General features: G+C 52.6%; 1 protein-coding gene across 2 annotated transcripts; it reads right to left on the bottom strand.

Annotated features, from left to right (window-relative positions):
- Nucleotides 1–55973: 55973 nt before the first annotated feature.
- Nucleotides 55974–133371, bottom strand: LOC137367409 (tetratricopeptide repeat protein 31-like). 2 transcript variants are annotated; one of them, XM_068028642.1, is made up of 17 exons: nucleotides 133140–133371; nucleotides 114952–115034; nucleotides 105288–105390; nucleotides 102872–103086; nucleotides 101525–101608; nucleotides 100871–100954; nucleotides 99678–99929; nucleotides 97882–98007; nucleotides 86112–86160; nucleotides 83827–83917; nucleotides 82838–82979; nucleotides 81787–81891; nucleotides 79358–79436; nucleotides 73379–73514; nucleotides 64685–64759; nucleotides 63921–64023; nucleotides 55974–57838 (listed from the first exon to the last, which is right to left on the bottom strand). In XM_068028642.1, the coding sequence occupies exons 1-17, from the start codon at nucleotides 133189–133191 to the stop codon at nucleotides 57728–57730; spliced, it is 1890 nt and encodes a 629-aa protein (XP_067884743.1). In that variant the 5' UTR covers nucleotides 133192–133371; the 3' UTR covers nucleotides 55974–57727. The 2 variants fall into 2 exon arrangements, with proteins under 2 accessions (XP_067884743.1, XP_067884744.1); XM_068028643.1 differs by having other exon boundaries at nucleotides 55975–57838; nucleotides 99876–99929.
- Between the last annotated feature and the right edge of the window lie 10808 nt (nucleotides 133372–144179).

Here is a 144179-nt window from a genome sequence, read left to right as displayed (position 1 = left end):
TCCCCCCCGCCCCCCCACTGCCCGGACTGAGTTTCTCCCCCCCGCCCCCCCACTGCCCGGACAGAGTTTCTCCCCATCTCCTCCCCGCCCCCCCACTGCATGGACTGAGTTTCTCCCCATCTCCCTCCCACTGCCCGGACTGAGTTTCTCCCCACCGGCCCCCCCACTGCCCGGACAGAGTTTCTCCCCATCTCCCCCCTCAATGCCCAGACTGAGTTTCTCCCCATCTCACCCCCAATGCACGGACTGAGTTTCTCCCCACCGCCCCCCCACTGCCCGGACAGAGTTTCTCACCCCCGCCCCCCCACTGCCCGGACAGAGTTTCTCCCCATCTCCCCACCAATGCCCGGACTGAGTTTCGCCCCATCTCCCCCCCACTGCCCGGACAGAGTTTCTCCCCATCTCCCTCGCACTGCCCGGACTGAGTTTCTCCCCATCTCCTCCACTGCCTGGACTGAGTTTCTCAACATCTCACCCCCACTTCCCAGACAACTTCTTCCCATGTCACCCCACTTCCTGGACTTAGTTCCTCCCCATCTCTTCCCCACTGCCCAGACTGAGTTACTCCCCATCTCTCCCCCACTGCCCGGACTGAGTTCCTCCCCATGTCACCCCCACTTCCTGGACTGAGTTTGTCAACATCTCACCCCCACTTCCCAGACAGTTTCACCCCATGTCACCCCCACTTCCTGGACTGAGTTTCTCAACATCTCACCCCCACTTCCCAGACAGCTTCTCCCCATGTCACCCCACTTCCTGGACTGAGTTCCTCCCCATCTCTCCCCCACTGCCCGGACTGAGTTCCTCCACATGTCACCCCCACTTCCTGGACTGAGTTCCTCCCCATCTCTCCCCCACTGCCCGGAATGAGTTTCTCCCCATCTCTCCCCCACTGCCCGGAATGAGATTCTCCCCATCTCTCCCCCACTGCCCGGACAGGGTTTCTCCCCATCTCCCCCCCACTGCCCGGACAGAGATTCTCCCCATCTCCCCCCCAATGCCCGGACTGAGTTCTCCCCATCTCCCCCCCACCACCCGGACAGAGTTTCTCCCCATCTCCCCCGCACTGCCCGGACAGAGTTTCTCCCAATCTCCCCCCAAATGCCCGGACAGAGTTTCACCCCATCAGCCCCCCGGCCCCCACTGCATGGACTGAGTTTCTCCCCATCTCCCTCCCACTGCCCGGACTGAGTTTCTCCCCCCCCGCTGCCCGGACAGAGTTTCTCCCCATCTCCCCCACAATGCACGGACTGAGTTTCGCCCCTTCTGCCCCCCCCGCCCCCCACTGCCCGGACTGAGTTTCTCCCCATCACCCCCACACTGCCCGGACTGAGTTTCTCCCCATCTCCCCCGCAATGCCCGGACTGAGTTTCCCCCCAAATCCCCCACTGCCCGGACTGGGTTTCTCCCCATCACCCCCACACTGCCTGGACAGAGTTTCTCCCCATCTCCCCCCCACGGCCCGGACTGAGTTTCCCCCCAAATCCCCCACTGCCCGGACTGAGATTCTCCCCATCTCCCCCACCGCCCGGACTTAGATTCTCCCTATCTCCCCCACTGCCCGGACTGAGTTTCTCCCCATGTCACCCTAACTGCCTGGACTGAGTTGCCCTACATCTCCCCCACTGCCCGGACTGAGTTTCTCCCCATCTCCCCCACTGCCCGGACAGAGTTTCTCCCCATCTCCCCCACTGCCCGGACAGAGTTTCTCCCCATCTCCCCCACTGCCCGGACAGAGTTTCTCCCCATCTCCCCCACTGCCCGGACAGAGTTTCTCCCCATCTCCCCCACTGCCCGGACAGAGTTTCTCCCCATCTCCCCCACTGCCCGGACAGAGTTTCTCCCCATCTCCCCCACTGCCCGGACAGAGTTTCTCCCCATCTCCCCCACTGCCCGGACTGAGTTTCTCCCCATCTCCTCCCCGCCCCCGCACTGCATGGACTGAGTTTCTCCCCATCTCCCCCACTGCCCGGACAGAGTTTCTCCCCATCTCCCCCACTGCCCGGACAGAGTTTCTCCCCATCTCCCCCACTGCCCGGACAGAGTTTCTCCCCATCTCCCCCACTGCCCGGACAGAGTTTCTCCCCATCTCCCCCACTGCCCGGACTGAGTTTCTCCCCATCTCCTCCCCGCCCCCGCACTGCATGGACTGAGTTTCTCCCCATCTCCCTCCCACTGCCCGGACTGAGTTTCTCCCCCCCCGCCCGGACAGAGTTTCTCCCCATCTCACCCCCACTGCACGGACTGAGTCTCTCCCATCTCCCCCCCAATGCCCGGACTGAGTTTCTCCCCACCGCCCCCCCACTGCCCAGACAGCTTCCCCCCATGTCACCCCACTTCCTGGACTGAGTTCCTCCCCATCTCTACCCCACTGCCCAGACTGAGTTACTCCCCATCTCTCCCCCACTGCCCGGACTGAGTTCCTCCCCATGTCACCCCCACTTCCTGGACTGAGTTTGTCAACATCTCACCCCCACTTCCCAGACAGCTTCACCCCATGTCACCCCCACTTCCTGGACTGAGTTTCTCAACATCTCACCCCCACTGCACGGACTGAGTCTCTCCCATCTCCCCCCCAATGCCCGGACTGAGTTTCTCCCCACCGTACCCCACTGCCCGGACTGAGTTTCTCCCCCCTGCCCCCCCACTGCCCGGACAGAGTTTCTCCCCATCTCCTCCCCGCCCCCCCACTGCATGGACTGAGTTTCTCCCCATCTCCCTCCCACTGCCTGGACTGAGTTTCTCCCCACCCGCCCCCCCACTGCCCGGACAGAGTTTCTCACCCCCGCCCCCCCCACTGCCCGGACAGAGTTTCTCCCCATCTCCCCACCAATGCCCGGACTGAGTTTCGCCCCATCTCCCCCCCACTGCCCGGACAGAGTTTCTCCCCATCCGCCCCCCCACTGCCCGGACAGCGTTTCTCCCCATCTCCCCACCAATGCCCGGACTGAGTTTCGCCCCATCTCCCCCCCACTGCCCGGATAGAGTTTCTCCCCATCTCCCCCACTGCCTGGACAGAGTTTCTCCCCATCACACCCCCACTGCCCAGACAGAGTTTTCCCCCATCTCACACCCCCCCCAACCACTGCCCGGACAGAGTTTCTCCCCATCTCACCCCCACTGCCCGGACTGAGTTTCTCCCCATCTCTCCCCCACTTCCTGGACTGAGTTTCTCAACATCTCATCCCCACTTCCCAAACAGCTTCTCCCCATGTCACCCCACTTCCTGGACTGAGTTCCTCCCCATCTCTACCCCACTGCCCAGACTGAGTTACTCCCCATCTCTCCCCCACTGCCCGGACTGAGTTCCTCCCCATGTCACCCCCACTTCCTGGACTGAGTTTGTCAACATCTCACCCCCACTTCCCAGACAGCTTCACCCCATGTCACCCCCACTTCCTGGACTGAGTTTCTCAACATCTCACCCCCACTTCCCAGACAGCTTCTCCCCATGTCACCCCACTTCCTGGACTGAGTTCCTCCCCATCTCTCCCCCACTGCCCGGACTGAGTTCCTCCACATGTCACCCCCACTTCCTGGACTGAGTTCCTCCCCATCTCTCCCCCACTGCCCGGAATGAGATTCTCCCCATCTCTCCCCCACTGCCCGGAATGAGATTCTCCCCATCTCTCCCCCACTGCCCGGAATGAGATTCTCCCCATCTCTCCCCCACTGCCCGGACATGGTTTCTCCCCATCTCCCCCCCACTGCCCGGACAGAGATTCTCCCCATCTCCCCCCCCAATGCCCGGACTGAGTTCTCCCCATCTCCCCCCGACCACCCGGACAGAGTTTCTCCCCATCTCCCCTGCACTGCCCGGACAGATTTTCACCCCATCTCCCCCCCCCGCCCCCCCAACTGCATGGACTGAGTTTCTCCCCATCTCCCTCCCACTGCCCGGACTGAGTTTCTCCCCCCCGCTGCCCGGACAGAGTTTCTCCCCATCTCCCCCACAATGCCCGGACTGAGTTTCGCCCCATCTACCCCCCCCGCCCCCCACTGCCCGGACTGAGTTTCTCCCCATCACCCCCACACTGCCCGGACTGAGTTTCTCCCCATCTCCCCCGCAATGCCCGGACTGAGTTTCCCCCCAAATCCCCCACTGCCCGGACTGAGATTCTCCCCATCTCCCCCACTGCCCGGACTGAGATTCTCCCCATCTCCCCCACTGCCCGGACTGAGTTTCTCCCCATGTCACCCTAACTGCCTGGACTGAGTTGCCCTACATCTCCCCCACTGCCCGGACTGAGTTTCTCCCCATCTCCCCCACTGCCCGGACAGAGTTTCTCCCCATCTCCCCCACTGCCCGGACAGAGTTTCTCCCCATCTCCCCCACTGCCCGGACAGAGTTTCTCCCCATCTCCCCCACTGCCCGGACAGAGTTTCTCCCCATCTCCCCCACTGCCCGGACAGAGTTTCTCCCCATCTCCCCCACTGCCCGGACAGAGTTTCTCCCCAGCTCCCCCACTGCCCGGACAGAGTTTCTCCCCAGCTCCCCCACTGCCCGGTCAGAGTTTCTCCCCAGCTCCCCCACTGCCCGGTCAGAGTTTCTCCCCATCTCCCCCACTGCCCGGACAGAGTTTCTCCCCATCTCCCCCACTGCCCGGACAGAGTTTCTCCCCATCTCCCCCACTGCCCGGACAGAGTTTCTCCCCATCTCCCCCACTGCCCGGACAGAGTTTCTCCCCATCTCCCCCACTGCCCGGACAGAGTTTCTCCCCATCTCCCCCACTGCCCGGACAGAGTTTCTCCCCATCTCCCCCACTGCCCGGACAGAGTTTCTCCCCATCTCCCCCACTGCCCGGACAGAGTTTCTCCCCATCTCCCCCACTGCCCGGACAGAGTTTCTCCCCATCTCCCCCACTGCCCGGACAGAGTTTCTCCCCATCTCCCCCACTGCCCGGACAGAGTTTCTCCCCATCTCCCCCACTGCCCGGACAGAGTTTCTCCCCATCTCCCCCACTGCCCGGACAGAGTTTCTCCCCATCTCCCCCACTGCCCGGACTGAGTTTCTCCCCATCTCCTCCCCACCCCCCCACTGCATGGACTGAGTTTCTCCCCATCTCCCTCCCACTGCCCGGACTGAGTTTCTCCCCCTCCGCCCCCCCACTGCCCGGACAGAGTTTCTCCCCATCTCACCCCCACTGCACGGACTGAGTCTCTCCCATCTCCCCCCCAATGCCCGGACTGAGTTTCTCCCCACCGCCCCCCCACTGCCCAGACAGCTTCGCCCCATGTCACCCCACTTCCTGGACTGAGTTCCTCCCCATCTCTACCCCACTGCCCAGACTGAGTTACTCCCCATCTCTCCCCCACTGCCCGGACTGAGTTCCTCCCCATGTCACCCCCACTTCCTGGACTGAGTTTGTCAACATCTCACCCCCACTTCCCAGACAGCTTCACCCCATGTCACCCCACTTCCTGGACTGAGTTCCTCCCCATCTCTACCCCACTGCCCAGACTGAGTTACTCCCCATCTCTCCCCCACTGCCCGGACTGAGTTCCTCCCCATGTCACCCCCACTGCCCGGACTGAGTTTCTCCCCATGTCACCCTAACTGCCTGGACTGAGTTGCCCTACATCTCCCCCACTGCCCGGACTGAGTTTCTCCCCATCTCCCCCACTGCCCGGACAGAGTTTCTCCCCATCTCCCCCACTGCCCAGACAGAGTTTCTCCCCATCTCCCCCACTGCCCGGACAGAGTTTCTCCCCATCTCCCCCACTGCCCGGACAGAGTTTCTCCCCATCTCCCCCACTGCCCGGACAGAGTTTCTCCCCATCTCCCCCACTGCCCGGACTGAGTTTCTCCCCATCTCCCCCACTGCCCGGACTGAGTTTCTCCCCATCTCCCCCACTGCCCGGACTGAGTTTCTCCCCATCTCCTCCCCGCCTCCCCACTGCATGGACTGAGTTTCTCCCCATCTCCCTCCCACTGCCCGGACTGAGTTTCTCCCCCCCCCCTGCCCCCCCACTGCCCGGACAGAGTTTCTCCCCATCTCCCCCCTCAATGCCCAGACCGAGTTTCTCCCCATCTCACCCCCAATGCACGGACTGAGTTTCTCCCCACCGCACCCCCACTGCCCGGACAGAGTTTCTCCCCATCTCCCACCAATGCCCGTACTGAGTTTCGCCCCATCTCCCCACCACTGCCCGGACAGAGTTTCTCCCCATCTCCCTCGCACTGCCCGGACTGAGTTTCTCCCCATCTCCCCCACTGCCCGGACTGAGTTTCTCCCCATCTCCCCCACTGCCCGGACTGAGTTTCTCCCCATCTCCCCCACTGCCCGGACTGAGTTTCTCCCCATCTCCCTCCCACTGCCCGGACTGAGTTTCTCACCCCCCGCCCCCCCACTGCCCGGACAGAGTTTCTCCCCATCTCACCCCCACTGCACGGACTGAGTCTCTCCCATCTCCCCCCCAATGCCCGGACTGAGTTTCTCCCCACCGCCCCCCCACTGCCCGGACTGAGTTTCTCCCCCCCGCCCCCCCACTGCCCGGACTGAGTTTCTCCCCCCCGCCCCCCCACTGCCCGGACAGAGTTTCTCCCCATCTCCTCCCCGCCCCCCCACTGCATGGACTGAGTTTCTCCCCATCTCCCTCCCACTGCCCGGACTGAGTTTCTCCCCACCGGCCCCCCCACTGCCCGGACAGAGTTTCTCCCCATCTCCCCCCTCAATGCCCAGACTGAGTTTCTCCCCATCTCCCCCACTGCCCGGACTGAGTTTCTCCCCATCTCCTCCCCACCCCCCCACTGCATGGACTGAGTTTCTCCCCATCTCCCTCCCACTGCCCGGACTGAGTTTCTCCCCCTCCGCCCCCCCACTGCCCGGACAGAGTTTCTCCCCATCTCACCCCCACTGCACGGACTGAGTCTCTCCCATCTCCCCCCCAATGCCCGGACTGAGTTTCTCCCCACCGCCCCCCCACTGCCCAGACAGCTTCGCCCCATGTCACCCCACTTCCTGGACTGAGTTCCTCCCCATCTCTACCCCACTGCCCAGACTGAGTTACTCCCCATCTCTCCCCCACTGCCCGGACTGAGTTCCTCCCCATGTCACCCCCACTTCCTGGACTGAGTTTGTCAACATCACACCCCCACTTCCCAGACAGCTTCACCCCATGTCACCCCACTTCCTGGACTGAGTTCCTCCCCATCTCTACCCCACTGCCCAGACTGAGTTACTCCCCATCTCTCCCCCACTGCCCGGACTGAGTTCCTCCCCATGTCACCCCCACTGCCCGGACTGAGTTTCTCCCCATGTCACCCTAACTGCCTGGACTGAGTTGCCCTACATCTCCCCCACTGCCCGGACTGAGTTTCTCCCCATCTCCCCCACTGCCCGGACAGAGTTTCTCCCCATCTCCCCCACTGCCCAGACAGAGTTTCTCCCCATCTCCCCCACTGCCCGGACAGAGTTTCTCCCCATCTCCCCCACTGCCCGGACAGAGTTTCTCCCCATCTCCCCCACTGCCCGGACAGAGTTTCTCCCCATCTCCCCCACTGCCCGGACAGAGTTTCTCCCCATCTCCCCCACTGCCCGGACTGAGTTTCTCCCCATCTCCCCCACTGCCCGGACTGAGTTTCTCCCCATCTCCCCCACTGCCCGGACTGAGTTTCTCCCCATCTCCTCCCCGCCTCCCCACTGCATGGACTGAGTTTCTCCCCATCTCCCTCCCACTGCCCGGACTGAGTTTCTCCCCCCCCCCTGCCCCCCCACTGCCCGGACAGAGTTTCTCCCCATCTCCCCCCTCAATGCCCAGACCGAGTTTCTCCCCATCTCACCCCCAATGCACGGACTGAGTTTCTCCCCACCGCACCCCCACTGCCCGGACAGAGTTTCTCCCCATCTCCCACCAATGCCCGTACTGAGTTTCGCCCCATCTCCCCACCACTGCCCGGACAGAGTTTCTCCCCATCTCCCTCGCACTGCCCGGACTGAGTTTCTCCCCATCTCCCCCACTGCCCGGACTGAGTTTCTCCCCATCTCCCCCACTGCCCGGACTGAGTTTCTCCCCATCTCCCTCCCACTGCCCGGACTGAGTTTCTCACCCCCCGCCCCCCCACTGCCCGGACAGAGTTTCTCCCCATCTCACCCCCACTGCACAGACTGAGTCTCTCCCATCTCCCCCCCAATGCCCGGACTGAGTTTCTCCCCACCGCCCCCCCACTGCCCGGACTGAGTTTCTCCCCCCCGCCCCCCCACTGCCCGGACTGAGTTTCTCCCCCCCGCCCCCCCACTGCCCGGACAGAGTTTCTCCCCATCTCCTCCCCGCCCCCCCACTGCATGGACTGAGTTTCTCCCCATCTCCCTCCCACTGCCCGGACTGAGTTTCTCCCCACCGGCCCCCCCACTGCCCGGACAGAGTTTCTCCCCATCTCCCCCCTCAATGCCCAGACTGAGTTTCTCCCCATCTCACCCCCAATGCACGGACTGAGTTTCTCCCCACCGCCCCCCCACTGCCCGGACAGAGTTTCTCACCCCCGCCCCCCCACTGCCCGGACAGAGTTTCTCCCCATCTCCCCACCAATGCCCGGACTGAGTTTCGCCCCATCTCCCCCCCACTGCCCGGACAGAGTTTCTCCCCATCTCCCTCGCACTGCCCGGACTGAGTTTCTCCCCATCTCCTCCACTGCCTGGACTGAGCTTCTCAACATCTCACCCCCACTTCCCAGACAACTTCTTCCCATGTCACCCCACTTCCTGGACTTAGTTCCTCCCCATCTCTTCCCCACTGCCCAGACTGAGTTACTCCCCATCTCTCCCCCACTGCCCGGACTGAGTTCCTCCCCATGTCACCCCCACTTCCTGGACTGAGTTTGTCAACATCTCACCCCCACTTCCCAGACAGCTTCACCCCATGTCACCCCCACTTCCTGGACTGAGTTTCTCAACATCTCACCCCCACTTCCCAGACAGCTTCTCCCCATGTCACCCCACTTCCTGGACTGAGTTCCTCCCCATCTCTCCCCCACTGCCCGGACTGAGTTCCTCCACATGTCACCCCCACTTCCTGGACTGAGTTCCTCCCCATCTCTCCCCCACTGCCCGGAATGAGTTTCTCCCCATCTCTCCCCCACTGCCCGGAATGAGATTCTCCCCATCTCTCCCCCACTGCCCGGACAGGGTTTCTCCCCATCTCCCCCCCACTGCCCGGACAGAGATTCTCCCCATCTCCCCCCCAATGCCCGGACTGAGTTCTCCCCATCTCCCCCCCACCACCCGGACAGAGTTTCTCCCCATCTCCCCCGCACTGCCCGGACAGAGTTTCTCCCAATCTCCCCCCAAATGCCCGGACAGAGTTTCACCCCATCAGCCCCCCGGCCCCCACTGCATGGACTGAGTTTCTCCCCATCTCCCTCCCACTGCCCGGACTGAGTTTCTCCCCCCCGCTGCCCGGACAGAGTTTCTCCCCATCTCCCCCACAATGCACGGACTGAGTTTCGCCCCTTCTGCCCCCCCCGCCCCCCACTGCCCGGACTGAGTTTCTCCCCATCACCCCCACACTGCCCGGACTGAGTTTCTCCCCATCTCCCCCGCAATGCCCGGACTGAGTTTCCCCCCAAATCCCCCACTGCCCGGACTGGGTTTCTCCCCATCACCCCCACACTGCCTGGACAGAGTTTCTCCCCATCTCCCCCCCACGGCCCGGACTGAGTTTCCCCCCAAATCCCCCACTGCCCGGACTGAGATTCTCCCCATCTCCCCCACCGCCCGGACTTAGATTCTCCCTATCTCCCCCACTGCCCGGACTGAGTTTCTCCCCATGTCACCCTAACTGCCTGGACTGAGTTGCCCTACATCTCCCCCACTGCCCGGACTGAGTTTCTCCCCATCTCCCCCACTGCCCGGACAGAGTTTCTCCCCATCTCCCCCACTGCCCGGACAGAGTTTCTCCCCATCTCCCCCACTGCCCGGACAGAGTTTCTCCCCATCTCCCCCACTGCCCGGACAGAGTTTCTCCCCATCTCCCCCACTGCCCGGACAGAGTTTCTCCCCATCTCCCCCACTGCCCGGACAGAGTTTCTCCCCATCTCCCCCACTGCCCGGACAGAGTTTCTCCCCATCTCCCCCACTGCCCGGACTGAGTTTCTCCCCATCTCCTCCCCGCCCCCGCACTGCATGGACTGAGTTTCTCCCCATCTCCCCCACTGCCCGGACAGAGTTTCTCCCCATCTCCCCCACTGCCCGGACAGAGTTTCTCCCCATCTCCCCCACTGCCCGGACAGAGTTTCTCCCCATCTCCCCCACTGCCCGGACAGAGTTTCTCCCCATCTCCCCCACTGCCCGGACAGAGTTTCTCCCCATCTCCCCCACTGCCCGGACTGAGTTCCTCCCCATGTCACCCCCACTGCCCGGACTGAGTTTCTCCCCATGTCACCCTAACTGCCTGGACTGAGTTGCCCTACATCTCCCCCACTGCCCGGACTGAGTTTCTCCCCATCTCCCCCACTGCCCGGACAGAGTTTCTCCCCATCTCCCCCACTGCCCAGACAGAGTTTCTCCCCATCTCCCCCACTGCCCGGACAGAGTTTCTCCCCATCTCCCCCACTGCCCGGACAGAGTTTCTCCCCATCTCCCCCACTGCCCGGACAGAGTTTCTCCCCATCTCCCCCACTGCCCGGACAGAGTTTCTCCCCATCTCCCCCACTGCCCGGACTGAGTTTCTCCCCATCTCCCCCACTGCCCGGACTGAGTTTCTCCCCATCTCCCCCACTGCCCGGACTGAGTTTCTCCCCATCTCCTCCCCGCCTCCCCACTGCATGGACTGAGTTTCTCCCCATCTCCCTCCCACTGCCCGGACTGAGTTTCTCCCCCCCCCCTGCCCCCCCACTGCCCGGACAGAGTTTCTCCCCATCTCCCCCCTCAATGCCCAGACCGAGTTTCTCCCCATCTCACCCCCAATGCACGGACTGAGTTTCTCCCCACCGCACCCCCACTGCCCGGACAGAGTTTCTCCCCATCTCCCACCAATGCCCGTACTGAGTTTCGCCCCATCTCCCCACCACTGCCCGGACAGAGTTTCTCCCCATCTCCCTCGCACTGCCCGGACTGAGTTTCTCCCCATCTCCCCCACTGCCCGGACTGAGTTTCTCCCCATCTCCCCCACTGCCCGGACTGAGTTTCTCCCCATCTCCCTCCCACTGCCCGGACTGAGTTTCTCACCCCCCGCCCCCCCACTGCCCGGACAGAGTTTCTCCCCATCTCACCCCCACTGCACGGACTGAGTCTCTCCCATCTCCCCCCCAATGCCCGGACTGAGTTTCTCCCCACCGCCCCCCCACTGCCCGGACTGAGTTTCTCCCCCCCGCCCCCCCACTGCCCGGACTGAGTTTCTCCCCCCCGCCCCCCCACTGCCCGGACAGAGTTTCTCCCCATCTCCTCCCCGCCCCCCCACTGCATGGACTGAGTTTCTCCCCATCTCCCTCCCACTGCCCGGACTGAGTTTCTCCCCACCGGCCCCCCCACTGCCCGGACAGAGTTTCTCCCCATCTCCCCCCTCAATGCCCAGACTGAGTTTCTCCCCATCTCACCCCCAATGCACGGACTGAGTTTCTCCCCACCGCCCCCCCACTGCCCGGACAGAGTTTCTCACCCCCGCCCCCCCACTGCCCGGACAGAGTTTCTCCCCATCTCCCCACCAATGCCCGGACTGAGTTTCGCCCCATCTCCCCCCCACTGCCCGGACAGAGTTTCTCCCCATCTCCCTCGCACTGCCCGGACTGAGTTTCTCCCCATCTCCTCCACTGCCTGGACTGAGTTTCTCAACATCTCACCCCCACTTCCCAGACAACTTCTTCCCATGTCACCCCACTTCCTGGACTTAGTTCCTCCCCATCTCTTCCCCACTGCCCAGACTGAGTTACTCCCCATCTCTCCCCCACTGCCCGGACTGAGTTCCTCCCCATGTCACCCCCACTTCCTGGACTGAGTTCCTCCCCATCTCTCCCCCACTGCCCGGACTGAGTTCCTCCACATGTCACCCCCACTTCCTGGACTGAGTTCCTCCCCATCTCTCCCCCACTGCCCGGAATGAGTTTCTCCCCATCTCTCCCCCACTGCCCGGAATGAGATTCTCCCCATCTCTCCCCCACTGCCCGGACAGGGTTTCTCCCCATCTCCCCCCCACTGCCCGGACAGAGATTCTCCCCATCTCCCCCCCAATGCCCGGACTGAGTTCTCCCCATCTCCCCCCCACCACCCGGACAGAGTTTCTCCCCATCTCCCCCGCACTGCCCGGACAGAGTTTCTCCCAATCTCCCCCCAAATGCCCGGACAGAGTTTCACCCCATCAGCCCCCCGGCCCCCACTGCATGGACTGAGTTTCTCCCCATCTCCCTCCCACTGCCCGGACTGAGTTTCTCCCCCCCGCTGCCCGGACAGAGTTTCTCCCCATCTCCCCCACAATGCACGGACTGAGTTTCGCCCCTTCTGCCCCCCCCGCCCCCCACTGCCCGGACTGAGTTTCTCCCCATCACCCCCACACTGCCCGGACTGAGTTTCTCCCCATCTCCCCCGCAATGCCCGGACTGAGTTTCCCCCCAAATCCCCCACTGCCCGGACTGGGTTTCTCCCCATCACCCCCACACTGCCTGGACAGAGTTTCTCCCCATCTCCCCCCCACGGCCCGGACTGAGTTTCCCCCCAAATCCCCCACTGCCCGGACTGAGATTCTCCCCATCTCCCCCACCGCCCGGACTTAGATTCTCCCTATCTCCCCCACTGCCCGGACTGAGTTTCTCCCCATGTCACCCTAACTGCCTGGACTGAGTTGCCCTACATCTCCCCCACTGCCCGGACTGAGTTTCTCCCCATCTCCCCCACTGCCCGGACAGAGTTTCTCCCCATCTCCCCCACTGCCCGGACAGAGTTTCTCCCCATCTCCCCCACTGCCCGGACAGAGTTTCTCCCCATCTCCCCCACTGCCCGGACAGAGTTTCTCCCCATCTCCCCCACTGCCCGGACAGAGTTTCTCCCCATCTCCCCCACTGCCCGGACAGAGTTTCTCCCCATCTCCCCCACTGCCCGGACTGAGTTTCTCCCCATCTCCTCCCCGCCCCCGCACTGCATGGACTGAGTTTCTCCCCATCTCCCCCACTGCCCGGACAGAGTTTCTCCCCATCTCCCCCACTGCCCGGACAGAGTTTCTCCCCATCTCCCCCACTGCCCGGACAGAGTTTCTCCCCATCTCCCCCACTGCCCGGACAGAGTTTCTCCCCATCTCCCCCACTGCCCGGACAGAGTTTCTCCCCATCTCCCCCACTGCCCGGACTGAGTTTCTCCCCATCTCCCCCACTGCCCGGACTGAGTTTCTCCCCATCTCCTCCCCGCCCCCGCACTGCATGGACTGAGTTTCTCCCCATCTCCCTCCCACTGCCCGGACTGAGTTTCTCCCCCCCCGCCCGGACAGAGTTTCTCCCCATCTCACCCCCACTGCACGGACTGAGTCTCTCCCATCTCCCCCGCAATGCCCGGACTGAGTTTCTCCCCACCGCCCCCCCACTGCCCAGACAGCTTCCCCCCATGTCACCCCACTTCCTGGACTGAGTTCCTCCCCATCTCTACCCCACTGCCCAGACTGAGTTACTCCCCATCTCTCCCCCACTGCCCGGACTGAGTTCCTCCCCATGTCACCCCCACTTCCTGGACTGAGTTTGTCAACATCTCACCCCCACTTCCCAGACAGCTTCACCCCATGTCACCCCCACTTCCTGGACTGAGTTTCTCAACATCTCACCCCCACTGCACGGACTGAGTCTCTCCCATCTCCCCCCCAATGCCCGGACTGAGTTTCTCCCCACCGTACCCCACTGCCCGGACTGAGTTTCTCCCCCCTGCCCCCCCACTGCCCGGACAGAGTTTCTCCCCATCTCCTCCCCGCCCCCCCACTGCATGGACTGAGTTTCTCCCCATCTCCCTCCCACTGCCTGGACTGAGTTTCTCCCCACCCGCCCCCCCACTGCCCGGACAGAGTTTCTCACCCCCGCCCCCCCCACTGCCCGGACAGAGTTTCTCCCCATCTCCCCACCAATGCCCGGACTGAGTTTCGCCCCATCTCCCCCCCACTGCCCGGACAGAGTTTCTCCCCATCCGCCCCCCCACTGCCCGGACAGCGTTTCTCCCCATCTCCCCACCAATGCCCGGACTGAGTTTCGCCCCATCTCCCCCCCACTGCCCGGATAGAGTTTCTCCCCATCTCCCCCACTGCCTGGACAGAGTTTCTCCCCATCACACCCCCACTGCCCAGACAGAGTTTTCCCCCATCTCACACCCCCCCCAACCACTGCCCGGACAGAGTTTCTCCCCATCTCCTCCCCGCCCCCCCACTGCATGGACTGAGTTTCTCCCCATCTCCCTCCCACTGCCCGGACTGAGTTTCTCCCCACCCGCCCCCCCACTGCCCGGACAGAGTTTCTCACCCCCGCCCCCCCCACTGCCCGGACAGAGTTTCTCCCCATCTCCCCACCAATGCCCGGACTGAGTTTCGCCCCATCTCCCCCCCACTGCCCGGACAGAGTTTCTCCCCATCCGCCCCCCCACTGCCCGGACAGCGTTTCTCCCCATCTCCCCACCAATGCCCGGACTGAGTTTCGCCCCATCTCCCCCCCACTGCCCGGACAGAGTTTCTCCCCATCACACCCCCACTGCCCAGACAGAGTTTTCCCCCATCTCACACCCCCCCCAACCACTGCCCGGACAGAGTTTCTCCCCATCTCACCCCCACTGCCCGGACTGAGTTTCTCCCCATCTCCCCCACTGCCCGGACTGAGTTTCTCCCCATCTCTCCCCCACTTCCTGGACTGAGTTTCTCAACATCTCATCCCCACTTCCCAAACAGCTTCTCCCCATGTCACCCCACTTCCTGGACTGAGTTCCTCCCCATCTCTACCCCACTGCCCAGACTGAGTTACTCCCCATCTCTCCCCCACTGCCCGGACTGAGTTCCTCCCCATGTCACCCCCACTTCCTGGACTGAGTTTGTCAACATCTCACCCCCACTTCCCAGACAGCTTCACCCCATGTCACCCCCACTTCCTGGACTGAGTTTCTCAACATCTCACCCCCACTTCCCAGACAGCTTCTCCCCATGTCACCCCACTTCCTGGACTGAGTTCCTCCCCATCTCTCCCCCACTGCCCGGACTGAGTTCCTCCACATGTCACCCCCACTTCCTGGACTGAGTTCCTCCCCATCTCTCCCCCACTGCCCGGAATGAGATTCTCCCCATCTCTCCCCCACTGCCCGGAATGAGATTCTCCCCATCTCTCCCCCACTGCCCGGAATGAGATTCTCCCCATCTCTCCCCCACTGCCCGGACATGGTTTCTCCCCATCTCCCCCCCACTGCCCGGACAGAGATTCTCCCCATCTCCCCCCCCCAATGCCCGGACTGAGTTCTCCCCATCTCCCCCCGACCACCCGGACAGAGTTTCTCCCCATCTCCCCTGCACTGCCCGGACAGATTTTCACCCCATCTCCCCCCCCCGCCCCCCCACTGCATGGACTGAGTTTCTCCCCATCTCCCTCCCACTGCCCGGACTGAGTTTCTCCCCCCCGCTGCCCGGACAGAGTTTCTCCCCATCTCCCCCACAATGCCCGGACTGAGATTCTCCCCATCTCCCCCACTGCCCGGACTGAGATTCTCCCCATCTCCCCCACTGCCCGGACTGAGTTTCTCCCCATGTCACCCTAACTGCCTGGACTGAGTTGCCCTACATCTCCCCCCCCCACAGCCCGGACTGAGTTTCTCCCCATCTCCCCCACTGCCCGGACAGAGTTTCTCCCCATCTCCCCCACTGCCCGGACAGAGTTTCTCCCCATCTCCCCCACTGCCCGGACAGTGTTTCTCCCCATCTCCCCCACTGCCCGGACAGAGTTTCTCCCCATCTCCCCCACTGCCCGGACAGAGTTTCTCCCCATCTCCCCCACTGCCCGGACAGAGTTTCTCCCCAGCTCCCCCACTGCCCGGACAGAGTTTCTCCCCAGCTCCCCCACTGCCCGGTCAGAGTTTCTCCCCAGCTCCCCCACTGCCCGGTCAGAGTTTCTCCCCATCTCCCCCACTGCCCGGACAGAGTTTCTCCCCATCTCCCCCACTGCCCGGACAGAGTTTCTCCCCATCTCCCCCACTGCCCGGACAGAGTTTCTCCCCATCTCCCCCACTGCCCGGACAGAGTTTCTCCCCATCTCCCCCACTGCCCGGACAGAGTTTCTCCCCATCTCCCCCACTGCCCGGACAGAGTTTCTCCCCATCTCCCCCACTGCCCGGACAGAGTTTCTCCCCATCTCCCCCACTGCCCGGACAGAGTTTCTCCCCATCTCCCCCACTGCCCGGACAGAGTTTCTCCCCATCTCCCCCACTGCCCGGACAGAGTTTCTCCCCATCTCCCCCACTGCCCGGACAGAGTTTCTCCCCATCTCCCCCACTGCCCGGACAGAGTTTCTCCCCATCTCCCCCACTGCCCGGACTGAGTTTCTCCCCATCTCCTCCCCACCCCCCCACTGCATGGACTGAGTTTCTCCCCATCTCCCTCCCACTGCCCGGACTGAGTTTCTCCCCCTCCGCCCCCCCACTGCCCGGACAGAGTTTCTCCCCATCTCACCCCCACTGCACGGACTGAGTCTCTCCCATCTCCCCCCCAATGCCCGGACTGAGTTTCTCCCCACCGCCCCCCCACTGCCCAGACAGCTTCGCCCCATGTCACCCCACTTCCTGGACTGAGTTCCTCCCCATCTCTACCCCACTGCCCAGACTGAGTTACTCCCCATCTCTCCCCCACTGCCCGGACTGAGTTCCTCCCCATGTCACCCCCACTTCCTGGACTGAGTTTGTCAACATCTCACCCCCACTTCCCAGACAGCTTCACCCCATGTCACCCCACTTCCTGGACTGAGTTCCTCCCCATCTCTACCCCACTGCCCAGACTGAGTTACTCCCCATCTCTCCCCCACTGCCCGGACTGAGTTCCTCCCCATGTCACCCCCACTGCCCGGACTGAGTTTCTCCCCATGTCACCCTAACTGCCTGGACTGAGTTGCCCTACATCTCCCCCACTGCCCGGACTGAGTTTCACCCCATCTCCCCCACTGCCCGGACAGAGTTTCTCCCCATCTCCCCCACTGCCCAGACAGAGTTTCTCCCCATCTCCCCCACTGCCCGGACAGAGTTTCTCCCCATCTCCCCCACTGCCCGGACAGAGTTTCTCCCCATCTCCCCCACTGCCCGGACAGAGTTTCTCCCCATCTCCCCCACTGCCCGGACAGAGTTTCTCCCCATCTCCCCCACTGCCCGGACTGAGTTTCTCCCCATCTCCCCCACTGCCCGGACTGAGTTTCTCCCCATCTCCCCCACTGCCCGGACTGAGTTTCTCCCCATCTCCTCCCCGCCTCCCCACTGCATGGACTGAGTTTCTCCCCATCTCCCTCCCACTGCCCGGACTGAGTTTCTCCCCCCCCCCTGCCCGGACAGAGTTTCTCCCCATCTCCCCCCTCAATGCCCAGACCGAGTTTCTCCCCATCTCACCCCCAATGCACGGACTGAGTTTCTCCCCACCGCACCCCCACTGCCCGGACAGAGTTTCTCCCCATCTCCCCACCAATGCCCGTACTGAGTTTCGCCCCATCTCCCCACCACTGCCCGGACAGAGTTTCTCCCCATCTCCCTCGCACTGCCCGGACTGAGTTTCTCCCCATCTCCCCCACTGCCTGGACAGAGTTTCTCAACATCTCACCCCCACTGCCCAAACAGAGTTTTCCCCCATCTCCCCCCACCCCCCCACCCACCCACCCACTGCCCGGACAGAGTTTCTCCCCATCTCACCCCCACTGCCCGGACTGAGTTTCTCCCCATCTCTCCCCCACTGCCCGGACTGAGTTCCTGCCCATCGCTCCCCCACTGCCCGGACTGAGTTCCTCCCCATGTCACCCCCACTTCCTGGACTGAGTTTCTCAACATCTCACCCCCACTTCCCAGACAGCTTCTCCCCATGTCACCCCACTTCCTGGACTGAGTTCCTCCCCATCTCTCCCCCACTGCCCGGACTGAGTTCCTCCACATGTCACCCCCACTTCCTGGACTGAGTTCCTCCCCATCTCTCCCCCACTGCCCGGAATGAGATTCTCCCCATCTCTCCCCTACTGCCCGGAATGAGATTCTCCCCATCTCTCCCCCACTGCCCGGAATGAGATTCTCCCCATCTCTCCCCCACTGCCCGGAATGAGATTCTCCCCATCTCTCCCCCACTGCCCGGAATGAGATTCTCCCCATCTCTCCCCCACTGCCCGGAATGAGATTCTCCCCATCTCTCCCCCACTGCCCGGAATGAGATTCTCTCCATCTCTCCCCCACTGCCCGGACAGGGTTTCTCCCCATCTCCCCTCCACTGCCCGGACAGAGATTCTCCCCATCTCCCCCCCAATGCCCGGACTGAGTTCTCCCAATCTCCGCCCGACCACCCGGACAGAGTTTCTCCCCATCTCCCCCGCACTGCCCGGACAGAGTTTCTCCCAATCTCCCCCCAAATGCCCGGACAGAGTTTCACCCCATCTCCCCCCCGCACCCCCACTGCATGGACTGAGTTTCTCCCCATCTCCCTCCCACTGCCCGGACTGAGTTTCTCCCCCCCGCCCCCCCACTGCCCGGACAGAGTTTCTCCCCATCTCCCCCGCAATGCCCGGACTGAGTTTCGCCCCATCTACCCCCCCCCGCCCGGACTGAGTTTCTCCCCATCTCCCCCACTGCCTGGACAGAGTTTCTCCCCATCTACGCCCCCCGCACGGCCCGGACTGAGTTTCCCCCCAAATCCCCCACTGCCCGGACTGAGTTTCTCCCCATGTCACCGTAACTGCCTGGACTGAGTTGCCCTACATCTCCTCCCCCACAGCCCGGACTGAGTTTCTCCCCATCACCCCCACAGCCCGGACACAGCTTCTCCCCATCACACCCACTTCCCGGGCTCAGTTACCCCCCATCTCACCCCCAGTGCCCGGACTGAGTTTCCCCCCATCTCACCCCCACTGCCCGGACTGAGTTTCTCCCCATCTCCCCCACTGCCCGGACTGAGTTTCTCCCCATCTCCCCCACTGCCCGGACAGAGTTTCTCCCCATCTCCCCCACTGCCCGGACAGAGTTTCTCCCCATCTCCCCCACTGCCCGGACAGAGTTTCTCCCCATGTCATCCCCACTGCCCGGACTGAGTTCGCCCCATCTCCCCCACTGCCCAGACAGAGTTTCTCCCCATCTCCCCCACTGCCCGGACAGAGTTTCTCCCCATGTCATCCCCACTGCCCGGACTGAGTTCGCCCCATCTCCCCCACTGCCCGGACTGACTTTCTCCCCATCTTCCCCACTGCCCGGACTGACTTTCTCCCCATCTCCCCCATTGCCCGGACAGAGTTGCTCCCCATCTCCCCCACTGCCCGGACAGAGTTTCTCCCCATCTCCCCGGACAGAGTTTCTCCCCATCTCCCCCACTGCCCGGACAGAGTTTCTCCCCATCACCCCCCCGCCCCCCCCACTGCCCGGACTGAGTTGCCCCACATCTCCCCCACCCCGAACTGCCCGGACTGTATTTCTCTCCATCTCCCCCCCTCTGCCCGGACTGCGTTGCCCCACATCTCCCCCACCCCCAACTGCCCGGACTGTATTTCTCCCCATCTCACCACCACTGCCCGGACTCAGTTTCTCCACATTTCCCCCACTGCCCGGACTGAGTTTCTCCCCCCCACTGCCCGGACAGAGTTTCTCCCCATCTCCCCCGCAATGCCCGGACTGAGTTTCGCCCCATCTCCACCCCCCCCCCACCCCGCCCCCCACTGCCCGGACTGAGTTTCTCCCCATCACCCCCACTGCCCGGACTGAGTTTCTCCCCATCTCTCCCCCACTTCCTGGACTGAGTTTCTCAACATCTCACCCCCACTTCCCAGACAGCTTCTCCCCATGTCACCCCACTTCCTGGACTGAGTTCCTCCCCATCTCTACCCCACTGCCCGGACTGAGTAACTCCCCATCTCTACCCCACTGCCCGGACTGAGTTCCTCCCCATGTCACCCCCACTTCCTGGACTGAGTTTCTCAACATCTCACCCCCACTTCCCAGACAGCTTCACCCCATGTCACCCCCACTTCCTGGACTGAGTTTCTCAACATCTCACCCCCACTTCCCAGACAGCTTCTCCCCATGTCACCCCACTTCCTGGACTGAGTTCCTCCCCATCTCTCCCCCACTGCCCGGACTGAGTTCCTCCACATGTCACCCCCACTTCCTGGACTGAGTTCCTCCCCATCTCTCCCCCACTGCCCGGAATGAGATTCTCCCCATCTCTCCCCCACTGCCCGGAATGAGATTCTCCCCATCTCTCCCCCACTGCCCGGAATGAGATTCTCCCCATCTCTCCCCCACTGCCCGGACAGAGATTCTCCCCATCTCCCCCCCAATGCCCGGACTGAGTTCTCCCCATCTCCCCCCCACCACCCTGACAGAGATTCTCCCCATCTCCCCCGCACTGCCCGGACAGAGTTTCTCCCAATCTCCCCCCAAATGCCCGGACAGAGTTTCACCCCATCTCCCCCCCGCCCCCCCACTGCATGGACTGAGTCTCTCCCCATCTCCCTCCCACTGCCCGGACTGAGTTTCTCCCCCCCCGCTGCCCGGACAGAGTTTCTCCCCATCTCCCCCGCAATGCCCGGACTGAGTTTCGCCCCATCTACCCCCCCCGCCCGGACTGAGTTTCTCCCCATCACCCCCACACTGCCCGGACTGAGTTTCTCCCCATCTCCCCCGCAGTGCCCGGACTGAGTTTCCCCCCAAATCCCCCACTGCTCGGACTGAGTTTCTCCCCATCACCCCCACATTGCCTGGACAGAGTTTCTCCCCATCTCCCCCCCACGGCCCGGACTGAGTTTCCCCCCAAATCCCCCACTGCCCGGACTGAGATTCTCCCCATCTCCCCCACTGCCGGGACTTAGATTCTCCCCATCTCCCCCACTGCCCGGACTGAGTTTCTCCCCATGTCACCCGAACTGCCTGGACTGAGTTGCCCTACATCTCCCCCACTGCCCGGACTGAGTTTCTCCCCATCTCCCCCACTGCCCGGACAGAGTTTCTCCCCATCTCCCCCACTGCCCGGACAGAGATTCTCCCCATCTCCCCCACTGCCCGGACAGAGATTCTCCCCATCTCCCCCACTGCCCGGACAGAGTTTCTCCCCATCTCCCCCACTGCCCGGACAGAGTTTCTCCCCATCTCCCCCACTGCCCGGACTGAGTTTCTCCCCATCTCCTCCCCGCCCCCCCACTGCATGGACTGAGTTTCTCCCCATCTCCCTCCCACTGCCCGGACTGAGTTTCTCCCCCCACCGCCCCCCCACTGCCCGGACAGAGTTTCTCCCCATCTCCCCCCTCAATGCCCAGACTGAGTTTCTCCCCATCTCAGCCCCAATGCACGGACTGAGTTACTCCCCACCGCCCCCCAACTGCCCGGACAGAGTTTCTCCCCATCTCCCTCGCACTGCCCGGACTGAGTTTCTCCCCATCTCCCTCGCACTGCCCGGACTGAGTTTCTCCCCATCTCCCCCACTGCCTGGACAGAGTTTCTCAACATCTCACCCCCACTGCCCAGACAGAGTTTTCCCCCATCTCCCCACCACCCCCCCCCCCCCCGCCCACCCACTGCCCGGACAGAGTTTCTCCCCATCTCACCCCCACTGCCCGGACTGAGTTTCTCCCCATCTCTCCCCCACTGCCCGGACTGAGTTCCTGCCCATCGCTCCCCCACTTCCCGGACTGAGTTCCTCCCCATGTCACCCCCACTTCCTGGACTGAGTTTCTCAACATCTCACCCCCACTTCCCAGACAGCTTCTCCCCATGTCACCCCACTTCCTGGACTGAGTTCCTCCCCATCTCGACCCCACTGCCCAGACTGAGTTACTCCCCATCTCTCCCCCACTGCCCGGACTGAGTTCCTCCCCATGTCACCCCCACTTCCTGGACTGAGTTTCTCAACATCTCACCCCCACTTCCCAGACAGCTTCACCCCATGTCACCCCCACTTCCTGGATTGAGTTTCTCAACATCTCACCTCCACTTCCCAGACAGCTTCTCCCCATGTCACCCCACTTCCTGGACTGAGTTCCTCCCCATCTCTCCCCCACTGCCCGGACTGAGTTCCTCCACATGTCACCCCCACTTCCTGGACTGAGTTCCTCCCCATCTCTCCCCCACTGCCCGGAATGAGATTCTCCCCATCTCTCCCCCACTGCCCGGAATGAGATTCTCCCCATCTCTCCCCCACTGCCCGGAATGAGATTCTCCCCATCTCACCCCCACAGCCCGGACTGAGTTTCTCCCCATCTCCCCCACTGCCCGGACTGAGTTTCTCCCCATCTCCCCCACAGCCCGGACAGAGTTTCTCCCCATCTCCCCCACTGCCCGGACAGAGTTTCTCCCCATCTCCCCCACTGCCCGGACAGAGTTTCTCCCCATCTCCCCCACTGCCCGGACAGAGTTTCTCCCCATCTCCCCCACTGCCCGGACAGAGTTTCTCCCCATGTCATCCCCACTGCCCGGACTGAGTTCGCCCCATCTCCCCCACTGCCCAGACAGAGTTTCTCCCCATCTCCCCCACTGTCCGGACTGACTTTCTCCCCATCTTCCCCACTGCCCGGACTGACTTTCTCCCCATCTCCCCCATTGCCCGGACAGGGTTGCTCCCCATCTCCCCCACTGCCCGGACTGAGTTTCTCCCCATCTCCCCGGACAGAGTTTCTCCCCATCTCCCCCACTGCCCGGACAGAGTTTCTCCCCCCCGCCCCCCCCCACTGCCCGGACGGAGTTGCCCCACATCTCCCCCACCCCGAACTGCCCGGACTGTATTTCTCTCCATCTACCCCCCCCTCTGCCCGGACTGCGTTGCCCCACATCTCCCCCACCCCCAACTGCCCGGACTGTATTTCTCCCCATCTCACCCACTGCCCGGACTGAGTTTCTCCCCCCCACTGCCCGGACAGAGTTTCTCCCCCCCGCCCCCCCCCACTGCCCGGACGGAGTTGCCCCACATCTCCCCCACCCCGAACTGCCCGGACTGTATTTCTCTCCATCTACCCCCCCCTCTGCCCGGACTGCGTTGCCCCACATCTCCCCCACCCCCAACTGCCCGGACTGTATTTCTCCCCATCTCACCCACTGCCCGGACTGAGTTTCTCCCCCCCACTGCCCGGACTGAGTTCCTCCCCATGTCACCCCCACTTCCTGGACTGAGTTTCTCAACATCTCACCCCCACTTCCCAGACAGCTTCACCTCATGTCACCCCCACTTCCTGGACTGAGTTTCTCAACATCTCACCCCCACTTCCCAGACAGCTTCTCCCCATGTCACCCCACTTCCTGGACTGAGTTCCTCCCCATCTCTCCCCCACTGCCCGGACTGAGTTCCTCCACATGTCACCCCCACTGCCCGGAATGAGATTCTCCCCATCTCTCCCCCACTGCGCAGAATAAGATTCTCCCCATCTCTCCCCCACTGCCCGGACAGGGTTTCTCCCCATCTCCCCCCCACTGCCCGGACAGAGATTCTCCCCATCTCCCCCCCAATGCCCAGACTGAGTTCTCCCCATCTCCCCCCCACCACCCGGACAGAGTTTCTTCCCATCTCCCCCGCACTGCCCGGACAGAGTTTCTCCCAATCTCCCCCCAAATGCCCGGACAGAGTTTCACCCCATCTCCCCCCAGCCCCCCCCACTGCATGGACTGAGTTTCTCCCCATCTCCCTCCCACTGCCCGGACTGAGTTTCTCCCCCCCGCTGCCCGGACAGAGTTTCTCCCCATCTCCCCCGCAATGCCCGGACTGAGTTTCGCCCCAGCTACCCCCCCCCCCGCCCCCCACTGCCCGGACTGAGTTTCTCCCCATCACCCCCACACTGCCCGGACTGAGTTTCTCCCCATCACCCCCGCACTGCCCGGACTAAGTTTCTCCCCATCTCCCCCCCTCTGCCCGGACTGCGTTGCCCCACATCTCCCCCACCCCCAACTGCCCGGACTGTATTTCTCCCCATCTCACCCCCACTGCCCGGACTGAGTTTCTCCCCCCCACTGCCCGGACAGAGTTTCTCCCCATCTCCCCCGCAATGCCCGGACTGAGTTTCGCCCCATCTCCAGCCCCCCCCACCCCGCCCCCCACTGCCCGGACTGAGTTTCTCCCCATCACCCCCACTGCCCGGACTGAGTTACTCCCCATCTCTCCCCCACTTCCTGGACTGAGTTTCTAAACATCTCACCCCCACTTCCCAGACAGCTTCTCCCCATGTCACCCCACTTCCTGGACTGAGTTCCTCCCCATCTCTACCCCACCGCCCAGACTGAGTTACTCCCCATCTCTCCCCCACTGCCCGGACTGAGTTCCTCCCCATGTCACCCCCACTTCCTGGACTGAGTTTCTCAACATCTCACCCCCACTTCCCAGACAGCTTCACCCCATGTCACCCCCACTTCCTGGACTGAGTTTCTCAACATCTCACCCCCACTTCCCAGACAGCTTCACCCCATGTCACCCCACTTCCTGGACTGAGTTCCTCCCCATCTCTCCCCCACTGCCCGGACTGAGTTCCTCCCCATCTCTCCCCCACTGCCCGGACTGAGTTCCTCCCCATCTCCCCCCCACTGCCCGGACAGAGTTTCTCCCCATCTCCCTCGCACTGCCCGGACTGAGTTTCTCCCCATCTCCCCCCCACTGCGCGGAATGAGATTCTCCCCATCTCTCCCCCACTGCCCGGACAGGGTTTCTCCCCATCTCCCCCCCACTGCCCGGACAGAGATTCTCCCCATCTCCCCCCCAATGCCCGGACTGAGTTCTCCCCATCTCCCCCCCACCACCCGGACAGAGTTTCTTCCCATCTCCCCCGCACTGCCCGGACAGAGTTTCTCCCCATCTCCCCCGCACTGCCCGGACAGAGTTTCTCCCAATCTCCCCCCAAATGCCCGGACAGAGTTTCACCCCATCTCCCCCCCGCCCCCCCATTGCATGGACTGAGTTTCTCCCCATCTCCCTCCCACTGCCCGGACTGAGTTTCTCCCCCCCGCTGCCCGGACAGAGTTTCTCCCCATCTCCCCCGCAATGCCCGGACTGAGTTCCGCCCCAGCTACCCCCCCCCGCCCGGACTGAGTTTCTCCCCATCACCCCCACACTGCCCGGACTGAGTTTCTCCCCATCACCCCCGCACTGAGTTTCTCCCCATCTCCCCCACTGCCTGGACAGAGTTTCTCCCCATCTCCCCCACTGCCCGGACTGAGATTATCCCCATCTCCCCGGACTGAGATTCTCCCCATCTCCCCCACTGCCCGGACTGAGTTTCTCCCCATGTCACCCTAACTGCCTGGACTGAGTTGCCCTACATCTCCTCCCCCACAGCCCGGACTGAGTTTCTCCCCATCACCCCCACTGCCCGGACACAGCTTCTCCCCATCACACCCACTTCCCGGGCTCAGTTACCCCCCATCTCACCCCCAGTGCCCGGACTGAGTTTCCCCCCATCTCACCCCCACTGCCCGGACTGAGTTTCTCCCCATCTCCCCCACTGCCCGGACTGAGTTTCTCCCCATCTCCCCCACTGCCCGGACTGAGTTTCTCCCCATCTCCCCCACTGCCCGGACAGAGTTTCTCCCCATCTCCCCCACTGCCCGGACAGAGTTTCTCCCCATCTCCCCCACTGCCCGGACAGAGTTTCTCCCCATCTCCCCCACTGCCCGGACAGAGTTTCTCCCCATCTCCCCCACTGCCCGGACAGAGTTTCTCCCCATCTCCCCCACTGCCCGGACAGAGTTTCTCCCCATGTCATCCCCACTGCCCGGACAGAGTTCGCCCCATCTCCCCCATTGCCCGGACAGAGTTGCTCCCCATCTCCCCCACTGCCCGGACTGAGTTTCTCCCCATCTCCCCGGACAGAGTTTCTCCCCATCTCCCCCACTGCCCGGACAGAGTTTCTCCCCATCTCCCCCCCGCCCCCCCCACTGCCCGGACGGAGTTGCCCCACATCTCCCCCACCCCGAACTGCCCGGACTGTATTTCTCTCCATCTCCCCCCCTCTGCCCGGACTGCGTTGCCCCACATCTCCCCCACCCCCAACTGCCCGGACTGTATTTCTCCCCATCTCACCCTCACTGCCCGGACTGAGTTTCTCCACATCTCCCCCACTGCCCGGACTGAGTTTCTCCCCCCCACTGCCCGGACAGAGTTTCTCCCCATCTCCCCCGCAATGCCCGGACTGAGTTTCGCCCCATCTCCACCCCCCCCACCCCGCCCCCCATTGCCCGGACTGAGTTTCTCCCCATCACCCCCACTGCCCGGACTGAGTTTCTCCCCATCTCTCCCCCACTTCCTGGACTGAGTTTCTAAACATCTCACCCCCACTTCCCAGACAACTTCTCCCCATGTCACCCCACTTCCTGGACTGAGTTCCTCCCCATCTCTACCCCACTGCCCAGACTGAGTTACTCCCCATCTCTCCCCCACTGCCCGGACTGAGTTCCTCCCCATGTCACCCCCACTTCCTGGCCTGAGTTTCTCAACATCTCACCCCCACTTCCCAGACAGCTTCACCCCATGTCACCCCCACTTCCTGGACTGAGTTTCTCAACATCTCACCCCCACTTCCCAGACAGCTTCTCCCAATGTCACCCCACTTCCTGGACTGAGTTCCTCCCCATCTCTCCCCCACTGCCCGGACTGAGTTCCTCCACATGTCACCCCCACTGCCCGGAATGAGATTCTCCCCATCTCTCCCCCACTGCCCGGAATGAGATTCTCCCCATCTCTCCCCCACTGCGCGGAATAAGATTCTCCCCATCTCTCCCCCACTGCCCGGACAGGGTTTCTCCCCATCTCCCCCCCACTGCCCGGACAGAGATTCTCCCCATCTCCCCCCCAATGCCCGGACTGAGTTCTCCCCATCTCCCCCCCACCACCCGGACAGAGTTTCTTCCCATCTCCCCCGCACTGCCCGGACAGAGTTTCTCCCAATCTCCCCCCAAATGCCCGGACAGAGTTTCACCCCATCTCCCCCCCGCCCCCCCACTGCATGGACTGAGTTTCTCCCCATCTCCCTCCCACTGCCCGGACTGAGTTTCTCCCCCCCGCTGCCCGGACAGAGTTTCTCCCCATCTCCCCCGCAATGCCCGGACTGAGTTTCGCCCCATCTACCCCCCCCCCCGCCCCCTACTGCCCGGACTGAGTTTCTCCCCATCACCCCCACACTGCCCGGACTGAGTTTCTCCCCATCACCCCCGCACTGCCCGGACTGAGTTTCTCCCCATCTCCCCCACTGCCTGGACAGAGTTTCTCCCCATCTCCCCCCCCCACGGCCCGGACTGAGTTTGCCCCCAAATCCCCCACTGCCCGGACTGAGATTATCCCCATCTCCCCGGACTGAGATTCTCCCCATCTCCCCCACTGCCCGGACTGAGTTTCTCCCCATGTCACCCTAACTGCCTGGACTGAGTTGCCCTACATCTCCTCCCCCACAGCCCGGACTGAGTTTCTCCCCATCACCCCCACTGCCCGGACACAGCTTCTCCCCATCACACCCACTTCCCGGGCTCAGTTACCCCCCATCTCACCCCCAGTGCCCGGACTGAGTTTCCCCCCATCTCACCCCCACTGCCCGGACTGAGTTTCTCCCCATCTCCCCCACTGCCCGGACTGAGTTTCTCCCCATCTCCCCCACTGCCCGGACAGAGTTTCTCCCCATCTCCCCCACTGCCCGGACAGAGTTTCTCCCCATCTCCCCCACTGCCCGGACAGAGTTTCTCCCCATCTCCCCCACTGCCCGGACAGAGTTTCTCCCCATCTCCCCCACTGCCCGGACAGAGTTTCTCCCCATGTCATCCCCACTGCCCGGACTGAGTTCGCCCCATCTCCCCCACTGCCCAGACAGAGTTTCTCCCCATCTCCCCCTCCGCCCGGACTGACTTTCTCCCCATCTCCCCATTGCCCGGACAGAGTTGCTCCCCATCTCCCCCACTGCCCGGACTGAGTTTCTCCCCATCTCCCCGGACAGAGTTTCTCCCCATCTCCCCCACTGCCCGGACAGAGTTTCTCCCCATCTCCCCACCGCCCCCCCCACTGCCCGGACTGAGTTGCCCCACATCTCCCCCACCCCGAACTGCCCGGACTGTATTTCTCTCCATCTCCCCCCCTCTGCCCGGACTGCGTTGCCCCACTTCTCCCCCACCCCCAACTGCCCGGACTGTATTTCTCCCCATCTCACCCGCACTGCCCGGACTGAGTTTCTCCACATCTCCCCCACTGCCCGGACTGAGTTTCTTCCCCCCCACTGCCCGGACAGAGTTTCTCCCCATCACCCCCACTGCCCGGACTGAGTTTCTCCCCATCTCTCCCCCACTTCCTGGACTGAGTTTCTCAACATCTCACCCCCACTTCCCAGACAGCTTCTCCCCATGTCACCCCACTTCCTGGACTGAGTTCCTCCCCATCTCTACCCCACTGCCCGGACTGAGTTACTCCCCATCTCTCCCCCACTGCCCGGACTGAGTTCCTCTCCATGTCACCCCCACTTCCCAGACAGCTTCTCCCCATGTCACCCCACTTCCTGGACTGAGTTCCTCCCCATCTCTACCCCACCGCCCAGACTGAGTTACTCCCCATCTCTCCCCCACTGCCCGGACTGAGTTCCTCCCCATGTCACCCCCACTTCCTGGACTGAGTTTCTCAACATCTCACCCCCACTTCCCAGACAGCTTCACCCCATGTCACCCCCACTTCCTGGACTGAGTTTCTCAACATCTCACCCCCACTTCCCAGACAGCTTCACCCCATGTCACCCCACTTCCTGGACTGAGTTCCTCCCCATCTCTCCCCCACTGCCCGGACTGAGTTCCTCCCCATCTCCCCCCCACTGCCCGGACAGAGTTTCTCCCCATCTCCCTCGCACTGCCCGGACTGAGTTTCTCCCCATCTCCCCCCCACTGCGCGGAATGAGATTCTCCCCATCTCTCCCCCACTGCCCGGACAGGGTTTCTCCCCATCTCCCCCCCACTGCCCGGACAGAGATTCTCCCCATCTCCCCCCCAATGCCCGGACTGAGTTCTCCCCATCTCCCCCCCACCACCCGGACAGAGTTTCTTCCCATCTCCCCCGCACTGCCCGGACAGAGTTTCTCCCCATCTCCCCCGCACTGCCCGGACAGAGTTTCTCCCAATCTCCCCCCAAATGCCCGGACAGAGTTTCACCCCATCTCCCCCCCGCCCCCCCATTGCATGGACTGAGTTTCTCCCCATCTCCCTCCCACTGCCCGGACTGAGTTTCTCCCCCCCGCTGCCCGGACAGAGTTTCTCCCCATCTCCCCCGCAATGCCCGGACTGAGTTCCGCCCCAGCTACCCCCCCCCGCCCGGACTGAGTTTCTCCCCATCACCCCCACACTGCCCGGACTGAGTTTCTCCCCATCACCCCCGCACTGAGTTTCTCCCCATCTCCCCCACTGCCTGGACAGAGTTTCTCCCCATCTCCCCCCCCCACGGCCCGGACTGAGTTTCCCCCCAAATCCCCCACTGCCCGGACTGAGATTATCCCCATCTCCCCGGACTGAGATTCTCCCCATCTCCCCCACTGCCCGGACTGAGTTTCTCCCCATGTCACCCTAACTGCCTGGACTGAGTTGCCCTACATCTCCTCCCCCACAGCCCGGACTGAGTTTCTCCCCATCACCCCCACTGCCCGGACACAGCTTCTCCCCATCACACCCACTTCCCGGGCTCAGTTACCCCCCATCTCACCCCCAGTGCCCGGACTGAGTTTCCCCCCATCTCACCCCCACTGCCCGGACTGAGTTTCTCCCCATCTCCCCCACTGCCCGGACTGAGTTTCTCCCCATCTCCCCCACTGCCCGGACTGAGTTTCTCCCCATCTCCCCCACTGCCCGGACAGAGTTTCTCCCCATCTCCCCCACTGCCCGGACAGAGTTTCTCCCCATCTCCCCCACTGCCCGGACAGAGTTTCTCCCCATCTCCCCCACTGCCCGGACAGAGTTTCTCCCCATCTCCCCCACTGCCCGGACAGAGTTTCTCCCCATCTCCCCCACTGCCCGGACAGAGTTTCTCCCCATCTCCCCCACTGCCCGGACAGAGTTTCTCCCCATCTCCCCCACTGCCCGGACAGAGTTTCTCCCCATGTCATCCCCACTGCCCGGACAGAGTTCGCCCCATCTCCCCCATTGCCCGGACAGAGTTGCTCCCCATCTCCCCCACTGCCCGGACTGAGTTTCTCCCCATCTCCCCGGACAGAGTTTCTCCCCATCTCCCCCACTGCCCGGACAGAGTTTCTCCCCATCTCCCCCCCGCCCCCCCCACTGCCCGGACGGAGTTGCCCCACATCTCCCCCACCCCGAACTGCCCGGACTGTATTTCTCTCCATCTCCCCCCCTCTGCCCGGACTGCGTTGCCCCACATCTCCCCCACCCCCAACTGCCCGGACTGTATTTCTCCCCATCTCACCCTCACTGCCCGGACTGAGTTTCTCCACATCTCCCCCACTGCCCGGACTGAGTTTCTCCCCCCCACTGCCCGGACAGAGTTTCTCCCCATCTCCCCCGCAATGCCCGGACTGAGTTTCGCCCCATCTCCACCCCCCCCACCCCGCCCCCCATTGCCCGGACTGAGTTTCTCCCCATCACCCCCACTGCCCGGACTGAGTTTCTCCCCATCTCTCCCCCACTTCCTGGACTGAGTTTCTAAACATCTCACCCCCACTTCCCAGACAGCTTCACCCCATGTCACCCCCACTTCCTGGACTGAGTTTCTCAACATCTCACCCCCACTTCCCAGACAACTTCTCCCCATGTCACCCCACTTCCTGGACTGAGTTCCTCCCCATCTCTACCCCACTGCCCAGACTGAGTTACTCCCCATCTCTCCCCCACTGCCCGGACTGAGTTCCTCCCCATGTCACCCCCACTTCCTGGCCTGAGTTTCTCAACATCTCACCCCCACTTCCCAGACAGCTTCACCCCATGTCACCCCCACTTCCTGGACTGAGTTTCTCAACATCTCACCCCCACTTCCCAGACAGCTTCTCCCCATGTCACCCCACTTCCTGGACTGAGTTCCTCCCCATCTCTCCCCCACTGCCCGGACTGAGTTCCTCCACATGTCACCCCCACTGCCCGGAATGAGATTCTCCCCATCTCTCCCCCACTGCCCGGAATGAGATTCTCCCCATCTCTCCCCCACTGCGCGGAATAAGATTCTCCCCATCTCTCCCCCACTGCCCGGACAGGGTTTCTCCCCATCTCCCCCCCACTGCCCGGACAGAGATTCTCCCCATCTCCCCCCCAATGCCCGGACTGAGTTCTCCCCATCTCCCCCCCACCACCCGGACAGAGTTTCTTCCCATCTCCCCCGCACTGCCCGGACAGAGTTTCTCCCAATCTCCCCCCAAATGCCCGGACAGAGTTTCACCCCATCTCCCCCCCGCCCCCCCACTGCATGGACTGAGTTTCTCCCCATCTCCCTCCCACTGCCCGGACTGAGTTTCTCCCCCCCGCTGCCCGGACAGAGTTTCTCCCCATCTCCCCCGCAATGCCCGGACTGAGTTTCGCCCCATCTACCCCCCCCCCCGCCCCCTACTGCCCGGACTGAGTTTCTCCCCATCACCCCCACACTGCCCGGACTGAGTTTCTCCCCATCACCCCCGCACTGCCCGGACTGAGTTTCTCCCCATCTCCCCCACTGCCTGGACAGAGTTTCTCCCCATCTCCCCCCCCCACGGCCCGGACTGAGTTTGCCCCCAAATCCCCCACTGCCCGGACTGAGATTATCCCCATCTCCCCGGACTGAGATTCTCCCCATCTCCCCCACTGCCCGGACTGAGTTTCTCCCCATGTCACCCTAACTGCCTGGACTGAGTTGCCCTACATCTCCTCCCCCACAGCCCGGACTGAGTTTCTCCCCATCACCCCCACTGCCCGGACACAGCTTCTCCCCATCACACCCACTTCCCGGGCTCAGTTACCCCCCATCTCACCCCCAGTGCCCGGACTGAGTTTCCCCCCATCTCACCCCCACTGCCCGGACTGAGTTTCTCCCCATCTCCCCCACTGCCCGGACTGAGTTTCTCCCCATCTCCCCCACTGCCCGGACTGAGTTTCTCCCCATCTCCCCCACTGCCCGGACAGAGTTTCTCCCCATCTCCCCCACTGCCCGGACAGAGTTTCTCCCCATCTCCCCCACTGCCCGGACAGAGTTTCTCCCCATCTCCCCCACTGCCCGGACAGAGTTTCTCCCCATCTCCCCCACTGCCCGGACAGAGTTTCTCCCCATGTCATCCCCACTGCCCGGACTGAGTTCGCCCCATCTCCCCCACTGCCCAGACAGAGTTTCTCCCCATCTCCCCCTCTGCCCGGACTGACTTTCTCCCCATCTTCCCCACTGCCCGGACTGACTTTCTCCCCATCTCCCCCATTGCCCGGACAGAGTTGCTCCCCATCTCCCCCACTGCCCGGACTGAGTTTCTCCCCATCTCCCCGGACAGAGTTTCTCCCCATCTCCCCCACTGCCCGGACAGAGTTTCTCCCCATCTCCCCCCCGCCCCCCCCACTGCCCGGACTGAGTGGCCCCACATCTCCCCCACCCCGAACTGCCCGGACTGTATTTCTCTCCATCTCCCCCCCTCTGCCCGGACTGCGTTGCCCCACTTCTCCCCCACCCCCAACTGCCCGGACTGTATTTCTCCCCATCTCACCCGCACTGCCCGGACTGAGTTTCTCCACATCTCCCCCACTGCCCGGACTGAGTTTCTTCCCCCCCACTGCCCGGACAGAGTTTCTCCCCATCACCCCCACTGCCCGGACTGAGTTTCTCCCCATCTCTCCCCCACTTCCTGGACTGAGTTTCTCAACATCTCACCCCCACTTCCCAGACAGCTTCTCCCCATGTCACCCCACTTCCTGGACTGAGTTCCTCCCCATCTCTACCCCACTGCCCGGACTGAGTTACTCCCCATGACACCCCCACTTCCTGGACTGAGTTTCTCAACATCTCACCCCCACTTCCCAGACAGCTCCTCCCCATCTCTCCCCCACTGCCCGGACTGAGTTCCTCCACATGTCACCCCCACTTCCTGGACTGAGTTCCTCCCCATCTCTCCCCCACTGCCCGGAATGAGATTCTCCCCATCTCTCCCCCACTGCCCGGAATGAGATTCTCCCCATCTCTCCCCCACTGCCCGGAATGAGATTCTCCCCATCTCTCCCCCACTGCCCGGAATGAGATTCTCCCCATCTCTCCCCCACTGCCCGGAATGAGATTCTCCCCATCTCTCCCCCACTGCCCGGAATGAGATTCTCCCCATCTCCCCCCCACTGCCCGGAATGAGATTCTCCCCATCTCCCCCCCACTGCCCGGACAGAGATTCTCCCCATCTCCCCCCCAATACCCGGACCGAGTTCTCCCCATCTCCCCCCCACCACCCTGACAGAGTTTCTCCCCATCTCCCCCGCACTGCCCGGACAGAGTTTCACCCCATCTCCCCCCCGCCCCCCCCCCCCACTGCATGGACTGAGTTTCTCCCCATCTCCCTCCCACTGCCCGGACTGAGTTTCTCCCCCCCGCTGCCCTGACAGAGTTTCTCCCCATCTCCCCCGCAATGCCCGGACTGAATTTCGCCCCATCTACCCCCCCCGCCCCCCACTGCCCGGACTGAGTTTCTCCCCATCACCCCCACACTGCCCGGACTGAGTTTCTCCCCATCTCCCCCGCAATGCCCGGACTGAGTTTCCCCCCCCATCCCCCACTGCCCGGACTGAGATTCTCCCCATCTCCCCCACTGCCGGGACTTAGATTCTCCCCATCTCCCCCACTGCCGGGACTTAGATTCTCCCCATCTCCCCCACTGCCCGGACTGAGTTTCTCCCCATGTCACCCTAACTGCCCGGACTGAGTTGCCCTACATCTCCCCCACTGCCCGGACTGAGTTTCTCCCCATCTCCCCCACTGCCCGGACAGAGTTTCTCCCCATCTCCCCCACTGCCCGGACAGAGTTTCTCCCCATCTCCCCCACTGCCCGGACAGAGTTTCTCCCCATCTCCCCCACTGCCCGGACAGAGTTTCTCCCCATCTCCCCCACTGCCCGGACTGAGTTTCTCCCCATCTCCTCCCCGCCCCCCCACTGCATGGACTGAGTTTCTCCCCATCTCCCTCCCACTGCCCGGACTGAGTTTCTCCCCCCCCCCCCCGCCCCGCCACTGCCCGGACAGAGTTTCTCCCCATCTCCCCCCTCAATGCCCAGACTGAGTTTCTCCCCATCTCAGCCCCAATGCACGGACTGAGTTTCTCCCCACCGCCCCCCCACTGCCCGGACAGAGTTTCTCCCCATCTCCCCACCAATGCCCGTACTGAGTTTCGCGCCATCTCCCCCCCACTGCCCGGACAGAGTTTCTCCCCATCTCCCTCGCACTGCCCGGACTGAGTTTCTCCCCATCTCCCCCACTGCCTGGACAGAGTTTCTCAACATCTCACCCCCACTGCCCACACAGAGTTTTCCCCCATCTCCCCACCCCCCCCCCCCCCCACCCACCCACTGCCCGGACAGAGTTTCTCCCCATCTCACCCCCACTGCCCGGACTGAGTTCCTCCCCATGTCACCCCCACTTCCTGGACTGAGTTTCTCAACATCTCACCCCCACTTCCCAGACAGCTTCTCCCCATGTCACCCCACTTCCTGGACTGAGTTCCTCCCCATCTCGACCCCACTGCCCAGACTGAGTTACTCCCCATCTCTCCCCCACTGCCCGGACTGAGTTCCTCCACATGTCACCCCCACTTCCTGGACTGAGTTTCTCAACATCTCACCCCCACTTCCCAGACAGCTTCACCCCATGTCACCCCCACTTCCTGGACTGAGTTTCTCAACATCTCACCCCCACTTCCCAGACAGCTTCTCCCCATGTCACCCCACTTCCTGGACTGAGTTCCTCCCCATCTCTCCCCCACTGCCCGGACTGAGTTCCTCCACATGTCACCCCACTTCCTGGACTGAGTTCCTCCCCATCTCTCCCCCACTGCCCGGAATGAGATTCTCCCCATCTCTCCCCCACTGCCCGGAATGAGATTCTCCCCATCTCTCCCCCACTGCCCGGAATGAGATTCTCCCCATCTCACCCCCACTGCCCGGACTGAGTTTCTCCCCATCTCCCCCACTGCCCGGACTGAGTTACTCCCCATCTCCCCCACTGCCCGGACAGAGTTTCTCCCCATCTCCCCCACTGCCCGGACAGAGTTTCTCCCCATCTCCCCCACTGCCCGGACAGAGTTTCTCCCCATCTCCCCCACTGCCCGGACAGAGTTTCTCCCCATCTCTCCCACTGCCCGGACAGAGTTTCTCCCCATCTCCCCCACTGCCCGGACAGAGTTTCTCCCCATCTCTCCCACTGCCCGGACAGAGTTTCTCCCCATCTCCCCCACTGCCCGGACAGAGTTTCGCCCCATCTCCCCCCCACTGCCCGGACAGAGTTTCTCCCCATCTCCCTCGCACTTCCCGGACTGAGTTTCTCCCCATCTCCTCCCCGCCCCCCCACTGCATGGACTGAGTTTCTCCCCATCTCCCTCCCACTGCCCGGACAGAGTTTCTCCCCATCTCCCCTCTGAATGCCCAGACTGAGTTTCTCCCCATCTCAGCCCCAATGCACGGACTGAGTTTCTCCCCACCGCCCCCCCACTGCCCGGACAGAGTTTCTCCCCACCAATGCCCGTACTGAGTTTCGCGCCATCTCCCCCCCTGCCCGGACAGAGTTTCTCCCCATCTCCCCCACTGCCTGGACAGAGTTTCTCCCCATCTCCACCACTGCCCGGACAGAGTTTCTCCCCATGTCATCCCCACTGCCCGGACTGAGTTCGCCCCATCTCCCCCACTGCCCAGACAGAGTTTCTCCCCATCTCCCCCACTGTCCAGACTGACTTTCTCCCCATCTTCCCCACTGCCCGGACTGACTTTCTCCCCATCTCCCCTCTGAATGCCCAGACTGAGTTTCTCCCCATCTCAGCCCCAATGCACGGACTGAGTTTCTCCCCACCACCCCCCCACTGCCCGGACAGAGTTTCTCCCCATCTCCCCACCAATGCCCGTACTGAGTTTCGCGCCATCTCCCCCCCACTGCCCGGACAGAGTTTCTCCCCATCTCCCCCACTGCCCGGACAGAGTTTCTCCCCATCTCCCCCACTGCCTGGACAGAGTTTCTCCCCATCTCCACCACTGCCCGGACAGAGTTTCTCCCCATGTCATCCCCACTGCCCGGACTGAGTTCGCCCCATCTCCCCCACTGCCCAGACAGAGTTTCTCCCCATCTCCCCCACTGTCCAGACTGACTTTCTCCCCATCTTCCCCACTGCCCGGACTGACTTTCTCCCCATCTCCCCCATTGCCCGGACAGAGTTGCTCCCCATCTCCCCCACTGCCCGGACTGAGATTCTCACCATCTCCCCGGACAGAGTTTCTCCTCATCTCCCCCACTGCCCGGACAGAGTTTCTCCCCATCTCCCCCCCCGCCCCCCCCCACTGCCCGGACTGAGTTGCCCCACATCTCCCCCACCCCGAACTGCCCGGACTGTATTTCTCCCCATCTCACCCCCACTGCCCGGACTGAGTTTCTCCACATCTCCCCCACTGCCCGGACTGAGTTTCTCCCCCCACACTCCCCGGACAGAGTTTCTCCCCATCTCCCCCGCAATGCCCGGACTGAGTTTCGCCCCATCCCCACCCCCCGCACCCCACTGCCCGGACTGAGTTTCTCCCCATCACCCCCACTGCCCGGACTGAGTTTCTCCCCATCTCTCCCCCACTTCCTGGACTGAGTTTCTCAACATCTCACCCCCACTTCCCAGTCAGCTTCTCCCCATGTCACCCCACTTCCTGGACTGAGTTCCTCCCCATCTCTACCCCACTGCCCAGACTGAGTTACTCCCCATCTCTCCCCCACTGCCCGGACTGAGTTCCTCCCCATGTCACCCCCACTTCCTGGACTGAGTTTGTCAACATCTCACCCCCACTTCCCAGACAGCTTCACCCCATGTCACCCCCACTTCCTGGACTGAGTTTCTCAACATCTCACCCCCACTTCCCAGACAGCTTCTCCCCATGTCACCCCACTTCCTGGACTGAGTTCCTCCCCATCTCTCCCCCACTGCCCGGACTGAGTTCCTCCACATGTCACCCCCACTGCCCGGAATGAGATTCTCCCCATCTCTCCCCCACTGCCCGGAATGAGATTCTCCCCATCTCTCCTCCACTGCCCGGAATGAGATTCTCCCCATCTCTCCCCCACTGCCCGGAATGAGATTCTCCCCATCTCCCCCCCACTGCCCGGACAGAGATTCTCCCCATCTCCCCCCCAATGCCCGGACTGAGTTCTCCCCATCTCCCGCCCACCACCCGGACAGAGTTTCTCCCCATCTCCCCCGCACTGCCCGGACAGAGTTTCTCCCAATCTCCCCCCCCCGCCCCCACCCCACTGCATGGACTGAGTTTCTCCCCATCTCCCCCACTGTCCGGACTGACTTTCTCCCCATCTTCCCCACTGCCCGGACTGACTTTCTCCCCATCTCCCCCATTGCCCGGACAGAGTTGCTCCCCATCTCCCCCACTGCCCGGACTGAGTTTCTCCCCATCTCCCCGGACAGAGTTTCTCCTCATCTCCCCCACTGCCCGGACAGAGTTTCTCCCCATCTCCCCCCCAGCCCCCCCCCACTGCCCGGACTGAGTTGCCCCACATCTCCCCCACCCCGAACTGCCCGGACTGTATTTCTCTCCATCTCACCCCCACTGCCCGGACTGAGTTTCTCCACATCTCCCCCACTGCCCGGACTGAGTTTCTCCCCCCCACTGCCCGGACAGAGTTTCTCCCCATCTCCCCCGCAATGCCCGGACTGAGTTTCGCCCCATCCCCACCGCCCCCACCCCGCCCCCCACTGCCCGGACTGAGTTTCTCCCCATCACCCCCACTGCCCGGACTGAGTTTCTCCCCATCTCTCCCCCACTTCCTGGACTGAGTTTCTCAACATCTCACCCCCACTTCCCAGACAGCTTCTCCCCATGTCACCCCACTTCCAGGACTGAGTTCCTCCCCATCTCTACCCCACTGCCCAGACTGAGTTACTCCCCATGTCACCCCCACTTCCTGGACTGAGTTTGTCAACATCTCACCCCCACTTCCCAGACAGCTTCACCCCATGTCACCCCCACTTCCTGGACTGAGTTTCTCAACATCTCACCCCCACTTCCCAGACAGCTTCTCCCCATGTCACCCCACTTCCTGGACTGAGTTTCTCCCCATCTCCCCCCCCCCCCCACGGCCCGGACTGAGTTTCCCCCCAAATCCCCCACTGCCCGGACTGAGATTCTCCCCATCTCCCCCACTGCCCGGACTGAGATTCTCCCCATCTCCCCCACTGCCCGGACTGAGTTTCTCCCCATCACCCCCACAGCCCGGACACAGCTTCTCCCCATCACACCCACTTCCCGGGCTCAGTTACCCCCCATCTCACCCCCAGTGCCCGGACTGAGTTTCCCCCCATCTCACCCCCACTGCCCGGACTGAGTTTCTCCCCATCTCCCCCACTGCCCGGACTGAGTTTCTCCCCATCTCCCCCACTGCCCGGACAGAGTTTCTCCCCATCTCCCCCACTGCCCTGACAGAGTTTCTCCCCATCTCCCCCACTGCCCGGACAGAGTTTCTCCCCATCTCTCCCCCACTGCCCGGACAGAGTTTCTCCCCATCTCTCCCCCACTGCCCAGACAGGGTTTCTCCCCATCTCCCCCCCACTGCCCGGACAGAGATTCTCCCCATCTCCCCCCCAATGCCCGGACTGAGTTCTCCCCATCTCCCCCCCCCCACCACCCGGACAGAGTTTCTCCCCATCTCCCCCGCACTGCCCGGACAGAGTTTCTCCCAATCTCCCCCCAAATGCCCGGACAGAGTTTCTCCCCATCTCCCCCACTGCCCGGACTGAGTTTCTCCCCATCTCCCCCACTGCCCGGACAGAGTTTCTCCCCATCTCCCCCACTGCCCGGACAGAGTTTCTCCCCATCTCCCCCACTGCCCGGACAGAGTTTCTCCCCATCTCCCCCACTGCCCGGACAGAGGTTCTCCCCATCTCCCCCACTGCCCGGACAGAGTTTCTCCCCATGTCATCCCCACTGCCCGGACAGAGTTTCTCCCCATCTCCCCCACTGCCCAGACAGAGTTTCTCCCCATCTCCCCCACTGCCCGGACTGACTTTCTCCCCATCTTCCCCACTGCCCGGACTGACTTTCTCCCCATCTCCCCCATTGCCCGGACAGAGTTGCTCCCCATCTCCCCCACTGCCCGGACTGAGTTTCTCCCCATCTCCCCGGACAGAGTTTCTCCCCATCTGCCCCACTGCCCGGACTGAGTTTCTCCCCATCTCTCCCCCACTTCCTGGACTGAGTTTCTCAACATCTCACCCCCACTTCCCAGACAGCTTCTCCCCATGTCACCCCACTTCCTGGACTGAGTTCCTCCCCATCTCTACCCCACTGCCCAGACTGAGTTACTCCCCATCTCTCCCCCACTGCCCGGACTGAGTTCCTCCCCATGTCACCCCCACTTCCTGGACTGAGTTTGTCAACATCTCACCCCCATTTCCCAGACAGCTTCACCCCATGTCACCCCCACTTCCTGGACTGAGTTTCTCAACATCTCACCCCCACTTCCCAGACAGCTTCTCCCCATGTCACCCCACTTCCTGGACTGAGTTTCTCCCCATCTCCCCCCCCCCCACGGCCCGGACTGAGTTTCCCCCCAAATCCCCCACTGCCCGGACTGAGATTCTCCCCATCTCCCCCACTGCCCGGACTGAGATTCTCCCCATCTCCCCCACTGCCCGGACTGAGTTTCTCCCCATGTCACCCTAACTGCCTGGACTGAGTTGCCCGACATCTCCCCCCCCCACAGCCCGGACTGAGTTTCTCCCCATCACCCCCACAGCCCGGACACAGCTTCTCCCCATCACACCCACTTCCCGGGCTCAGTTACCCCCCATCTCACCCCCAGTGCCCGGACTGAGTTTCCCCCCATCTCACCCCCACTGCCCGGACTGAGTTTCTCCCCATCTCCCCCACTGCCCGGACTGAGTTTCTCCCCATCTCCCCCACTGCCCGGACTGAGTTTCTCCCCATCTCCCCCACTGCCCGGACAGAGTTTCTCCCCATCTCCCCCACTGCCCGGACAGAGTTTCTCCCCATCTCTCCCCCACTGCCCGGACAGAGTTTCTCCCCATCTCTCCCCCACTGCCCAGACAGGGTTTCTCCCCATCTCCCCCCCACTGCCCGGACAGAGATTCTCCCCATCTCCCCCCCAATGCCCGGACTGAGTTCTCCCCATCTCCCCCCCCACCACCCGGACAGAGTTTCTCCCCATCTCCCCCGCACTGCCCGGACAGAGTTTCTCCCAATCTCCCCCCAAATGCCCGGACAGAGTTTCACCCCATCTCCCCCCCACCCCCCCACTGCATGGACTGAGTTTCTCCCCATCTCCCTCCCACTGCCCGGACTGAGTTTCTCCCCCCCGCCCCCCAGACAGAATTTCATCCCATCTCCCCCGCAATGCCCGGACTGAGTTTCCCCCCATCTCACCCCCACTGCCCGGACTGAGTTTCTCCCCATCTCCCCCACTGCCCGGACTGAGTTTCTCCCCATCTCCCCCACTGCCCGGACAGAGTTTCTCCCCATCTCCCCCACTGCCCGGACAGAGTTTCTCCCCATCTCCCCCACTGCCCGGACAGAGTTTCTCCCCATCTCCCCCACTGCCCGGACAGAGTTTCTCCCCATCTCCCCCACTGCCCGGACAGAGTTTCTCCCCATCTCCCCCACTGCCCGGACAGAGTTTCTCCCCATGTCATCGCCACTGCCCGGACTGAGTTCGCCCCATCTCCCCCACTGCCCAGACAGAGTTTCTCCCCATCTCCCCCACTGCCCGGACTGACTTTCTCCCCATCTTCCCCACTGCCCGGACTGACTTTCTCCCCATCTCCCCCATTGCCCTGACAGAGTTGCTCCCCATCTCCCCCACTGCCCGGACTGAGTTTCTCCCCATCTCCCCGGACAGAGTTTCTCCCCATCTGCCCCACTGCCCGGACTGAGTTTCTCCCCATCTCTCCCCCACTTCCTGGACTGAGTTTCTCAACATCTCACCCCCACTTCCCAGACAGCTTCTCCCCATGTCACCCCACTTCCTGGACTGAGTTCCTCCCCATCTCTACCCCACTGCCCAGACTGAGTTACTCCCCATCTCTCCCCCACTGCCCGGACTGAGTTTCTCCCCATCTCCCCCCCCCCCACGGGCCGGACTGAGTTTCCCCCCAAATCCCCCACTGCCCGGACTGAGATTCTCCCCATCTCCCCCACTGCCCGGACTGAGATTCTCCCCATCTCCCCCACTGCCCGGACTGAGTTTCTCCCCATGTCACCCTAACTGCCTGGACTGAGTTGCCCGACATCTCCCCCCCCCACAGCCCGGACTGAGTTTCTCCCCATCACCCCCACAGCCCGGACACAGCTTCTCCCCATCACACCCACTTCCCGGGCTCAGTTACCCCCCATCTCACCCCCAGTGCCCGGACTGAGTTTCCCCCCATCTCACCCCCACTGCCAGGACTGAGTTTCTCCCCATCTCCCCCACTGCCCGGACTGAGTTTCTCCCCATCTCCCCCACTGCCCGGACAGAGTTTCTCCCCATCTCCCCCACTGCCCGGACAGAGTTTCTCCCCATCTCCCCCACTGCCCGGACAGAGTTTCTCCCCATCTCTCCCCCACTGCCCGGACAGAGTTTCTCCCCATCTCTCCCCCACTGCCCAGACAGGGTTTCTCCCCATCTCCCCCCCACTGCCCGGACAGAGATTCTCCCCATCTCCCCCCCCAATGCCCGGACTGAGTTCTCCCCATCTCCCCCCCCACCACCCGGACAGAGTATCTCCCCATCTCCCCCTCACTGCCCGGACAGAGTTTCTCCCAATCTCCCCCCAAATGCCCGGACAGAGTTTCACCCCATCTCCCCACCGCCCCCCCACTGCATGGACTGAGTTTCTCCCCATCTCCCTCCCACTGCCCGGACTGAGTTTCTCCCCCCCGCCCCCCAGACAGAATTTCATCCCATCTCCCCCGCAATGCCCGGACTGAGTTTCTCCCCATCTCCCCCACTGCACGGACTGAGTTTCTCCCCATCTCCCCCACTGCCCGGACAGAGTTTCTCCCCATCTCCCCCACTGCCCGGACAGAGTTTCTCCCCATCTCCCCCACTGCCCGGACAGAGTTTCTCCCCATCTCCCCCACTGCCCGGACAGAGTTTCTCCCCATCTTCCCCACTGCCCGGACAGAGTTTCTCCCCATCTCCCCCACTGCCCGGACAGAGTTTCTCCCCATGTCATCCCCACTGCCCGGACTGAGTTCGCCCCATCTCCCCCACTGCCCAGACAGAGTTTCTCCCCATCTCCCCCACTGACCGGACTGACTTTCTCCCCATCTTCCCCACTGCCCGGACTGACTTTCTCCCCATCTCCCCCATTGCCCAGACTGACTTTCTCCCCATCTCCCCCATTGCCCGGACTGAGTTTCTCCCCATCTCCCCCACTGCCCGGACAGAGTTTCTCCCCATCTCCCCGGACAGAGTTTCTCCCCATCTCCCCGGACAGAGTTTCTCCCCATCTCCCCCCCGCCCCCCCCCCCCCCCCACTGCCCGGACTGAGTTGCCCCACATCTCCCCCACCCCGAACTGCCCGGACTGTATTTCTCTCCATCTCCCCCCCTCTGCCCGGACTGCGTTGCCCCATATCTCCCCCACCCCCAACTGCCCGGACTGTATTTCTCCCCATCTCACCCCCACTGCCCGGACTGAGTTTCTCCACATCTCCCCCACTGCCCGGACTGAGTTTCTCCCCCCCACTGCCCGGACTGAGTTTCTCCCCATCACCCCCGCACTGCCTGGACTGAGTTACTCCCCATCTCCCCCACTGCCTGGACAGAGTTTCCTCCCATCTCCCCCACTGCCCAGACTGAGATTCTCCCCAGCTCCCCCACTGCCCAGACTGAGATTCTCCTCATCTCCCCCGCTGCCCGGACTGAGTTTCTCCCCATGTCACCCTAACTGCCCGGACTGAGTTGCCCTGCATCTGCCCCCCCACTGCCCGGACTGAGTTTCTCCTCATCGCCCCCACTGCCCGGACACAGCTTCTCCCCATCACCCCCACTTCCCGGGCTGTTACTCCCCATCTCACCCCCAGTGCCCGGACTGAGTTTCCCCCCATCTCACCCCCACTGCCCGGACTGAGTTTCTCCCCATCTCCACCCCCGCCCGGACAGAGTTTCTCCCCATGTCCCCCCCGCCCGGACAGAGCTTCTCCCCATCTCCCCCCCCCCACCACTGCCCGGACAGTGTTTCTCCCCATCTCCCCCCCCAATGCCCGGACTGAGTTTCTCCCCATCTCCCCCACCACTGCTCGGACTGAGTTGCCCCCCATCTCACCCCCACTGCCCGGACAGAGTTTCTCCCCATCTCCCCCCCCCACTGCCCGGACAGAGTTTCTCCCCATCTCCCCCCCAATGCCCGGACTGAGTCTGTCCCCATCTCACCCCCACTGCCCGGACTGTGTCTCTCCCCATCTCCCCCCAATGCCCGGACTGCGTTTCTCCCCATCACCCCCCCCGCCCCTCCACTGCCCGGACAGAGTTTCTCCCCATCTCACCCCCAGTGCCCGGCAGAATTTCTCCCCATCTCCACCCACCCCCAACTGCCCGGACAGAGTTTCTCCCCATCTCCCCCCCAATGCCCGGACTGTGTTTCTCCCCATCTCCCCCCCCACTGCCCCGACTGAGTTCCTCCCCATCTCCCCCCCACTGCCCGGACAGAGTTTCTCCCCATCTCCCCCCCACTGCCCGGACAGAGTTTCTCCCCATCTCCCCCCCCCACTGCCCGGACAGAGTTTCTCCCCATCTCCCCCCCCCACTGCCCGGACTGAGTTTCTCCCCATCTTCCCCCCCACTGCCCGGACTGAGTTTCTCCCCATCTCCCCGGACAGAGTTTCTCCCCATCTCCCCGGACAGAGTTTCTCCCCATCTCCCCGGACAGAGTTTCTCCCCATCTCCCCGGACAGAGTTTCTCCCCATCTCCCCCCCGCCCCCCCCCCCCCCCCACTGCCCGGACTGAGTTGCCCCACATCTCCCCCACCCCGAACTGCCCGGACTGTATTTCTCTCCATCTCCCCCCCTCTGCCCGGACTGCGTTGCCCCATATCTCCCCCACCCCCAACTGCCCGGACTGTATTTCTCCCCATCTCACCCCCACTGCCCGGACTGAGTTTCTCCACATCTCCCCCACTGCCCGGACTGAGTTTCTCCCCCCCACTGCCCGGACTGAGTTTCTCCCCATCTCCCCCACTGCCTGGACAGAGTTTCCTCCCATCTCCCCCACTGCCCAGACTGAGATTCTCCCCATCTCCCCCACTGCCCAGACTGAGATTCTCCTCATCTCCCCCGCTGCCCGGACTGAGTTTCTCCCCATGTCACCCTAACTGCCCGGACTGAGTTGCCCTGCATCTGCCCCCCCACAACACCCCCACTGCCCGGACTGAGTTTCTCCTCATCGCCCCCACTGCCCGGACACAGCTTCTCCCCTTCACCCCCACTTCCCGGGCTCAGTTACTCCCCATCTCACCCCCAGTGCCCGGACTGAGTTTCCCCCCATCTCACCCCCACTGCCCGGACTGAGTTTCTCCCCATCTCCCCCCCCGCCCGGACAGAGTTTCTCCCCATGTCCCCCCCGCCCGGACAGAGCTTCTCCCCATCTCCCCCCCCCACCACTGCCCGGACAGTGTTTCTCCCCATCTCCCCCCCAATGCCCGGACTGAGTTTCTCCCCATCTCCCCCACCACTGCCCGGACTGAGTTGCCCCCCATCTCACCCCCACTGCCCAGACAGAGTTTCCCCCCATCTCTCCCACTGCCAGGACTGAGTTTCTCCCCATCTCCCCCCCAATGCCCGGACTGAGTCTGTCCCCATCTCACCCCCACTGCCCGGACTGCGTCTCTCCCCATCTCCCCCCAATGCCCGGACTGCGTTTCTCCCCATCACCCCCCCCCCGCCCCTCCACTGCCCGGACAGAGTTTCTCCCCATCTCCCCCCCAATGCCCGGACTGTGTTTCTCCCCATCTCCCCCCCACTGCCCCGACTGAGTTCCTCCCCATCTCCCCCCCACTGCCCGGACAGAGTTTCTCCCCATCTCCCCCCCACTGCCCGGACAGAGTTTCTCCCCATCTCCCCCCACCACTGCCGGGACTGAGTTTCTCCCCATCTCCCCCCCCACTGCCCCGACTGAGTTTCTCCCCATCTTCCCCCCCACTGCCCGGACTGAGTTTCTCCCCATCTTCCCCCCCACTGCCGGGACTGAGTTTCTCCCCATCTCCCCCCCCACTGCCCGGACTGAGTTTCTCCCCATCTTCCCCCCCACTGCCCGGACTGAGTTGCCCCACATCTCCCCCACCCCGAACTGCCCGGACTGTATTTCTCCCCATCTCACCCCCACTGCCCGGACTGAGTTTCTCCACATCTCCCCCACTGCCCGGACTGAGTTTCTCCCCCCACACTCCCCGGACAGAGTTTCTCCCCATCTCCCCCGCAATGCCCGGACTGAGTTTCGCCCCATCCCCACCCCCCGCACCCCACTGCCCGGACTGAGTTTCTCCCCATCACCCCCACTGCCCGGACTGAGTTTCTCCCCATCTCTCCCCCACTTCCTGGACTGAGTTTCTCAACATCTCACCCCCACTTCCCAGTCAGCTTCTCCCCATGTCACCCCACTTCCTGGACTGAGTTCCTCCCCATCTCTACCCCACTGCCCAGACTGAGTTACTCCCCATCTCTCCCCCACTGCCCGGACTGAGTTCCTCCCCATGTCACCCCCACTTCCTGGACTGAGTTTGTCAACATCTCACCCCCACTTCCCAGACAGCTTCACCCCATGTCACCCCCACTTCCTGGACTGAGTTTCTCAACATCTCACCCCCACTTCCCAGACAGCTTCTCCCCATGTCACCCCACTTCCTGGACTGAGTTCCTCCCCATCTCTCCCCCACTGCCCGGACTGAGTTCCTCCACATGTCACCCCCACTGCCCGGAATGAGATTCTCCCCATCTCTCCCCCACTGCCCGGAATGAGATTCTCCCCATCTCTCCTCCACTGCCCGGAATGAGATTCTCCCCATCTCTCCCCCACTGCCCGGAATGAGATTCTCCCCATCTCCCCCCCACTGCCCGGACAGAGATTCTCCCCGTCTCCCCCCCAATGCCCGGACTGAGTTCTCCCCATCTCCCGCCCACCACCCGGACAGAGTTTCTCCCCATCTCCCCCGCACTGCCCGGACAGAGTTTCTCCCAATCTCCCCCCCCGCCCCCACCCCACTGCATGGACTGAGTTTCTCCCCATCTCCCCCACTGTCCGGACTGACTTTCTCCCCATCTTCCCCACTGCCCGGACTGACTTTCTCCCCATCTCCCCCATTGCCCGGACAGAGTTGCTCCCCATCTACCCCACTGCCCGGACTGAGTTTCTCCCCATCTCCCCGGACAGAGTTTCTCCTCATCTCCCCCACTGCCCGGACAGAGTTTCTCCCCATCTCCCCCCCAGCCCCCCCCCACTGCCCGGACTGAGTTGCCCCACATCTCCCCCACCCCGAACTGCCCGGACTGTATTTCTCTCCATCTCACCCCCACTGCCCGGACTGAGTTTCTCCACATCTCCCCCACTGCCCGGACTGAGTTTCTCCCCCCCACTGCCCGGACAGAGTTTCTCCCCATCTCCCCCGCAATGCCCGGACTGAGTTTCGCCCCATCCCCACCGCCCCCACCCCGCCCCCCACTGCCCGGACTGAGTTTCTCCCCATCACCCCCACTGCCCGGACTGAGTTTCTCCCCATCTCTCCCCCACTTCCTGGACTGAGTTTCTCAACATCTCACCCCCACTTCCCAGACAGCTTCTCCCCATGTCACCCCACTTCCAGGACTGAGTTCCTCCCCATCTCTACCCCACTGCCCAGACTGAGTTACTCCCCATGTCACCCCCACTTCCTGGACTGAGTTTGTCAACATCTCACCCCCACTTCCCAGACAGCTTCACCCCATGTCACCCCCACTTCCTGGACTGAGTTTCTCAACATCTCACCCCCACTTCCCAGACAGCTTCTCCCCATGTCACCCCACTTCCTGGACTGAGTTTCTCCCCATCTCCCCCCCCCCCCCCCCACGGCCCGGACTGAGTTTCCCCCCAAATCCCCCACTGCCCGGACTGAGATTCTCCCCATCTCCCCCACTGCCCGGACTGAGATTCTCCCCATCTCCCCCACTGCCCGGACTGAGTTTCTCCCCATCACCCCCACAGCCCGGACACAGCTTCTCCCCATCACACCCACTGCCCGGACTGAGTTTCTCCCCATCTCCCCCACTGCCCGGACAGAGTTTCTCCCCATCTCCCCCACTGCCCTGACAGAGTTTCTCCCCATCTCCCCCACTGCCCGGACAGAGTTTCTCCCCATCTCTCCCCCACTGCCCGGACAGAGTTTCTCCCCATCTCTCCCCCACTGCCCAGACAGGGTTTCTCCCCATCTCCCCCCCACTGCCCGGACAGAGATTCTCCCCATCTCCCCCCCAATGCCCGGACTGAGTTCTCCCCATCTCCCCCCCCCCACCACCCGGACAGAGTTTCTCCCCATCTCCCCCGCACTGCCCGGACAGAGTTTCTCCCAATCTCCCCCCAAATGCCCGGACAGAGTTTCTCCCCATCTCCCCCACTGCCCGGACTGAGTTTCTCCCCATCTCCCCCACTGCCCGGACAGAGTTTCTCCCCATCTCCCCCACTGCCCGGACAGAGTTTCTCCCCATCTCCCCCACTGCCCGGACAGAGTTTCTCCCCATCTCCCCCACTGCCCGGACAGAGGTTCTCCCCATCTCCCCCACTGCCCGGACAGAGTTTCTCCCCATGTCATCCCCACTGCCCGGACAGAGTTTCTCCCCATCTCCCCCACTGCCCAGACAGAGTTTCTCCCCATCTCCCCCACTGCCCGGACTGACTTTCTCCCCATCTTCCCCACTGCCCGGACTGACTTTCTCCCCATCTCCCCCATTGCCCGGACAGAGTTGCTCCCCATCTCCCCCACTGCCCGGACTGAGTTTCTCCCCATCTCCCCGGACAGAGTTTCTCCCCATCTGCCCCACTGCCCGGACTGAGTTTCTCCCCATCTCTCCCCCACTTCCTGGACTGAGTTTCTCAACATCTCACCCCCACTTCCCAGACAGCTTCTCCCCATGTCACCCCACTTCCTGGACTGAGTTCCTCCCCATCTCTACCCCACTGCCCAGACTGAGTTACTCCCCATCTCTCCCCCACTGCCCGGACTGAGTTCCTCCCCATGTCACCCCCACTTCCTGGACTGAGTTTGTCAACATCTCACCCCCACTTCCCAGACAGCTTCACCCCATGTCACCCCCACTTCCTGGACTGAGTTTCTCAACATCTCACCCCCACTTCCCAGACAGCTTCTCCCCATGTCACCCCACTTCCTGGACTGAGTTTCTCCCCATCTCCCCCCCCCCCCACGGCCCGGACTGAGTTTCCCCCCAAATCCCCCACTGCCCGGACTGAGATTCTCCCCATCTCCCCCACTGCCCGGACTGAGATTCTCCCCATCTCCCCCACTGCCCGGACTGAGTTTCTCCCCATGTCACCCTAACTGCCTGGACTGAGTTGCCCGACATCTCCCCCCCCCACAGCCCGGACTGAGTTTCTCCCCATCACCCCCACAGCCCGGACACAGCTTCTCCCCATCACACCCACTTCCCGGGCTCAGTTACCCCCCATCTCACCCCCAGTGCCCGGACTGAGTTTCCCCCCATCTCACCCCCACTGCCCGGACTGAGTTTCTCCCCATCTCCCCCACTGCCCGGACTGAGTTTCTCCCCATCTCCCCCACTGCCCGGACTGAGTTTCTCCCCATCTCCCCCACTGCCCGGACAGAGTTTCTCCCCATCTCCCCCACTGCCCGGACAGAGTTTCTCCCCATCTCTCCCCCACTGCCCGGACAGAGTTTCTCCCCATCTCTCCCCCACTGCCCAGACAGGGTTTCTCCCCATCTCCCCCCCACTGCCCGGACAGAGATTCTCCCCATCTCCCCCCCAATGCCCGGACTGAGTTCTCCCCATCTCCCCCCCCACCACCCGGACAGAGTTTCTCCCCATCTCCCCCGCACTGCCCGGACAGAGTTTCTCCCAATCTCCCCCCAAATGCCCGGACAGAGTTTCACCCCATCTCCCCCCCACCCCCCCACTGCATGGACTGAGTTTCTCCCCATCTCCCTCCCACTGCCCGGACTGAGTTTCTCCCCCCCGCCCCCCAGACAGAATTTCATCCCATCTCCCCCGCAATGCCCGGACTGAGTTTCCCCCCATCTCACCCCCACTGCCCGGACTGAGTTTCTCCCCATCTCCCCCACTGCCCGGACTGAGTTTCTCCCCATCTCCCCCACTGCCCGGACAGAGTTTCTCCCCATCTCCCCCACTGCCCGGACAGAGTTTCTCCCCATCTCCCCCACTGCCCGGACAGAGTTTCTCCCCATCTCCCCCACTGCCCGGACAGAGTTTCTCCCCATCTCCCCCACTGCCCGGACAGAGTTTCTCCCCATCTCCCCCACTGCCCGGACAGAGTTTCTCCCCATGTCATCGCCACTGCCCGGACTGAGTTCGCCCCATCTCCCCCACTGCCCAGACAGAGTTTCTCCCCATCTCCCCCACTGGCCGGACTGACTTTCTCCCCATCTTCCCCACTGCCCGGACTGACTTTCTCCCCATCTCCCCCATTGCCCGGACAGAGTTGCTCCCCATCTCCCCCACTGCCCGGACTGAGTTTCTCCCCATCTCCCCGGACAGAGTTTCTCCCCATCTGCCCCACTGCCCGGACTGAGTTTCTCCCCATCTCTCCCCCACTTCCTGGACTGAGTTTCTCAACATCTCACCCCCACTTCCCAGACAGCTTCTCCCCATGTCACCCCACTTCCTGGACTGAGTTCCTCCCCATCTCTACCCCACTGCCCAGACTGAGTTACTCCCCATCTCTCCCCCACTGCCCGGACTGAGTTCCTCCCCATGTCACCCCCACTTCCTGGACTGAGTTTGTCAACATCTCACCCCCACTTCCCAGACAGCTTCACCCCATGTCACCCCACTTCCTGGACTGAGTTTCTCCCCATCTCCCCCCCCCCCACGGGCCGGACTGAGTTTCCCCCCAAATCCCCCACTGCCCGGACTGAGATTCTCCCCATCTCCCCCACTGCCCGGACTGAGATTCTCCCCATCTCCCCCACTGCCCGGACTGAGTTTCTCCCCATGTCACCCTAACTGCCTGGACTGAGTTGCCCGACATCTCCCCCCCCCACAGCCCGGACTGAGTTTCTCCCCATCACCCCCACAGCCCGGACACAGCTTCTCCCCATCACACCCACTTCCCGGGCTCAGTTACCCCCCATCTCACCCCCAGTGCCCGGACTGAGTTTCCCCCCATCTCACCCCCACTGCCAGGACTGAGTTTCTCCCCATCTCCCCCACTGCCCGGACTGAGTTTCTCCCCATCTCCCCCACTGCCCGGACAGAGTTTCTCCCCATCTCCCCCACTGCCCGGACAGAGTTTCTCCCCATCTCCCCCACTGCCCGGACAGAGTTTCTCCCCATCTCTCCCCCACTGCCCGGACAGAGTTTCTCCCCATCTCTCCCCCACTGCCCAGACAGGGTTTCTCCCCATCTCCCCCCCACTGCCCGGACAGAGATTCTCCCCATCTCCCCCCCCAATGCCCGGACTGAGTTCTCCCCATCTCCCCCCCCACCACCCGGACAGAGTTTCTCCCCATCTCCCCCTCACTGCCCGGACAGAGTTTCTCCCAATCTCCCCCCAAATGCCCGGACAGAGTTTCACCCCATCTCCCCCCCGCCCCCCCACTGCATGGACTGAGTTTCTCCCCATCTCCCTCCCACTGCCCGGACTGAGTTTCTCCCCCCCGCCCCCCAGACAGAATTTCATCCCATCTCCCCCGCAATGCCCGGACTGAGTTTCTCCCCATCTCCCCCACTGCACGGACTGAGTTTCTCCCCATCTCCCCCACTGCCCGGACAGAGTTTCTCCCCATCTCCCCCACTGCCCGGACAGAGTTTCTCCCCATCTCCCCCACTGCCCGGACAGAGTTTCTCCCCATCTCCCCCACTGCCCGGACAGAGTTTCTCCCCATCTTCCCCACTGCCCGGACAGAGTTTCTCCCCATCTCCCCCACTGCCCGGACAGAGTTTCTCCCCATGTCATCCCCACTGCCCGGACTGAGTTCGCCCCATCTCCCCCACTGCCCAGACAGAGTTTCTCCCCATCTCCCCCACTGACCGGACTGACTTTCTCCCCATCTTCCCCACTGCCCGGACTGACTTTCTCCCCATCTCCCCCATTGCCCAGACTGACTTTCTCCCCATCTCCCCCATTGCCCGGACTGAGTTTCTCCCCATCTCCCCCACTGCCCGGACAGAGTTTCTCCCCATCTCCCCGGACAGAGTTTCTCCCCATCTCCCCGGACAGAGTTTCTCCCCATCTCCCCGGACAGAGTTTCTCCCCATCTCCCCCCCGCCCCCCCCCCCCCCCCACTGCCCGGACTGAGTTGCCCCACATCTCCCCCACCCCGAACTGCCCGGACTGTATTTCTCTCCATCTCCCCCCCTCTGCCCGGACTGCGTTGCCCCATATCTCCCCCACCCCCAACTGCCCGGACTGTATTTCTCCCCATCTCACCCCCACTGCCCGGACTGAGTTTCTCCACATCTCCCCCACTGCCCGGACTGAGTTTCTCCCCCCCACTGCCCGGACTGAGTTTCTCCCCATCACCCCCGCACTGCCTGGACTGAGTTACTCCCCATCTCCCCCACTGCCTGGACAGAGTTTCCTCCCATCTCCCCCACTGCCCAGACTGAGATTCTCCCCATCTCCCCCACTGCCCAGACTGAGATTCTCCTCATCTCCCCCGCTGCCCGGACTGAGTTTCTCCCCATGTCACCCTAACTGCCCGGACTGAGTTGCCCTGCATCTGCCCCCCCACTGCCCGGACTGAGTTTCTCCTCATCGCCCCCACTGCCCGGACACAGCTTCTCCCCATCACCCCCACTTCCCGGGCTGTTACTCCCCATCTCACCCCCAGTGCCCGGACTGAGTTTCCCCCCATCTCACCCCCACTGCCCGGACTGAGTTTCTCCCCATCTCCACCCCCGCCCGGACAGAGTTTCTCCCCATGTCCCCCCCGCCCGGACAGAGCTTCTCCCCATCTCCCCCCCCCCACCACTGCCCGGACAGTGTTTCTCCCCATCTCCCCCCCCAATGCCCGGACTGAGTTTCTCCCCATCTCCCCCACCACTGCTCGGACTGAGTTGCCCCCCATCTCACCCCCACTGCCCGGACAGAGTTTCTCCCCATCTCCCCCCCCCACTGCCCGGACAGAGTTTCTCCCCATCTCCCCCCCAATGCCCGGACTGAGTCTGTCCCCATCTCACCCCCACTGCCCGGACTGTGTCTCTCCCCATCACCCCCCAATGCCCGGACTGCGTTTCTCCCCATCACCCCCCCCGCCCCTCCACTGCCCGGACAGAGTTTCTCCCCATCTCACCCCCAGTGCCCGGCAGAATTTCTCCCCATCTCCACCCACCCTCAACTGCCCGGACAGAGTTTCTCCCCATCTCCCCCCCAATGCCCGGACTGTGTTTCTCCCCATCTACCCCCCACTGCCCCGACTGAGTTCCTCCCCATCTCCCCCCCACTGCCCGGACAGAGTTTCTCCCCATCTCCCCCCCACTGCCCGGACAGAGTTTCTCCCCATCTCCCCCCCCCACTGCCCGGACAGAGTTTCTCCCCATCTCCCCCCCCCACTGCCCGGACTGAGTTTCTCCCCATCTTCCCCCCCACTGCCCGGACTGAGTTTCTCCCCATCTCCCCGGACAGAGTTTCTCCCCATCTCCCCGGACAGAGTTTCTCCCCATCTCCCCGGACAGAGTTTCTCCCCATCTCCCCGGACAGAGTTTCTCCCCATCTCCCCCCCGCCCCCCCCCCCCCCCACTGCCCGGACTGAGTTGCCCCACATCTCCCCCACCCCGAACTGCCCGGACTGTATTTCTCTCCATCTCCCCCCCTCTGCCCGGACTGCGTTGCCCCATATCTCCCCCACCCCCAACTGCCCGGACTGTATTTCTCCCCATCTCACCCCCACTGCCCGGACTGAGTTTCTCCACATCTCCCCCACTGCCCGGACTGAGTTTCTCCCCCCCACTGCCCGGACTGAGTTTCTCCCCATCACCCCCGCACTGCCCGGACTGAGTTACTCCCCATCTCCCCCACTGCCTGGACAGAGTTTCCTCCCATCTCCCCCACTGCCCAGACTGAGATTCTCCCCATCTCCCCCACTGCCCAGACTGAGATTCTCCTCATCTCCCCCGCTGCCCGGACTGAGTTTCTCCCCATGTCACCCTAACTGCCCGGACTGAGTTGCCCTGCATCTGCCCCCCCACAACACCCCCACTGCCCGGACTGAGTTTCTCCTCATCGCCCCCACTGCCCGGACACAGCTTCTCCCCTTCACCCCCACTTCCCGGGCTCAGTTACTCCCCATCTCACCCCCAGTGCCCGGACTGAGTTTCCCCCCATCTCACCCCCACTGCCCGGACTGAGTTTCTCCCCATCTCCCCCCCCGCCCGGACAGAGTTTCTCCCCATGTCCCCCCCGCCCGGACAGAGCTTCTCCCCATCTCCCCCCCCCACCACTGCCCGGACAGTGTTTCTCCCCATCTCCCCCCCAATGCCCGGACTGAGTTTCTCCCCATCTCCCCCACCACTGCCCGGACTGAGTTGCCCCCCATCTCACCCCCACTGCCCAGACAGAGTTTCCCCCCATCTCTCCCACTGCCAGGACTGAGTTTCTCCCCATCTCCCCCCAATGCCCGGACTGAGTCTGTCCCCATCTCACCCCCACTGCCCGGACTGCGTCTCTCCCCATCTCCCCCCAATGCCCGGACTGCGTTTCTCCCCATCACCCCCCCCCCCGCCCCTCCACTGCCCGGACAGAGTTTCTCCCCATCTCACCCCCAGTGCCCGGCAGAATTTCTCCCCATCTCCACCCACCCCCAACTGCCCGGACAGAGTTTCTCCCCATCTCCCCCCCAATGCCCGGACTGTGTTTCTCCCCATCTCCCCCCCACTGCCCCGACTGAGTTCCTCCCCATCTCCCCCCCACTGCCCGGACAGAGTTTCTCCCCATCTCCCCCCCACTGCCCGGACAGAGTTTCTCCCCATCTCCCCCCACCACTGCCGGGACTGAGTTTCTCCCCATCTCCCCCCCCACTGCCCGGACTGAGTTTCTCCCCATCTTCCCCCCCACTGCCCGGACTGAGTTTCTCCCCATCTCCCCCCCGCCCCCCCACTGCCCAGACAGAGTTTCTCCCCATCTCCCCCCCACTGCCCGGACAGAGTTTCTCCCCATCTCCCCCCCACTGCCCGGACTGAGTTTCTCCCCATCTCCCCCCCACTGCCCGGACAGAGTTTCTCCCCATCTCCCCCGCACTGCCCGGACAGAGTTTCTCCCCATCGCCCCCCCACTGCCCGGACTGAGTTTCTCCCCATCTCCCCCCCACTGCCCGGACAGAGTTTCTCCCCATCTCCCCCCCACTGCCCGGACAGAGTTTCTCCCCATCTCCCCCCCACTGCCCGGACAGAGTTTCTCCCCATCTCCCCCCCACTGCCCGGACAGAGTTTCTTCCCATCTCCCCCCCCACTGCCCGGACAGAGTTTCTTCCCATCTCCCCCCACTGCCCGGACTGAGTTACTCCCCATCTCCCCCCCACCCGGACAGAGTTTCTCCCCATCTCCCCCCCAAAACCCCCCCCGCCCGGACAGAGTTTCTCCCCAGCTCCCTCCCCGCCCCCCACTGCGTTCCTCCCCATCTCTCCCCCACTGCCAGGAATGAGTTTCTCCCCATCTCTCCCCCACTGCCCGGACTGAGTTTCTCCCCATCTCCCCCACTGCCCGGACTGAGTTTCTCCCCATCTCCCCCACTGCCCAGACAGAGTTTCCCCCCATCTCTCCCCCACTGCCCGGACTGAGTTTCTCCCCATCTCTCCCCCACTGCCCGGACTGAGTTTCTCCCCATCTCTCCCACTGCCAGGACTGAGTTTCTCCCCATCTCCCCCACTGTCCGGACTGAGTTTCTTCCCATCTCCTCCACTGTCCGGACTGAATTTCTCCCCATGTCCTCCACTGCACAGACTGAGCTCCCCATCTCACCCCCACTCCAAGTACAGCATGGGACCAACCTCTTCTCCAATTAGCCCCAACTGAGCAAGAACCAACATCACAGTGGCACTGATTCAATTGCCCTTCCATAAACCGCGATCTGAGTAGGAGGAGTACAGAATTATGTTCTGCCTGGCACCCAGTAACAACTGAACAGCCCGAGGGAGAAGGCCAGCACGGATAAGACTCCAACAGGCAGAAAAAATCTGGAATAATTTGAAAGTCAATTGAGAATGGAATAAAGTCTTACACTTCTCATTAACGGAGTCTTTAGAAATCTCACTAACCAGTACAAATTCATGCAGCCAGCAAGTCTTTGAAAACCTTCTTGTTAGCAAGTTTCACTGGCCTGTCTTTTGCAATCTCCTCACTAAGCAATACTAACCTGTGTAACCATCAAACCTTTAGAAACTTCCTAAAGCTAACCTGTACAACAGAGACAATCGCCAGGATGAACAGCAGCTCATTGCGTCAGCGCGCTGCGCGGCTCACTGTGCTACACAGAAGTGGCAGCGTGTGTTAAGAGTTGAGACTGATAAAGGAAAAGAAAGTATACACAAGTCTGACTGGGATTTTATGTGGATATATATTTGCAGTCTCTGCCGCTCCTCATTTTCTTCAAATCAACTTTTATCCGGTTATAGAAACTTGATTTTTTTTTATATATATATATAAAGACATTGTGCATTTTATAAAAGGTAAAATCAGCTCATTTATTACAGGTTGCAACATTTTAACAATCATCTGAGTGTACTGTCTCCAATATGGCACAATACAGGGCGGGGTGGGGGGGGTTGGGGGGGGGGGGGGGGGGGGGTGGAGAGATAGAGAGCTGGTTCTGAACCTCCCTCCCACCCACCCCCGTAACATATTTCTAGACATGGTTTATGGTATCAGCAAAATTGCAGATATGGCGACATGAAGACCAGGAGTGCTGAGTGAGACAAAATCACACAGCTTGGAAGCCATTTCCAGCAGCAAGCCACAGCGAGCAGCTCCGATCACAACTTTCAACGTAAAAGCCTGAGCACACCAAGACATTGTGGAGGGGAGATTTGAGAGGGCATTTGAATTACAGAGCTGCAGAGGGCAACAGTCCCAGCAGTGTCCGTGCTTGAGGGCAACGCTTTCAGGAATGCTATCATTCAACCTCCCCTCTCCCCAACAGTTAGTTCCTGATTTCAAACATTTAACTGGTGTGGTAGAGAGGGAAAACACAGCTGCAAGTGCAAGCCAGGAATGTTCCCCACAGGAGGGAAAATTAAAAATGCACAGCCCTTCCACGTGCTGCAGGGAAGCTGGGATAGTTCTGCCTCCAGATAGCATTCCCTTACCTTGCTCCCTTCTGTTGGGGAGTGACTAGCACTGAATCCCAGCTGGACCTCCTATAGCAGGGGAGCAGGCTGCAAATGGGCAATCTTCCCCTTTATGAGACACAGGGCAACAAAGATGCCATGGGCCAAACGAGGGGGAGGTTGTCTGTTAAAAGGGCACCCAGGCTGCGCCATTTCATGCCAGAGGTGGGGGGAACTTGCAATGCCTGTACTCTCTGTGGATAGATTCGGTGATGTAATGGGTGGATGCTCACATTTGAGAGGTACATTGAAGAAGTGACTGCCACATTGGCATCCGGATCTTTTGTTCTGTGCTTTTTGGGAATGTGCAATCACTCTTTTGACGAGCAGCAGAAAGCAGCACTGGAAACCCTGCTCCTTCACGTGAAACCCTTCCTGGTAACTCCAGCTCTGCCCGGCCAGCAGAAAGACTTTTAGAATTCATTTCCAACTCTCTTTTTGCTTATCTTATCTCAGACTTGATTCTAAAAAAAGGCTCCGCTGCAGTCGAGGAAACAACATCCTCTATCATCTATCACTTGATCTGTTCGTTGATCAGTTGGTTATTGCAGTCAGTTATCTGGCATCGTGCCCTCTCATTTTCACAACTTGGGTTCTTTATTACAAATATAAAAAGGCGTGCACGTCTGGTGGACATTTAATTCTGCGAATCCTTGCTGTCCAAGCCTTTGTGCTGCGGAATGTGCCGGAAACGACACTGGTCTCCGTAGACGCAGCTGATGTTCCTCCAGAAATGGCACTCGATAGTGGGTGGGATTTTCACCTTCTCCCTGTTGGAGGTGGGAGTGAGAGATCAGTTAGTCGCCGGAGGGCGGCCGGGGCGGGGGTTTGAAACAGTGGAGGAGCAAATTGCAAGAGATTTGTGGGATCAGCGGCGTTGCTAGTGGATCTAGAGCAGGTGTCAGGTCCCCTGTGCCTGTAATTTAGAGATGATGGAGCAGCAGAGGGCACAGTGCATGAGTGCTCCTTACACAAATGAAGGTTTAAAGGCTGGAGCAGCCAGCTTAGCTGCTCCAAGGTTTTTGTAATTATTGTCAGGATGGCGAATCACCAGTTTGGTTCCTTCAAGTTCAGTACCCTGTAGAAAGGAGGGACAGAAATTAGTGTAGCAGCAAACTCAGTGGAAACTGAAGTACAGAGAAGGCATGGAATGAATTTCAATCATAATTTCTTACAAGTCCTGCTAGCTCCCACTGCTTCCTCTGCCAGCTGAATTCTCCATCTACCAACACTCTTGGCCTATCTCCTCTGACCTCCAGTGCATAGAACCATAGAAAAAGTACAGCTCAGGAGGAGGCCATTCAGCCCGTGCCCTCGCCGGCCGAAAAAACTAGCCGCGCAAACTAATCCCACCTTCCAGCACCTGGTCCAGTGCCCTGCAGGTTACGCCATATTCAAGTACATGTCCAGGTATCTTTTAAAAGAATTGAGTGTCTCTGTCTCCGCCGCAATTACTGGCAGCTAATTCCAGACACCCACCACCCTCTGGGTGAAAAAGATCCCCCTCATGTCCCCTCTAATCCTTCTACCAATCACCTTAAATCTGTGTCCCCTGGTAACTGGCCTCCCCACTAGGGGAAACAGGTCCTTCCTGGACACGCTATCTAGGCCTCTCATAATTTTGTACGCCTTAATCAAGTCACCCCTCAGCCTCCTCTGTTCTAAAGGAAAACAACCCAAGCCGATCCAATCTTTCTTCATAGCTGCAACCTTCAAGCCCTGGCAACATTCTTGCAAATCTCTTCTGTACTCTCTCCAGAGCAATTATGTCCTTCCTGTAATGTGGTAACTAGAACTGTATGCAATACTCCAGCTGTGGCCTAACCAGCATTTTATACAGTTCCAGCATTACATCCCTGCTTTTGTATTCTATACCTTGGCCAATGAAGGAAAGGATTCCATGTGCCTTCTTCACCACTCTTATCTACCTGTCCTGTCACCTTCAGGGAGCTGTGGACATGCACTCTAAGGTCTCTCACCTCTTCTACCCCTCTCAACATCCTCCCGTTTATTGTGTATTCCTTCGCTTTATTTGCTCTCCCCAAATGCATTACCTCACACTTATCTGGATTGAATTCTATTTGCTACTTATCTGCCCGTTGAACCAAACCATTGATATCATTCTGGAGTCTACAGCTATCCTCCTCACTATTAACTACAAGGCCAATTTTTGTGCCATCAGCAAATTTCCCAATCATGCCTCCCACATTTAAGTCCAAATTATTAATATATACCACAAACAACAAGGGACACAACACCAACCCCTGTGGAACGCCACTGGATACCGCTATCCATTCGCAAAAACATCCGTCGATTACTACCCTTTGTTTCCTGTCTGAGCCAATTTTGGATCCTTCCTGTCACATTCCCCTGTATCTCATGGGCTTTCATTTTACTGACCAGTCTGCCATGCGGGACCTTGTCAAATGCCTTATTAAAATCCATGTAGATCACATCCACTGCACTACCCTCATCAATCCACCTTGTTACTTCCTCAAAAAATGCAATCAAGTTCGTAAAACATGACCTTCCCCTAACAAATCCATGCTGACTATCCCTGATTAATCTGTGCCTTTACAAGTGACAGTTTATCCTATCGTTCAGAAATGATTCCAATAATTTACCCACCACCAAGGTCAGACTGACCGGCCTATAATTATTTGGCCTATCCCTCGCACCCTTTTTAAACAATGGTACAACATTTGCAGACCTCCAATCCTCTGGTACCTCGCCTGTATCTAGTGAGGATTTGATGATCCTCTGCGCATCTGCTATTTCCTCCCTGGCTTCCTTTAACAACCTGGGGTGCAATCCATCTGGTCCAGGTGATTTATCCACTTTCAGGGATGTCAGACCCTCTAGTACTTCCTCTCTCATTATGCTTATCGTATCTAATATTTCACACATTCTTTAACTACAATGTCTGCATCAACCATCTCCTTTGTGAAGACATAGACAAAAAAACTAATTGAGAACCCTTCCCATATCTTCTGCATCCACGCAAAAGTTCTCCTGTACATCTCTGATAGGCCCTACCCTTTCCTTAGTTATCCTCTTGCTCTTAATGTACTGATAAAACATCGGGTTTTTGTAAATTTTACCTGCGAATAATTTTTCATGTCCTCGCTTTGCTTTTCTAATCTCCTTTTATCCTTCACCCTTGCACTTTCTAAACTCCTCTAGGCTTTCTAAAAGTATGAAGATATTTGTGATCGTCATAACTTTCTTTTTTTGCTTTAACTTACCCTGCAACCTTTTAGATAACCAGGGGGTAGAGGCCTGCTACCCGACCCGAACCCAACGGGACCCGATGACCCAAAACCTTTGACAAGGTCCCACATGGGAGACTTATCAAGAAAGCAAATGCACATGGGATACAAGGTAACTTGATAAGGTGGATTCAAAATTGGCTTAGCTGTAGGAGACAGAGAGTGATGACAGACGGCTGTTTTAGTGACTGGAAGCCAGTGTCCAGTGGCGTACCACAGGGATCTGTGCTGGGTCCCCTTTTGTTTGTCATTTATACAAACTACATAGATGACTATGTGGGGGGTAGGATCAGTAAGTTCGCGGATGACACAAAGATTGGCCGAGTGGTTAACAGTGAGGTTGAGTGTCTTGGGTTACAGGAAGATATAGACGGGATGGTCAAATGGGCAGAAAAGTGGCAGATGGAATTTAACCCTGAAAAGTATGAGGTGATACACTTTGGAAGGAGTAACGTGACACGGAAGTATTCAATGAATGGCCGGACACTGGGAAGTTCCGAGGAACAAAGGGACCTTGGTGTGTTTGTCCATAGATCTCTGAAGGCAGAAGGGCAGGTTAATAGGGTGGTGAAAAAGGCATATGGGACACTTGCCTTTATCAATTGAGGCATAGATTACAAAAGCAGGGAGGTCATGTTGGAGGTGTATAGAACTTTGGTAAGGCCACAGCTGGAGTAGTGTGTGCAATTCTGGTCACCACATTATAGGAAGGATGTGATTGTATTGGAGGGGGTGCAGAGGCGATTCACCAGGATGTTGCCTGGGATGGAACATTTAAGCTATGAAGAGAGGTTGGATAGGCTTGGATTGTTTTCGCTGGAGCAGAGAAGACTGGGGGGTGACCTGATCGAGGTGTACAAGATTATGAGGGGCATAGACAGGGTGGATAGGGAGCAGCTGTTCCCCTTAGTTGAAGGGTCAGTTACGAGGGGTCACAAGTTTAAGGTGAGGGGCGGGAGGTTTAAGGGGGATTTGAGGAAGAACTTTTTTACCCAGAGGGTGGTTACGGTCTGGAATGCCCTGCCTGGGAGGGTGGTAGAGGCGGGTTGCCTCACATCCTTTAATAAGTACCTGGAAGAGCACTGGCACGTCATAACATTCAAGGCTATGGGCCAAGTGCTGGCAAATGGGATTAGGTAGACAGGTCAGGTGTCTTAATGCATCGGTGCAGCCTCGATGGGCTGAAGGGCCTCTTCTGCACTGTATTATTCTGTGATTCTGTGTGTGGGGGTCGGGTAAGTGCTCTGCTGTTAAGTATTGAAATTAAAAAACGTAGCTGAGCTGGGAGCCCGGGACAAAACTGAGTCTGCGCAGCGAGCGAGTGATGTCATTATGACATCATCGCGCATGCGCTGCAGCTTCATGGAGCTTCCCAGCCGGAAGGTAAGTAAACGGATGGTCGGGTCGGGCTCGGGTCGAGTCGACTCGGGAGGGGTCAGGTCGGGCCCAGGGCTAAATCGGAGGGACTCTGGCCGGGTCAGGCTCGGGTCCGCTGTGGTTCGGTCGGGTTCCTTTTTCCTGACCTGAGCAGGCCTTTAACAGGGGGCTCGAGATTTGGTAAAACCACCCTTAATCTTTGTGGGGACATGCCTACACTGTGCCCGTTATCTCGCTCTTGAATGTCTGCCACTGGTTTGCCACTGATTTTCCTTCAAGTAGCTGTATCCTAACTATCGCCGGGTCACTTCTCAGTTTCGTAAAATTTTCCTTCCCCCAATTTGGAACTTTAGCTCCTGTTTTATTAATCTCTTTTTCCATGATTATGCTAAAACGAACTGTACTATGGTCACTGTCTCCAAAATGGTCACCCACTGTTACTTCATTCACTTGCCCAGCTTCATTACCAAAGACTAAATCTAGAATTGCGCCCCCTCTCGTTGGGCTTGTTAGGTGCTGGCTGAAAAGGTTCTCTTGAAAACAGTTCAAGAATTTTGTCCCCTCCCTCTGTGTCCTCCACACTGTTTGTATCCCTTTTGATATTGGGGTAGTTGAAATCCCCAACTATTATTGCCCTAAAGATTTTGCACTCAGAAATTTACCTGTATATTTGTTCTTCGATCTCCCTCACTATTTGGGGGTCTATAGTACACTCCCAGTAATGTGGCTGCCCCCATTATATTTCTGAGCTCAACCCATATGGCCTCATTTGATGATTCATTTCGCATATGATCCCTCCTCAAAGCTGTTATTGATTCCTTAACTAATAATGCTACACCCTCTGTTTTTATCCCCCTCTCTATTCCGCCTGAAAACTCTATATCCAGGGATGTTGAGCTGCCATTCTTGCCCCTCTTTAAGCCAAGTTTCCATTAAAGCAATGATACTGTGTTGCCATGTGTCTATCTGTGCCTTCAACTCAAAGAACAAAGAACAGTACAGCACAGGAACAGGCCATTCGGCCCTCCAAGCCTGCGCCGATCTTGATGCCTGCCGAAACTAACACCTTCTGCACTTCCGGGGCCCATATCCCTCTATTCCCTTCCTATTCATGTATTTGTCAAGATGTCTCTTTATTTACTATATTCCTTGCATTTAAATAAACACCCTTTAACACTGCCAAATTCCTATGTTGCACGCTTTTTAACCTTTGCTTCTTCTGTCATTTCAAAGTCACTTGCTAATTTTGTTCATTTTCTGCCGCTTGTTCCATGCCCTGAAATTGTCCTATCTAAGACTGCACTCAGGTTCCCATCACTCTGCTAATCTGGTTTAAACCATCCCCAACAGCACGAACAAACCTTCCTGCAAGGATGTTTGCCCCAGTCCTGTTCAGGTGCAGACCGTCCGCTTGTATAGGTCCCACCTTCCCCAGAAACAGACCCAATGCCCCAGAAATCTAAAGCCTTCCCTCCTATACCATCTCTCCAGCTACACATTCATCTGGTGTATTTGCCTAGTACTATACTCACTACCACATGGTTTTAGGAGTAATCCGGAGATTATTACCCTTGTGGTCCTGCTTGCTTATCTCTTTCCTAACTCCCTAAACTCAGCTTGCAGGAGCCTATCCCTCCTTTCTTGCTGTATCGTTGGTACCAATGTGGATCACGACCTCCCTCCGATCCTTCCCCGCCCTCCAACCGATCCTTCCCCGCCCTCCAACCTCCCGCCGATCCTTCCCAGCCCTCCCGCCGATCCTTCCCAGCCCTCCCGCCGATCCTTCCCAGCCCTCCCGCCGATCCTTCCCAGCCCTCCCGCCGATCCTTCCCAGCCCTCCCGCCGATCCTTCCCAGCCCTCCCGCCGATCCCTCCCGCCGATCCTTCCCAGCCCTCCCGCCGATCCTTCCCAGCCCTCCCGCTGGTCCATCCTTGCCCTCCAGTTTCCCGCTGATCCTTCCCCGCCCTCCAACCAAACCCCTCTCCCCCCACCCTCCAGTCTCCCGCCAAACCCCTCCTGCCTTCCCACCCACTATAACCTAATTGCCCTCTCTGTATGGAGCTGCCCCATAAATCACTGCGGTTTCGGAGAAATATCATGTTAATAACTAGATTGACTGCTCCATGGTCTCGAGCTTTCTGTGGCCACACAATCCAGAATAGCATGGAGAACGAGTAGGAAGAGGCAAGTACAGTAATGAGGCAGAGACGATCTCTCCTACTGGAGAGTGGTACCTGCGAGTGCCCATACACTTCACAAAGGTCTTTGCCTCTCCTGTGCATTCGACATTGCTCGAGCTCCCACTAGTGGTGAGGAAACCTGTATCAGAACATTTTAATTCACTCTAGAGGGGAGAAGACACTGCTTTTTCTTAAACACATTTTTCATCTCCATTGTGCATAGCCTTGGAAAGTAAACCTTGGGGTTTTCTCAAAACATCTGGTACAGGAATGAAGAGCAGGAGCACAGTCCTCATTGTGTCTCTAACAAAAATAGTCTGTACGTTCCAGTACCTGTAACTCCGCAATGGCACGCTCTGCTCCTTGTTTGGTCGTGAAGTTAATAAAGGCACAAAAGCGATCTTGAAGCATTCTGATGCTGTGTATGGTTCCAACACTGCAGCGGCAACACAAGGAAAGGAATTTTCAGCAAATCCTGGCTCAAGTTCCAACCAGTTAAACACAGACTGAGGCAAGGGGTAGGCCTCCTGCCCAGGAATATAAATGTGACTCTTTGGAAAGGGGAATAGAGGAAGGAGGCAGTTCCACAGCTCTTCCGCAGAGGGAAGTGGCTTCTCACAGCAGTGGACATACTGTCCAACAGGCACTCTTATCCAACAAAGCTTCAAACTCAGCAAATTAACCAGGCGGCCCAAATCCCAGTCCAGTCAGGATAGTTTACAACCTCTGCCAAAGGAGGAAGGCCTGACAAAAGCAACTCTTTTCCTAAGCTGCCAATTCCACCCCTTATGCACCAGTGCAGAGGAAAGGTCTGGGCTCTTTGCTGCTGCTTCACCCAACATCAAGCTTGTGCAGGGAGTCCCTGGATGTTTTCCAAGAGTCCTTTCCCAAGGTGGAGCACCAAGTCTGCTGAGCTGGAATCTAGCAATCTAGCACAATGCCCCTCCCCACCCTGAAACTGGATGATGATATCACACAGGGGCTGGATTTAAAGATCGGTTGTGGCACTAACACCCTTGCAAACCCGTTGCAAGATACCAGCCTCACCTACTGCCTCAGGGAATCTGTCGCCTTGGACATTTAATTAAGTGACTCACGTTTCAAACAATGTGCGCAATGCTTCTTCCGTAACACGAGTGGTTACGTTTCCAATCCAGATCGGAAACAATTCCCTGAAAAACACACATTTTCCATCATTACAATCCAAACACGAAGAAACCCGACATGGACAGTGAGCAACAAAACAAAGACAGAGATTTCAAACACACTAATATATACAACACAGGGAGAGAGACTAAACACATTAATATACACAACACAGGGAGAGAAACTAAACACACTAATATACACAACACAGCGAGAGAGACTGGAACAGTTCCTACAGATTGGAGGGTAGCTAATGTAACCCCACTATTTAAAAAGGGGGGTAGAGAGAAAGCAGGGAATTATAGACCAGTCAGCCTGACGTCGGTAGTGGGGAAAATTCTAGAGTCCATTATCACAGATTTTATAGCAGAGCACTTGGAGAACAGTGGTAGAATCGGACAGAGTCAGCATGGATTTACGAAAGGGAAATAATTCTTGACAAATCTACTAGAATTCTTCGAGGATGTAACTAGTAGAGTTGATGAGGGGGAGCCAGTGGATGTGGTTTATTTGGACTTTCAGAAGGCTTTCGACAAAGTCCCACATAAGAGATAAGCATGTAAAATTAAAGCGCATGGGATTGGGGGTAGTGTATTGCAATGGATAGAAAATTGGCTGGCGGACAGGAAACAAAGAGTAGGGCTAAACGGGTCTTTTTCCGAATGGCAGGCAGTGACTAGTGGGGTACTGCTGGGATCGGTGCTAGGACCTCCAGCTATTCACAATATATATTAATGATTTGGATGAGGGAACTAAATGTAATATCTCCAAATTTGCAGATGACACAAAACTGGGTGGGAGGGTGAGTTGTGAGGAGGATGCAGAGAGGCTTCAGGGTGATTTGGACAAGTTGAGTGAGTGGGTTAATGCATGGCAGATGCAGTACAATGTGGATAAATGTGAGGTTATCCAATTTGATAGCAAAAACAGGAAGGCAGATTATCTGAATGGCGATAAACTGAGAGGGGAATATGCAGCGAGACCTGGGTGTTCTCGTACACCAGTCACTGAAGGTAAGCATGAAGGTGCAACAAGCAGTAAAAAAGGCAATTGGTACATTGGCCTTCATAGCGAGAGGATTAGAGTACAGGAGCAGGGATGTCTTGCAGCAATTATACAGGGCCTTGGTGAGGCCACACCTGGAATATTGTGTGCAGTTTTGGTCTCATCTGAGGAAGGATGAGCTTGCTATAGAGGGAGTGCAGTGAAGGTTCACCAGACTGCTTCCTGGGATGGCGGGACTGACGTATAAGGAGAGATTGAGTCGGTTAGGATCATATTCGCTGGGGTTCAGAAGAACGAGGGCGGATCTCATAGAAACCTATAAAATTCCAACAGGACTTGACGGGGTAGATGCAGGAAGGATGTTCCCGATGGTGGGGGAGTGTAGAACCAGGGGTCATAGTCTAAGGATACAAGGTAAACCTTTCAGGACTGAGATGAGGAGAAATTTCTTCACCCAGAGAGTGGTCAGCTTGTGGAATTCACTACCACAGAAAGAGGTTGAGGCCAAAACATTGAATGTTTACAAAAAGGAGTTAGGATATAGATCTTGGATCTAAATGGAACATAAGGGTACGGGGCGAAAGCCGGAACAGGTTACTGAGCTGGATGATCAGCCATGATCATAATGACTGGCAGAGCATGCTCGAAGGGCCAAATGGCCTACTCCCGCTCTTATTTCCTATGTTTCTATACACAACACAGGGAGAGAGATGAAAAACACTAATATACAGAACAGAGAGATTATACACAACACAAGGAGAGAGATTAAACACACTAATATACAAAAGAGAGATTAAACGCATTAATATACACAACACAGAGAGAGAGAGATTAAAAACACTAATACATACAACACAGGGAGAGAGATTAAAAACACTAATATACACAACACAAGGAAAGAGATTAAAAACACTAACATACAGAACATGGACAGAGATTAAACACACTAATATACACAACACGGAGAGAGATTCAAAACACTAATATATACAACACAGGGAGAGAGATTAAAAACACTAATATACACAACACAAGGAGAGATATTAAAAACACTAATATACACAAGAAAGAGAGAGATGTAAAACACTAATATACACGAGAGAGAGATGAAAAACACTAATATACACAAGAGAGAGATGAAAAACACTAAAAAAAATACGAGAAAGAAATAAAAAACACAAATAAATATACACAACAGAAATTAAACACAATATACACAACAAAGAGAGAGAGATTAAACACTAATACACACAAGAGAGAGAGAGAGATTAACGCATTAATATACACAACACAGAGAGCTTAAAAACGCTAATATACACAACACATGGAGACGTGTGACCAGTGGTGTTCCACAGGGATCCGTGCTGGGACCACTGTTGTTTGTGATATACATAAATGATTTGGAGGAAAGTGTAGGTGGTCTGATTAACAAGTTTGCAGATGACACTAAGATTGGTGGAGTAGCAGATACTGAAGGGGACTGTCAGAGAATACAGCAGAATATCGATAGACTGGAGAGTTGGGCAGAGAAATGGCAGATGGAGTTCAATCAGGGCAAATGTGAGGTGATGCTTTTTGGAAGATCCAATTCAAGAGTGAACTATACAGTAAATGGAAAAGTCCTGGGGAAAATTGATGTACAGAGAGATTTGGGTGTTCAGGTCCATTGTTCCCTGAAGGTGGCAACGCAGGTCAATAGAGTGGTCCAGAAGGCTTACGGCATGCTTTCCTTCATCGGACGGGGTATTGATACAAGAGTTGGCAGGTCATGTTACAGTTGTATAGGACTTTGGTTCAGCCACATTTGGAATACTGCGTGCAGTTCTGGTCGCCACATTACCAAAAGGATGTGGATGCTTTGGAGAGGGTGCAGAGGAGGTTCACCAGGATGTTGCCTGGTATGGAGGGCGCTAGCTATGAAGAGAGGTTGAGTAGATTAGGATTATTTTCATTAGAAAGACGGAGGTTGAGGGGGGACCTGATTGAGGTGTACAAAATCATGAGAGGTGGATAGCAAGAAGCTTTTTCCCAGAGTGGGGGATTCAATTACAAGGGGACACGAGTTCAAAGTGAAAGGGGAAAAGTTTAGGGGGGATATGCGTGGAAAGTTCTTTACGCAGAGGGTGGTGGGTGCCTGGAACACATTGCCAGCGGAGTTGGTAGACGCGGGCACGATAGCGTCTTTTAAGATGTATCTAGACAGATACATGAATGGGCAGGAAGTAAAGAGATACAGACCCTTAGAAAATAGGCGACAGGTTTAGATAGAGGATTTGGATCAGCGTAGGCTTGGAGGGCCAAAGGGCCTGTTCCTGTGCTGTAATTTTCTTTGTTCTTTGTTCTAACACAGGGAGAGAGATTAAAAACACTAATATACACAAGAGAGAGAGGGAGGGCGGTGCACAGTGGCGCAGTGGTTAGCACCGCAGCCTCACAGCTCCAGGGACCCGGGTTCAATTCTGGGTACTGCCTGTGTGGAGTTTGCAAGTTCTCCCTGTGTCTGGGTGGGTTTCCTCCGGGTGCTCCAGTTTCCTCCCACAAGCCAAAAGACTTGCAGGTTGGTCGGTAAATTGGCCATTATAAATTGCCCCTAGTAGAGGTAGGTGGTAGGGAAATATATAGGGACAGGTGGGGATGTGGTAGGAATATGGGATTAGTGTAGGATTAGTATAAATGGGTGGTTGATGGTCAGCACAGACTCAATGGGCCGAAGGGCCTGTTTCAGTGCTGTATCTCTAAACTAAACTCAACACAGGGAGAGATATTAAAAACACTGGGAGAGATATTAAACACACTAATATACACAACACAGGGAGAGAGATTAAACACACTAATATACACAACACAGGGAGAGAGATTAAACACACTAATATACACAACACAGGGAGAGAGATTAAACACACTAATATACACAACACAGGGAGAGAGATTAAACACACTAATATACACAACACAGGGAGAGAGATTAAACACACTAATATACACAAGAGAGATTAAACACACTAATATACACGAGAGATTAACGCATTAATATACACAACACAGAGAGAGAGATTAAAAACACTAATATACAAAACACAGGGAGAGAATAAAAACACTAATATACACAACACAGGGAGAGAGATTAAACACACTAATATACACAAGAGAGAGATTAAGGCATTAATAACAACAGAGGTTAAAAACACTAATATACAAAACACAGGGAGAGAGATTAAACACACTAATATACACAAGATAGAGATTAACGCATTAATATACACAACAGAGATTAAAAACACTAATATACACAACACAGGGAGAGAGATTAAAAACACTAATATACACAACACAGGGAGAGAGATTAAAAACACTAATATACACGAGAGAGAGATTAAAAACACGAATATACACAACACAGAGAGAAAGATTAAAAACACTAATATACACGAGAGAGATTAACGCATTAATATACACAACACAGGGAGAGAGATTAAAAACACCAATATACACAACACAGGGAGAGAGATTAAAATCACTAATATACACAACACAGGGAGAGAGATTAAAATCACTAATATACACAACACAGGGAGAGAGATTAAAATCACTAATATACACAACAGAGAGATTAAAAACACTAATATACACAACACAGGGAGAGAGATTAAAAACACTAATATACACAACACAGGGAGAAAGATTAAAAACATTAATATATACAACACAGGGAGAGAGATTAAAATCACTAATATACACAACACAGGGAGAGAGATTAAAATCACGAATATACACAACACAGGGAGAGAGATTAAAATCACTAATATACACAACACAGGGAGAGAGATTAAAATCACTAATATACACAACACAGGGAGAGAGATTAAAAACACTAATATACACAACACAGGGAGAAAGATTAAAAACATTAATATATACAACACAGGGAGAGAGATTAAAATCACTAATATACACAAGAGAGAAAGATTAAACACTAATATATACAACAGAGAGATTAAAAACACTAATATACACAACACAGGGAGAGAGATTAAAAACACTAATATACACAACACAGGGAGAGAGATTAAAAACACTAATATATACAACACAGGGAGAGAGATTAAAATCACTAATATACACAAGAGAGAAAGATTAAACACTAATATATACAACAGAGAGATTAAAAACACTAATATACACAACACAGGCAGAGAGATTAAAAACACTAATATACACAACACAGGGAGAAAGATTAAAAACATTAATATATACAACACAGGGAGAGAGATTAAAATCACTAATATACACAACACAGGGAGAGATTAAAAACACTAATATATACAACACAGGGAGAGAGATTAAAATCACTAATATACACAAGAGAGAGAGATTAAACACTAATATATACAACAGAGAGATTAAAAACACTAATATACACAACACAGGGAGAGAGATTAAACACACTAATATACACAACACAGGGAGAGAGATTAAAAACACTAATATACACAACACAGGGAGAGAGATTAAACACACTAATATACACAACACAGGGAGAGAGATTAAAAACACTAATATACACAACACAGGGAGAGAGATTAAACACACTAATATACACAACACAGGGAGAGAAATTAAAAACACTAATATACACAGCCTAGTTTGGGTTCTGTCAGGGCCACTCAGCTCCTGACCTCATCATGGGGGAAAACTCTCCATTGGTTGGAGTCATACCTAGCACAAAGAAAGATGGCTATGGTAGCTGGAGGTCAATCATCTGAGCTCCAGGACATCACTGCAAGAGTTCCTCAGGGTAGTGTCCTAAGTCCAACCATCTTCAGCTGCTTCATCAATGACCTTCCTTCAATCATAAGGTCAGAAGTGGGGATGTTCGCTGATGATTGCACAATGTTCAGCACCATTCGCGCCTCCTCAGATACTGTGTTTGTGTTGAAATGCAGCAAGACCTGGACAACATCCAGGCTTGGGCTGATAAGTGGCAAGTAGCACTTGCACCACACAAGTGCCAGGCAATGACCACCTCAAATAAGAGAGAATCGAACCATCTCCCTTTGACATTCAATGGCATTACCATCGCTGAATGACAAATGGAATTCAATCCAGAAAAGTGTGAGGTAATGTATTTGGGGAGGGCAAATAAAGCAAGGGAATACACAATAAACATGAAGATATTGAGAGTAGAAGAAGTGAGAGACCTTGGAGTGCATGTCCACAGGTCCATGAAGGTGGCAGGACAGGTAGATAGAGTGAAGGCATATGGAATGCTTTCCTTTATTGGCCGAGGTACAGAATACAAAAACAGAGATGTAATGCTGGAACTATATAAAACGCTGGTTAGGCCACAGCTGGAGTATTGCGTACAATTCTGGTCACCACATTACAGGAAGGACATAATTGCTCTGGACAGAGTACAGAGGAGATTTACAAGAATATTGCCAAGGCTCGAAAGTTGCAGCTATGACGAAAGATTGGATAGGCTAGGGTTGTTTTCCTTCGAACAGAGGCTGAGAGGTGACTTAATTGAAATGATCAAAATTATGAGGGGCCGAGACAGACAGGAAGGACCTGTTTCTCCTAGTGGAGAGGTCAATTACCAGGGGGCACAGATTTGAGGTGATTGGTAGAAGGATTCGAGGGGACATAAGGAAAATCTTTTTCACCCAGCGGGGGTGGGTGTCTGGAATTCACTGCCAGGAACAGTGGCAAAGGCAGAAACTCTCAATTCTCATAAAAGGTACCTGGACATGCAACTGAAGTGCTGTACCCTGTAAGGCTACACACAGAGTGCTGGAAGGTGGGATTAGTTTGGGCGGCTAGATTTTTCAGCCAGCATGGACATGATGGGCTGAATGGCCTCCTTCTGTGCCATAATTTTTCTATGGTTCTATGAAGGGACAAGCCTGGAACTAATGCACGAAGTGTGGAGGGGGAGGTTTTCACAGTGTTATTAGAATGTGGAACATTCGTGTCTTACTAATTTGATTGAGTTTTTTGAGGAAGTGACAAAGATAATTGATGAGGGAAGGGCGGTGGATGTTGTCTATATGGACTTTAGTAAAGCCTTTGACAAGATCCCGCATGGCAGACTGGTGCAAAAGGTGAAGTCACACGGAATCAGAGGTGAGCTGGCAAGATGGATACAGAACTGGCTCGGTCACAGAAGACAGAGGGTAACAGTGGATGGGTGTTTTTCTGAATAGAGGGATGTGACTAGTGGTGTTCCGCAGGGATCAGTGCTGGGACCTTTGCTCTTTGTAGTATATATAAATGATTTGGAGGAAAATGTAGCTGGTCTGATTAGTAAGTTTGCGGACGACACAAAGGTTGGTGGAGTTGCGGATAATGATGAGGATTGTCAGAGGATACAGCAGGATATAGATCGGTTGGAGACATGGGCGGAGAAATGGCAGATGGAGTTTAATCCGGACAAATGTGAAGTAATGCATTTTGGAAGGTATAATGCAGGTGGGAAGTATACAGTAAATGACAGAACCCTTAGGAGTATTGACAGGCAGAGAGATCTGGGCATACAGGTCCACAGGTCACTGAAAGTGGCAACGCAGGTGGATAAGGTAGTCAAGAAGGCATACGGCATGCTTGCCTTCATTGGTTGGGGCATAGAGTATAAAAATTGGCAAGTCATGTTGCGACTGTACAGAACCTTAGTTAGGCCACACTTAGAATATTGCGTGTAATTCTGGTCGCCACACTACCAGAAGGACGTGGAGGCTTTGGAGAGGGTACAGAAGAGGTTTACCAGGATGTTGCCTGGTCTGGAGGGCATTAGCTATGAGGAAAGGTTGGAAAAACTCGGATTGTTTTCACTGGAACGACGGAGGTGGAGGGGCAACATGATAGAGGTTTACAAAGTTATGAGCGGCATGGACAGAGTGGATAGTCAGAAGCTTTTTCCCAGGGTGGAAGAGTCAGTTACTAGGGGACATAGGTTTAAGGTGCAAGGGGCAAAGTTCAGAAGGGATGTACGAGGCAAGTTCTTTACACAGAGGGTGGTGAGTGCCTGGAACTTGCTGTCAGGGGAGGTGGTGGAAGCAGATACGATAGCGACGTTTAAGAGACATCTTGACAAATATATGAATAGGAAGGGAATAGAGGGATATGGGCCCCGGAAGTGCAGATGGTGTTAGTTTCGGCAGGCATCAAGATCGGCGCAGGTTTGGAGGGCCGAATGGCCTGTTCCTGTGCTGTACTGTTCTTTGTTCACCATAAGACACTAGAGTCAAAGCAATTAAAGCATTTAACACTTGAAGAAAAATATTGTGGGGAACAGGGAAAGGGCAGGATAATGGGTTTTGAGTGGGTAACTGCAACGAGAAGGGGATAGCAGGCATGGCAGGCTGAATCGTCTCCTTCCTGTGCATTTATAACTGCACCACTTAGTCTCTGCTCTGTAAAAGAGGGTTAAAAATACTTTCTAGAAACACATGAAGAGTGATTAAACTGTGACTGGAACCGAGGAACGGGGGAGGCCATTCAGCCCCTTGAGCCTGTTCTGTCATTCAATGGGATCACGGCTGATCTGTATCTCAAGTCCATTTATCTGCCTTGGTTCCATAACCCTTAATACCCTTGCCCATGTGATTATAACTGATAGTGCCCTCAGCAGTTGCTGCACTTACCTTGGTTGCTGCAGCTGTGCTTGCACTAACACCGGGGCAGGTTTATTTTTGGATTTTTTCACGCGTACAAAGTCCTTGTCATCTTCGTCTGATACACATATGCTTGTGTTAATATGGCTGTTTCGGGGTTTCTGAGCTGAAGCAAAGGTGGAAGAGATTAGAGTCAGAGCAAAAAAATAAAACTCTTCACAAAGGCTGCAGTACTTTCAACAATTACTGCTCAGAAACAGCTTGCAGAGTTAAAAGGTTATGATGGGCAAAATGGCCTCTTTTACATGGTACATTCAAAAGCAAGATTCTACGGGCACAGTGTAGACCTGTCCCCACAAAGATAAAGGGAAGTACTGCCAAATCTAGAGCCCCCTGGTTATCTAGAAGCATACAGGGTAAGATAAAGCAAAAAAGAAAGCTTATGATGGTCACAAAAAACTTAATACTTTAGAAAGCCTGGAAGAGTATAAAAATTGCAGGGGTGAAGTAAAGGAAATTAGAAAAGCAAAGAGAGGATATGAAAAATTATTGGCAGGTAAAATCAAGGAAAACCCACAGACATTTTATCAGTACATTAAGAGCAAGAGGATAACTAAGGAAAGGGTGGGGCCTATCAGAGATGTACAAGGAAACTTATGTGTGGATGCAGAAGATGTGGGCAGGGTTCTTAATGAGGTTCTCACAAAGGAGAGGGATGATGCAGACATTGTAGTAAAAGGGAGTGTGAAATATTAGATATGAGAAGCATAATGAGAGAGGAAGTGCTTGAGGGTCTGACATCCTTGCAAGTTGATAAATCACCAGGACCAGGATTGTATCCCAGCCTCTTAAAGGAAGCCAGGAGACAGCAGATGCTGTGAGGATGATCCTCAAATCCTCACTAGGTACAGGCGAGATACCAGAGGATTGGAGGTCTGCGAACGTTGTACCATTGTTTAAAAAGGGTGCGAGGGATAGGCCAAATAATTATAGGCCGGTCAGTCTGACGATAGTGATGGGCAAATTATTAGAATCAATTCTGAGAGATGGGATAAACTGTCACTTAGAAAGGCACAGATTAATCAGCTTGAGTTCAATGGGTCTCCTGCCTTAGCAAGCTGAAAATGGTGCCACAGCTCAGCATCATTGGGAGCTGCTGCAATACCACAGCTTCATCTGTGGTTTAGTGGGTAGTATTCACATCTGATTCAGAAGGTTATTGGTTCAAGTCCCACTCTAAGACTTGAGCACAAAAAATCTCGTCACTCCAATATGCATGGGAACACCACCACCTGCAAGTTCCCCTCCAAGTCACACACCCTCCTGACTTGGAACTATATCGCCGTTCCTTCATTGTCGCTGGGTCAAAATCCTGGAACTCCCTTCCTAACAGCACTGTGGGTGTACCGACCCCACATGGATTGCAGGGTTCAAGAAGGCAGCTCACCACCACCTTCTCAAGGGCAATTAGGGATGGGCAATAAATGCTGGCCTGGCCAGCGACGCCCACATCCCATGATTGAATTTAAAAAAATATACAATATTGGAGGAATACAATTGAAAAGCAGAGAATATATTAAACTTGTATAGAACCTTGGCTGGACCACACATGGAGCACTGTGAACAGTTCCGGTCTCCACATTATGAAAAGAATATAGAAGCACTGGAGAAGTAGCAAAAAAGAGAAAGGTTTAACCTCTCAGCTTTGGTACCAATCAGGAAAGATTGAACAGGCAGAAAAGAGAAGGCTGAGGGGTGACCTGATAGAGGTCTTCAAGACCAGAACCAGGGCGCATAAATACAAGATGGTCACTAATAAATCCAATAGGGAATTAAGAAGAACATTTTTTACCCAGAGAGTGGTGAGAATATGGAACCCTGCCACAGGAGTGGTTGATGCGAATAGGATAGATGCAGTCAAGGGGAAGCTAGATAAACACAAGGAGGAACAGAAGGATATATTGTTGGGATTAGATGAAGAGGGTGGGAAGATGCTCATCTGGAGGATATACACCGACATGGTCCAGCTGGGCTGGATGGCCAGCTTCTGTGCTGGAAATACTTTATAATATCCAGTGACACTAATGGAGCTGCTCTACTTGTGTTTCTGCCCTGGGAGGGCGAGTTCGACTGAGCCGTGATGCAAAAAGCCTGCTGAAACTCAGCCCCAGCTCACATTGCCCAGTGTGGTAAAGCAGCACACTGCCAGGGACCATGGGACTGTTTTGGGGGTTTTTTTGCCCTAGTTGCCAGTTTTCTCTCCTCATCCCCTGGCTATGCCGCCTCGGGCAGTCTTAGCAGTTAACCAGCGTCACCATCGTTCACGTGGATGTCCAATGAGTGTTGACAGGGGATTCAACCACCAGGGGCCTGGGGTGTGGTGGGGAAAACGTGACATTGGAGCTGAGTGGACCCTGTGCTTGTCCTCGCCTGAAGTCAATAATCGTACTACTTCCAGTGAGTCATTAAGTCCAGAACTCTGCCTGATTGGGGTCACTGGACAGGGATCAGGTACCAGATACACACAATCTACCAGGCCCAGCTCAGTGGGAGGCTGAAAACACAGAACAGTGCCACTAAACAGAGGATGATAATAGAGTCATAGAAAGATACAGCACTGAAACAGGCCCTTCTGCCCAACGAGTCCATGCTGACCATCAACCACCCATTTATACCAATCCCATTTTTTCCCTCTCACATCCCCACCTTCCCTCAATTCTCCTACCACCTACCTGCACTAGGGGCAATTTATGCAATGGCCAATTTACCTATCAACCCGCAAGTCTTTTGGCTGTGGGAGGAAACTGGAGCACCCGGAGAAAACCGATGCGGAAATAAGGAGAACTTGCAAACTCCGTACAGGCAGTACCCAGAACTGAACCCGGGTCGCTGGAGCTGTGAGGCTGTAGTGCTAACCACTGCGCCGCTCCTGCATTGTGCAGGGAATGGAAACAGACTCGAGCTCACATTCTGCTCAGTTGAATCATGTCAATTGTGGGGTGGGAAGATTATTTAAAATGATGATTCGCGTATTGAAATCCCTCATCATTTGGTCTCTCCCTCACTCTGTAAACCACTCCAGCCTGACAATTGCACCCTCCCACCCCACCAGGACTAACTCAGGCCCCTCTTTGCACCACCATCAGAGGTTCTGGAATTCCTGTCCTGAACCTCCACCTCAACACCCCTTCTCTATGACACTCAAACAGAGAAACAGAGAAACATAGAAACATAGAAAATCGGAGCAGGAGTAGGCCATTCAGCCCTACAGGCCTGCTCCGCCATTCAAAATTGATCATGGCTGACCATCCAATTCAGTACCCTGTTCCCGCTTTCTCCCCATATCCCTTGATCACTTTGGTATTAAGAAATATATCTATCTCCTTCTTGAATATATTTAATGACTTGGCCTCCACTGCCTTCTGCGGTAGAGAATTCCACAGGTTCACCACCCTCTGAGTGAAGAAATTTCTCAACTCAGTTCTAAATGACAGACCCCATATCCTGAGACTGTGACCCCTGGTTCTGGACTCCCCAGCCATCGGGAACATCCTCCCTGCATCTAACCTGTCTAGTCCTCTTAGAATTTTATAGGTTTCTATGAGATCTCCTCCCATTCTTCTAAACTCTAGTGAATATAGGCCTAGTTGACCCAATCTCTCTTCATACATCAATCCTGCCATCCCAGGAATCAGCCTAGTAAATCTTCTTTGCACTCCCTCCATGGCAAGAAGATCATTCCTCAGATAAGGAGACCAAAACTACACACAATACTCCAGATGTGTTCTCACCAAGGCCCTGTATAATTGCAGTAAGACTTCCTTGCTCCTGTTCTTAAATCTTCTCACAATGAAGGCCAACATACCATTCGCCTTCCTAACTGCTTGCTGCACCTGAATGCTTGCTTTCAGCGACTGGTGTACAAGGACACCCAGGTCTCGTTGCACCTCCCCCTTTCCCAATCTATCACCATTCAGATAATAATCTGCCTTTCTGTTTTTACAACCAAAGTGAATAACCTCACATTTATCCACATTATACTGCATCTGACATGCATTTGCCCACTCACCCAACTGGTCCAAATCACATTGGAAGCTCTTTGCATCCTCCTCACAGCTCACATTCCTCCCCCCCCACCCACCTTTGTGTCGTCTGCAAACTTGGAAATGTTGCATTTAGTTCCCTCACCAAAGTCATTAATATATATTGTGAATAGCTGGGGCTCAAGCACTGGTCCCTGCAGTACCCCACTAGTCACTGCCTGCCACGTGGAAAAAGACCCATTTATTCCTACTCTATGTTTCCTGTCTATCAACCAATTCTCATATCTATCCATATTACCTCCAATCCCATGTGCTTTAATTTTGCACACTACCCTCTAATGTGGGACCTTAACAAAAGCCTTCTGAAAATCCAAATACACCACATCCACTTGTTCTCCCTTATCTATTCTACTAGTTACATCCTCAAAAAACTCCAGTAGATTTGTTAAGCATGATTTCCCTTTCGTAAACCCAAGACTCAGATCTCTGACCAAGCTTTTGGTCACCCTCCCTCCCTCCTTGGTTCAGCATCCATTTTCCCTGATCAAGCTCTGCAAATAGCCTGGAAATGTATATATCTACATTTCTACCACATGGTTGCAGGGCAATTTAAATTCAATTAGTTAAATAAAATCTGGAATAAAAAAGCTAGCACCTGCACCGGTGACTATGAAACTACCAGATTGTCGCAAAGACCATGTAGGTCACTGATGTCCTTTGGGGAAGGAATGTCATCCTTACCTGGTGTGGTCAAATGCAACAACAGATCAATGTGGTTGACTCTTAGCTGCCCTCTGAATTTGCCTAGCAAGTCATTCATTCAGGTGTATTCAAGAAGGCAGCTCACTACAACCTCCACTGCCTCCATATCCTAACTCCTACTGCTCAGGGACATACACTGGCTCCTGGTTAAGACTCTATTTTGAAATTCTCACCCTTGTTTTGAAATCCCTGCATGGCCTCACTCTTTCAATCTGAGCTCCTGAGCATCCCTATTTTAATCACGCCATAATTGGCAGCTGAGCCTTCAGCTGCAAAGATTCTAAACTCCCTAAACCTCAATACTTCTGTACCTCATTCACCACCTTCAAGACACTCCTTAAAACCTATCTTATTTGAAACAAAGTGATTTCTGACAACGCAGCAACACGCTGACATCATCAGAGTGCGGCAGAAGTGCAAGCACATGCGCAGCTACATCTTGCCAGGACTAAGCGGCGCGTGCACAGGACGCCGCCATCGCGCAGCGTTAACGTCATAATGTATCCGTGCCTGGTCCATCTTCGCGCATGCGCGATAACGCACCATCAGATATCCAGCCCCGAACTCGGCAGGAGGAAGCTGCTGAATGGGAGACTTTGAGGCTAGAGCTCGAGCCCCCCCACTCGCTCCTGCCCCACTTGCCGCTCTCCCCCCACCTCCCTCAGCAACTCACTGCAGGCCTTGACTCTTCCTCCCCTCAGCCGCTCACACCAGACTTCGCTGCTCCCCAACCCCCCCCATTCCCCTGGTCAACTGTTGCGCGCTTCGCGCCACCCCGCTCGCTCCCTGCTTTCCCCCACTCCCCTCCAGCCGCTAACTCTAGGCCACGCCGCTTCCCTCATCTCATCTTGCCATGACTAAGTGGCGCGTGAGCGGGATGACGTCATCGCGCAGCATTAACATGATGTAAAGTTAGTTTGCTAGAACGATCCAGCCATAAACATTTCCTGTGATAAATTGAGCAGCGCCATCTTTAATCCTGGCAGCTGCCTGAACGTCGCAGACACTGACGTCCCAGTTGAAGAGCCTGAATTTGTGCATGTGCAAGTACTGCGCCACCTAGTGGTTGCGTTGTCAGCAAACGCAGCCTATTTGAAAACATTCTTTTGAAGCGTCTTGGGGCATGCTATATAATACAAGTTGTTGCTGATAGAGGGGGCCAGGCAGAGAGACAGGTTAAAAAAAACACAAGCAAAGCTCTCACCTGAGGACGACAGTACTTGTTCTAAGCTCCCATATTTAGTTAGAGACTCTTCACATTCCTGCTGAGTAAAACCCCGCTCCTGCGAATTCAAAAAACACAGCAGGTTTCACCATTAAAGGGGAAGGGTGGAGCTCAGGATTCACAGCTTAAAGTTCAGTCCCACACAGCTCATTCAGTGATGAACATACAAATTAGGAGCAGCTGGAGGCCACTCGGCCCCTCGAGCCTGCTCCACCATTCAACAAGATCATGGCTGATCTGATTGTAATCTCAAATCCACATTCCCGCCTACCCCCAATAACCTTGCACCTCCATGCTTATCAAGAATCTATCCACCTCTGCCTCAACAATATTCAAAGACTTTGCTTCCACTGCGTTATGAGGAAGAGAGTTCCAAAGACTCACGACCCTCTGAGAGCCAAGATTTCTCATCTGTTTTAAATGGGCAACGTCTAATTTTTAAATAGTGCCCCCTAGATCCAGATTTTCCCACAAGGGGAAACATCCTTTCCACATCCACCCTGTCAAGACCCCTCAGAATCTTATATGTTTCAATCAAGTCGCCTCTTACTCTTCTAAATTCCAGCGGTTACAAGGCTAGCCTATCCAATTTTTCCTCATAAGACAGCCCACCCATTCCAGATATTAGTCTAGTAAACCTCCTCGGAACTGCTTCCAATGCATTTACATCCTTCCTTAAATATGGAGACCAGTACTGTACACAGTATTCAAGATGTGGTCTCACCAATGCCCTGTATTGCTGAAGCATAACCTTGCGATAAAATGATAACATTCTATTAGCTTTCAAAATTACTCACTGCCCCCCCCATTCTACACCCACACTCACTGCCCCCCCCATTCTACACCCACACTCACTGCCCCCCCCATTCTACACCCACACTCACTGCCCCCCCCATTCTACACCCACACTCACTGCCCCCCCATTCTACACCCACACTCACTGCCCCCCCCCATTCTACACCCACACTCACTGCCCCCCCATTCTACACCCACACTCTCTGCCCCCCCATTCTACACCCACACTCAAAGCCCCCCCATTCTACACCCACACTCACTGCCCCCCATTCTACACCCACACTCACTGCCCCCCCATTCTACACCCACACTCACTGCCCCCCCCATTCTACACCCACACTCACTGCCCCCCCCATTCTACACCCACACTCACTGCCCCCCCCATTCTACACCCACACTCACTGCCCCCCCCATTCTACACCCACACTCACTGCCCCCCCATTCTACACCCACACTCATGCTCCCCCCCCATTCTACACCCACACTCACTGCCCCCCCAATTCATCACCCCTACTCACTAACCCCCCAATTCATCACCCCTACTCACTAACCCCCCAATTCATCACCCCTTCTCACTGCCCCCCCAATTCATCACCCCTACTCACTGCCCCCCCACCTTCCTCCATGACTTTATAAAATCTGAGTATCTTTCTCTTGAAGTATTCATCCAATTCTCTTTGGAATGTCACTATTGAACCTGGTTGCAACACCCTTTCCGACATCCAGATCACACCTCGTTCTGTAAATAAAATGTGTTCTCGTGTTGCTTTAGCTCTTTTCCCAATCACCGTAACTCTGTGCCCTCTGGTTACCGACTCATCTGCCATTGGAAACAGCTTCTCCTTATTTACTCATCAAAACCATTCACGATTTGAACACCTCTACCAAATCTCCTCTTTTCATTCTCTGCTCTAAGTAGAATATTCCCAGCTTCTCCAATCTATTCTTGTAACCAAGTCCCTCATCCCTGGTACCATTCTAGTAAATCTCTTCTGTACCCTCTCTATGGCCTTGACATCTTTCCAAAAGTGAGACCCCTAGAATTGAATACAACAAAACCTATATGTTATAAAAGGTACAGCATTACTTCCTTGCTTCTGTACTCTCTACCCTATCAATGAAGCTAAGGATCTCATATGCTTTCACAACCTTGTCAACTTGTCCTGCCATCTTCAAAGATTTGTATATGTTCACCTATACCCAGTCTCCTCATTCTTCCGAACAAAATGCATCACCTCACACTACTCTATTCAATTTCGTCTGTCATGTGACTGCCCATTTCACCAGTCTATGCCCTCCTGAAGTCACTGTCCTCCTTACTGCTAGCCACAATTCTGAGTTTTGCATCATCGGCAAACTTTGAAATGATGCCCTATTTACCCGAATCCAGGTCATTAATAAATCAAAAACAGCAGTGGTGCTAATACCTACATCTGAGGAACAGCACTTCTCTCCATTCTGAAAACAACCATTTACTACCACTCTCTGCTTTCTATCCCTTAGCCAATTTTGTATCCAAGTTACCATTGTCCTTTAATCCCATAGGCTCTACTTAACCATACACCTGCACTCATGGCCTCTCGCATTACATAAGGTTACTCTATATCACTCACCATCAATAGTTGCATCTGTACTTGAAGCAGCTCCCATTCAGCATCCTTACAGGAACTATCGATTCTTAACACCTCCTGAAAAGCCTCTATGGCTCCTATATATTTCTGCACATGAAAGGAAAGGCCTGAGGTTATACTGGGATAAAACTTAGTTGTAAAAAAAAAGATACGATGCTTGTATCAGCACAGGGAATTTCCCACTCATCAGGTGGCAAGGGTTGATGGACGAGATGAAGCCTCTGTGTTGCAAGTTTCTGGATGTGGCAGTGTGGTGGACCTGGTACTAGACCAGCAACCCAGAGGTCTTGAGTTCAAACCCCACAAAGAAAAGTTGTAAACTTTTCCGTAAATGCGGTAATTTGTGGACTGGCACCTGGGAAAGTGACCGTGAGGCTGTTGGATTGTCACAAAAAAAGCCAACTGGTTTATTAATGTCCTTCAGGGAAGTGAACCTGCCATAGCTACCTGCCCTGATCTACACGTAACTTCAGTCCCACAAGATTGATCTGTAATGCCTTCAGGGCAACTGGGGACGAGCAATAAATACCCTTGGCCCCTCCCAATGAGGGATGGGCAATAAATAATGACCTGCCATTAGCACCCACATCTGAAGAATTTGGTGCACCAAATGTCTTCCACAACCAATTCGCTGAAGGCATTTGAGGGCAGTTGAGGAGAACATGATCTGGCACAACACCAAAGACTACGAGCAACTGGAGATCCTGGGTCTCCAGATTCCTTCCTCGGTAACCACAGGTTTCCAATACTTGATCTGGCCAGTAACAAGGGCCCAGTTTTAAATAGGGAACCAGGAACAGCGGACTGATCTAATGAAGCAAAGAACAGTAGAGTGCAGGTTCACAGCCACAATCACGCAGTGGGCAAGGGACTTATGTGGGAAGCAGGAGAGGGCAAATATCCTCAATGGCAGGGGTAAAAAGCCTCAAACAGTAATGAAGCAGCAGTAACCAAAACCCTAATGATCAGAATTAGCCCCAAGTATTCTGTTACAAACAAAAGGTTCAGAGCAAAACCAAGATTAAAAAGATACCTTAACTCCAGCTAATGCTCTGGCTTTCCTGAAATATCCCTTTGGCCAGGAGGGGTTCAGGCTCAGTGCTATCTGAGCATCACTCAGTGCCCGACTGTACTGCTGCAGTCTCTCATAGCAGTAGGAACGGTTTCCAAACAGCCTGTGGAAGAATGAAATTCAAACCAAAAATTATAGAATGATGTGTCAAACACTCACAGAGCAGGTACAGCACCGGTAGATACAGACTAAGGCTCCCTCTACACTGTCCCGTCAAACACTCCCAGGGCAGGTACAGCACAGGGTTAGATAGAGATTGCTAAATTTCTCTTGACATTATGACAATAATGTGCATCAGCCCCAACCTCAAGTATTCCCATATATACTGACATTTGGAAGGGTTGGATTCAATTAAGTTCCATTATTTGATGCTGCATGTTGTGATTTATCTGATAGAGGAAATATGAAAAAGGCGATACAATCACCACTGAAACAGAACAAAAATTTCTTGAACTCAAATTATACTGATTGGATTACAGTAACAGGCATCATCCTTGGCTCAGTGGCAACATTTTCATCGGAGTCCCAAGGTCATGGGATGTATATAGACTGATACTTCAGTGAAGTATTAAGCTGCTGCCCTGTCAGGTGGATGTAAAAGATTCCACGGCACTATTTCAAGAGGAAGAGGGAAGTTCTCCTAGTGAACTGGCCAATATTTACCCCTCAACTAACATCACTACAACAGATTATCTAGTCATTAACACCTTGTGGGAGTTTGTTGTGTGCAAACTGGCTGCCATATTTCCTACAACAGTGACTACACTTCAAAAGTACTTCACTTTTGAGATGTCCTGAGGTTGCGAAAGGCACTATATAAATGCAAGTGCTTTCATTCTTCTTACAAGCTTCCTGTAGTGACAGACAGTAACATGGTGAACAAGTGCCCACATCACTTCCTCCCCACCCTCTCTCAACCAGACGCTGGCAACGTTGGCAGAGGCTGTTACCTATATTCCTTTGGATCATATTTAATTGCTTCTGTAAAGAATCCCACCGCGTCTTCATAGCGCCCCTTGTTAGCCATACAGTTTCCTTGCACTGTGGAGGGAAATAAAATAAGCCAGTCAGCAGCTCCACTCTAAGAACACAAGCACATCCATAGCTACAGAGCTATTCAGCCCATCAGGCACAAACCGATGTCTGATTATTCAATCATGAACTCCCCTCCCACACCTGGGGTCCAAATTGGCTCATTGTCAGGAAGCAAACGGCAATGGTTGACCGGTGTTTTAGTGACCTGAAAGCGTTTTCCAGCGGGGTTCCACAGAGCTCAGTACTGGGTCCCTTGCTGTTCGTGGTACATTTCAATGATTTAGACTTAAATGTAGAGGACATGATTTAAGAAGTTTGCAGATGATACAAAAATTGGCTGTGTGGTTGATAGTGAGGAAGAAAGCTGTAGACTGCAGGAAGATATCAATGGACTGGTCAGATGGGCAGAAAAGTAACAAATGGAATTCAATCCAGAGAAGTGCAAGTTAATGCATTTAGGGAAGACAAACAAGGCAAGGGAATACACAATAAACGGTAGGATTCTGTGAAGTGTAGAGGAACAATGGGACCTTGAGGTGGATGTCCCCAGATCCCTGAAGGTGGATTGACAGTTAGAAGAGGTGGTCAGTAAGACATAGGGACTAATTTCCTTTATTGGCTAAGGGACCGAATATCAGAGCAGAGAGATTATTCTAGAACTGTATAAACCACGAGTTAGAGCGCAGCTACAGTACTGCACACAGTCTGGTCACCTCATTACAGGAAGGATGTGATTGCACTAAAGGGATATAGTGCAGATTTATGGGGGTGTTGCCAGGAATGGAGAATTTTAGCCATGAGGGAAGATTGTATAGGCTGGGGTTATTTTCTTTCGAACAGAAGATGAGGAGGGAACTTTTACTGAGGTGTATAAAATGAGGGGCCCAGACACAGTGGATGGGAAGGACCTATTCCCTTTAGCAGAGAAGTCAATAACCATGAAGCATAGATTTAAAGTAATTGGTAGAAGGATTAGAGGGGAGTTGAGGAAAAACTTGTACACCCAAAGGATGATGAGGGTATGGAACTCACTGCCTGAAAGGGTGGCTGAGGCAGAATTTGAGAAGTAACCGCATTCTGAAATAAACCTGTCAAATGATTTCCTCTTGTCTGTAATTAAATTTGATTTTTTGTTCAGTAAAATTAGTCACTTTCCGACCAAAAATCCTCAATCCAATAAAGAATTTATGGAGGAAATGAGTTAATTTCCTGCTGAGGCAGAAACCCACATTGGATTTGAAAACTGGTTGCAAATGCACTTGAAGTGCTATAACCCTCAGGACTATGGAGCAAGAGCTGGAAAGTGGGATTAGGCTGGATAAAACTTCTTTGGCTGGCATAGATAGATACGATGGGCTGAATGGCCTCCTTATGGGTCATAAATTTTCTATGTTTCAATGTTTCACACCAACTGTTGAACCCATCCTTTAAGAAACACTAAGCTCATTGCCTGAACCCCCCCCCCCCTCCCCAAACAAACATCAAGCAGTGCCATGAATTTCTCTTTGATAAAGATCCAGCTTGAAATTGCCTCAAACCCACTTCCTTCTGTGAGACAGCTTCCCAGTCACTTATGGTGGTAAAAAGGGTTTTCCAAATCACTATGTGCACCTCCTCACAGACATCAGGTCTATACTCACCTCCTGAGCATCGGCACACATATCTCATGGTAAACCATCACACCGTGCTTCTTCCCCAAGGGTAACTGAATCTTCACACAAGCCCTTTCCCACAGTGACTCTCCCCCAGTGTCAGTAAATCTTCATCCGCGATCCCCTCCCCACTCCCCCAGTGAATGAATCTTCACACCCCCCTTCTCCTCGTGAGACTCTCTCCCAATGTCTATAAATCTTCACACAAGCCCTCTCCCCACAGTGCCTCTCTCCCAGTGTTAATAAATCTTCACCCGCTGCCCCCTCCCCACTCCCTCTGTGAGCCACTCTGCAAGTGAGTAAATTGTCACACCCCCTTCTCCTCCGTGTGAGACTCTCTCCGTGTCAATGAGTCTTCACAATCTCTTCTCCCTGAGATTCTCTCCCAATGTCAGTGAATTTCACGTCCTCCCCCTCCTCCCTTCAGGACTCTCCCACTGTCAGTGAATCTTCACCCCACAGTACAGAAAGGAACCTCGCTATTACCAGTGATCCATGCTCAAGACCACGTCTATATTAACAGATCCTCAACCAGGGCTCTGGCTTACCTGCCAATTCTAAAATCTTCTCATTCAAAGCGTTTGAATCCGCAGTTTGCTGACAAGAGGAGAAAGAACACATGATCACAGTACTTGTATTAATACAGCACCTTATTACTGTGAAAAGTGTTATAGAGCATTGTACAACAAACTACTTAGCACAGTCTAGGGGAGTGTCATTTTGCACCCAGTGAAATCCCATGAACAGCAAACAGTGCCTGAGATTGAGAGGGGCATGTTGGCCAAAAAAAATGAGAACACAGCCCTGCTACTCTCTGCAATATCATGAGATCTTTTACGTTCATCTGAGGGGGGCAGACGTGGCCTCAGTTTAACGTCTCATCCGAAAGGCAGCACCTCCAACAGCACAGCAGTCTCTCAATACGGGCTGGAGTGAGGACTAGATTATGGGAAGTCCTGGTGTGGGGCTTGAACCCAGAGGCCAGGCTAATGATCTTGGGGACATGGGTTCAAGTCCCACCATGGTAGATGGTGAAATTTGAATGCAATTACTAAATCTGGAATTAAAAAGGCTAGTCTAATGGTGACCATGAAATCATTGCTGCACTGTTGATTGTTGTAAAAACCCATCTGGTTCACTCATGTCCTTTAAGGAAAGAAATCTGCTGTCCTTACCTGGTCACAGAATCACAGAATAATACAGTGCAGAAGAGGCCCTTTGGCCCATCGAATCTGCACCAATGCATTAAAACACCTGACCTGTCTACCTAATCCCATTTGCCAGTACTTGGCCCACAGCCTTGAATGTTATGACATGCCAAGTGCTCATCCAGGTACTTTTTAAAGGATGTGAGGCAACCTGCCTCCACCATCCTCCCAGGCAGTGCATTCCAGACTGTCACCACCCTCTGGGTAAAAAAGTTCTTCCTCAAATCCCCCTTAAACCTCCCGCCACTCACCTTAAACTTGTGTCTCCTCGTAACTGACCCTTCAACTAAGGGGAACAGCTGCTCTCTATCCACCCTGTCCATGCCCCTCATAATCTTGTACACCTCGATCAGGTCACCCCTCAGTCTTCTCTGCTCCATCGAAAACAACCCAAACCAATCCAACCTCTCTTCATAGCTTAAATGTTCCATCCCAGGCACCATTCTGGTGAATCACCTCTGCACCCCCTCCAACGCAATCACATCCTTCCTATAATGTGGTGACCAGAATTGCACACAGTACTCCAGCTGTGGCCTTACCAAAGTTCTGTACAACTCCAACATGACCTCCCTGCTTTTGTAATCTATGCCTCGATTGATAAAGGCAAGTGTCCCATATGCCTTTTTCACCACCCTATTAACCTGCCCTTCTGCCTTCAGAGATCTATGGACAAACACGCCAAGGTCCCTTTGTTCCTCGGAATTTCCCAGTGTCAGGCCATTCATTGAATACTTCCGTGTCACATTACTCCTTTCAAAGTGTATCACCTCACACTTTTCAGGGTTAAATTCCATCTGCCACTTTTCTGCCCATTTGACCATCCTATCTATATCTTCCTGTAACCTAAGACACTAAACCTCACTGTTAACCACTCGGCCAATCTTTGTGTAATCCGTGAACTTACTGATCCTACCCCCCCACATAGTCATCTATGTCGTTTATATAAATGACAAATAATAGGGGACCCAGCACAGATCCCTGTGGTACGCCACTGAATACTGGCTTCCAATCACTAAAACAGCCATCTGTCATCACTCTCTGTCTCCTACAGCTAAGCCAATTTTGAATCCACCTTATCAAGTTACCCTGTATCCCATGTGCATTTGTTTTCTTGATAAGTCTCCCATGTGGGACCTTGTCAAAGGCTTTGCTGAAATCCATGTAAACTACATCAACTGCACTACCCTCATCTACACACCTGGTCACATGCTCAAAAAATTCAATCAAGTTTGTTAGGCATGACCTCCCTCTGACAAAGCCATGCTGACTATTCCTAATCAAATTTTGCCTCTCCGAGTGGTGATACATTCTCTCCTCAGAATTTTCTCCAATAGTTTCCCTACCACTGACGTGAGACTCACTGGTCTGTAGTTCCCTGGCTTATCTCTACAATCTTTCTTAAATAGTGGGACCACATTAGCTGTTCTCCAGTCCTCTGGCACCTCCCCCGTGGCCAGAGAGGAATTAAAAATTAGGGTCAGAGCCCCTGTAATCTCCACCTCGCCTCCCACAGAATCCTGGGACACAAATCGTCCAGACCTGGAGATTTGTCCACTTTTAAGCCTTCCAAAACCTCCAATACCTTGTCACTCCCTCTGACAATTTGCTCAAGAACCTCGCAGACTTTCTCTCGAAGTTCCATATCTACATCCTCTTTCTCTTGGGTGAAGACAGATGCGAAGTATTCGTTCAACACCCTACCAATGTCCTCTGGCTCCACCCACAAATTTCCCCCTTGGTCCCTAACGGGTTCTACTCTTCCCCTTGATATACTTATAGAATATCTTGGGATTTTCCCTACTTTTACCAGCCAGAGCTTTCTCATATCCCCTCTTTGCTCTCCTAATTGCTTTCTTAAGCTCCATCCTACACTTTCTGTACTCCACTAATGCTTCCATTGATTTGCTCTCCTTGTATTTGGTCTGGCCTATATGTGACTCCAGACCCACAGCAATGTGGTTGACTCTAAACTGCCTTCTGAAATGGCCTTGCAAGCCATTCAGTTGTATCAAAAAGCTACAAAGTCTAAGAAAGAGAATGAAATCAGACGGATCAGCCGGCATCGATTTAGGCACCAGAAACGACTATGGCAAACCCAGCCCTGTGGGCCCTGCAAACTGCTCCTAACATCTGAGGGCTTGTGCCAAAATTGGGAAAGTTGTCCCACAAACTAGTCAAGCAACAACCTGACATAGTTATACTCACGGAATCATACCTTACTGACAATGTCCCTGACACCACCACCCCAGCGGCAGGACAGACCCACCAGAGGTGGCGGCACAGTGGTATACAGTTGGCAGGGAGTTGCCCTGAGAGTCCTCAACATTGACTCCGGACCCCAATAAGTCTCATGGCATCAGGTCAAACATGGGCAAGGAAATCTCCTGCTGATTACCACCTACCACCACCACCCACCCCAACCCCCGCCCTCGCTGATGAATTTGTGTTTCTCCAGGTTAAACACCAAGTGGAGAAAGCGCTGAGGGTGACAAGGGCACAGAATGTACTCTGGATGGGGAACTTGAATGTCCATCACCAAGAGTGGCTCGGTAGCACCACTACTGACTGAGCTGGCTGAGTCCTAAAGGCAGGTGGTGAGGGAACCAATGAGAGGGAAAAACCTACTTGACCTCGTCCTCACCAATCTACCTGTCACAGATGCATCTGTCCATGACAGTATTGGTAGGAGTGACCACTAGACAGTCCTTGTGGAGATGAAGTCCCGTCTTCACATTAAGGATACCCACCATCGTGTTGTGTGGCACGATCACCGTGCTAAATGGGATAGATTTCGAACAGATCTAGCAATGCAAAACTGGACATACATGAGGTGCTGTGGGCCATCAGCAGCAGCAGAATTGTACTCAATCACAATCTGTAACCTCATGCCCGGCATATCCCCCCCATTCTCATCAAGCCGGGCGACCAACCCTGGTACAATGAAGAGTGCAGGAGCAGCACCAGGCATACCTCAAAATGAGGTGTCAACCTGGTGAAGCTGCAACACAGGACTACTTGCGTGCTAACTGCGTAAGCAGCATGCGATAGTCAGGGTTAAGCCATTCCACAACCAACGGATCAGATCTGAGCTCTGCAGCCCTGCCACATGCGTAAAAAAAAGTTACCCTAATGTTGACCATAAAACCACTGTCGATTGTTGCAAAAACCCATATAGTTCACTAATGTCCTTTAGGGAAGGAAATCTGCCATCTTTATCTGGTCTAGCCTAAAGGCCCGCTACCCGACCCAAACCCGATGGGACCCGACATGTGTCGGGTCCGGCCGGGCCCCACACACACGGTAAATACTCTGCTGGTAAGTATTAAAATTAAAAAACTTACCTGAGCTGGGAGTCCAGGACGTCAAGCAGGGAAACTGAGTCTGCGCAGTGAGCGAGTGACGTCTCTATGACATCATCACGCATGCGCTGCAGCTTCCTGAAGGTTCTGAGTTGGAAGTAAGTAAAGGGATGGTCGGGTCAGGCTGGGTCGGGCAAAATTGGAGGGACTTGAGCCGGGTCGGGCTCGGGTCCGCTGTGGTTTGGGTTGGGTTCTTTTTCCCCGACCTGAGCAGGCCTTTAGTCTGGCCTACATGTGATTCCAGACCCACAGCAATGTGGTTGACTCTCTGAATGCCCTGGCAAGCCACTCAGTTCAGGGAAAATTAGGGATTGGCAATAAATGCTGGCCGAGCCAGTGACGCCCGCATCCCACAAAATGAACAAGAGTTGTGAATGGTGGAGGACAACTAAACAACTGACAGGAGGAGGAAGCTCCACAAATATCCCCATTCTCAACAACGGGGGTGCCCAGCACATCAGTGCAAATGACAAGGCTGAAGCATTTGCATTCATCTTCAGCCAGAAGTGCCGAGTGGAAGATCCATCTCGGGCTCCTCCTGAGGTCCCCAGCATCACAGATGCCAGTCTTCAGCCGATTCACTTCATGTGGTATCAAGTAACGGCTGAAGGCACTGGATACTGCAAAGACTGTGTGCCCTGACGACATTCCTGCAACAATACTGAAGACTTCTGCTCCAAAACTAGCCGCACTCCTAGCCAAGCTGTTCCAATACAGTTACAACACTGGCATCTACCCGGCAATGTGGAAAATTGCCCATGTGTGTCTTGTACACAAAAAGCAGGACAAATCCAACCCGGCCAATTACCATCCTATCAGTCTACTATTGATCATCAGCAAGGTGATGGAAGGGGTCATCAACAGTGCTATAAAGCGGCACTTGCTCAGCAACAACCTGCTCACTGACGCTCAGTTTGGGTTCCACCAGGGCCACTCGGCTTCTGACCTCATTACAGTGTCACACAAGTTGTCTGTGTGCCTTTAAGACTGAGAAAAAGGATTTCTCTGAGAACAATGAATGCTGAACCGGGTGGGGCAATTGCAAGGCAATCTGTTTTTCCAAGCTCCTCAGCAGAGAGAAATGACTGTCACATGACTGGCTGCAGGAGAGTTTTTAGTTTCTCTTTTGGCAAGAGACCAGTTTTGGCTGGAACCTGTTTGGAGACTAGAGAAAGAGACCTCTCCCTGAATAAAGTAAAAGACCAGTTTGCTGCTATAAACTGGGTAAGAATACAGCCCAGAAACTCTTTCCCGAGGAATAATTCCTGTATTAAGTGAAATTCAAATTTCTTCATGAAATTAAAAGAAATTTGAAGGAATTGAAAATCTTACAGTATGGGAGCTAAAACGCTTGTTGCTGTTTATGCCTGAAGAGAGAGGGGACACCCAGGAAGAGGAGTTGCAACAACCTGTGGAGAATCATTGCTCTGGAGAAAGGCTCCTTTGCTGATAGGAAGCCTTGCATTGTTAAGGGTGGAAAGATTCCTGTCGTCTCCAGTCTCTGGAAACTCTCTGTCTCAAAAGTGAGTGCGGGTGCCTTTTTTTGTGCATTTGAAAGATCCTGAAACCTCAGGAAAGTTTCTGCTGTTGGACTGCTACTTAGAAATCCAAGTGGACCTGTGGCTACACCTTTTGCTGGGAGAGCTTTGTGACGCCTGCTGCAGACGAATAGCCTTGAATGCCTACCCACCACAGACTGTTCATTGATTTCACCTGGAGACTTCAAGTGGCATCTGACTATTCAACTCTGGGACACCTCACCGATCCAGAAATATTCTACCAGAAGTTACAACCCAGATACTTTATTCTTCCGAAGAAACAGTTACAACTTAAAACAATCTTTTAAAACCTGTTAACCGTTGGTTTTGAATGTATGTGTGCGCATGAGGGTTAGGAAGAATAAGTTATAAAATCTGTTCATACATATAATTTTATCTCATTATCATTTAAAATTGGTTTATTAATAGTTAATTTGTTTAAAGAAACCTGGTTTGGTGTGCTTTATTTGAGGAATTAATAGAGTGTTTAATTTGGCTAATTTCTGGTAGATGGGAAACTTTACTAATGTGCTGTGACCTGTGAAGTAATGGGACTGAATTAACAGTGTATTACTCCTGCCTTGGTCCTAACAGCAGCCTTTGTCCAAATATGGACAAAAGAGCTGAATTCAAGAAGTGAGGTGTGAGTGACTGCCCTTAATATCAAGGCAGCATTTGACTTAGGATGGTATCAAGGAGCCCTAGCAAAACTGGAGTCAATGAGAATCAGGGGAAAATCTCTCTGCTAGTTGGAGTCATACCGAGCACAAAAGGTGGTGGTTGTGGTTGTGGGAAGTCAATCATCTCAGTCCCACGACATCACTGCAGGAGTTCCTCAGGGTCGTATCCTGGGCCCAAACATCTTCAGCTGCTTCATCAATGACCTTCCCTCCATCATAAGGACGGAAGTAGAGATGCTTGCTGAAGACTGTACAATGCTCAGTACCATTCGCAACTCCTCAGACACTAAAGCAGTCCCTGCCCATATGCAGCAAAATCTGATCATCCAGGCTGGGGCTGATAAGTGGCAAATAACATGCGTGCCACACAAATGCCAGACAATTACCATCGCAAACAAGAAAGAATCAAACCATCTCCCCTTAGCATTACCATCGCTGAATCATAGAAAATAGGAGGAGTAGGCCATTCGGCCCTGCTCCGCCATTCAAAAAAGATCATGGCTGATCGTCTAATTCACTACTCTGTTCCCGCTTTCTCCCCATATCCCTTGGTCCGTTTGGCATTAAGAAATATATCTATCTCCTTCTTCAATACATTTAATTACTTGGCCTCCACAGCCTTCTGCAGTAAGGAATTCCACAGGTTCACCACCCTCTGAGTGAAGAAATTTCTCCTCATCTTGGTTCAAAATGGCATACCCCGTATCCTGAGACTGTGACCCCTGGTTCTGGGCTTCCCAGCAATCGGGAACATCCTCTCTGCATCTAGTCTGTCCAGTCCTGTTAGAATTTTATAGGTTTCTATAAGATCCCCTCTCATTCTTCTAAACTGGAGTGAACATAGGCCTAGTCGACCCAATCTCTTCTCTTATGTCAATCCTGCCATCCTAGGAATCAGCCTGGTAAATCTTCTTTGCACTCCCTCTATGGCAAGAACATCATTCCTCAGATAAGGAGACCAAAACTACACACAATACTCCAAATGTGATCTCACCAAGGCCCTATATAACTGCAGTAAGACATCTTTGCTCCTGTACTCAAATCCTCTTGCAATGAAGGCCACCATACCATTCACCTTCCTAACTGCTTGCTGCACCTGAATGCTTGCTTCCAGCGACTGGTATACAAGGACACCCAGGTCTCGTTGCACCTCTTCCTTTCCCAATCTATCACCATTCAGATAATAATGAGCCTTTCTGTTTTTACAACCAAAGTGGATAACCTCACATTTATCCACGTTATACTGCATCTGCCATGCATTTGCCCACTCACCCAACTTGCCCAAATCACATTGGAGGCACTTTGCATCCTCCTCAAAGCTCACTTTCCTCCCCACCTTAGTGTCGTCTGCAAACTTGGAAATGTTGCATTTAGTTCCCTCACCCAAGTCATTAATATATATTGTGACTAGCTGGGGCCCAAGCACTGATCCCTGCGGTACCCCACTAATCACTACCTGCCACCCGGAAAAAGACCCATTTATTCCTACTCTCTGTTTCCTGTCTGTCAACCAATTCCCAATCCATGTCAGTACCTTATCCCCAATTCCATGTGCTTTAATTTTGCACACTAACCTCTTTTGTGGGACCTTATCAAAAGCCTTCTGAAAATCCAAATACACCACATCCACTGGTTCTCCTTTAGCTATTCTACGAGTTACATCCTCAAAAAACTTCAGTAGATTTGTTGAGCATGATTTCCCTTTCGTAAGCCCATGCTGACTTTGCCCAATCCCGTTTATGCTCTCCAGGTGTTCTGCTATCACATCCTTTATATTAGACTCTAGCATTTTCCCCACTACTGATGTAAGGCTCATATGTCAATCCTGCCATCCCAGGAATCAGCCTAGTAAATCTTCTTTGCACTCCCTCTATGGCAAGAACATCATTCCTCAGATAAGGAGACCAAAACTACACACAATACTCCAAATGTAGTTCCCTATTTTTTCTTTCCCTCCTTTTTTAAATAGTGAGGTTACATTTGCCACCCTCCAATCTGTAAGAACTGCTCCAGAGTCTATAGAATTTTCGAAGATGACCAATGCATCCACTATTTCCAAGGCCACTTCCTTTCATACTTTGGAATATAGATTATCAGGCCCTGGGGATTTGTCAGCCTTTAACCCCATTAATTTCCCTAGCACTTTTTTTTTTTTACTAATACTTCAGTTCCTCCCTCTCATTAGACCTTTGGCTCCCTAACATTTCTTTGTGTCCTCCTTTGTGAAGACAGAACCAAAGTATATGTTCAATTGTTCTGCAATTTCTTTGTTCCCGATTATAATTTCTCCCATATCTGATTGTAAGGGACCTACATTTGTCTTCACTAATTTTTTCTCATCACATATTTATAGAAGCTTTTAGTCAGTTTTTATGTTCCCTGCAAGTTTACTCTCATACACTATTTTCCCCCGCTTAATCACCCTCTTTGTCCTCCTTTGTTGAATTCTAAACTGCTCCCAATCCTCAGACTTGCTGCTTTTTCTGGCAATTTTATATGCCTCCTCTTTCAATCTAATACTATCCCTAATTTCTTTTGTAAGCCACAGTTGAGCCACCTTTCTGGTTTTATTTTTGCACCAGACAGGAATGAATACTTATTGTAATTCATGCACACGTTCTTTAAATATTACCCATTGCCTATCCACCGTCAACCCTTTCAGTAAAGTTCCCCAATCTACCATAGCCAACTCGCGACCTTCGTAGTTTCCTTTATTTAGATTCAGGACCTTAGTTTCGGATTCAACTACTTCACTCTCCAACTTAATGAAGAATTTTATCATGTTATGCTCGCTCCTCCCCAAGGGACCACGCACAAGATTGTTAATTAATCCTTTCTCATTGCACAACACCCAGTCTAGGATTGCCTGTTCTCTAGTTGGTTCCTCAACATATTGGTCTAAAGAACCGTCACGGACACACTTCAGGAAATCCTCCTCCACAGTATTATTGCTAATCTATATGTCGATTAAAGTCACCCATGATTACAGTTGTACCCTTATTGCATGCTTCTCTAATTTCACGTTTAATGCCATCCCTTACATCTCCACTACTGTTTGGGGGCCTATAGACAACTCCCACCGTTTTCTGCCCCTTGGTGTTTCTTAGCTCCACCCATACAGATTCCACATCATGGTTTTCCGAGCCAGTAGCCTTCCTCACTATTGCATTGATTTCTTCCTTTGCTAAAAATGCTACCCCTCCTGCTTTCCCTTTTTGCCTGTCCTTCCTAAATATTGAATACCCCTGAATGTTCAGTTCCCGTCCTTGGTCACCTTGCAGCCATGTATCCGTAATCGCTACTATATTATAACCGTTTATATCTATTTGCACTGTTAAGGCTCTGCGCATTAAGACACAATGCCTTTAGACTTGTCTTTTAACATTGTTAGTCATCTTAGCTTTATTTTGTACTACGGCCCCATTTGTTTCTCGCCCTTCTTTTCTCTGCCTTCCACTTTTGCTTCTTATCTTTCTATCTTTCATTTCTATCCTCGTTTCCCTCTCCTCTGTGTTCCATCCCCCTGCCCTTCCAGTTTAAACCCTCCCTGACAGCACTAACACCCCCCCCCAAGGACATTGGTCCTGATCCTACCCAGATGCAACCCGTCCAGCTTGTACTGGTCCCAGCTTCCCCAGAACCGGTCCCAGGAATCTGAATCCCTCTCCCTACACCATTTATCCAGCCACGTATTCATTTGATATATCCTGCTATTTCTGCTCTCCCACTATCCCCCACTAGCAACATCCTGGGGGTTGCCAACCAAAAACTGAACTGGACCAGCCACATAAATACTGTGGCCACAAGAGCAGGTCAGAGGCTAAAAATTCTGTAGCAACTAGTTCACCTCCTAACTCTCCAAAGCCCGACCACCATCTACAAGGCACAAGTCAGGAGTGTGATGGAATACTCTCCACTTGCCTGGATGAATGCAGCTCCAACAACACTCAAGAAACTCGACACCATCCAGGACAAAGCAGCCTGCTTGATTGGCACCCCATCCACCACCTTCAAAATTCACTCCCTTCACCGACACATAGTGGCAGCAGTGTGTACCATCTACAAAATGCACAGCAACAACTCGCCAAGGCTCCTTCGGCAGCACCTTCCAAACCCATGGCCTCTAACACCTGGAAGGACAAGGGCAGCAAATGCACGGGAACACCACCACCTGCAAGTTCCCCTCCAAGTCACACACCATCCTGACTTGGAACTATATCGCCGTTCCTTCACTGTCGCTGGGTCAAAATCCTGGAACTCCCTTCCGAGCAGCACTGTGGGTGTACCTACACCCCAAGGACTGCAGTAGTTCAAGGCGGCAGCTCACCACCACCTTCTCAAGGGTAATTCGGGATGGGAAAATAAATGCTGACTAGCCAGCGATGCCCACATGCCATGAATGAATTTTTTAAAAGCTTCTAACTTGGAGGCAAGCATGCGACAATCTGAACCACACACAGAAGTTTTTCCTACTTGTTCTTTCAATACCCTCCATGATTTTGAACCTCCATCATGTCCCCCCCCCCTTATCCTTCTATGTTCCAACAATCACTGAGCTTCTCCAGTTTCTCCACGTAAGAGAGGTCCTGCATCTGTTTCTGAAAAATGTCAAATATTAACTGTCACTTGCTCAACAAGCACTAGGCCTCGAGTCTGACACCCAAAAGATGTTCCTAGCTCTGAAACCAGGGTTCAAAGTGCAAGATAATGACTGCCAGAGTAACTGCTCCCTGATCACAACTGAGTAACCCGTACTCACAACACAGGTTACACAGATGTCAGGCAAGGACAAGATCAAGGTTCAGATGTGATGCCTATTTCCGTTCAACCATGACCAAATGACCTGTTAGCACACACGCTCACACAAACACTGGGGTAAGCTACTGGAAAGTTGCTGTAAATTATAGCTTATCCAAAACTCTGCTGCCCATGCCTTGCCTTGCACCATGTCTCGTTCACCAATCACCCCTGTGCTCAGTGACCTACAGTGGCTCCCCCCATCAGGCAATACCTCAATTTTAAAATTTCCATTGTTACTTTCAAAGGCTTTGTGACCTTGGCATTCCATACATGTGAAACCTCCGCCAGCACTACAACCCTCCGAGATCTCAGCACTCCTCCACGTCTGGCCTCACGTTCATCCCAATATTTATTGTTCCATTATTGGTGGCCATGCCTTCAGTCATCTAGACCCCAAGTTCTGGAATAATCCTCCCTGAACTGCTCTCTCCTCTACTACGCTCCATTAAAACCCTCTCTCTTTGACCAAGCATTCGCTCACTATCCTAATATCCGAGAGACTCGGTATCAAATTTTATTTGATTATGTTCCTGTGAGGCATCTGGGGATGTTTTAATTATGTTAAAGGTGCTATAAAACTGCAACTTAGGGTTTTTGCCAGTACCGCTCCAAGAGTCAGTGCCATCAGAAGGAAAATTAAGTAACCCCCCCACCGCCCGCCACCCCCCCCCCCAGTACAGGGTTATGGTTTACTGGATCTAAATCGAATAGTGATGGTCAGAAGCTTTCTTACCTCTGGTTTCCTTTCACCTTTCTTCTTCTCATTCTCTTTCCGCTCAGATTTAGGTTTTATATGCATTTTACGTTTTATCTGGTTTGCAGCTTTTGAAACAAAAGAACTGTTCATATCCCATTCATCCTGCGAGGAGGAGAGGCAGGGTCAACAGCAACTCTATCCACAAAGCCAGACTCCCCACAAACCCTTTGAGCATGAACAAGACAAATGGAAGAGCGAATTCCCTTTTCTCTTGCTCAGTATTTCTATAGTTTAAAAGATTCAAGGGCACCAGAAGAAGCAGGGGCAAAAGCACCTCTGTAAAACCATCAATATTCAGGACCATAACAGCACAAAGGGATGACAGGAAAAATCATTTTTCACCCAAAATGCGATCAAGTTACTGGGGAGAACAATATAAAAGAGGCAAGAAATATATCAGATGCAGTTCTGGAGAGGTGGGCCAGAGGGAGAAGGGGGGGGCCAAGAGGGAGAAGGGGGGGGCCAAGAGGGAGAAGGGGGGGGCCAAGAGGGAGAAGGGGGGGGCCAAGAGGGAGAAGGGGGGGGCCAAGAGGGAGAAGGGGGGGGCCAAGAGGGAGAAGGGGGGGGCCAAGAGGGAGAAGGGGGGGGCCAAGAGGGAGAAGGGGGGGGCCAAGAGGGAGAAGGGGGGGGCCAAGAGGGAGAAGGGGGGGGCCAAGAGGGAGAAGGGGGGGGCCAAGAGGGAGAAGGGGGGGGCCAAGAGGGAGAAGGGGGGGGGGCAAGAGGGAGAAGGGGGGGGGCAAGAGGGAGAAAGGGGGGGGCAAGAGGGAGAAAGGGGGGGGCAAGAGGGAGAAAGGGGGGGGGCAAGAGGGAGAAAGGGGGGGCAAGAGGGAGAAAGGGGGGGGCAAGAGGGAGAAGGGGGGGCAAGAGGGAGAAAGGGGGGGGGCAAGAGGGAGAAAGGGGGGGGGCAAGAGGGAGAAAGGGGGGGGGCAAGAGGGAGAAAGGGGGGGGGCCAGAGGGAGAAAGGGGGGGGGCCAGAGGGAGAAAGGGGGGGGGCCAGAGGGAGAAAGGGGGGGGGCCAGAGGGAGAAAGGGGGGGCCAGAGGGAGAAAGGGGGGGCCAGAGGGAGAAGGGCGGGAGAAGGGCAGGAGGGGGACCAGAGGGAGCTGAGGGGGGGGGGGCCAGAGGGAGAAGGGAAGGGGGGGGGGGGGGGCGCCAGAGGGAGAAGGGAGAGGAGAGTGGGGGCCAGAGGGAAAAAGAGAGCGGGGGGGCCAGAGGGTGAAGGGAGAGGAGAGTGGGGGCCAGAGGGAAAAAGGGAGAGGGGGGGCCAGAGGGTGAAGGGAGACGAGAGTGGGGGCCAGAGGGAAAAAGGGGGAGGGGGGGCCAGAGGGAGAAGGTGGGGGGGGGGGAGAAGGAGTCCAGAGAGAGGTGGGGGAGTGGGGCCGGGGGCGGGGGGGGAAGAGAAGGGGGGGTGGGGGGGGGAGGGACAGAACAGAAGAGGGGGAGGGGGCAGAGTGAGAGGATGTGCTCTGGGTTGTGCCAGTATGATGCTTCCAACTGTCTTCCCTTACACCAGGCTTTCACATTCAAAGCAAAGATGGTTCCACAAGTCTAAATGTGCAAGAAAGGGAGACCAGGAGCCGACAGGAGGTTGTGAGCTGACCCACGGCCAAGGACCAGTGCATTAGGGGGAAATCACCATTTGCTGCCCATCACCGCTACCCCGCATCCCCACAAAAGTCGGGGGAAAAGTTCAAATCCCTTAGCCCATGTCTATCAAGCCACCGCAGCTACCTTGTCCCCATCATTGGAGTGCTGCAAAGCTCAGGTCCTTACCTCAGATTCATACATTGATTTATCGGTTGTGTTCTCATCCTCACCCTCTCTATCCCTCTTCATTTTACTGTCCTTAGCAGCAGTCACTTTCACACTATGCTCATTTATACTGTTAGCTTTGTCGGAGCTCTGTTTTTTGCCCACCGCAGCCCCTTTCTCAGGTGATGGAGCAAGAATACGTTTAATATTTCCACTCACTTCATCAGCATCCTCCTCTCCGTCGCTACAACTTTCTTTCTTTGACATAACTTTCTGCAGGCAGAACAGATCCAACATTAGACAAAACTTTTCAGTATTATTTGTAAATTAGTCCGAACTCTCTGCACAATCTGGGTGAGGCACAGACACCACATCAACAGGCAGCTAGACGCACCATCTGGGAGGGAGCGTAAACACACCAGGACTCCAGTATCGCAGATAGAACAGCTGCTTCATGCTGTCCCACAACAAAATAATGGGATAAATGTTGACCAGATCACTGGGAGAACTACCCTGTTCTTCGTATAGTGCCATGGGATCATTTACATCCAGCCAAGTGGGAAGTGGGGGGGGCTTCGAATTAACATCTTCTCCAAAAAACTTGAGGTCAATTAACTTAGCACAAACAGCATTGATTCCTGGGATGAGAGCGTGCTGGCCTCTGTGGAGAGATTACATAAAATGGACCAGTACTCCGAAGTTTACAAGAGTGAGAGGTGCTCTCATTGAAACCTAAAATTCTTAGTGCTTGATAGGGTAGATGCTGAGAGGCTGTTAGTCCTGGCAGAAGAGTCTAGAACTAGGGGTCGTAGTCTCAGAATAAGAGGTCGGCCATTTAGGACTAACATGAGGAGAAATTCCTTCACTCAAAGGGTTGTGAATCTTTTGGAATTGTCTACCCCAGAAGGTTGTGGATGCTCAGTTGCTGAGTACATTCAAAGCTGAGATTGACTGACATTTGGACTCTTAAGGAGATGCTGAGGATAGGATGGGAAGGTGGAATGGAGGTAGATTAGCCATTACCTTACTGAATAGTGGAGCAGACTCACTGGGCTATTCTGCTCCTATTTCTTATGTTCTTATTGGACAGGCATTAAAACTTTTGTGTGGCTCAGTGCTGCACACTGTTTTAACTGAATACAGAAGGGAGATCTCAGCTGCAAATTCACTTGTGCAGGAAGCATGCATCAAATAAATCAGGAAAGTTTCCTTACCTTATCATTAACAGTCTCTCCAATTTTATTCTCACTTCTATTTTCTTTCTCTAATTTTTGTTGCCTTCTTCTCTCTTTCTGTCTCTGAAGAAAATTAAATCCAGTTAATAGCCATAACTGAACATTAATCGTAACATGTGCAGCGAAATGCACAACCAGTGAATGCACGTCACCAAACTTTAGGTACTGTTGGGAATGTGTTACTGTTACAGTATACAGACCAAAGCTGCAGTCCTCTCTCTGTGACAATGAGTTGCAAACAGTCAAACACATGGAGCTTGGACCAGACACAGGAACCCTGCTTTAAACACACTTACCTGGGACATGGATCGGAGACAGGAATCCTGCTTTAAACACATTTACCTGGGACATGGATCGGAGACAGGAATCCTGCTTTAAACACACTTACCTGGGACATGGATCGGAGACAGGAACCCTGCTTTAAACAGATTTACCTGGGACATGGATCCGAGACAGGAATCCTGCTTTAAACACATTTACCTGGGACATTGATCGGAGACAGAAATCATGCTTTAAACACATTTACCTGGGACGAGATCGGACACAGGAACCCTGCTTTAAACATATTTACCTGGGACATGGATCAGAGACAGGAACCCCGCTTTAAACATAACCAGCGACAGTCACACTCACTTTTTTCTTAAGTCTACGTTTTTCAGCCTTCTTCTTAGCCTGTTCTTCTTCATTAACCAACTCTTGACCAATTCTCTCCGCTTCCTGCAGAATAGATCATAATAGAGTTAATACTGCCTTAACGTGTGCACCAACTGCAGCCAAACTCACACAGGAACCAAAACTTGCAAAGATGACGTGGCACACTTTCACTACAACTGACCACCCTCACTCCAACCAACAGGCCCAGGACCTCACTGCGACCGATACAAACACATAACCGGATCTCACTGCAACCAACAGACCTAGGACACGAGAGGATCCCACTGTGACCAACAGACCTAGAAAACGAGAGGATCTCAGTGACCAACACAGACCCAGGACAGGGCAGGATCTCACTGTGACTGAGACAGACCCAGGACAGGGCAGGATCTCACTGTGACTGAGACAGACCCAGGACAGGGCAGGATCTCACTGTGACCAACAGCCCAGGACACAGCAGGATCTCACTGTGACTGAGACAGACCCAGGACAGGGCAGGATCTCACTGTGACCAACAGGCCAAGGACACAGCAGGATCTCACTGTGACTGAGACAGACCCAGGACAGGGCAGGATCTCACTGTGACTGAGACAGACCCAGGACAGGGCAGGATCTCACTGTGACTGAGACAGACCCAGGACAGGGCAGGATCTCACTGTGACTGAGACAGACCCAGGACAGGGCAGGATCTCACTATGACTGAGACAGACCCAGGACAGGGCAGGATCTCACTGTGACTGAGACAGACCCAGGACAGGGCAGGATCTCACTGTGACTGAGACAGACCCAGGACAGGGCAGGATCTCACTGTGACTGAGACAGACCCAGGACAGGGCAGGATCTCACTGTGACTGAGACAGACCCAGGACAGGGCAGGATCTCACCGTGACTGAGACAGACCCAGGACAGGGCAGGATCTCACTGCGACTGAGACAGACCCAGGATAGGGCAGGATCTCACTGTGACTGAGACAGACCCAGGACAGGGCAGGATCTCACTGTGACTGAGACAGACCCAGGACAGGGCAGGATCTCACTGCGACTGAGACAGACCCAGGACAGGGCAGGATCTCACTGTGACCAACAGGCCCAGGACACAGCAGGATCTCACTGTGACTGAGACAGACCCAGGACAGGGCAGGATCTCACTGTGACTGAGACAGACCCAGGACACAGCAGGATCTCACTGCGACTGATACAGACCCAGGACAGGACAGGATCTCACTGCGACCAACACAAATTTAATACCCCTCTGATATAATCCAATGTTGGATACGAATTTAGCCCTGTGCTACAGTACACATCTGAATTTCTCATGTTCACCCACCTCAGCAGAATCTCTATATGAATTGGAGCCTTTTATATTGTATGGATCTGTAATGTTTTTAAGTCTGGATGACAGCTCTGGGGTATCGTAGAGGAAATTTCTCCGCAGTCCACAGAATGTGTTCACGCAATCTAAGTGGTTGTGGTCATCATCGTCATTGGAATAGTCTTCAACTTCATAGGTGTAATCATCCTCCTCCTCACTAGAATCTATTCCTACAGGATCAATACAATACTGTCATCTAACACACTGCCTTTTGTTCTCTTCCAGCCATAGTTTTCTTCCCTCCTCTTTTGAACTCCATTAGGGACGTGGGTCCATGGATGCTGACAGCCTGGGTTCACACCACTCGAGTGCTCATCCTTCACGCATGAGCGTGTGCTGACATGCATTTCAACCACGGAATGTATCACACCGAAGCAGATCTGACTCTCGTTCTATGTCCATGCACACTCTTGCCATCAGGAGTCAGCAGGCAGCACCAGGAACCCCACTGTTTAATACAAAAGCAAGCTGCTGTTGCTTAACCTGTCTGTCTGACCCAGGGCACTAAAGTAGGATGGTGGTGGCCCTCTGCCAGGGTCACAGCTGAGATCAGCAAACTCAACACTGACCACTGAAACAATGGCTTCACAACCAGATGGACATGGAAAAATAAAATTTATAGCACATTCCACTACCTCAGGACCTCCTAAAGTGCGTTAGAGCCAATGAAGCACTTTTTGAAATATAGGCAATTTGCACACAGCAAGCTCCCACAAACAGACCAGATAATCTGTTTTAGTCATGTTGGTTTTGGGATAGATATTGGCCAGGATACCAAGGAGAAAGTCCCAGCTTCTCTGAAATAGTGTCATGGGATCTTTTACATCCACCTGAGAGGGCAGACGAAGCCTCAGTTTTAACACCTCATCTGAAAGACAGTACCTCTGACTCTGCAGCCCTCTCTCAGCATAGCACTGGAAATCTCCCTTCCTCTGCTCCCTTTATCCATTTTATTGCACTTGCTCCTTTCAAATTGCATAAAACTTTACAATTTTTATAAAGTCTCTTTCACCAGTAGAAAATCTTTCTTCAAACCCTTGGAATTGCTGGATTACTACTTCACTGGTGTGAGCAATGTATAGTATACTTAATGGCACCATTCTAAAGAGCGAGTGTGCAGGAACAGAGGGACCTGGGGCTGCATGTGCATCAATCTTTGAAGGTGACAGGGCACATAGAGAGAGAGATTATTGAAGTATATGGGATCTTGGACTTCATAAATAGCATTGAGTACAAAAGCAGATAAGTCATGCTGAACCTTTATAAAGCTCTGGTTAGACCCCCAACTAGAGTACTGCATCCAATTCTAGTCACCGCACTTTAGGAAGGACGTAAGGGTCCCTGAGAGGGTGTAGAGGAGATTTACCAGAATGGTTCCAGGGATGGAGGATTTTCGTTACAAGGTTAGGTTGGAAAAGCTGGGTTTGTTCTCCATAGAACAAAGGAGATTGAGGGGAGATTTAATAGAAGTGTACAATATTATGACAGGCTTAGATAAGTGAGACAAGGAAAAACTGTTCCCATTAGCTGATCGCACAAGGACTAGGGGACACAGATTGAAAGTTTTGGGCAAGATGCAGGGGGATTATGAGGAAGCACTTTTATTTTACACAGGGGGTGGTAATGAACTGGAACTCGCTGCCCATAAGGGTGGTGGAAGCGGAGGCGATCAATGACTTCAAGCGGAAGCTGGATGGCCACCTGAGAGAAACAGACTTGCAGGGCTACAGGGATTGAGCCGGGGAGTGGCACTGACTGCATAGCACCGTGGAGGGCTGGCATGGACTTGATGGGCTGAATGGCCCCCTTCTGTGCCGCAAGTAAAACTTTTTTTAAAAGTTAAAAAATAAAAAAATTAAGCTGCAGACTGTACTTAGTCACACACACTGTACACAGAGCCTGAGTGACAACAACCTGCAACTAAAACTGGACATCAGATTTAACACAACTTGATAGAGCATACCCAGTAATGGAGCTGCAGAGCTCTGGTTACCTGCCCTGGCAGCCTACAAGTGAAGACAGTGAGACTGACTCAGAGCTGGAGGATCCCGGTTTCTATCCCTGGGACTGTGCTGAATGAAACAGGCAGTGTTATGGGCGCTTCCATTGGTATCAGCAGCCCAACTTGGCCATGATGTTACCCCAAGGGTGAATGAGCTGCCTTCACTCACTGCGATCCCGCCAATCGAAGAGCAGTCACTGAGGTAACTAAGCAGAGGGCCACAGCAACCCATAAAACTGTCAGCACATTCAGAGGACAGGGAGAAAACGCTGGGAAGAGGGGGGGTGGGAAGGGGTGGAAACGACAAAAAAAAACACAAACGCGAACGTCAGTGAACAGACAAAGCAGGAATGTTGCTGCCCGATTTACCAAACACATGCTGCTCCATCATGGCTGGCTCCTCATTAAAGATGCACTGATGAACTTTTACTGGATCGTTTTCCACCAGATTTTTAAACAGATTTTTGACACTCTGCAAGAAAGAATGTTTAAAAAAATTACTGTCAGCAATCATCAGTGCCCACAGAATACCGAAACCCTGGGAATAATCAGTACCCGAAGAATACCAAAACCCGAGAATAATCAGCACTCGGAGGATACCGAAACCCAGGAATAATCAGGACCCACAGGATACCGAAACCAGAGAATAATCAGCACTCGGAGGATCAAAGAAAACCCTAAGGCTTTCTATAGGTATATCAGGAATAAAAGAATGACTAGAGATAGGTTAGGTCCAATCAAGGATAGTAGTGGGAAGTTGTGTGTGGAATCAGAAGAGACAGGGGAAGTGTTAAATGAATATTTTTCGTCAATATTTACAGTGGAGAAAGAAAATGTTGTCGAGGAGAATACTGAGATACAGACTACTAGGCTAGATGGGATTGAGGTTCACAAGGAGGAGGTGTTAGCAATTTTGGAAAGTGTGAAAATAGATAAGTCCCCTGGGCCAGATGGGATTTATCCTAGGATTCTCTGGGAAGCCAGGGAGGAGATTGCAGAGCCTTTGTCCTTGATTTTTATGTCGTCATTGTCGACAGGAATAGTGCCGGAAGACTGCAGGATAGCAAATGTTGTCCCCTTGTTCAAGAAGGGGAGTAGAGACAGCCCTGGTAATTATAGACCTGTGAGCCCTACTTCGGTTGTGGGTAAAATGTTGGAAAAGGTTATAAGAGATAGGATTTATAATCACCTTGAAAAGAATAAGTTCATTAGAGATAGTCAGCACGGTTTTGTGAAGGGTAGGTCGTGCCTCACAAACCTTATTGAGTTTTTTGACAAGGTGACCAAACAGGTGGATGAGGGTAAAGCCGTGGATGTGGTCTATATGGATTTCAGTAAGGCGTTTGATAAAGTTCCCCACGGTAGGCTATTGCAGAAAATACAGAAGTATGGGATTGAAGGTGAATTAGTGCTTTGGATCAGAAATTGGCTAGCTGAAAGAAGACAGAGGGTGGTGGTTGATGGTAAATGTTCATCCTGGAGTATAGTTTCTAGTGGTGTACCGCAAGGATCTGTTTTGGGGCCACTGCTGTTTGTCATTTTTATAAATGACCTGGATGAGGGTGTAGAAGGGTGGGTTCGTAAATTTGCAGATGACACGAAGGTCGGTGGAGTTGTGGATAGTGCCGAAGGATGTTGTAGGGTACAGAGGGACATAGATAGGCTGCAGAGCTGGGCTGAGAGATGGCAAATGCAGTTTAATGCGGAAAAGTGTGAGGTGATTCACTTCGGAAGGAGTAACAGGATTGCAGAATACTGGGCTAATGGGAAGATTCTTGGTAGTGTAGATGAGCAGAGAGATCTTGGTGTCCAGGTACATAAATCCCTGAAAGTTGCCACCCAGGTTAATAGAGCTGTTAAGAAGGCATATGGTGTGTTAGCTTCTATTAGTAGGGGGATCGAGTTTAGGAGCCACGAGGTCATGCTGCAGCTGTACAGAACTCTGGTGCGGCCGCACCTGGAGTATTGCGTGCAGTTCTGGTCACCGCATTATAGGAAGGATGTGGAAGCTTTGGAAAAGGTGCAGAGGAGATTTACTAGGATGTTGCCTGGTATGGAGGGAAGGTCTTACGAGGAAAGGCTGAGGGACTTGAGGTTGTTTTCATTAGAGAGGAGGAGGAGAAGAGGTGACTTAATAGAGGCATATAAGATAATCAGAGGGTTGGACAGGGTGGATAGTGAGAGCCTTTTTCCTCGGATGGTGATGGCAAACACGAGGGGACATAGCTTTAAGTTGAGGGGTGATAGATATAGGACAGATGTCAGAGGTAGTTTCTTTACTCAGAGTAGTAGGGGCGTGGAACGCCCTGCCTGCAACAGTAGTAGACTCGCCAACTTTAAGGGCATTTAAGTGGTCATTGGATAGACATATGGATGAAAATGGAATAGTGTAGGTCAGATGGTTTCACAGGTCGGCGCAACATCGAGGGCTGAAGGGCCTGTACTGCGCTGTAATGTTCTATGTTCTATACCGAAACCCAGGAATAATCAGGACCCTCAGGATACCGAAACCAGAGAATCATCAGCACTTGGAGGATACCGAAACCCAGGAATAATCAGGACCCGAAGAATACCGAAACCCGAGAATAATCAGCACTCGGAGGATACCGAAACCCAGGAATAATCAGAACCCTCAGGATACAGAAACCCTGGGAATAATTAGCACTCGGAGGATACCGAAACCCAGGAATAATCAGAACCCTCAGGATACCGAAACCAGAGAATAATCAGCACTCGGAGGATACCGAAACCCAGGAATAATCAGAACCCTCAGGATACCGAAACCAGAGAATAATCAGCACTCGGAGGATACCGAAACCCAGGAATAATCAGAACCCGCAGGATACAGAAACCCTGGGAATAATTAGCACTCGGAGGATACCGAAACCCAGGAATAATCAGAACCCTCAGGATACCGAAACCAGAGAATAATCAGCACTCGGAGGATACCGAAACCCAGGAATAATCAGAACCCGCAGGATACAGAAACCCTGGGAATAATTAGCACCCACAGAATACTGAAACCCTCATAACCGATAATCTTTATCTCTAGACGCGGCTATCCCAGAGCTCATCCAAAACTCTAAGAGTTAATCAACATATCTTTACTTTCAAGTACTTAAACATGGTCAGTCTGGTTTTTCCACTGTGTGCTAGGAAACCAGTTGAAAGAGGACATATGGAGCAGATGTCTTGGGGGCAAGGAGGAGGACACGACCACAGAAGCACAGATCAAGGCCAGAACATGCGGGCAGGTGACTGAAGGATTATGGCAGGCTGGGTGGAAAAAAATGAGAAGCTCGTGATCCTAGGCCCTGCAGCAGGAGAGGAAGCAATATCTGAAAGGAACGTGTGCAGGCAACGTCAACACAAGTGAGCAGTCCAGGAACAGCCGTAGGCTCTCAGTCCTATCGGAACGCAGGAGGCATGTGATAGGTGAGAAGGATAGGGACAGTGGGAGCTGCCTGGCAGTGGTACAGGAAGTGGGTAGCCCAAGATTCCTAATTTCCTGGAGCGACCCATGAGCTGAGTAACCAAAAGTGGGCAAAGGGGGACAATCAGTAAGTATTTGGCAGGCTTGACACACCAGAGATGATGTCACATGGTTCTCTTCAGCAAGGGGCACCAGGAAAGATGGTACCACAGTGCCATCTAGCGAAGAGGTTCAGCTTGGAGGACTAAATGGGAACCACTGAAATAAAACAGGAAATTCAACCGAGGTAGAATGAGGTGTTACAAGAACTGCATCCATACCCAAGACTTTAATACATTAGATAAACATCAACATACATACAGTCCGGGAGAGCAGCTGACCTGCAGGGAGAACATGGAGCGAGAGCAGATAAATATGCCCGAGGATCACGGCCCAGAGCACTGACCTTCCGGGAGTACAGCAGAGAGCAGTCCAAGCGTGCCGGAGTTTGAAAACAAAGTGAGCAGTGACGTCACAGGAAAGCTGCAAGCTGATGGTTGGTGAGTCACTGCTGTTAGGGAATAACTCTAAATAGCTGAGTTAGTACACTACTGTTAGGGTGCGTGTGTAAATAGCTTAATAAGAAACAAGTGAGTAGCTGTTTCTTTGAGTAAAGTTTTTTAACTAGTGAACTGTACTGATTTTTAGTAGGATTTATCAGTACTAGTAAGGTTTTGTTAATAATTCGAAGCTGCTGTAGTATTGGTAAGGTTTTTTTTAGCAGTAGCAAAGAGTCAACTAATAAAGGAATGGCAGGGTTGCTTCAACCTCAAGAGTGCGCCTCCTGTGCTATGTGGGAGCATTTGTGAACCATTTGTGCAGGAAGTGTCGTCAATTGAAGCAGCTTGAGCTCCGGGTTTTGGAACTTGAGCAGCAGCTGGCAACACTGCAGTGCATTCAATATGCAGGGAGAGGGGGAATGGGTGACCACCAGGCAGTCAAAAAGAATCAGGCAGGTCGTGCAGGAGACCCATGAGTGCCTCTCACTCTCCAACAGATATTCAGTTCTGAATACTGAAGAAAGTGATGCTTCACCTGGGGAGTGCAGCCAGAGCCAGGTCCATGGCACCATGGGTGGCTCAGCTGCACAGTGAAGACTGGAAGAGCCATTGTGATAGATGATTCAATAGTCAGGGGAACAGACAGGCATTTCTGTGGCTACAGGCATGAATCCAGGATAGTGTGTTGCCTCCCTGGTGCCAGGGTCAAGGATGTCACTGAGCGGTTGCAGAGCATCCTGAAGGGGGAGGGTGAACAGCCAGCAGTCGTGGTCCACATCAGAACCAAAGACATAGGCAGAAAGAGAGATGTGGTCTTGCAGTCAGAATTTAGGGATCTAAGTAAGAAATTGGCAAGCAGGACCTCAAAAGTAGTAATCTCCGGATTACACCCAGTGCCACGCGTGAATGAGTAGAGAAATAGAAGGGCAAGACAGATGAATGCATGGCTGGAAAGATCTTGCAGGAGGGAGGGCTTCAGATTCCTGGGACATTGGGACTGGTTCTGGGGGAGATGGGACCTGTACAGGCCAGACTGGTTGCACCTAAACAGAGCTGGAACTGAGTTCCTTGTGGGACATTTTGCTAGTGCTGTTGGGGAGAGTTTAAACTAGTTTGGCAGGGGGATGGGGACCTGAGGGTAGGCTCAACTGGGACAATTTCAGAAATGAAAATGGAAGGCAGAAAATTAATGGATGAGTCTGGAAGACAGAGGAAACAAAGGTCAGAAAATAAAAGAGAGCTTGGCAGTGCTCAAGGGTATCTACTTCAATGCAAGGAGTATAGCAAATAAAGCAAACAAGCTGATGGCACAGATAGACACGTGGCAGTATGATATCATAGCTATTATAGAAACATGGCTTAAGGAGGGACAGGAATGGCAGCTCAATGTTCCTGGTTACAGGGTTTTCAGACGCGATAGGGAGGGGGATAAGAAAGGAGGGAGAGTGGCAATTTTGGTCAAGGAAACTATTACAGCTGTGAGAAGGGATGATATGTTGGAAGGTTCATCAAACGAGGCCATATGGATTGAGCAACAGAACAAAAAAGGGGCAATCACACTGCTGGGAGTGTACTATAGACCCCCAAACAGTCAGAGGGAAATAGAAGAGCAGATATGTAGGCAGATATGCAAGAACAATAGGGCACTAATAGTAAGGGATTTTAACTACCCCATTATTAACTGGGATAGTTTTAGTGTGAAAGGAATTGAGGGAGCAGAATTCTTGAGATGCATTCAGGAGAACTTTTTTGCCCAGTATGTAGCAAGTCCAACAAGAGAGGGTGCAGTTTTAGACTAAGTTTTCGGAAATGAAGATGGGCAGGTGGAAGGAGTGGCAGTGTGAGAGCATTTTGGTGATAGTGATCATAATTCAGTCACTTTTAACAATTATGGAAAAGGACAGAGATAGAATAGGAGTTAGAGTTCTCAATTGGGGCATGGCCAATTTGACTAAACTGAGGAGTGATTTAGCAAAAGTGGACTGGAAACAGCTACTTTAAGGTAAATCAGTGTCAGAACAGTGGGAGGCATTCACAGGGGAGATTCAAAGAAAAAGGGTGAGGCGGCCCAATCTAGAGTCCATTGATGTCAAGCAGCCTACAGGGTAAGATAAGGCAGAAAAGGAAAGCTTATGTCCGACACAGAGAACTCAATACTATCGAAAGCCGAAAGGAATATAGAAAATGGAGGGGTGAAATCAAAAAGGAAATTAGAAAAACAAAGAGAGGGCATGAAAAAATATTGGCAAGCAAAATCAAGGTGAACCCAAAGATGTTTTATCAATACATTAAGCGTAAGAGGATAACTAAGGAGAGAGTAGGGCCCATAAAAGACCAAAAAGGTAACCTGTGTCGGAGCGGAAGATATTTGTATGGTTCTTGATGAATACTTTGCATCTGTCTTCACAAAAGAGGGTGCAATGCAGATATTGTAGTTAAGGAGGAGGAGTGTGAAGTATTGGACATGATAAACATAGGGAGAGAGGAAGTATTAATGGAATTAGCATCCTTGAAAGTTGATAAATCACCAGGGCTGGATGAAATGTAACCTCGGCTGTTAAAAGAAACAAGAGAGGAAATAGCAGGGGGTCTGACCATCATTTTTCAGTCCTTACTGGATACAGGTGTGGTGTCAGAGGATTGGAGAATTGCTAATGCTGTACCTCTGTTTAAAAAGGGAGCGAAAGGTAGACTGAATAATTACAGGCCAGTCAATCTAACCTCAGTAGTGGGCAAATTATTGGAATCTATTTTGAGACACAGGATAAATCGGCACTTAGAAAGGCACAGGTTAATCAAGGATAGTCAGCATGGATTTGCTAAGGGAAGGTCTTGTTTGACCAAACAGATTGAATTGTTTGAAGTAACAAGGTAGATGAGCATAGTGCAATTAATGTGGTCTACATGGAATTTAACAAGGCTTTACACAAGGTCCCATATGGCAGACTGGTTAAAAAATAAAATCCAGTGGGATACAGGGAAGCAGCAAGGTGGATATAAACTCGTCTCAGTGGCAGGAAACAAAGGGTAATTGCTGACGGCTGTTTTAGCAACTGGAGGGCTGTTTCCAGTGGTGCTCCACAGGGCTCAGTACTGGGCCTCCTGCTTTTTGTGGTATATATTAACGATTTGGACATAAATGCTAGGGGCGTGATCACGAAGTTTGCGGATGACACAAAGATTGGCCGTGTGGTAGATAGTGAGCAGGATAGCTGTAGGCTGCAGGAAGATATTGATGGTCTGGTCAGATGTGAAGTGGCAAATGGAATTCAACTTGGAGAAGTGAGAGGTGATGCATTTGGGGAGGTCAAACAAGGCAAAGGAACACACGATTAATAGATTTAAAGTGATTGGTAGAAAGCTGATTAGAATTCAGGACCAGCATGTTCCTGTGAGGAAGAAAGACAAGTTTGGCAAGTTTCGGGAACCTTGGATAACACAGGATATTGTGAGCCTAGTCAAAAAGAAAAAGGAAGCATTTGAAAGGGCTGGAAGGCTAGGAACAGATGAAGCACTTGAGGAATATAAAGACAGTAGGAAGGAACTTAAGCAAGGAGTTAGGAGGGCTAAAAGGGGTCATGAAAAGTCATTGGCAAACAGGATTAAGGAAAATCCCAAGGCTTTTTATACATATATAAAGAGCAAGAGGGTAACCAGGGAAAGGGTTGGCCCACTCAAGGACAGAGATGGGAATCTATGTGTGGAGCCAGAGGAAATGGGCGAGGTGCTAAATGAGTACTTTGCATCAGTATTCACCAAAGAGAAGGACTTGGTGGATGAGCCTGGGGAAGGGAGTGTAGATAGTCATCTCATTATCAAAAAGGAGGTGGTGTTGGGCGTCTTGCAAAGCATTAAGGTAGATAAGTCCGAAGAAGGGTCACTGACCCGAAACGTTAACTCTGCTTCTCTTTCCACAGATGCTGCCAGACCTGCTGAGTGATTCCAGCATTTCTTGTTTTTGTTTCAGATTTCCAGCATCCGCAGTATTTTGATTTTATTAAGGTAGATAAGTCCCCAGGGCCTGATGGGATCTACCCTAGAATACTGAGGGAGGAAAGGGAAGTAATTGCTGGGGCCTTGACAGAAATCTTTGCATCCTCATTGGCTACAGGTGAGGTCCAAGAGGACTGGAGAATAGCCAATGTGTGCCTTTGTTTAAGAAGGGTGGCAAGGATAATCCAGGAAATTATAGGCCGGTGGTAGGGAAATTATTAGAGAGGATTATTCGGGACAGGATTTACTCCCATTTGGAAACAAATGAACTTATTAGCGAGAGACAGCATGGCTTTGTGATGGGGAGGTCGTGTCTTACTAATTTGATTGAGTTTTTTGAGGAAGTGACGAAGATGATTGATGAAGGAAGGGCAGTGGATGTTATCTATACGGACTTTAGTAAAGCCTCTGACAAGGTCCCGCATGGCAGTGGTACAAAAGGTGAAGTCACACGGGATCAGAGGTGAGCTGGCAAGATGGATACAGAAATGGCTCAGTCATAGAAGACAGAGGGTATCAGTGGATGGGTGTTTTTCTGAATGGAGGAATGTGAATAGTGGTGTTCTGCAGGGATCAGTGCTGGGAACTTTGCTGTTTGTAGTATATAGAAATGATTTTCAGGAAAATATAGCTGGTCTGATTAGTAAGTTTGCGGACGACACAAAGGTTGGTGGAGTTGCGGATAGTGATGAGGATTGTCAGAGGATACAGCAGGATATAGATCGGTTGGAGACTTGGGCGGAGAAATGGCAGATGGAGTTTAATCCGGACAAATGTGAGGTAATGCATTTTGGAAGGTCTAATGCAGGTGGGAGGTATACAGTAAATGGCAGAACCCTTAGTAGTACTGACAGGCAGAGAGATCTGGGCGTACAGGTCCACAGGTCACTGAAAGTGGCAACGCAGGTGGATAAGGTAGTCAAGGAGGCATACGGCATGCTTGCCTTCATCGGTCAGGGCATAGAGTATAAAAATTGGCAAGTCATGTTGCAGCTGTACAGAACCTTAGTTAGGCCAGACTTAGAATACTGCGTGCAATTCTGGTCGCCACACTACCAGAAGGACGTGGAGGCTTTGGAGAGGGTAGAGAGGAGGTTTACCAGGATGTTGCCTGGTCAGGAGGGCATTAGCAATGAGGAGAGGTTGGATAAACTCGGATTGTTTTCACTGGAACGACGGAGGTGGAGGGGCGACATGATAGAGGTTTACAAAGTTATGAGTGGCATGGACAGAGTGGATAGTCAGAAGCTTTTTCCCAGGGTGGAAGAGTCAGTTACTAGGAGACATAGGTTTAAGGTGCGAGGGGCAAAGTTTAGAGGGCATGTGCGAGGCAAGTTTTTTTACACAGAGGGTGGTGAGTGACTGGAACGTGCTGCCAGGGGAGGTGGTGGAAGCAGATACGATAGCGACGTTTAAGAGACATCTTGACAAATATATGAATAGGAAGGGAATAGAGGGATATGGGCCCTGGAAGTGCAGAAGGTGTTAGTTTAGGCAGGCATCAAGATCGGCGCAGGCTTGGAGGGCCGAATGGCCTGTTCCTGTGCTGTACTGTTCTTTGTTCTTCTTTGTTCACCCAGAGGGTGGTGATGGTCTGGAACTCACAGCCTGAAAGGATAGTTGAGGCAGAAACCCTCAAATCAAAAGGAGTCTGGATATGCACCTCAAGTGCCGTAAGCTGCAGGGCTACAAACCAAATGCTGGAAGGTGAGATTAGAATAGGTGGATCATTTTTTGGCCGACAGACACGATGGGCCAAGTGGCCTCTTTCTGTGCCTTAAACTTTCTATTTTCTGCAATACCAACATTTTTCCTTTGGCTAGTTGGGACCTTCTTTCCAAAGTTAGGACAGGGGGTGCCCTTGAGAATTCAGTATTCTCATTAGATCCTTGACACAGGAAAGTCCAAACATTACTCCTCTAACCCACCCCATTTCACCCCATTTCCATGGCTGCACACAAATCGGACACTGCGCTGAGCAATTTCGCAGCATGGCGCTTGTCCCTCAGCAATACCTGCCATTGCATCAAACTTGACAGACAGGTGCCCTGATGCGCCACATCCATACCTGAGGGGTCACTGTCGGATTGTCCTGTAGGTTATGTTGGTAAATGTTGACTTTATGCTTCAATGTTGACAGGTAATGGTCTTCTGCAAAAGAAAAAGACATAAACTTTAGGGAAAAAAGCACTTCGCTCCTTTATAATGTAATGTTCATCAGCATCACAGTGCACTCCAGGATATCTGCAGGCTGTCTTCACCTTCACTCATAATTCTTAGCAGACCTGCTTCACCCCATTTCTACAGCTCCACTCAGTGTGGAATGTCAGCAAAGCTGGGAGCCAGGGTCCCACAAGGATCAAACCTTAATCCCTCTTCATTTATCTCATTACACAGGCACAGTCTGAGCTTCTACATGTATACTTATAATATGCAGCTCACACAACCTCTCCATCCTAGATAACTCACAACTACCTGCAACTACATGCAAGGAAGATGAACAAACATTGCCTTCAGCGTCACCATGAATTCCACTCTTTGGGCACCAACTCCACTGACCGCCCACTCCACTAGCCGATCTCAAGCTGAACTAAACCAGGCACCCATTTCAACACTGGCTGAGCCCATCACTTCACCTCTCAGTAACACTGGTCTCCTCATGACTGGAATATCAGTAACAATGCTATCCCATTAACACCACCCCTCCTCTAACACTGGGCTTGTCCATCTCCCACTGCTGTTCTACCTCTCCCTCAGGAATGTGTGGATCTGCAGTAAAGCGGGTCGTATAGGACTGGTACAAAGGTGGGTGGGGTGGAGACAGGACTGCATTGGGGGGGGATGGGGAGGGGGTAACTGGATTGAGTCATTTCACCTTGAGGGTAGAATCCCAGCCAACAAAAAAGGATGAAACTATTATTAAGGAAGTCTTAACATTGCACTTGGAAAAGCATAGTATGATTAGAACAAGTCAGCATGGTTTTACTGAAGGGAGGTCCTGTTTGACAAATTCATTAGAGTTTTTTGAGGATGCAACTAAAGGGGCAGATGTAGTATACCTGGATTTTCAAAAGGCATTCGATAAGGTGCCACATAAAAGATTAATAGGCAAGATAAGGGCTCATGGAGTTGCGGGTAATATATTAGTATGGATAGTGGATTGGTTAAGAGACAGAAAGCAGAGAGTGAGCATAAATGGGGCATTTTCAAGTTGGCAGGCAGTGAATAGTGGGGTACTGCAAGGATCAGTGCTGGGGCCTCAGCTATTTACACTCTATATTAATGACTTGGATGAAGAGACAGAGAGTAATGTATCTACGTTTGCTAATGATACAAAGCTCGGTGGAAAGGTGAACAGCAGGGAGGATGTAGAAAGGCTGCAAAGAGATATAGACAGGTTAAGTGAGTGGGCAACAAGACGGAAAATGGGGTATAATGTAAGGAAGTGTGAAGATGTCCACTTTGGTCATAAAAATAGAAAAGCAGAATATTTTTTAAAAGATGTGAAACTGGTAAGTGTCAATGTTCAGACAGACTTGGGGGGAACTCGTACAAGGAACGCACAAAGTTAACATGCAGGTGCAGCAGGAAGGCAAACGGCATGTTGGCCTTTATTGCAAGGGGATTGGAGTAAAGGAATAAAGTAGTAATACTGAAATTGTACAGGGCTTTGGTGAGACCGCACCTGGAATACTGTGTGCAGTTTTGGTCTCCACATTTAAGAAAGGAGATACTTGCACAGGAGGCAGTGCAGTGAAGATTTACTAAATTGGTCCCTGGGATGAGGGGGTTGTCCTATGATGAGAGGCTGAGTAAATTGGGCCTATACTCTCTGGAGTTTAGAAGAATGAGAGGCGATCTAATTGAGACATACAAGATTCTGAAAGGGCTTGATAGGGTAGAAGCTGAGAGATTGTTCCCACTGGTCAGGGAATCTAGAACACGGGGACACAGCCTCAGGATAAGGGGTCAATCATTCAGGACTGAGATGAGGAGAAATTACTTCACTCAAAGGATTGTGAATCTTTGGAATTCTCTACCCCAGAGGGTTGTGGACACTGCATCATTGTATATATTTAAGGCTGGGATAGATAGATTTTTGGTCTCTCGGGGAATCGAGGGGTATAGGGAGCAGGCAGTAAAGTGGAGTTGAAGCCGAAGATCAGCCATGATCGCATTGAATGGCGGAGCAGGCTCGATGGGCCATATGGTGTACTTCTGCTCTTATTTCTTGTGTTCTTTAACGTCTCTTCCCTCTGAATAGAAAATATTCTGTTTTGACAAGTAATCATAAGCAAACAGCAAATTGTCCACTAAGATTATTTTTTGCTGCAAATATTTGGAATTACAAAAATTACAGCACGAGAGATCCATCGTGACGGAATCTCATTTTTCTTAATTTATCCAAGGTGTGTGGGCGTAGGCACCAGAAACGACAAAGTCACACCCTTCCCAGACGACCGTGCAAAGTCCTCCTCACTACCATCTGGGGACTTGTGGCAAGATTGGGAGAGCTGCTCCACAGACACATCAAGCAACTGCCATACTCAGTCATACTCGCCAAATCATACCTGACAGTCATCCCATCACCACCCCTGGGTCTGTCCTGTCCCACTGGCAGAGGTGGCAGCACAGTGGTATACAGTCGGGAGGGAATGGCGCTGGGAGGCCTCAACATTGACTCCAAACTCCATGAAGTCTCATGGCTTCAATTCAAACATGGACACAGAAACTTCCTGCTGATTACCACTGACCGCTAGTAATCCTCCATGTTGAACACCACCTGCAAGAAGCACCGAAAGTAGCAAGGGTACAAGAAAGTACTTCGGGTGGGAGATTTCAATGGCCATCAAGATTGGCTTAACAGTACCACGACGGACTAAGCTGGCTAAATCCTACAGATCATAGCTGCTAGACTGGGCCTGCGGCAGGTGGTGAAGGAAAACCGACATGACCTCATTCCCAATCTACTCGTTTCAGATGCATCTATCCATGATGGTATTGGTAGGAGTAACCACTACACAGCCCTTGTGAAGTCAAAGTCACGTTACCATACCCTCCATCGTGCTGTGTGGCACGAGCACCATGCTAAATTGGATAGAATCAGAACAGATCTAGTGGCTCAAAACTGCACATCCATGAGGCACTGTGGGCCATCTGCAGCAGCAACCACAACCATCTTCCTTTGTGCTAGGTATGACTCCAACCAGCGGAGAGCTTTTCCCTGATACCCATTGACTCCAGATTTGATGCCATACTCAGTCAAAAGCTGCCTTGATGTCAACGACAGTCACTCACACCTCACCTCTGCAGTTCAGCTCTTTTGTCCATGTTTGAACCAAGGCTGTAATGAGATCAGGAGCTGAGTGGCCCTGGTGCAACCCAAACTGAGCGTTATTGAGTAGGTTATTGTTAAGCAACTGCTGCTTGATAGCACCGTTCACGACCCCTTCCATCACTTTGATGATCGAGAGTAGACTGATGGGGCGGTAACTGGCCGGGTTGGATTTGTCCATTTTGTGCACAGGACGTACCAGGGCAATTTTCCACCTTGCCAGGTAGATGCCAGTGTTGTAGCTGTACTGGAACAGCGTGGCTAGGGGCACAGCTAATTCCGGAGCACAAGTCTTCATTACTATTGCCATGATGTTGTCAGGGCCCGCAGCCTTTGAAGTATCCAGTGCATTTAGTCATTTCTTGCTATCACGTGGAGTGAATCGGATTGGCTGAAGACTGGCATCTGTGATGTTGGGGATCTCAGGAGGAAGCAGAGACGGTCATCCAATCGGCACATCTGGCTGAAGATGGATGCAATTGCTTCAGCCTTGTCTGTTGCACTGACGTGCTGGGCATCCCCCATCATTGAGGAATTCCAGCAAGCCAGTTCATGAGGTGACAGCGAACTCCGTTTGAACTTCTATTCAACAAGAAAAGCCCAAGCAAAAACAAAGGTTTTTTCTCAACCCTGATTTTTCATATCTTTCAACATTGCAACACTGTCTGGGAGAAACTCCCACAGGCAGAAGTAGTATCACAGAGTCTCACAGGGAGAAGGATGGGGGGAGTGAGGATCCAGCATCACTGAGAATCTCACAGGTAGAAGGATGGGGGGAGTGAGGATTCACCGTCACTGAGAATCTCACAGGGAGAAGGATGGGGGGAGTGAGGATTCAGTATCACTGAGAGTCCCACAGGGAGAAGGATGGGGGGAGTGAGGATTCACCGTCACTGAGAATCTCACAGGGAGAAGGATGGGGGGAGTGAGGATTCACCGTCACTGAGAATCTCACAGGGAGAAGGATGGGGGGAGTGAGGATTCACCGTCACTGAGAGTCTCACCGGGAGAAGGATGGGGGGAGTGAGGATTCACCATCACTGAGAGTATCACAGGGAGAAGGATGGGGGGAATGAGGATTCACCATCAGGGTCTCACCGGGAGAAGGATGGGGGGGGAGTGAGGATTCACCATCAGGGTCTCACCGGAGGAAGGATGGTGGGGGGGGGGGGGGAGTGAGGATTCACCATCACTGAGAGTCTCACCAGGAGAAGGATGGGGGGAGTGAGGATTCACCATCACTGAGAGTCTCACCGGGAGAAGGATGGCAAACACCTGGCAAGGCCTGGGGCAGCACAGTGGCACAGTGGTCAGCATCGCAGGCTCACAGCTCCAGCGACCCGGGTTAAGTTCTGGGTACTGCCTGCGCTGAGTTTGCAAGTTCTCCCTGTGACCGAGTGGGTTTCCTCCAGGTACTCCGGTTTCCTCCCACAGCCAAAGACTTGCAGGTTGATAGGTAAATCGGCCATCGTAAATTGCCCCTAGTGTAGGTAGGTGGTAGGAGAATTGAGGGAAGATGGGGATGTGGTAGGGAATATGGGATTAATGTAGGATTAGTATAAATGGGTAGTTGTTGGTCGGCACAGACTCGGTGGGCCGAAGGGCCTGCTTCAGTGTTGTATCTCTCTATGACATTGGTCCTGGCTCTGTTCAGGTGCAATCCATCAGTCTTGTACACGTCCCATCTCCCGCAGAACAGATCCCAATGTCCCAGGAACCTTAGGCCTCCCTCCGTCACCATCTCTCCAGCCACACATTCATCTGTTCTATCCTTCTATTTCTATACTGACTAACGTGTAGCACCAGGATTACTGCCTTTGAGTCCTATTTATTAGTTTCTTTCCTAGCTCCCTAAAATCTGCCTGCAGGACCTCATCCCTCTTTCCACCTGTGGCATTGGTACCACTGTGGACCACGACTACTGGTTGCTAATCCTTCCTCCTCAGAGTGCTCTGCAGTCACTCAGTGACATCCTGGGCCCTGGCACCAGGGAAGCAACAGACCACCCAGGATTCACATCTGCGATCACAAACGCCTATCTGCTCCCCTAACTATAGAATTCCCCTCTCCTTTTGTGCTGCTCCAGGCTCAGACACTTGGTGTATGTGAAGGATGCACCATCTGTGGCTCACGTAGGAGGTTAATAACGGTATCAAATTGAAAGAAAATGTGTACAATGCTGTGAAGTTTAGTGGTAGGCCAGATGGGGAAAATTTTAGAAACCTGCAAAAGATACTAAAAAAAAAGGGAGAAATTAGAGCATGAGAGTAAATTAGCAAGAAAATATAAAGACAGTAAAAGCTTCTATCAATATACAAAAAGGAAGAGAGTAGCTAAAGTATGTGTTGGTCCCTTAGAGGATGAGACTGGGGAAACTAAGAAATGGCAGAGACTTTGAACAAGTATTTTGTTTCTGTCTTCACAGTAGAAGACACAAAAAGCATCCCAAGAATAGCAGAAAATCAAGAGGCAAAAGGGGAAGGAGGAACTTAAAATAATCACTATCACTAGAGAAAAAGTACCAGGAAAACTAATGCGACTAAACACTGACATGCCCCCTGGATTGATGGCCTGTATCCTAGGGTCTTAAAGGAAGCGCAGAAACGGTGGATGCATTGGTTGTAATCTTCCAAAATTCCCCAGATTCTGGTAGAGTCCCAGCGGATTGGAAAACCACAAATGTAACACATCTATTCAAGGGGCGGGGGGGAGGGGGGGGGGTTGGGTGACAGTAGGCCAGTTCGTGTAGTAGCTGTCATTGGGAAAATGCTAGAATCCATTATTAAGGAAGTAGTAGCAGGACATTTAGAAAATCATAATGCCATCAGACAGGGTCAGCATGATTTTATAAAAGGGAAGTTGTTTTTGACAAATTTATTAAAGTCCTTTGAGGATGTAACAAGCAGGGCGGATAAAGGGGGACCAGTAGATGTAGTGTATTTGGATTTCCAAAAGGCATTCGATAAGGTGCCACATAAAAGGTTACTGCACAAGATAAGAGCTCATGGCATTGGGGGTAATATATTAGCATGGATAGAGAATTGGCTAACTAACAGGAAACAGAGTTGAGATAAATGGGGCATTTTCAGGTTGGCAAGCTGGAACTAGTGGAGTGCCACAGGGATCAATGTTTATGATCTATATTAGTAACTTGGATGAAGAGAGCAAGTGTATTGTAAGCAAATCTGCAAAAATAGGTGGGAAAGCAAGTTGTGAGCTGGTCACAGTGTCTGCAAAGAGATACGGATGGGTTAAGTGAGGGACAAAAAATGAGGCAGATCAAGTATAATGTGGGAAAATGTGAGGTTGTCCACTTTCGCAGGAAGAATAGAAAAGCAGATTATTTAAATGGAGAGAGACTGCAGAATGCTGCGGTACAGAGGGATCTGGGGGTCAAATGACCTATTTCTTAAGTTCTTATGCTCCACTCCCAGAGTCTCCTTTGATGCTGTTCAGCTCCACTCTCCACTTTGCCTTTTAGACTGCTCCGCTCCAGGCCTCTCCATTTACTCCACACCTGGCCTCGTCTTTTATCCTGCTCCGCTCTGGTCCTGGCCTCTTTTTTGAAACAAGGAGAAACTATTTCCAGTGGCAGAGAGTCAGTAAGCAGAGGAACAAATTTAAGGTGATTGTCAAAGGAACTAGAAGGGAGACGAGGTAATACTTTCATTTTCTTACACAGTGAGTTGTTGATCTGGAATACACTGCCTGACAGGGTGCTGGAAGCCGATTCAATAGTAACTTGCAAAAGAGAATTGGATAAATACTTGAAGGGAAAATATCTACAGGGATATGCGGACCAAGCAGGGGAGTGGCATTCATTGGATCACTCGACCAAAGAGGTACAAAGGGCCAGATGACCTCTTTCAGTGCTGCGTCATTTTACGATTAGACTTCAATTCAATTAAATATCTCACTCAGGACAGACATACGAACAATTGAATTAGGAGCCGGTGTCGGCCACTCGGCTTCTCGAGCCTCTCCACCATTCAATAAGTTCATGGCTGAACTGATTATTCCACATTCCCGCCTACTCCCGATAACCTTTAACCCCCTTGCTGATCAAGAATCTATCCACCTCTGCCTTAAAAATATTCAAAGACTATGCTTCCAATGCCTTTTGAGGAAGAGAGTGCCAAAGACTCATGACCTGCAGAGAAAAAATTTCTTCTAATCTCTGTCTTAAATGGGCGACACCTTATTTTTAAATTGAGACCCCCAGTTCTAGATTCTTCCTCAAGAGAAAACATACTTCCCACATCCACCCTGTCAAGACCCCTCAGGATCTTATATGTTTCAATTTAATCGCCTCTTGCTCTTCTAAACTCCAGCGGATGAAAGCCTAGCCTGTCCAACCTTTCCTCATAAGACAATCCGCCCATTCCAGCTATTAGTCTAGTAAACCTTCTCTGAACTGCTTCCAACGCATTTACATCCTTCCTTAAATAAGGAGACCAATACTGTACACAGTATTCCAGATGCGGTCTCACCAATGCCATGTATAGCTGAAGCATAACCTCCAAACTTTTATATTCAATTCCCCTCGCAATAAATGATAACATTCTATTAGCTTTCCTAATTACTTGCTGTACCTGCATACTAACCTTTCGTGATTCATGCACTAGGACACCCGGACCCCTCTGCATCCTCTCACCATTGAGATAATATGCTTCTTTTTTATTCTTCCTACCAAAATGGACAATTTCACATTTTCCCACATTATACTCCATTTGCCAGGTCTTTGCCCACTCACTTAGCCTATCTGTATTCCTTTGTAGCCTCCTTATGTCCTCTTCACAACCTCCTTTCCTACCTATCTTTGTGTCATCAGAAAATTTAGCAACCATACCTTCGGTCCCTTCATCCAAGTCATTTAGATAAATTGTAAAAAGTTGAGGCCCCAGCACTGATCTCTGCAGCATACCACTGGTTACATCTTGCCAACCAGAAAATGACCCTTCATGCCTACTCTCTATTTCCTGTTAGCTATCCAATCTTCTATCCATGAAAATATGTTACCCCCTACACTTTGAGCTTTTATTTTTTGCAATAGCCTTTGATGTGGCACCTTATCAAATGCCTTCTGGAAATCTAAATACAATACATCCAATGGTTCCCCTTCATCCACAGCACATGTAACTCCCTCAAAGAACTCCAATAAATTGGTTAAACATGATTTCCCTTTCACAAAACCATGTTGACTCTGCCCGATTGCCTTGAATTTTTCTACGTGCCGTTATAACATCTTTAATAGCTTCTAACATTTCCCCAAGACAGATGTTAAGCTAACTGGCCTGTAGTTTCCTGCTTTCTGTCTCCCTCACTTTTTAAATATGGGAGTTACTTTCACCATTTTCCAATCTAATGGAACCTTCCCCGAATCTAGGGAATTTTGGAAAATTAAAACCAACGCATCAACTATCTCACTAGCCACTTCTTTTAAGACCCGAGGATGAAGTCCATCAGGACCCGGGGACTCGTCAGCCCACAGCTCTAACAATTTGTTCAGTACCACTTCCTGATGATGGTAATTTTATTGAGTTCCTTCCTCCCTTCCACTTCCTGATTTACAACTATTTCTGGGATGTTACTTATATCCTCTATCGCAAAGACTGATGCAAAATATCTGTTCAATTCATCTGCCACCTCCTCATCCTTCTTCTTCTTCTTTGTCCTCCTTGTCCCGAGAGACAATGGGTAAGCGCCTAGAGGTGGTCAGTGGTGTGTGGAGCAGCGCCTGGAGTGGCTATAAAGGCCAATTCTAGAGTGACAGACTCTTCCACAGGTGCTACAGATAAAATTGGTTGTCGGGGCTGTTACACAGTTTGCTCTCCTCTTGCGCTTCTGTTTTTTTTCCTGCCAACTGCTAAGTCTCTTCAACTGACCACACTTTAGTCCCGCCTTTATGGCTGCCCGCTAGCTCTGGTGATCAATGGCAACTGACTCCCACGACTTGTGATCAATGTCACAGGACTTCGTGTCGCGTTTGCAGATGTCTTTAAAGTGGAGACATGGACGGCAGGTGGGTCTGATACCAGTGACGAGCTCGCTGTACAACGTGTCCTTGGGGATCCTGCCATCTTCCATGCGGCTCACATGGCCAAGCCATTTCAAATGCCGCTGGCTCAGTAGGGTGTACATGCTGGAGATGTTGGCCGCCTCGAGGACTTCTGTGTTGGAGGTACGGTCCTGCCACCGAATGCCAAGGATTCTCCGGAGGCAGCGAAGATGGAATGAATTGAGACGTCGCTCTTGGTCCAGGCCTCGCTGCCGTAGAGCAAGGTACTGAGGACACAGGCTTGATACACTCGGAACTTTGTGTTCCGTGTCAGTGCGCCATTTTCGCACACTCTGTTGGCCAGTCTGGGCATAGCAGTGGAAGCCTTTCCCATGCGCTTGTTGATTTCTGCATTGAGAGACAGGTTACTGGTGATAGTTGAGCCAAGGTAGGTGAACTCTTGAACCACTTCCAGAGCGTGGTGGGAAGGGGTGGAGGGAAGGGAGTGTGAGGGGGAGATTATCTATTAATTCCCCAGACTCACTTCCTATAGGACCAGCACTCACTTTGTTAACTCTTTTCTTTTTTAAATATCAATAGAAATTCTTACTATCTGTTTTTATATTTCTGCTAGCTTTTCTCTAATTTTTCCTTCCTCTCAATCTTTTAGTCAGTCATTGCATTTTTTTTTATATATTCCTTCCAATCTCCTGGCCTGCCACCATCTTTGCGTAATTACATGCTTTTTCTTTACGTTTTCTTTAAACAATGCAAGAACTATGCACTGGAGTTTAACGATTGAAGGCACGAACACATTCTCTAGTACCAGTGTCAGTTTTGGCTCAATGGGTCGCATTCTCACTCTGGGTCAAAATCAAAGCTGACACTTCACTGCATCACTGAGGGGGTAACTCTACTGTCGGCGGTGCCGTCTTTTGGATAAGACGTTAAACCGAGACCCCGTCTGTTCTCTCAGATGGACATAAAAGATCCCACGACACTATTAAGAGGAGGAACAGGGAGTTCTCCCTGGTATCCTGACCAATACTTACCCCTCAACCACCATCACAAAAACAGATTATTTGGTCATTAGCACGTTGCTGTTTGTTTGCACAGCAAGGTCCCACACTTCAGCAAGTACTTCATTGGTCTAAGTGCTTTGGGACATCCTGAGGCCGTAAAAGGTGCTATATAAATGAAAGTCTTTCTTTCTTATAAAGTTGGGGAGTTCTGTGGAGCTGACAGGATTGAATGTGAATTCCACAAGCCAAGGTCAGGTCTCCACTTGACTCTAGCGCACAAGATGCAGTTAAAAGCAACACCAGCGACTGAAGTAAATCTGAGAGTAGAGCAGACATCTCAACTTATATTTCAATGGTGTCTTTAGTATCATTACTTTCCAAGAACACTCATCCTTCCAATGAACTACATTTTAGCAATTGTGGTTTGTACGTAAACTCTTCCAGACACTGCCCCCGATTTCCCCATACAGATGGCATTACATTCATTTCATACACAGCCCTCTGCTCATGTCACAAAAGAATCAATGGCACACAAAACATCTACTCCTGAATGCTTAGGCCAGCCATTTTACAGCATAAAATATAAAGCAGATAGAGACAGGAAACACAGCCGACAAAACACTTCCTTTACCTGCATCTTCTGGTGGCAGAGTAGCCTTGAACAAGTCTCTAAATTCACATTGCCTCTTTGTAACATTTAAATATTATCTGTCAGACCAGATGAACACTTATCCTCTTAAAGAGAGACTTCAATAACAGGGTCCAATTTTGGTCGATCCCAAGACTGCTGTTTTTTGAAAGAACACAGAAGAATCTTTAAATCCTAAACTGACAGGTCAATGCTGCCTATGAATTGCAACAAACAAATTACTCGCAAAAACAAATGCTGGTTTAAAAAATGGCATATTTCAATATAAAAACCTTCTCTGTATAAATATTTTGTCTCAGCACTGCACTGAAGATGAGAACCAGTCAGTTGTTTGAGTCACTGGTGAGAATGAGAAAGATAAATCAGAAATGAAACTAAAACTCAAGCAATATCTGGCAAGCGTACAATTCACTGTGGCTCAGGGCATAGCAAGTGAACAATCTAGGAATGTGTTAACCCTCAAGTGTCAGGAGGCTCTGCAGTCGAAGGTCACTGACTCTTACTTCTCAACTAATTACTGTTTCATGTCGTAAGGTTACCTCCGTTCCTGTGCACTCTAATTTTTGATAATCTCTTCTGCAGAACCTTACAAATACCTGCTGGAAGTCCTTATATAAACATCCATGGGCACTCCCCAATCACAAAACTGAACTCATTAGTCAGACATGACCTACCCTTTACAAATACATGCTGAGTTTCTGATTAGCTCATACTTATCCAAGTGCTCAGTCACCATCTGATAATGGATTCCAGTAACTTTCTCACAGCTGATATTAAAATATTACAATATCCCAATCTGAAAGCATTGTTTTCGAATCATAACATCTACCCCTCCACTACTAGCACATAAAATTCTTCATAATTTCAATTTCCTCAGCCTTCTCTGCTCCAGTGGAAACAGTCATAATAGCTTGTCTCTGTCTGTTACGATTAAAATATGCTACTGGCCTTATCTATACCCACTTGCACCTTGAGGGAATTCTATATGAGAACCGAGGCTTTTGCATTCCTCGACACCCTTCAGCGTCTTTCTGTTGAGAACACCCTTTTATTCTTTGGTTTTTCTCTCAAGGTGAATTGCTTCACATTTGTCCACATTCAATTGCCACCAGTCTGCCCATTCAGTTAACATGCTGACAACTTCCTGGAGTCTCTGTTTCCTATAATCAAGCCCAGACACATCAAGAACAAAAATATACCCACATTAACCCCTGGGTTCAAATCAGTTCCAACCGTTTTCCACTTCAAGCAACAACAACTTGTGCCTCCAACACAGAAAACCATCTTCTACCGCTTTAGAAAGGCATCAAAACAAGGAAGTCAAGCCACTGCAGATACTAGGTGAGGTGATCGAAAGATTAGTCAGAACGATGCGTTGTGAGGAAAGTTGACAGCAGACAGGGGCGGGCTTTACCCATTTATCCTAACTTTGTTTCCTGTCTGTTAACCAATAGATGTTTTTTTTTTCCAGTATCAGCTGTGGCTGGGTTTGGGTTCAAGTCCCACTCCAGGACTTGAGCACAAAAAAAAATGAAAGATCAGCACACCAGTTCAGTACTGAGGGAATGCTGCACTGTCAGAGGTGCCGCCTTTCAAATCAGAAGGCCAACTATACCAAAATTCGGCAGGAGCTGGGGAATGTAGATTGGGAGCAGCTGTTTGAAGATAAATCCACATGTGATATGTGGGAGGCTTTTAAAGAGAGGTTGATTAGCGTGCAGGAGAGACATGTTCCTGTGAAAATGAGGGATAGAAAGGGCAAGATTAGGGAACCATGGATGACAGGTGAAATTGTGAGACTAGCTAAGAGGAAAAAGGAAGCATACATAAGGTCTAGGCGGCTGAAGAAAGACGAAGCTTTGAAAGAATATCGGGATTGTAGGCGCAATCTGAAACGAGGAATTAAGAGGGCTAAAAGGGGTCATGAAATATCTTTAGCAAACAGGGTTAAGGAAAATCCCAAAGCCTTTTATTCATATATAAGGAGCAAGAGGGTAACTAGAGAAAGGATTGGCCCACTCAAGGACAAAGGAGGAAAGTTATGCGTGGAGTCAGAGAAAATGGGTGAGATTCTTAGCGAGTACTTTGCATCGGTATTCACCGAGGAGAGGGACATGACGGATGTTGAGGTTAGGGACAGATGTTTGATTACTCGAGGTCAAGTCGGCATAAGCAGGGAGGAAGTGTTGGGTATTCTAAAAGGCATGAAGGTGGACAAGTCCCCAGGTCCGGATGGGATCTATCCCACGTTACTGAGGGAAGCGAGAGAGGAAATAGCTGGGGCCTTAACAGATATCTTTGCAACATCCTTAGACACGGGTGAGGTCCCGGAGTACTGGAGAATTGCTAATGTTGTCCCCTTGTTTAAGAAGGGTAGCAGGGATAATCCAGGTAATTATAGACCGGTGAGCCTGACGTCAGTGGTAGGGAAGCTGCTGGACAAGATACTGAGGGATAGGATCTATTCCCATTTGGAAGAAAATGGGCTTATCAGTGATCGGCAACATGGTTTTGTGCAGGGAAGGTCATGTCTTACCAACTGAATAGAATTCTTTGAGGAAGTGACAAAGTTGATTGATGAGGGAAGGGCTGTAGATGTTGTATACATGGACTTCAGTAAGGCGTTTGATAAGGTTCCCCATGGTAGGCTGATGGAGAAAGTGAAGGCGCATGGGGTCCAAGGTGTACTAGCTAGATGGATAAAGAACTGGCTGGGCAACAGGAGACAGAGAGTAGCAGTGGAAGGGAGTTTCTCAAAATGGAGACGTGTAACCAGTGGTGCTCCACAGGGATCCGTGCTGGGACCACTGTTGTTTGTGATATACATTAATGATTTGGAGGAAAGTATAGGTGGTCTGATTAGCAAGTTTGCAGACGACACTAAGATTGGTGCAGTAGCAGATAGTGAAGGGGACTGTCAGAGAATACAGCAGAATATAGATAGACTGGAGAGTTGGGCAGAGAAATGGCAGATGGAGTTCAATCAGGGCAAATGTGAGGTGATGCATTTTGGAAGATCCAATTCAAGAGTGAACTATACAATAAATGGAAAAGTCCTGGGGAAAATTGATGTACAAAGAGATTTGGGTGTTCAGGTCCATTGTTCCCTGAAGGTGGCAACGCAGGTCAATAGAGTGGTCAAGAAGGCATACGGCATGCTTTCCTTCATCGGACGGGGTATTGAGTACAAGAGTTGGCAGGTCATGTTACAGTTGTATAGGACTTTGGTTCGGCCACATTTGGAATACTGCGTGCAGTTCTGGTCGCCACATTACCAAAAGGATGTGGATGCTTTGGAGAGGATGCAGAGGAGGTTCACCAGGATGTTGCCTGGTATGGAAGGCGCTAGCTATGAAGAGAGGTTGAGTAGCTTAGGATTACTTTCATTAGAAAGACGGAGGTTGAGGGGGGACCTGATTGAGGTGTACAAAATCATGAGAGGTATAGACAGGGTGGATAGCAAGAAGCTTTTTCCCAGAGTGGGGGATTCAATTACAAGGAGACACGAGTTCAAAGTGAAAGGGGAAAAGTTTAGGGGGGATATGCGTGGAAAGTTCTTTACGCCAGTGGAGGTGGTAGACGTGGGCACGATAGCGTCTTTTAAGATGTATCTAGACAAATCCATGAATGGGCAGGAAGTAAAGAGATACAGACCCTTAGAAAATAGGCGACAGGTTTAGATAGAGGATTTGGATCGGCGTAGGCTTGGAGGGCCGAAGGGCCTGTTCCTGTGCTGTAATTTTCTTTGTTCAGACATTAAACCAAGTGCCCGTCTGTCCTCTAAGATGGATGTGAAAGATCCCATTGCACTATTTCGAAGAACAGGGCAGTTCTCCTCAGTGTCCTGGCCAATATTTATCCCTCAGTCAACATCACAAAAACAGATTATCTGGTCATTATCACATTGCTGTTTGTGGGAGCTTGCTGTGCACAATTTGGCTGCCACACTTCCTACATTACAACAGTGACCAAACGTCAAAAGAACTTCACTGCCTGTAAAGCACTTTGAGATGTCCAGTGGTCATGAAAGCCTTTCTTTTCTTTTAATTTATACTGCTACGTCTCTTCCGCACCACATACCTGACATTTTCTAAGAGGCTTCTTTGAAAACACCTGATAGAATGCTTCTAAAGATCCAAATAAGTTACAACCACTACATTCCTTTTATCAATTAATTGGTAACTTCAATCTAACACATGGTCAAATATGATTTTCCTTGAACAACTCTGTGTTGGCTGTCCCTGATTAATTCATGCATTTCTAAAGATCTATTCATTTTATCTCACATATAGGATTCGAAGAGATTGCCCACAGCTGGCATACTAACTTGTCTCTGGTGACCTGGTTTAACCATAGAAACTTACACACAGACCATTTGGCACATTGTGTCCACACCAGCCAAGGAACAGATGCCCAGTCTAATTCCACCTTTTACCTCTTGCTCCCTAGTTCTGTCGGTTACGGTCCCTCAAGTGCATATCCAAGTATTCTGCCTCTACCACCCTCTCAAGCAATGAGCTCCAGTCCCCCACCACCCGGCAATCCTTCTACCAATTACTTTAAATCTATGCCACCAGTTATTGAGCGCTCTGTTGAGGGAAACAGGTCCTCCCTAACCACTCTATCTAGACCCCTCATAACTTTATACACCTCTATTAAATCTCCCCTCAGCCTCGTCTGTTCCTAAGAAAACAACCCCAGCCTATCCAATATTTCCTTATAGCTAAAATTCCCCAGGCCAGCCAACAAACTTATAAATCTTCCCAATACCATCTCGAGTGCAATCACATCCTTCCTCTAATGCCATGACCAGAACTGTACATAGTACTGTAGCTGTGATCTAACTAGTGTTTTATACAGTTCCAGCATAACCTCCCTGCGCTTATAGTCTGGGCCTCAGCCAATAAAGGAAATTATCCTGTGTGCTTTCTTGACCACCTTATCTGTCTGTCCTGCTACCTTCAGGGATCTGTAGCCATACACTCCCTCAGTTCCTTTACATTTCTCAGAATCCTACCATTTATTGTACATTCCCTTGTTTTGGTTGTCCTCCCCAAATACATTGTCACGCTTCGCTGGATTGAATTCCATTTGCTACTTTTCTGCTCACCTGACCAATCCATCATTATCTTCCTGCAGTCTGCAACTTTCTTCCTTTCTATCAACAACACGGCCAATTTTTGTATCATCTGCAAACTTCTTAATCTAGTCCTCGACATTCAAGTCTACAATATTGATATATACCAGGAAAAGCAAGGGACCTGGTACTGAGCCCTGCGGAACCGCACTGGAAACAGCCTTTCAGTCACAAAGCCATTACCCTTGGCTTTCTTCTTGAGGAAGTGTGTTGCATTGCCCACTCTCCAGTTCCACTGCATGATTTACATACTGAAGGAGGATTAAACCACATTGGGCAGAGCCTCTGCTGTCTCCCCTCTGAAGTCTAAAATGCATCCTGCAGGATTCAAGAGTTTATCCAGCTTGTTCCATTATTTTTTCTACAGTGAGCTCTAATAATTGTTTCATATCTATCCCTGCCTCACATGCATTGTGTTCAGAAAGTAAAATATTTAATCTTTGCCCTGCTTTCATTCTCAACAATTCGCCTCCCCCTTTCACTCGAGAGGTCCTGCCATCAATTTAATTCCTTACATAGAAAATCCCTTTCTATTTCCTTGGATCTTTGCTGTCAACTATTTTTTATATAGCATTCCTTATCATTATAATTTGTTATTCCTCACGATCATCTTTGCATTCTTAGCCCAAACCATATCGCATTCCCCTCTCCTTTAGTTTCAGGCTATTCTTCTGGGTCTCCCACTTGGAACCAGTGATCTTTTCCCCAGTGTGAAGTCACACCCTGTCACAATGATCCCCTCATTCCTGATAATCTCACTCATTTCCCACTCTCCCCAGTGACCCCCATACTGTCGCTCTCCTGCTGTCCTGGCGATCCCTCCATCGCTTCCCAGTGAATTCTCGGCTGACAACCTTCCTACACTATGCTTTCCATCCAGCCCCACCCTTTCTGAGCCCCAGAGATCACCCTCGACCAATCCTCCCCTGCACACAGGCTGGCTATCTCCCACTCCCTGCAGATTCAACCCCCTCGCCACATCCAAGGCACACCCTCTTCTTCCCCGGAGCTGCCTCTCTCTTCCCCATGGGCTGATAGCGTTCCCCACTCAATTGATCCTCATCCCCCTGACTCCAGATCGGACTCTCCCGTCCCACCACCTCCCTGCCCTCAGGTGAGACCCTCGCACCCCCATCCCGGTTCGGATAGGTCAGACCCTCTCCACCACCCCGGGTCAGACCCTCTCCCCCCACCCCGGGTAGGACTGCCCCCCCCCACAACCCCAGTTCGGACCCTCCACCCCACCACCTCGGGCTCGCAGCCCCTCCTTTCTCTCCCCCCCCCCCCCCCACACAATCCACCCCGCCACGGATCCGACCCTCCCCCCACCCCAACTCACCCCCCGCTCCCATCCTTCCCCACTCACCTCCCGCTCCCATCCTCCCCACTCACCTCCCCCTCCCATCTTCCCCTCCCATCCTCCCCACTCACCTCCCCCTCCCATCCTCCCCACTCACCTCCCCCTCACTCACCTCCCCCTCCCATCCTCCCCACTCACCTCCCCCTCACTCACCTCCCGCTCCCATCCTCCCCACTCACCTCCCCCTCCCATCTTCCCCTCCCATCCTCCCCACTCACCTCCCGCTCCCATCCTCCCCACTCACCTCCCCCTCCCATCTTCCCCTCCCATCCTCCCCACTCACCTCCCCCTCCCATCCTCCCCACTCAACTCCCCCTCACTCACCTCCCCCTCCCATACCTCCCCCTCCCATCCTCCCCACTCACCTCCCCCTCCCATCTTCCCCTCCCATCCTCCCCACTCAACTCCCCCTCACTCACCTCCCCCTCCCATCCTCCCCACTCACCTCCCCCTCCCATACCTCCCCCTCCCATCCTCCCCACTCACCTCCCCCTCACTCACCTCCCCCTCCCATCCTCCCCACTCACCTCCCCCTCCCATCTTCCCCTCCCATCCTCCCCACTCAACTCCCCCTCACTCACCTCCCCCTCCCATCCTCCCCACTCACCTCCCCCTCCCATACCTCCCCCTCCCATCCTCCCCACTCACCTCCCCCTCACTCACCTCCCCCTCCAATCCACCTCCGACTCTCTCTCTCCCTCGACCCCGGCTCCAACCCCCTCTCCACACCCCGCCGCCCTCCCCCAGTTTCTCACCATTCTCCAGCCACCAGATCGGGTCGGTTCCGCCGCGGCCTCTCCCGCTCATGTCGGCCGCTCGGGCGGTTGGAGAGGCCGGGGCTCCTGGAGCTGGTGCCGCTGGTGTCGGGCCCGCAGGCCCCGCACAACCTCGGCCTGGCCTGTCTTGTCGCTGCGCTCTCCACTGGGATCCCGAAGCTTCCCTCAACCACTAGGCCCTGCACCTCAGTCCTCCCCGCCCGGAAGCGGAAATGGCGCAAACGCACAGCCCGCGGGTGGCCCGGCGCCAGGAAGCGCGCATGCGTATGGCCGCGCTCAGCAGCTGTGACAACTGAAACGGTCGCCATCTTTGAGACTGGCAACAACAGGCATTCCATTGTCTATTCTTATCTATCTAATCATATCCAGAGAATGATCAGCAATGGCTTCTCTTCCTGCTCCCGCACTGTTACCCCTGGTGGCCCCCAAGGATCTATCCTTGCTCCCCTCCTGTTTCTCATCCACATGCCGTCGCTCAGCGACATATCCAAAAACACAATACTTTTCACATGTACCCTGACGACACCCAGCTCTAGCTCACTACCACCTATCTCAGCTCCTCCTCTGTTGCTAGATTAACAGACTGCTTATCTATCCTCCTGGATCAGCAAATACTATACTCCAAATTTACTCCAAATAAATATTGGTAAGACCAAAACCATTGTCTTCAATCCCTCTCCCTGGCAATTGTCTGAGGCTATGCCCGACTGTCCGCAACCTCAGTGTCACATTTGACCCCGAGATGAGCTTTCAGCCACATATCCGCACTATCACTAAGACCTTCTTTTTCCACTTCTGTAACATTGCCCCTCCCTTTCTCTGTAATCTCCTCCAGGCTTACAACTGTGCGATTTTAATCACTCTATCATTGGTGGCCATGCCTTCAGCTGCCTGGGCCCGAAGCTCTGGAACTCCCTCCCTGAACCTCTCCTCCACTCTCCTTAAAAGACACTCCTGAAAGGCTACCTTTGACCAAACGTTTGGTCAGATGGCCTTCTGTAGTACCTCAGAAATTAAAAAAAGGTGTATTCACATTTATGCTGCATGAACAAATTTAACCAATTTGTGCACAAGAAGTTGCATTTATATAGTTACTTTAACAAAGTGAAATGTCCCAAGGTGCTTCACATGAGCGTAGTCAGTCAAAAATTGACAGTGAGTGAAAAAAGGCGATGTCATGATGTGATCAAATGCTTGATCAAAGAGGTACATTTTAAGGAGCATCTTAAAGGAGGAGAGAGAGAGCTTCGGGGAGGATTTCAAGCTCTCACAGAAAGCAATGAAGAAGAAGAACTTACATTACTACTGTGCCTTTCATAACTTTAGGACATACCAAAGCTCTTTGCAACAAGTGAAGTACTTTTGAAGTGCATTTACTGGTGTAATGTAGAAAAGGCAGTAGCTCATTTGTGCACAGTAAGCTCCAACAAAAAGCAATGTGAAAATCACCAAACAACCTGGTTTGGTGATGTTGTTTGAGGGATTAATTTGGCCAGAACACCAGGGAGAACTTCCCTACTCTCCTTCAAATTGTGGCCATGGGATCTTTTACGTCCACCTGAGAGGGCAGAAAGGGGTCTTCGGTTTAACATCTCATCTGAAAGACGGCACCTCTGACAGTGTAGGGCTCCCTCAGTACAGCTCTGAGGATGTAACCGTGGATTATGGGTTTAATTCCCTGAAATGGAACTTGCCCTCACAATCTTCTGACTTATAAGCAATAGTGCTAGGCACTAAGGCAAACAAAGGTATGGGCCAGGAACAGGATGTCAAGTCCATCAAACCTTTACTGATACTTTTTCCACATCAGTCTTTTAGTCACCCTATCCTTGGAGATTTATTATTTATCCTTTAAAAATTAATTTTGGACAATGCTTCAACAATGATTTGGAGTTCCACCCTCAGTGTCAACATATGTTTCAACTTTTGAAATTTCACGGTCACACAGTACACTCAGTTTCTTACAGGACTGTAGGGGATTGTATTATCTGTTTTGGGTGCCTGGTGGTTGAAACAGCATTTTTTAACATCTATCAGCACCAGGGCCTCCATCTACCACCTCCCTCACCCCGCCCACACCCACCTTCCCCCCCACACCATCGCCCACTCCCATCCTCTGTATTGACAGAATCAGCTGTGACTCAATTGTAGCATTCCAATAATGAATACACTTCAAAAGTTCTTCATTGGCTGCAAAGCCCCTTGGGACATCCTGAGGTCATGAAAGGTGCTATATAAATGCATGTCTCTCAGAGAGCGAGGCCAATACCACCACCTGCAAGGTGGAGGAGAGAGGTCTGTTAGCCACCAGACTCAATGAGGACTTTTGCAGACACAAGATATATGGGGAGGAGGTGGAATAGGTGGAGAGCGAATAGCTCTAAATAGCTGGGTAAGTTCTCAGGTAAGAAAAGTTTAAAAGTTTAAAGTTTATTTCAAATATAGTAAGTAGTTTTTTTTTGGGAGCTCTGTAGTAACGAGGACCAGGGAAGAAGGGCCCGAGACTAATTGATATTATTGAACATTAAGATCTTCCAGAATGTTTAATTTAATTTAAAGGGTTAAGTCATGGCAGGAGAGCTCAAAGCCATGGTGTGCTCCTCATGCTCCATGTCAGAAGCTGGGAACATTTCCAGTGCCCAGGACCAGCATGTGTGCAGGAAGTGTGTCCAGCTGCAGCTCCTGGAAGCCCGGGTTTCGGAGCTGGTGCGGCAGCTGGGGACACTGTGGAGCTTCCACGAGGCGGAGAGTATCGTGGATAGCACGTATAGAGAGGTGGTCACACCGCAGGCTCAGACCCCACAGGCAGGAAGGGAATGGGTGACCACCAGGCAGAGCAAGAGGACTAGGCAGGCAGTTCAGGAATGTCCTGAGGCTATTCCCCTGCAAAACAGATATACTGCTTTGGATACTGTTGGGGGGAATGGCCTCTCAGAGGAAAGCAGCAACAGCCCAATTCATTGCACCACGGTTGGCTCTGCTGCACAGGGGAGGAATAAAAAGTGTGGGAATGCAATAGTTATAGGGGATTCAATTGTAAGGGGAATAGATAGGCATTTCTGTGGCCGCAAAAGAGACTCCAGGATGTTGCCTCACTGGTGCTAGGGTCAAGGATGTCTCAGAGCGGTTACAGGACATTCTGAAGGGGGAGGGTGAACAGCCAGTGGTCGTGGTAAACATTGGTACAAACGATGTAGGTTAAAAAAAAGGATGAGGTCCTAAAAGCAGAATATCGGGAGCGAGGAAGTAAGTTGAAAAGTAGGACCTCAAAGGTAGTGATCTCAGGATTACTACCAGTGCTACGTGCTAGTCAGAGTAGAAATAGCAGGATATATCAGATGAATACGTGGCTGAAGAGATGGTGTGAGGGGGAGGGTTTTAGATTCCTCGGACATTGGTACCGAGTCTGGGGGAGGTGGGACCAGTACAAACTGGATGGATTACACCCGGGCAGGACCGGGACTGATGTCCTAGGGGGACTGTTTGCTAGAGTGGTTGGGAGGGTTTAAACTAAAATGGCAGGGAGATGGGAACCTTTACAAGGAGTCAGAGAAGGGGTGAATCAAAGACAAGAACAAAAGACAGTAAGGGGAATATGAAAAGTGATAGACAGAGAAATCAAGGGCCAGAATCAAACAGGGCCACAGTGGAAAATAGTGGGAAGAGGACAAGAAATGTTAAAAAGACAAGCCTTAAGGCTTTGTGCCTTAACGCGCGGAGCATTCGCAATAAAGTGGATGAATTAATCGTGCAAATAGATGTAAACGGGTATGATATAGTCGGGATTACGGAGACATGGCTGCAAGGTGACCAGGGATGGGAAATTAACATCCAGGGGTATTCAGTATTTAGGAAGGACAGACAAAAAGCAAAAGGCGGTGGAGTTGCATTGCTGGTTAAAGAGGAAATTAATACAATAGTGAGAAAAGATATTAGCTCTGACGATGTGGAATCTGTATGGGTAGAGCTGAGAAACACTAAGGGGCACAAAATGTTAGTTGGTGTTGTATATAGACCCCCAAACTGTAGTGGTGATGTTGGGTATGGTATTAAGCAGGAAATTAGAGATGCATGCCATAAAGAAACATCTGTAATTATGGGTGACTTTCATCTGCATATAGATTGGGCAAATCAAATTAGTCACAATACCGTAGAGGAGGAATTCATGGAGTGTATACGGGATGGTTTTCTGGACCAATATGTTGAGGAACCAACTAGAGAACAGGCCATCCTAGACTGGGTATTGTGTAATGAGAGAGGAATAATTGACAATCTAGTTGTGCGAGACCCCTTGGGGATGAGCGACCATAGATAGAATTCTTCATCAAGATGGAGAGTGGCATAGTTGATTCTGAGACAAGGGTTCCTGAATCTTAGTAAAGGAAACTACGAAGGTATGGGGCGCGAGTTGGCCATGACGGATTGGGAAACGTTACTTAAAGGGATGACGGTGGATAGGCAATGGCAAACATTTAAAGAGCGCATGGATGAACTGCAACAATTGTTTATCCCTGTCTGGCGCAAAAGTAAGACGGGAAAGGTAGCCAAACCATGGCTTACAAGGGAAATTAGAGACAGCATTAGATCCAAGGAAGAGGCATATAAATTTGCCAGGAAAAACAACAGACCTGAAGATTGGGAGCAGTTTAGAATTCAGCAAAGGAGGACCAAGAGATTGATTAAGAAGGGGAAAATAGAGTACGAGAGTGAGCTTGCAGGGAACATAAAAACTGACTAAAAGTTTCTATAGGTATGTGAAGAGGAAAGGATTGGTGAAGACAAATGTAGGTCTCTTACAGTCAGAAACAGGAGAATTTATTATGGGGAATAAAGAAATGGCTGACAAACTAAATGCATACTTTGGTTCTGTCTTTACAAAGGAGGACACAAATATCATACCAGAAATGTTGGAGAACACAGGGTTTAGTGAAAGAGAGGAACTGAAAGAAATCAGTCTTAGCAGAGAAATGGTGTTGGGGAAATTGATGAGATTGAAGGCCGATAAATCCCCAGGGCCTGATGGTCTACATCCCAGAGTACTTAAGGAAGTGACCCTCGAAATAGTGGATGCATTGGTGGTCATCTTCCAAGATTCTATAGACTCTGGAACAGTTCCTACAGATCGGAGGGTAGCTAATGTAACCCCACTATTTAAAAAGGGAGGTAGAGAGAAAGCAGGGAATTATAGACCAGTCAGCAGTGGGGAAAATTCTAGAGTCCATTATCAAAGATTTTATAGCAGAGCACTTGGAGAACAGTGGTAGAATCGGGCAGAGTCAACATGGATTTACGAAAGGAAAATCATGCTTGACAAATCTACTAGAATTCTTTGAGGATGTAACTGGTAGAGTTGATGAGGGGGAGCCAGTGGATGTGATTTATTTGGACTTTCAGAAGGCTTTCAACAAAGTCCCACATAAGAGATTAGCATGTGAAATTAAAGCACATGGGATTGGGGGTAGTGTATTGCAATGGATAGAAAATTGGTTGGCGGGCAGGAATCAAAGAGTAGGGATAAATGGGTCTTTTTCTGAATGGCAAGCAGTGACTTATGGGGTAACGCAGGGATCGGTACTAGGACCCCAGCTATTCACGATATATATTAATGATTTAGATGAGGGAACTAAATGTGATATCTCCAAATTTGCAGATGACACAAAACTGGGTGGGAGGGTGAGTTGTGAAGAGGATGCAGAGAGGCTTCAGGGTAATTTGGACAAGTTGAGTGAGTGGGTTAATGCATGGCAGATGCAGTATAATGTGGATAAATGTGAGGTTATCCACTTTGGTGGCAAAAACAGGAAGGCAGATTATTATCTGAATGGCTATAAACTGAGAGAGGGGAATATGCAGCGAGACCTGGGTGTTCTCGTACACCAGTCACTGAAGGTAAGCATGCAGGTGCAACAGGCGGTAAAAAAGGCAAATGGTATGGTGGCCTTCATAGCAAGAGGATTCGAGTACAGAAGCAGGGATGTCTTGCTGCAATTATACAGGGCCTTGGTGAGGCCACACCTGGAATATTGTGTGCAGGCTCCTTATCTGAGGAAAGATGTTCTTGCTATAGAGGGAGTGCAGCGAAGGTTTACCAGACTGATTCCTGGGATGGCGGGACTGACGTATGAGGAGAGATTGAGTCGGTTAGGATTATATTCGCTGGAGTTCAGAAGAGTGAGGGGGGATCTCATAGAAACCTATAAACTTCTCACAGGACTTGACAGTGTAGATGCAGGAAGGATGTTCCTGATGGTGGGGGAGTCCAGAACCAGGGGTCATAGTCGAAGGATATGAGGTAAACCTTTCAGGACTGAGATGAGGAGAAATTTCTTCACCGAGAGTGGTCAGCCTGTGGAATTCGCTACCACAGAAAGCAGTTGAGGCCAAAACATTGTATGTTTTCAAGAAGAGTTAGATATAGCTCTTGGGTCTAAAGGGATCAAAGGGTATGGGACGAAAGCCGGAACAGGCTACTGAGTTGGATGATCAGCCATGATCATAATGAATGGCGGAGCAGGCTCGAAGGGCCAAATAGCCTACTCCTACTCCTATTATCTATGTTTCTATGGAATGTACAGCCAGGGAAGTGGGCGTTGGATGCCAGTGAAAGGGGAGGGGTGGTGATTAAATATAGAAATAATGTACAAATAAAACTGGGGAATTAATGGATTAAAATGTAGAACTAATATGGAAGTTAGAATTGATGGATGAAAAGGTGGAATTAGCCATGGAATGTTGAATCGATAGACCTTGGAGAGATTTGGGGCATTAAAACAGGAATCGACAGATTATCAGGAATGAACGGTAGCTGGATACTGAAAGCGAGTGCTGTGTGATAAAGTATCTGGTTCTTACTGATACCAAGAATGGCATTCAGGTCATGAAACAAAACACTAGATTCACATCAGCTCATTAGTTTTGACTGGTAAGAATTTGTGTTTAACTCTTCTGCTCAGTTTAATCATGTCATGGCTAAATGAGGCAGCGATCACATACGCCTGGAACCTGAGAATTTGGAAGGAGAGATTTTAAGCATGTAAGAGAGAATTGGCCCAGGCTGCAGACTGCATTAATGGGTGGTCTGTTAACCATAATATGATCAAGTTCAATGTTGTGTTTGACAGGGAGAAATTCAGAACTTCTACTAAGGGTGAAATTTTATGAGTGTTGCGTCTTTCCCGATGGTGGTGGCAGCAGACGTTAGTGTAACTTCACACGCAATTTTTATGTAAATGAGCCATGCAACGATGGACATGGGGGGACACGTGGGATCATGCTGCGGGGGCGACCTTTCATTGGTGGAACCCGCCGTCACTACCACAAGGACCACGATCGCCACAGACATAAGACATTCTGTGCTTGCAGTCTCAAGTACCAGCGGCCTTCCTGACAGGTAAGTATCTTCAGACTAGCCTAAATTTAAGATTTTAATTAATTCAAAATGTTGTTGCCTCCCTTATGTTGTGAACGTCACCACCAACATCACATTATAGACTTTTCCTGCAGTAGAAGTGAGCCACACAAGCTCTGCGGTCCTGCCACATCCAGCCGTGAATGGTGGTGAAACAATTAAACAACTAACTGGAGGAGGTGTCTCCACAAATATCCCCATTTTAATGATGGGAGTGCACAGCACATCAGTGCAAAAAATAAGGCTGAAGCATTTGCAAAAATCTTCAGCCAGACGTGCCGAGTGGATGATCCTCCTGAAGTCCCCAGCATCACAGATGCCAGTCTTCGGCCAATTCAATTCACTCCACATGATATCAAGAAACGACTGAAGGCACTGGATACTGCAAAGGATATGGGCCCTGATAATGTTCTGGAAATAGTACTGAAGATCTGTGCTCCAGAACTAGCCACGCCCCTAGCCAAACTGTTCCAGTACAGCTACAACACGGGCATCTACCTGGCAATGTGGAAAATTGCCCAGATATGTCCTGTACGTAAAAAAAATGCAGGACAAATCCAACCCGGCCAATTACCCCATCTGTCTACTCTCAATCATCAGTAAAGTGATGGAAGGTGTCATCGACAGTATTATCAAGCGGCACTTGCTTAGCAATAACCTGCTCACTGACGCTCAGTTTGGGTTCCGCCAGGGCCACTCAGCTTCTGACCTCATTACAGCCTTGGTTCAAATATGGACAAAAAAGCTGAACACAAGAGGTGAGGTCAGAGTGACTGCCCTTGACAACAAGGCAGCATTTGACGGAGTATGGCATCAAGGAGCCCCAGCAAAACTGGAATCAATGGGAATCAGTGGAAATCTCTCCGCTGGCTGGAGTCATACCGAGCGCAAAGGAAGATGGTTGTGGTTGTTAGAGATCAATCTCTCAGCTCCAGGACATCACTGCAGGAGTTCCTCAGGGTAGTGTCCGAGGCCCAACCATCTTCAGCTGCTTCATCAATGACCTTCCTTCAATCATAAGGTCAGAAGTGGGGATGTTCGCTGATGATTGCACAATGTCCAGTACCATTCATGACTCTTCAGATACAGAAGCAGTCCGTGTAGAAATGCAGTAAGACCTGGACAATATCCAGGCTTGGGCTGATAAGTGGCAAGCAACATTCACGCCTCACAAGTGCCAGACAATGACCATCTCCAACAAGAGAGAATCTAACCATCTCCCCTTGACATTCAATGGCATTATGATGGCTGAATCCCCCACTATCAACATCCTGGGAGCTACCATTGACTGATCTGGAGTAGCCATATAAATACCGTGGCTACAAGAGCAGGTCAGAGGCTAGGAATCCTGAGGCGAGTAACTCACCTCTTGACTCCCCAAAGCCTGTCCACCATCTACAAGGCACAAGTCAGGAGTGTGATGGACTACTCTCTACTTGCCTGGATGGGTGCAGTTCCAACAACACTCAAGAAGCTCGACACCATCCAGGACAAAGCAGCCCGCTTGACTGCCACCCCATCTACAAACATTCACTCCCTCCACCACCAACGCACAGTAGCAGCAGTGTGTACCATCTACAAAATGCACTGCAGCAATGCACCAAGGCTCCTTAGACTTCACCTTCCAAACCCATGACCTCTACCAACTAGAAGGACAAGGGCGGCAAATACATGGGAACACCACCACCTGCAAGTTCCCCTCCAAGTCACACACCATCCTGACTTGGAACTATATTGCCGTTCCTTCACTGTCGCTGGGTCAAAATCCTGGAACTCCCTTCATAACAGCACTGTTGGTGTACATACCCCACATGGACTGCAGCGGTTCAAGGAGGCAGCTCACCACCACCTTCTAAAGGGCAATTAGGGATGGGCAATAAATGCTGTCCTAGCCAATGATTTTTTAAAAATGTCAGCCCGCAGGCAGCGTCCCGCTCCACGGTTCAGTGATGCCTCCCTGCAGGTTCTCCTCCAGGTCGTCAGGGAAAGGCGGGAGGTCCTCTTCCCTGCAGATGGAGTCAGAAGACCCTCCCGCCTCACCAGGATGACGTGCATGGAGGTAGCAGAGGAGGTCTTGAACCATGGGGTAATTCTTAGAACATGATTGCGGTGCCGTAAGGGCATCAATGACTCGTTTTAAAGTACTTGTGGATAAGGATAAGGATAAGAGTAGTCCTTGGGTGAAGGTACTAAATTGGGGGAAGACTAATTATAACAATATGAGGCAGGAGCTGAAGAATTTAGATTGGGGGCGGCTGTTTGAGGGTAAATCAACATCTGACATGTGGGAGTCTTTCAAACGTCAGCTGATTAGAATCCAGGACCGGCATGTTCCTGTGAGGAAGAAAGACAAGTTTGGGGAAAAGAAAAAGAAAGCATTTGTAAGGGCTGGAAGGCAAGGAACAGACGAAGCACTTGAGGAATATAAAGACAGTAGGAAGGAACTTAAGCAAGGAGTTAGGAGGGCTAAAAGGGGTCATGAAAAGTCATTGGCAAACAGGATTAAGGAAAATCCTAAGGCTTTTTATCCGTATATAAAGAGCAAGAGGGTAACCAGGGAAAGGGTTGGCCCATTCAAGGACAGAGATGGGAATCTATGCGTGGAGCCAGAGGAAATGGGCGAGGTGCTAAATAAGTACTTTGCATCAGTATTCACCAAAGAGAAGGATTTGGTGGATGATGAGCCTAGGGAAGGGAGTGTAGATAGTCTCAGTCATCTCATTATCAAAAAGGAGGAGGTGTTGGGTGTCTTGCAAAGCATTAATGTAGATAAGTCCCCAGGGCCTGATAGGATCTACCCTAGAATAGTGAGGGAGGCAAGGGAGGAAATTGCTGGGGCCTTGACAGAAATCTTTGTTTTAGTTTTAGAGATACAGCACTGAAACAGGCCCTTCGGCCCACCGAGTCTGTGCCAACCATCAACCACCCATTTATACTAATCCTACACTAATCCCATATTCCTACCACGTCCCTATATATTTCCCTACCACCTACCTATACTAGGGGCAATTTATAATGGCCAATTAACCTATCAACATGCAAGTCTTTGGCATGTGGGAGGAAACTGGAGCACCCGGAGGAAACCCACGCAGACACAGGGAGAACTTGCAAACTCCACACAGGCAGTACCCAGAATTGAACCCGGGTCGCTGGAGCTGTGAGGCTGCGGTGCTAACCACTGCGCCACTGTGCCTCATTAGCTACAGGTGAGGTCCCAGAGGACTGGAGAATAGCCAATGTTGTTCCTTTGTTTAAGAAGGGTGGCAAGGATAATCCAGGAAATTATAGGCCGGTGAGCCTTACGTCAGTGGTAGGGAAACTATTAGAGAGGATTATTCGGGACAGGATTTACTCCCATTTGGAAACAAACGAACTTATTAGCGAGAGACAGCATGGTTTTGTGAAGGGGAGGTCGTGTCTCACTAATTTGATTGAGTCATGGCAGACTGATACAAAAGGTGAAGTCACACGGGATCAGAGGTGAGCTGGCAAGATGGATACAGAACTGGCTCGGTCAGAGAAGACAGAGGGTAGCAGTGGAAGGGTGTTTTTCTGAATGGAGGGATGTGACTAGTGATGTTCCGCAGGGATCAGTGCTGGGACCTTTGCTG

Source organism: Heterodontus francisci, chromosome 1, assembly GCF_036365525.1.
Source record: "Heterodontus francisci isolate sHetFra1 chromosome 1, sHetFra1.hap1, whole genome shotgun sequence".
NCBI lineage: Eukaryota > Metazoa > Chordata > Chondrichthyes > Heterodontiformes > Heterodontidae > Heterodontus > Heterodontus francisci.
The sequence above is the reverse complement of the archived record's forward strand: the minus strand, read 5'-3'. Positions and strand labels throughout refer to the sequence as shown.

Coding starts and splice junctions, on each gene's coding strand:
- LOC137367409 (XM_068028642.1), bottom strand. CDS start 133,191: ATGAGCGGGAGAGGCCGCGGCGGAACCGACCCGATCTGGTGGCTGGAG. Junction 101,609..102,871: donor CATATAGAGATTCTGCTGAG/GTGGGTGAACAT, acceptor TCTATTCTGCAG/GAAGCGGAGAGAATTGGTCA. Junction 73,515..79,357: donor ACAAGTACTGTCGTCCTCAG/GTGAGAGCTTTG, acceptor CCTTTGCTTCAG/CTCAGAAACCCCGAAACAGC.